The 139,512-nt window shown below is 47.4% G+C and overlaps 6 protein-coding genes across 18 annotated transcripts; 3 read left to right on the top strand and 3 right to left on the bottom strand.

Annotated features, from left to right (window-relative positions):
* Positions 1-849: 849 nt before the first annotated feature.
* LOC113933195 (alpha-1,6-mannosyl-glycoprotein 4-beta-N-acetylglucosaminyltransferase-like) lies at positions 850-5,117 on the bottom strand. Of its 5 annotated transcripts, XM_027613067.1 has the most exons (6): positions 4,985-5,117; positions 4,737-4,819; positions 4,340-4,401; positions 3,974-4,103; positions 2,849-3,005; positions 850-2,062 (listed from the first exon to the last, which is right to left on the bottom strand). In XM_027613067.1, exons 4-6 carry the CDS (start codon positions 4,079-4,081, stop codon positions 921-923), a joined length of 1,407 nt encoding a protein of 468 aa, XP_027468868.1. In that variant the 5' UTR covers positions 4,082-4,103; positions 4,340-4,401; positions 4,737-4,819; positions 4,985-5,117; the 3' UTR covers positions 850-920. The 5 variants fall into 5 exon arrangements, with proteins under 5 accessions (XP_027468868.1, XP_027468867.1, XP_027468869.1 ...); XM_027613066.1 differs by lacking the exon at positions 4,340-4,401; XM_027613068.1 differs by lacking the exons at positions 4,340-4,401; positions 4,985-5,117 and having other exon boundaries at positions 2,849-3,002; positions 4,737-4,872.
* Positions 5,118-6,870: 1,753 nt separating this feature from the next.
* Positions 6,871-7,493, top strand: LOC113933400 (U1 small nuclear ribonucleoprotein C-like). Its single transcript, XM_035722567.1, has one exon. The coding sequence runs from the start codon at positions 6,887-6,889 to the stop codon at positions 7,364-7,366; it is 480 nt and encodes a 159-aa protein (XP_035578460.1). The 5' UTR covers positions 6,871-6,886; the 3' UTR covers positions 7,367-7,493.
* An 11,960-nt stretch (positions 7,494-19,453) lies between these two features.
* Positions 19,454-39,122, bottom strand: LOC118356006 (alpha-1,3-mannosyl-glycoprotein 4-beta-N-acetylglucosaminyltransferase C-like). Its single transcript, XM_035722188.1, has 3 exons — positions 39,069-39,122; positions 23,641-23,797; positions 19,454-20,586 (listed from the first exon to the last, which is right to left on the bottom strand). Exons 1-3 carry the CDS (start codon positions 39,120-39,122, stop codon positions 19,454-19,456), a joined length of 1,344 nt encoding a protein of 447 aa, XP_035578081.1.
* Positions 39,123-53,504: 14,382 nt separating this feature from the next.
* Positions 53,505-67,562, top strand: TMEM183A (transmembrane protein 183A). Of its 4 annotated transcripts, none has more exons than XM_027613297.1 (9): positions 53,505-53,695; positions 53,890-53,979; positions 54,564-54,608; positions 54,815-54,982; positions 59,725-59,881; positions 60,953-61,133; positions 63,544-63,624; positions 65,140-65,295; positions 66,861-67,562. In XM_027613297.1, the coding sequence occupies exons 1-9, from the start codon at positions 53,587-53,589 to the stop codon at positions 67,044-67,046; spliced, it is 1,173 nt and encodes a 390-aa protein (XP_027469098.1). In that variant the 5' UTR covers positions 53,505-53,586; the 3' UTR covers positions 67,047-67,562. The 4 variants fall into 4 exon arrangements, with proteins under 4 accessions (XP_027469098.1, XP_027469097.1, XP_027469100.1 ...); XM_027613296.1 differs by having other exon boundaries at positions 59,722-59,881; XM_027613299.1 differs by lacking the exon at positions 54,564-54,608.
* A 2,693-nt stretch (positions 67,563-70,255) lies between these two features.
* On the top strand, positions 70,256-119,757 carry PPFIA4 (PTPRF interacting protein alpha 4). 6 transcript variants are annotated; one of them, XR_003523220.2, is made up of 31 exons: positions 70,256-70,372; positions 82,207-82,839; positions 86,087-86,188; positions 86,564-86,728; positions 87,029-87,103; positions 87,324-87,413; positions 87,993-88,184; positions 88,488-88,634; positions 88,876-89,010; positions 90,707-90,790; positions 91,052-91,183; positions 91,474-91,536; positions 92,206-92,297; positions 94,382-94,490; positions 96,050-96,258; positions 97,691-97,931; positions 98,383-98,418; positions 98,639-98,772; positions 99,101-99,267; positions 101,362-101,455; positions 101,960-102,041; positions 102,621-102,821; positions 103,528-103,590; positions 104,210-104,236; positions 105,985-106,160; positions 110,084-110,181; positions 110,877-111,052; positions 113,133-113,201; positions 116,735-116,909; positions 117,064-117,172; positions 117,421-119,757. XR_003523220.2 is itself a non-coding variant. In XM_027612697.2 (30 exons), exons 2-30 carry the CDS (start codon positions 82,606-82,608, stop codon positions 117,468-117,470), a joined length of 3,618 nt encoding a protein of 1,205 aa, XP_027468498.1. In that variant the 5' UTR covers positions 70,256-70,372; positions 82,207-82,605; the 3' UTR covers positions 117,471-119,757. The 6 variants fall into 6 exon arrangements, 3 of the variants coding, with proteins under 3 accessions (XP_027468498.1, XP_027468499.1, XP_027468500.1); XR_003523221.2 differs by lacking the exon at positions 70,256-70,372 and adding an exon at positions 82,002-82,065; XR_003523222.2 differs by lacking the exon at positions 104,210-104,236.
* A 5,459-nt stretch (positions 119,758-125,216) lies between these two features.
* On the bottom strand, positions 125,217-127,253 carry MYOG (myogenin). Its single transcript, XM_027612701.1, has 3 exons — positions 126,783-127,253; positions 125,932-126,013; positions 125,217-125,338 (listed from the first exon to the last, which is right to left on the bottom strand). Exons 1-3 carry the CDS (start codon positions 127,251-127,253, stop codon positions 125,217-125,219), a joined length of 675 nt encoding a protein of 224 aa, XP_027468502.1.
* Between the last annotated feature and the right edge of the window lie 12,259 nt (positions 127,254-139,512).

Genomic DNA, 139,512 nt, shown 5'->3' with positions numbered 1-139,512 from the left:
TCAGTGCCCTTATAAAAGAAGACTGAGAGCTCCCTTATTCACCTCTGCCATATAAAAATACAGCAAAGATGCAGCCAGTCATCTGTGAACCAGGAAGCAGGCACTAACCAGACAATAAATCTTCGAGCACTGGGGCGCCTGGGTGGCTCAGTCGTTAAGCGTCTGCCTTTGGCTCGGGTCATGATCCAGGGTCCTGGGATCGAGCCCCGCATTGGGCTCCCTGCTCCGCGGGAAGCCTGCTTCTCCCTCTCCCACTCCCCCTGCTTGTGTTCCCTCTCTCACTGTGTCTCTCTCTGTCAAATAAATAAAATCTTAAAAAAAAAAAAAATCTGTGAGCACCTTGGACTTCCCAGCCTCCAAAACTGTGAGAAATAAATTCTTGTTTATAAGCCACCCAATCTATGGAATTCTGTTACAGCAGCCCAGACAGATCAGGACAAGTGTATAGATCTGATCTAAAGTCAGTTCCACCATGATCATAGTTCCACCACTATAAAGACTGCTGTAACTCTATATAGGGCAATAACTCCTTCATGGAAAGATCTTGGGATGTTATACTTGTTTGTTGATAAGAACCCAGGCAATTCATGGTGACTCCTTCCCTCTTTCTGGCCCTTGGAATCCAGAGGACATTGTCTTGTCTCTCCTCATCAGACTGTATTATCTATCCTGAGTAACCTAGAAAAATCAGAATTAGGATGAGCACACATCTCAGCTTCTCTGGGACAGTCTTGCTTTCCACCTGTTCTAGTGTCATTTTTAATAGTGCTTCCTTTCATTCTCAAAGTGTCCCAGTTTGGATAATAAATTACACAGTCACCCTACTCAGAATGAGCAGGCTTTGATCGATTTTAGCTTTATTTCTGGTCAGCCACGTGGATTCCATTCTCAAGCTCCACCCTTCCAGTATTCCCATTGTGCTAACTCTCCTCTTCCTCATTCTGAGTCCAGACTCTGATCTGCCTGATCAGGAGCCAAGACTTTTGAGATGCTAGCACAATCAATCGTATACAACTCAACTCCTCCACAGAATCTTCTTCATAAAATACCCTCTGGTCCAAATGTCCTTCCACCAGTGGACCTAGTAGGGTGTAGCGGGCACAGCCTCTGGAATCCTCTAAGGGATCATAGCCAAGTTCTACTTGTCCCTGCTGTAGCCAGTACAGCCCTTGTTTGTCAGAACCTGTCAACACCTCTATCCGGATGACTTTCTGTGGCTTCTCCAAAATCACTGTCAGGTAGTTGCCTTCTATAGGATCGAGGACAGAGTAGCACTCCTTGTTCAGAATATAAGCATACTGTGGAATAATATTCAGTTCTGCCATCATGTCAGTGAGGACATCGGCCACAGGGTTGTCTGGTTCATCAAAGACCTCTTCCTTCTCCACAGGAAAGCAAGTGTCCTCAAACACAGAATAATTGCCCATGTGGTAGAAGACCGAGGGACTGAAACGAATTGGAACATTTTGGGCCAAGAGTAGACGGAATTCAGAGAGAAACAAATGAATGGGAATGTTCTCATGGAAAAGGAGAAAGAAAGAGGTCAGGCGGGAGAGGTCACTGTTGTGGAAAACTTTCCCAGAGAGGCTTAGGCTGGAGAACTCTAGGATCACCCAAGGTAGTTCTTTCCAGGCTGATAATACCCAATAGATGGTAGAAATAAATTTGGGGGTGCAGTGCACATAATCTTCTATCATCAGAAAGTATTCAGAAAGGTTGAGAGCAAAGTTCATGAGGAGGACATAATTGACTTTCTGCCTGGAATAATGTGCTTCACAGGGTGAGGCGTGACTAACGTTATTCAGATCTCCTGGGAGAGGGGAGTCACTGAGACCACCATGGATCACGAGCAGCTTCTGGGCCTCGATGTGTGGTTTGAAGAGGCTTGAAATATTGGCAACCGTTTGGCTGAGCCATTCGGGATCAGGATCGGACAGGTGGACCAACACTACGATACAATTCAGCTCAGGTTCTGAAGAAGCTTGGAAAAGGGACTGCAAGGTGTCCAAGAGGTAGCTCCCATGAAGGTGCTGCTCTGAGGAAATCCCCACTGTCAGCAGCTCTAGGGGTGGAGGGAGATAAGGGAGCCTTTACCACTTGCAGATGGGGAAGAATTCCTAGGTCTCTCCTCTCAGGTCTTCCCCTTAATGCCATACCTGTGATAAATTCACATTTCCTTTCCTTGGAAGAGTGTGGTCCAGAAATGAGGTTAATCTCCGGTTAGAAGTTGTGAAGTGGTTTTATTTTATCACACCCTTAAACGGCTATTGGCAGAAACTTTATGAGGAACAAGTCTCCCTCTGATGGGGGAGGCTGCCATGTACTAAAGGTAAATTGCTTGGCTTGGCCAGTTAACCAGGCCTTGACCTCAGGGTTATCTCAGCTACTGTGGATCAATCAGACCTGGATTAGAGGATCTCCAGGGACCTACACAAAGCCAAGGCTTCTGGTAGTCTAGTGTACAGCTAGTCAACATCCAGCCACCCTTTTCTTCCTTTACCCAGTGCTTTTTACCACAGCTCTCCTCTCCTCTCCTCCTCTCCCATTCTGTCTTTCCCCCCCACCCCCCGGGGTGCTGGACATGAATGAGCTTCACTATGGGATGGCTCCTTAACAGGTCACTATGGACTTCTCAACTTGTTAGTCATTCACGGGGGTGGCCAGTGGGAAGAAACTACTCTCAGGATTAAAACGTGCACCAAATTTCATAGCATGGCCCTCCCTCAGAGCATCCTGCTTTCCTCCCCAGATGACAGCTCATGTTCCCTTTTTACCCATCCTCCTTTTTCTTGTTGGAATACCTTGTCTGACCTCCTCCCAGTCTGACCACTCCCTCCCCTATACTCACTCTTTTCCTGGGGAGGGGATCCAGCCAGGAATTTGTAGCTGGCCCGTTGGAGTAAAGGGGAGGGTTTCTGCATGTCCTTGAAGGTCGCCAGATGGTTCTGTTCAGAGCTGATTTGCTTCTCACTGAGCTGCCACAGTGTTTTCTTCTTTTCCTCCTGCTGAGGATATGATGAACATCAGCCTGGAGAAAGTAAGGGGCAGATCCCCCCTTTAAGACGGGCGGGGCATGCCCCAGATCTAGTCACCAGAGAGCCCAAGTGTCAGGACTTAGTTGACTGCTGTCCCCACCTCATCATGAGAACACACAGGACTTTCCAGAAGGGGTGGTGGGCCCTGGAATCAGGTAGAAAGTAGGAATACCTGTAGGAAGTTCCTAGGCTTCTGTAGAGTAGAACTTGCTGGCCCCACCATGTCTCACATCTAATTTCTCTTACCATTATCAGGCTGGCCAAGGTCATCTAACTCAGCTTCGACTGTGCTGGATTCTGTGGCAGGTACTGAAGACCAGTGCCTGGTCCTGTCCTTATGGAAGACACCTACAGTGCCTCAATTCTAAAGACCTTTCTTTTACTCCACTCGGACTATATGCATGTTTCTCGACCACTTCCCCACGTCCACCTATGCTTTGCTGTAGCTGGTCTGAGGCATTAAGGAAAAATATAGACTCCTAAAACCCGAGCATGCCCTGCATTGGATTTGGTTTTCTTTACTTGCAGATGTTGTGCACGTGGGAGAAGTTATTTTAGGGCTCTGTGTCTCAATCCCTTTGTATGAGAAATGGGATGACTAACCTCTCTCATGCCAGGCTCTGTTGAGGGAAGTGGCCAGCACTTAGGCAGTCCTCATCACATGCAGATCCTGCCAGTCAGCATGGTTTTCTAGAAGTGTCTGTGCATTACTCTCTCCACACTTAAACTGCCCTCTCTTCCTCCTTGCCTTTATTCAAATATTATACATCTTTCAAGGCTGGTTCAATATTAACCTTTTCTCTGACACTCTCCTGATTCTTCAAGTGCCCTCTTCTTAGAACTTCTGCGGTGATAACTAGAGTGTTCGCATGACTGGAAAAAAATCCCCCCCTACCGAAGTATTGGCAAACAGTCCAATCTCTGTCTCTGGTACTTACCAATGATAAGTTATATGTAAGATGCTCCTCATTATTCTTTTGGAGGAAGAAGTTCAGGAAGATTAAGGACACAGCAACTATGATATATCTCCATAGGCAATGATGCATGGTGCTGGAGCCTGGAGCAGCTCTGCGAAGAAATGTGAGTGGGATACAGATCCTGAGTGCCTCCAGCTCAGAAAAGCATAGCGATGGCCTCCTCTTGCCTGGAAGTCTCCCATTACCTTTCCCCTCTTCCCTCCTCCTGGACACCATTGCCAAATCATGTCAGTCGCCTTTTCCCCACCCACTTCAACCCTCCTTCCTACTTGTAGCTATCTAAGGAGAGACAAAGGCCAAAGAGTTTGATCCTTTTCCCACTTCTACCTTCTTCACCTCCTGTCTGGGTTTCCAGGTGAAATTGGAGTAGCTTCTTTTGTTTATCCACTCTTGGAGTAGAGACCCAACCAGAGAGGATGTGTTGCCAAGAAGAGGAAATCAAGTGTTAGACATTAATCATATTCTTCCCTAAACTCCAAATTCAAGTCAAAGTCCTTCCTTGGATGTTATTGACCCATAAATTGGGTCTTGTCTGTTAGTTCCCCATTTACTTTTGTGTCTGATCCTTCTTCCTAGGATTATGTTAGGCAGATTATGATGTTTTGAATCAAGTCAGAGGGACCAAGGGAAGCTCTTGCTAGTATATCTCTCCCCATCCTGAACTGGTAAGTAGGATGGAAACCTAAGAGTGACAAGAGATTTCTAATCACGTGAAAGTCGTTACCATGTTTGGAGTGCTACATCCATGGAGTCTTTTTGTCTAACAGAAGATGTGGCTTGAGAGTTTATCGGAGAGCTGGAATTTCTCTGAAATCAAGGAGAAAATAATATTTGTATGCTTGCAAGATGGGGTCCCAGAGTGGCTCCTCTGAGGTAGCAGAAACTAGTCACCCCTCCCAGGAGACCCTGCTTGACAACCATTGTCCAGCCTGAATGGGGGGCTGGTTACCACTCCAGCCTCACATCAAGCACCTGTCTCTGGATAAGGTGGAGCTAAAGTTTTAAAGCCGGCTTTCCAGTCTTTTATCTCAAACCCAGAGGTGTGGAAATTAACTGTTGGTTTGAATCTAACTAACGAAAATGGATATTGAATGTTCCCTTCCCCTATTAGAGGGTTGCCACAGATGGTTCCTGGAGGACTTATCTCTCCCCTTCTGCCCCCTCCCCACCCAGGTTCTGTGATGCTGTGCTGCTTGGGGGATATGGCAGTCACCGCAAATTGGCCCTCACATCTACAGTTCTTCCGTGGGCCTCCCACTTCCCAGAACTGCCCAACGGGCTTCTGAAGTTTCCTTTTCTTCTCTTTATCTGCTCTGTCTCATTACCAAGATCACATTTCCAGTTTTTCCTTGCTCCTCCCACCCCTCCCCTCCATGCTTGACTTGGCATTGGGCAAAACGCAGATTTGGCCTTTTACTAAGTAAAGAATAGAACCAAATGACATCGTCTCTTATCAGTTCAGCTTTTTAGATATGAAAAACTGAACCTGGGGCACCGGGGTGGCTCAGTCGGTGAAGCATCTGACTTCAGCTCAGGTCATGATCCTGGGGTCTTGTGATCGAGTCCCGCATCGGGCTCCACGCTCGGTGCAGTCTGCTTGTCCCTCTCCCTCTCCCTCTGCCCCTGTCCTGGCTTGTGCTCTGTTTCTCTCTCAAATAAATAAATAAAATCTTAAAAAAAAAAAGAAAAGAAAACAGAAACTGCATTTAGAATAAGATTTTACTTACAATAATGTTTTATTTCCTTTCAGTTTTATTGAGATATAGTTAACATACAGAACTATTTACATAGGTTTAATGTGCACAGCACAGTGCCTTTACTTACTTATATTGCAAAATGATTATGGCCATAAGGTTTAGTTAACATCCATCATCCCATATAGACACATAAACACACATACACACATCTTTGTAATGAGTACTTTTAGTATTTACTCTCTTAGCAACTTTCAAATATACCATACCACAGAGTTAGCCATAGTCATCATGGTGTACGTTATATCCTCTGTCCCTATTTATTTGATAACTGGAAGTTTGGACGTTTTGACCACCTTCCTCCACTTCCTTCTCCCCTTAACCCCCCACTTCTGGTAGCCACAAATCTGATCTCTTTTTCTGTGAATTTGTTTTTTTTAGGTTCCACATATAAAAGAGATCATATAGAATTTGCCTTTCTCTGTTTGACTTCTGTCATTTAGAATAATGCCCTCTGTGTCCATCCATGGTGTCACGGGTGCAGGATTTCCCTCTTTTTGATGGCTAAAGAGTATTACATACAATTTTCTTTACCCCTAATAGTGCTGTTTTGGGAAGTCCATGTATTTTTAAAAAACGCAGTCTTCTACCACGGCATAACTACCTTGAACTAAAACCCTGTTTCCTCCTCCTCTCCTCCGCTCTTTGAATCCTCTTCTTCCAATTTTTCCTCCCCTCTCCTTTCTCCTCTAGGAACCAAAAAACAAACAAGCAAACAAACAAAAATTATTATTTTTTAATTTTTTAAAAAGATTTTACTTATCTATTTGACAGCGAGAGAGGGAACGGAAGTAGGGGGAGTGGGAGCGGGAGAAGCAGGCTTCCCGCCGAGCAGGGAGCCCGAAGTGGGGCTCGATCCCAGGCCCCTGGGATCATGATCATGACCTGAGCCGAAGGCAGACGCTTGCTTAACCACTGAGCCACCCAGGCGCCCCAAACAAAAAATTATTATATTGAAGTTGAGACGATTAGAGAAAATCTAGGACAATTTTTGCATTAAAATTATGTATAATTTTGGTGTTCAATTTATTATTTTTTCTTTTATGGTCAGTGATTTTTTTTTTTGGTCTCTTTAAGAAATAGCACACTTGACGGAGTGACCAACGGCCTGCAGAGCAACATGCCTAAGTTTTATTGTGACTACTGCGACACGTACCTCACCCATGACTCTCCATCTGTGAGAAAGACACACTGCAGTGGTAGGAAACACGAAGAGAATGTGAAAGACTACTATCAGAAATGGATGGAAGAGCAGGCTCAGAGCCTGATCGACAAAACAACCACTGCATTTCAACAAGGAAAGATACCTCCTACTCCATTCTCTGCTCCTCCTCCTGCAGGGGCAATGATCTCACCTCCCCCCAGTCTCCCGGGTCCTCCTCGCCCTGGTATGATGCCAGCGCCCCATATGGGGGGCCCTCCCATGATGCCAATGATGGGCCCTCCTCCTCCTGGGATGATGCCAGTGGGACCTGCTCCTGGAATGAGGCCACCTATGGGAGGCCACATGCCAATGATGCCTGGGCCCCCAGTGATGAGACCTCCTGCCCGTCCCATGATGGTGTCCACTCGGCCAGGAATGACTCGACCAGACAGATAAGAAGAGATAGGAACCTCTTTATGTTCATTTTATATTACTTGTGTACTTCACCAGGAGATCATGGTGTTGTGACTCTGGGTGTTTTCTCACAGCAGGACAAGGAAGACTTGCTCCCCCTTCCTATCAAAGAGAGAATAGTTTTTGCCGGGGAGTAGTGGGACCAAAAAAAAAAAAAAAAAAAAAAGCAATTTTCATTTGTATTGTGAAATGTGAAAATAAAATTGTCAACTGTTTTAGTTAAAAAAAAAAGAAATAGCACACTCTACAAGGTTGCAGAGATAGTCTCTTACGTTTCCTTCTAGAAGCTTTGTAGTATTAATTTTCCCCCCAGCTTTATTGAGGTATATGGTAATTGACAAAAATTATATGCATTTGAGGTGTATGACTTGATGTTTTGATATATGTTTACATTGTGAAATAATCACCACAAGCAAGCTCAATAACATATGTCACCTCACATAGTTACTATTTTCTTTCTTTTCCTTTCCTTCTTTCCTTCCTTCCCCCTCCTTTCTTTTGATGAAAGCCCTTAATATCTACCCTCTTAGCAAATTTCATGTATACGATACAGTGTTGTTAACTATCCTCACATTGCTGTACATGAGATCCCCAGAGCGTATTAATCTTGCATAACTGGAACTTTGTACTCTTTGACTGAGATATCCCCATTTCCCCCTTTCCCAGCCCTGCCAGCCACCATTCTACTGTCTGCTTCCAGTAGGTATATACTGGTATCATACACTAGGTATATCATACACTATATACACTAGGTATTGTGTTTGTTTTTCTTTTGTAAACTAAGATTTAATTTTTACATGGTAAAATCACCTTTTTTTAGCACAGAGTTCTGTAAGTTTTGACATGCATATACTGTCATGTAGTTGCCACCATATTCAAGATCGAGAACACTATCATCACCTCCTGAAATGTCCTCATACTCTCTTGTAGTCAATCCTTTCCCTCACTCACAGCCTCTGGTAGCTATTCACCTGTTTTCCGTCTCCACGGTTTTGCTTTTTCCAGAATTTCATGCCAATGGAATTATGTAGTATGTAGCCTTCTGAGTCTGGCTCTTCTCAGCATGCTGCATTTGAGACTCACCCATATTTTTGTGTATATTAGTAGCTCATTCCTTTATTCTGCTGAGTGGTAGTCTACTTTATGGATGGCCCACAGCTTCTTTATTCATTCATAATTTGACGGATATTTGGGTTGTGTCCAGGTTTTGGCAATGACAAATAAAACCTAAAACCAAAAAATGTTCCCTATCAGGTTTTTGTGTAACATAAATTTTCATTTCTTTCAGATAAATACCCAGGAGAGCAATTGCTGAGTCATACAATCAGTGCATGTTTACTTTATAAGAAATTGTTAAACTATTTTCTAAAGTAGTCGGTCATTTTGAACCCTGCTCCCCCCCAGCAATATATGAGGAGAGTTCCAGTTGCTCCCAATCAATACTTGGATTGTCAGGTTATTTTTAAAACATTTTATCCCTTTGAATAGGCATATGGTAGTATCTCATTGTGTTTTCAATTTACATTTTCCTAATGGTTAATAATGTTGATCATTTTCCCCCTTAAAATAAGATTTTAAAGCTATATACTTTATTCTAAGGGCTGCTTTAATTGCATCCCATAAATTTAGAGGTTGTGTATTCATTATTATTCAGTTCAAAATAGTTTCTAATTTCATTTGCAATTTCTTTTTTGACCCATGAACTATTTAGAAATGTTGCTTAATATTCCAAATCTTTGGAGATTTTCTAGATATGTAATTGTTCTTGGTTTCTACTTTTATTCCTTTTTGGTTCAAGAGCATATTTTGTATGATTATAATCCTTGAAACCAGGGTAGTCCTCTAATACACAGCCATTGTTATGCTGTGGCAAAATATTTGGCAAAATCTTCTTGCTTGGCCTTGCTTTTGGTTTCCCACCTTACCCCTATCCTGACTTTCTGGCTTCACCTTTCAGTCTTTGATCAGATAACTCTTTGAACCTGAAGCAGATCTGGCTTCTCTGACTTGCCTTGTCAGTCCTTTCTTTGGCACCATTTTGTCATCTCCTGGCTTCCTCCATTTCTGGCTGGGCCCATTACCATCTTGCCTAGATAAGCCCTGGTCTGGGGCCTGGTCCCAATTTGCCTTCTTGGCCCAGGCACCCTGGACAGGAAATAGCCAATTTTTCTCCTAAACCTACAATGCTCAAGGGATTGTGATGGGATTAAGGAAGCGCTGGTGGCTAAATTTTGTTTCACCTAGTCAATCTGGGTGAAGATGCTCAGAGCAGAAAGGGTAGTGGCCCTCGGAGGCCAATTGCCAACGATGAGATTAGAGTAGTATATTTCCCTGCACTCACAGACGTAGCCAGCCTCGCTCTCTTTCTACTGATGTTTTTCGTACAATTCCATGAGTCTGTAGCCAACCTCTCACTCCCATGATGCAGCCCTGACCAGACTTCAAGACCTACACCTGTGCGTTTTGTGGGTATGCTGAAAAGGTGGAATTTTCCCTGATCCCCTTAACAGGGATTTGAAAAGATGGATTATCCCAGATAATCAGCCACCCAGTGAGTAGCCTAGGAAGAACGTGGCAGCATTCCTGGCTGCCCTTCATGAAACTCCACCCGAAGATAACTGAATTGCTTCACTGCTACTAGCCTTCATCATAAAAGAAGTGGTGCTCATTTTTTAAAAACGTAATTTCAAGAAAAGATTTCAGGGACAATGTTATAGGGGCTGGGCTGCTTTACTGAACCGGAGAGCCCAGCAGAACTGCCATATGCTTTGTCAGGTTTTGAACACTGCTGGCCATATGTTCTCACTGGCTTTGCCCAGCCCAGGGCAGGCATCTGGGTAGAATGGAGAACAGCAAGCAGGGTCATGCCTGGATCGCCTTGGGATGAATAACACAGCTCAGGGGTTGACCAGTTCAGGACCTGACTGGCAGCCAATGAGCTTCAGAAGGTGCTCAAAGAGGAGGCTCAGGGCCAGCTTGTAGGTCCATTATGGGCACTAGAACTCCAGCTGCTTTTATTTCTGAAGGTGGGCCTCACCAACCTACCTCCTTCTTTGCGCCTTTCTGATGCAGGCAAGGCCCAGAAATAGAATAAAGGTGCAGTAACAGATGTCCTCTTTTCCTTAGGAGTCATTTTGTCTCTGAGGAACAATTGGGTCATATCTGGTTCACTAGGCCTGTACTATACTCAGGGATGGTCCTATTTGGGGACTTTCTAGACTGACAACCTCAAATGTTCTTCAGAGGGAAAGGGAAGAATATCCAGGGGATGCTCTTAATCATGGTTTAGACATAGACTTCTTTGGACTTTCTCAGAAAAATGCATAAAACATAACCAGGCCCTCACACACTCCTCAATACCTACTTATACAAAGACCACAACTCCTCCAACCACCCATACATATACCAGGTCACACCCCCGCATCCCCACACGTATATCCACTCCCACATGGCCACACATCAACCTTCCACAGACCAACCCCACACACCTACATAATATATCCTCTTATACACACAATACACTCTTCTCACTAACACACTTACCCACTACCTACCCACCCGCCTGTATATTCCATACATACCCATAGCACCCATACAGATTCCTCCTTGCAAAAACCATGTACACATCTCACACACTCAGGTTAGCTCCAGGTTAAGAACTCATCACTGTAGGGTGTCTTTTCACAAAAGTCCCCTACTCATAGACTTCTGTATCTGACAGCCTAGACTTGGGGATCCTGAGGAATCTCTTGGAATAAATCATCCGTGCTTTGGAGCAGTGTGGGTGGGGGCCCCTCCTCTCTGCTGTCCTTACTCTCTGTGCTTATCTCTAACTAGCATTTCCCATTATATGAGGATGTGATATTCTGGTATGTACTAATCTCGCCGCTAGTCTGTAAACATCTTGAGGCCAGGGACTGTATCATCAATCTTTGAATTCCCAGTGCTTAGCATAATGCTTAGCTCATAGAGGGCACTCAATTAATTTTGAGAGAAGGGGTGACTCACTTTCAGACTGCCTGAATGAAAATAATTCACCTACTCAACAAATATATGTGGAGTTTCTATTGGTTGCCAGGTGCTGCACTAGTCTTGTAGGAGGTGAAAGGAACAGCAAGACTTTGCCCAGTGACTTTTGGAGATATAGTCGAATGTGGGAGACAGGCAGACAGAAAGTTATAATACCTGAGGGTATTTATTTGTTCAATTCTTTTTTTTAAAGATTTTATTTATTTATTTGAGAGAGAGAGAATGAGAGATAGAGAGCACGAGAGGGAAGAGGGTCAGAGGGAGAAGCAGACTCCCTGCTGAGCAGGGAGCCCGACACGGGACTCGATCCCGGGACTCCAGGACCATGACCTGAGCCGAAGGCAGTCGCTTAACCAACTGAGCCACCCAGGAGCCCTATTTGTTCAATTCTTATGACATGGAAGGGACTCAATATAATTTCTTGATTGAACCAAGTGCTATAGTAGAGTTCAGCATAATATAATGTGAAAAATAGCAGAAAGGTGTTAACTCTGTCTCTGGGTGATCAGGAAAGCCTTCCCGGAGGAGATTACATTTGAGCTAGAATTTGAGAGCTGATTGGGAATTTTCCAGGTGCATCTAAGGGAAAGGGCATGTTAGACGATCTGAATTCTGGCTGCAGGAGGTAGAAGGATATGAGTCTGAGAATTTGATCCGGATTGTGAGACTCTTATGAGTAACATAGGGCTGATGTTCAACCCAGTACTACTAACCAATTAGTAAACACCTGCCCTTGGGTGTGGTCCAGTGTCCCAGGAGGCATCTCTTTCCCTTCCCTGCTTCTCCCCAGATCTTCCATGACCTAGCAACAAGAGTTAAGAATTAGCACTTCAGGGGACTTCTAGGACCCTGTCCTAGTGCTGGGGCCAGTGCCTGTTGCTTTTTTTTTTTCCTTAAAGATTTTATTCATTTATTTGTCAGAGAGAGAGAGAGAGAGAGAGAGCACAAGCAGGGGGAGCGGCAGGCAGAGGGAGAAGCAGACTCCCCACTGAGCGGGGAGCCTGATGTGGGACTCGATCCCTGGGATCATGACCTGAGCTGAAGGCAGACACTTAACCGACTGAGCCGCCCAGGCGTCCCGACCAGTGCCTGTTTTAACTGAAGTGTTCTTGTTCCATCTAATTTTTAAAATTTTCAGTACCACCTCTGATACAATGCAAAGAAAAAGACCCAAGAGAGAGTTAGTATTTACTGAGCAACTTTTGTGGCAGACATTGGTAGTGATGGAACGGGAAGTCACTTGCTAATGTGTTCTTATTGAGTCCTCATAAATGCCATTGAATGTACATATTAGTATCCTTATATATGAGGAAGTGAGGCTAAGTCAAGAGAAGAAATATTTATTAAGAGTCTGCTATTGATAGATGCTGCCTTGCTCCTGCCTTTGGCCATGGATCTTGATATTTGCATTTCTGGACTCTAACTCTTGGGAGACTTTGCTCAGCTCTCTTAGGATATCCCAACTTAATTTTGATCACAAGTAACCAACTGTGTTTTCCGATCAGCACACAACAAAATTCTTTTAAAATGGACAGAAGGTCAATAAAAGACAGCTTGATGTAGAGATTCATACAAGATGGGTGGGGACAATACTGTAAGAGAAAAACAAAAAGAAGTAGTTACTGAAAAAAGGATGAGAGAGAGAGAGAGAGAGAGAGCAGGGATAAGGGCAGAGGAAGAGGGAGAGAGAGAATCTTAAGCAAGCTCCACACCCTGGACAGAGTCTGTTGCAGGGCTTGATCTCATGACCCTGAGATCATGACCCAAGCTGAAGTCAAGAGTCCAACACTTAACTGACTGAGCCAGCCAGGTGCCCCTGGGATGATCCCCTTTTGTATCAGAAATGCGCCCCATCTATGAGCTGAATGTCTAAAGCCCAGTGCTTCCACATCTGTGTGGTTGTACAGATTGTGTTTTGCACGAAAGGAGTGGTAGGGAACTAAAACCCACCACTATAAACCCTGGTTTGGATATTCCAACTGGGAGCCAGCCACCTTAGGAGGAGTGCCTTTTTCTAATTTATGCAAAAAAGCAGTATAGACTGGGTTGAATCCACTCAGTGCCAAGGTGGGATTACATGTGTGTGATTTACTGTGATTTATAGCCTTCAAGAATGCAATGGAAGTTTGACATCGGGGGAGGAAGGGAAGATCGGGTAGAAAGCATCCTGTACATCAGTGCAGTTTCAGGAAACCTCACACAGGCTGATGGGGAATCCCCAAGCTAAAGTTGCCCCATGGAAGAGTCCTGATCTTGTTGGAATTGGTCTGTTTTAGTAACCCTGATGTGCTCAGTCACCAGTGAGGAACAATCTGTGGGAAGTATGTTTAGTCTTTCAGTGAATTATGCTCCTCACAGCAGGAGAGTGGAGCACCACATTTTCATGGCAGCTGTAGTCAACCCCTTGCACCATACAGATCTACTTCTCCATTCAGGTTGGGGAGCAGCTCCTCCCTAGTTCCCATTGGTCTCTCTTCCCAAGGGGAAACCTCAAGAGAGAGGTATAGCACTCATTGCTGTAGTTGCAGCAGGGCCATGACTTACACTCCTCTTCATTTTCCTTTCCCACCTATTCTGAATTCCTCTCACCCTCAGCTATTATTTTGGCGGGTCTTGGTGGCTTCCCTTCCCAGGTGGTATGACGCAAACCTACATTTCTAGGAGGTCCGAGTTCCTGTCAATCACAAACCTTCTTGTACTAGGGTTGCTACAAATGTCCATTCACAGTTACAGTGGGGCGGGGGAGTACCCGCAGGTGCCCAGGTGGGTCACCTAGATTCCATAGGTATTGTTTTCTGTTCTGCGTAAAAGTAACCCTACCTCCTCTTGCTGATCAGGGACAGTTACTCTTCACACAATGGTGACTACTTGTCTTCTGGTCTCTGGACACAAAGAGTCCAAAGTGCTCTGATGGCAGCTATAACTTGTAGTTCAATAGGCCCTTGCTGTGTCCTTTGGCAAGGGTGCAACCTCTTTGGGAATCAGCACTTTCAACCCTGGAGAGTCCAGAGTTGCAGATATGGGAGGCACAAAATCCCTTGGTGGGTCATGGGGAGTGATGGTAAGTGGGGCCCACTCCTGCTTTCACCTTTAGGTTCCCAGACCCATATATTCTTTCTTCTGGGGAATCATTTAGATCCTCTGATTTCATGTATATACTGTATCCTGAAGGATGCCATCCCATACTTTCAGAATATTTCTGAGCTAGTACTTCTGCTGTACCTTTAGAAAAGCATTCCAGTGCTCTATGAGGTCAGCTTCTTCTGGATGGTGTGCCATATGATATGACCAGTGGATCCCAAGGTCAGGAGCCCGCTTCCGTACTTCCTTTGTTGTGAAATGGGTCCCCTGATTAGATGCTATGTTGTGTGCAATTCCATGGCTGATGATCAGGCATTTCATAAGCTCCTAGACAGTGGTCCTGTCTGAGACTCTGTGGGCAGGAAACGACAATCCATGCCCAAAGTAGATCCCTATTCCTATAATGATAAACTGCTGGCTCTTCCAAGATGGAGCTTGCCACCAAATATCTGGCTGGTCTTCTCAAGGAATAGGACCATAATGGGGACTTACATTGGTCTCTCTTGTTGACAGGTTAGGTATTCAATGGTAGCAATAGCTAGGTCAGTCTTGGTAACTGGGAGTGTATGCTCTTGAGCCCATATGTAGTCTTCATATCTGCCACCATGGCCACTCTATTCATGTGGCCATTGTGCCACTTCCATGTTGCCTAATGTTACCTGGCTGAATCATTTGTCTACTTGGTTGTTCAGAGTCTCTTCCATGGGGATGCTTTCTGGTGGTTATTAACATGTGATACAAACATTTTCACACTTTGTGCCCATGCCCATATGTGCTTCCACGTTCCTCTATCCCAGTCCTTCGTAACTCCAGGCTCCTAGTCCTTTCCCTTCGAGGCCCCTTATAAGACAGTCAGACCTTTGGTCACTGTCCAGAAATCATGAATGACCTGACACCTGTTCAGAGCTCTGCTCATTGGGAAGATTTTCCTGTCCTGTCTTTCAAAGTCACCCCTAAATGTGTCCATAATGCAACCACCATCTGTTTTCAGCTTATACCCACATGTAGAGCACACCTATATGTAAATCAACCTTGGGCCTTTTCCCTGTCCTTCAGCTAGTGATATAGAACCCTCCGTATGGCTATAGGTATGAGCTGGGGGAGGGTATGGTGTAATTATTTTGGGTGGTATGAATTATCTACCAATGCAGCTTATTTCTGCCTTCTGGCCCCGCTTGATCCCAGATAAACCATTTTCCATCTTTTGATGGACAGCTGCTAGGCCTGTCTGACTTTATGACTTGGTGGGTATAACTGAATTCAGCTCATAACGGGAAGTTGTGGACACATGGTCACCAGGTGCTCCATGCTCAAGCATTTTGTATCTATCAGGATTCAATTACATGCCAAGAGCTGTTCTTCAAAAGGTGTATAATTTTCTGTTGCCAATGGCTTGACCTTGCTGCAGAATCCTAGGGGACTGCATTGTGATTCTCCCATGAGGGCTTTTCATAAACTTTACACTGCATCTTTTCCCATCAGCATAAGTTCTGATACCATCAGGTCTGCTGGATTGTATGATTTCAGTGGCAAAACTTCTTGTCTTGCAGCCTGGACCTGCTGCAAAGCTCTTTCTTGCTCCAAGACACATTCAAAGCTGGCAGCTTTCAGTATCACCCAGTAAATGAGCTAGAGTAGCATTCCTAGATTTGGAAACTGTTACTTGCAGAACCCAAAGAGGCCTACCAGGCCTTTAGTTTGGAGGGAATATTCTGGTACTCCCTTGACCACTGGACTCCAAAATACTTCACTCAAGTGGCAAATTCCTGAATTTTACCCTCCTACCGAGACCTCCAGCATGTAGCCACTTACTTGTCTTGTCTAATGAATATGATGTTCTGTGGGATATCTAGGCAGTCCAAATCTCTTTGGACTATATTATTACAGAGGACACGAGAGTTTACATTGTTGTTTTTTTTTTTAAGATTTTATTTATTTGACACACACACACAGAGAAAAAGCAGGGGGAGTGGCAGGCAGCGGGAGAGGGAGAAGCAGACTCTTCGCTGAGCAGAGGGCCCAATGTGGGGCTTGATCTCAGGACACTGGGATCATGACCTGAACCGAAGGCAGATGCTTAACCAACTGAGCCACCCAGGCACTCCTGAGTTTACATAGTTGTGGGGCAAAAATGTGAATGAATATTGTCAACTCACGTGAATGTGAAGTCTTTCTCATTTTCTTCTCTAATCAGAATAGAAAAGAATGCATTTTCTAAGTCAATGGCTGCATAGTATGTGCTTAAAGGCATATTAATCTGCATTGACAATGACAGTATATCTGACACAGCAGCTGCAATCAGGGCTACTAAATGGATGAGCTTGTGGTAGTCTACGGTCATTTTTTAGGAGCCAGCTGGTTTCTGCAGGGGCTAGACTAGTGAATTAAATAGATATTATAGGGACCTCCACAATTTACACTTTAGGTCTCTGCTAGTGACATTAATCTCTGCCATCCTTCCCTTCCCCACTTGGCATAGAGTAATTTTCAATTTGCTATCTTGGCCAGGGGTAGGGGCAGTTTCAGAGGTTTCCACTTGGCCTTCTCCTCTATGATAGCTCTTACCCCATAGACCAAGGAGCCAATGTGGAGTTACTCCAACTGCCAAATACATCAGTTCCAATTATACATTTAGGGACCGGAAGGGTGACCAATGAGCGGGTCTGTAGGCATTGTGGTTCCACTATAAGCATGACTTTGGCAAGGACACCATTTATAATGTGGCCCCCTTAAGTTCCCACTCTAACAGGAGGCCGTGATTATGCTTTGATTCTGGATATCAATATCAACCCAGAACTTGTGTGCAATAGTTGTGAAAATGTCTGGATATTTCCCTTCCCCAGTTGTGCAATTATCCAAGCAAATGGCTATAGGTCCCTTCGGTAAAAGAAACTGGGGAATTGTTACAGGATATATTGTTACAGGGTCTTCCTTCTAGCGATTTGGCCACTTCTTCTGTCAATGTACATAGGTCTGAAAATTGGCGTGAGTCCAGGAACTAAACAAGAGACTGCCTTCAACCTCCTGTTCCTCCATTTTTGCCTTTTCTTGCTTGTAGATCTTAAGAAGCAGTCTTTTCATCTGCTTATTTTGTCCATAGCAATGACATGTTCTGTTTACCTATTTTAAACTCTATTTCCACAACTTGCTGAGGGTCACGAGTAACCAGTCCCAAACCCTCACCTTACTATCCACTTCTTTAGAGTACTCTTAGTACCCCTTGTTTTAGTTCACACCTGCCAAGAAGCTGACGTGGAAATGGGATTAGACATCCAAGAGATTTATTAGTGGAGGGAGATGGAGAAGGCTTCAGAGTGTAGTGAAGGTCTGACAACTGTGGAAGGTGACAGAGAAGGAAGAAATTGCTAAGAAGAGTCTAGGACTGCAGCATGGTTCCAAGAGAGCTTCCAAGCCGTGATGGAGAGTCCTTGAGCCAATGTCACCTGTTGGAGGAGTCCCTCTTCTTACCAGAATGGGCCTTACTAGTACCCCTGCTATAGTCACTTACTGGTTGGGAGCATTCTGTGGGAAGTATGGCCTTGACACCAACACTGTGGTGGATCCAGAGAACAGCAGTGGAGCAGTCAGTTAGTCATGCTGCTTGTAGCCGATTTCAACAATCCATTTTTATGCCTACCATATACACTTGCCCCATTTCCTTGCATTTGATGTTCCCGAAGCTTCTACCTCACATCCTTGTTTGGCTTCCCCCGCATCCCTCTCCTTGTTTCCATCCCATTATTCTGTTTCCAAATCCCCCAACTCTTTCTATCCATTTTTATTACAACTCATTTGGACATATTGCTTGGTTTTTTATTTCATTTCTTCCCAAACATCCCTCGTAAAGTGGTCTTTTCCTTTTCCTTTATCCCCACCTTCATGGATTATAGTTCTCAAGCTAGTGAAAACCAGACACTGCACATTATTTGAGTTCAGAGCTCAGAGCTCAGAGTTTCCTGGAACAGAGATCTCGTAGCAAAACTGAACTGAAAAAATGTTAGAAAAATATCCAGTTTTTCCTATCAGAAACATCCCAGTTACCTTATAGTCCCAGAGATAAGACTATGCTGGAGACAGGAGCAACCAAAAATCAGAAAATTACTTTTTAATAATTTTGATGCTATTTAATAAGGAATATCCTGACATATTAGGTGATCAGGTAGGAGAAAACTCTGCCTAATATAAAGGTTACCCAATAAATATTTATCAAATGAATGACTGCCTCATAATGAGATAATGAGATCACAGAGAAAATAGTCATGTTCCTCTCCTGACCAACCAATTTCTTTTGGTCACGTAGGAAGTTCAGCTTTTAATGACTCTATTTTTTGGCTGTTGGAAAGATCCTCTGTCTTCTCTCATGCACTGCTAGAGTCTCCGGATATGAGCATCAGTCAGTCCTATCCGCATGTTCCTGTTGTTTCTAGAAGTCTAGTGTTCTTGCCCCAAGGGAAGAATTTTGGATGGTAGATCCTTTTGCATAGAAAACCAGGGAAGGGTTAAAAATCCTGCTTCTTTCACTAGCGGCTCTCTGGGACCAAGAGGATGTAACCTTCACTCTGCCCTTCAGCATGCTGTGTCTTTTGTATTAAGAATCCTGAAAGGACCCAAGAGCGAGATGTCCTTAACCAATTTCAAGACTTTAATTTTTTTGACCTCTATAAGAGTCTAACCTCTAACCTGATCCCTCCCAGAACTCCCAATGGCTTCTTCAATGTTATTATTATTATTTTTTTAATTTTTTAAAAAGATTTTTATTTACTTATTTGAGAGAGAGATAGTGACAGAGATAGCGAGAGAGAGAGTACGAGCAGGGAAGAGAGGGAGAAGCAGGCTCCCCACTCAGGGAGCCTGAGGCAGGACTCGATCCCAGGACCCTGGGATCATGACCTGAGCCAAAGACAGACGCTTAACTGACTGAGCCACCCAGGTGCCCGGCTTCTTAAATACTATTTAACTTCATTTAATCCACAGGTTGATGTGCCTGACTATTATTCCAGAGGGTGGAGTGGCTGTCACAAGCAATCTCACACATTTTACCTTCTTCCCGGACTCATTAGATAATACCTGCTTATTCAGGGTGCCATTTTCCAGTAGCCCCAGCAGAATATAGTCATCACAGTCATTGACCCTATTAGTAGCATCATAGCCCAGTTCTACTTGTCCCTCTTCCAGCTGATTCTTGTTTTTTAGGTGAGAGCCAGTCAGCACTTGAACTTGGAACACTTTGGCAGGTACATCCAAAACCACAGTCAGATGACTGCCAGCCTCAGCTGATTTGGTATAAAAGAAATTCTTATCCAAGCTGTAGGCATTCATGAGAACAGAGCCATTGGCAACCTTCAGGCTAGTGTAGATGGAAGCAGCAGGGTTGCTGGGAGAACCAGGGTCATTTTCCTCAATCTCTTTATCTTTGAATTTGAATTTGCTGTCAAAGAAGGAGTAATTACCCCTGTGCTGGAAAAGGGAAGGGAAGAATTGGATTGGTGTTGGTTGCATGAGAAGTTCATGAAAATGAGTGAGGAGGTAGTCATAGGGCATTTCTTGGTAGAAGAGGAGAAGGAAGTGAACTAAGCAGGGAATGTCTCTAGTACGAAAGAGTTTTCCAGTGAAGCCCAGCTGAGAGAAATTCAGAGTCATCCAACGTTTGTTTGCCCAGGCAGACACTATAGTAGCTATCTGGGTGACAAATCCTGGAGCACATTTCACATCATCTTCGATCATCAGAAAATAGTCAGAGTGGTTGGTAGCAAAGTTCATGAGGAAGGCATAATCCATGTTCTGCTTGGAGTGGAAGGCTTCGTAGGCTGGGGTGGTGTGAAAGTTTTTCTTAAGGTCCTTTAAAAGAAGATAGTTTTTAAGAGGTGTATTGATCACTACTAGCTGTCTGGTCTGGATATACGGTTTAAACAGGGTTGAGATGCTGGAGATCATTTGACCAAGCCACTTGGGGTCAGGATCTGCCAAGTGTACCAAGACAATGAAGTGTTTCTGCTCAGATGTGGAGGAAGCAAAGAAGAGAGACTGCAGGGTGTCCAAGAGGTAGCTCCCACTGGGATGTTGAACTGAGGAAATCCCTATGGTTAGCAGTTCTAGGGTTGGGAGAAAAGAGGACCTTTAACAACTTAGAGAAGTGAGGAAGAAAATACTTGCTATGGGTGAGGTTATAATACTTCCTTAGGTCTTTCCATATGCTAAATTCATTTGTCCTGTGGTTATTTTACATTTTCTCTCCCCCAGGCCTGGGTATGGACCATATTAGGAGTTAAAAATATCCGGTCATAAGTTGTGAGTTAAAAAAAAAAACAAAACATTATCTTTGAAAAACTATTGTGGGAGAAATACAGGAGATAAACTAAAAACATTGCATCTATGTCTCCTCCCACCCAAAGTCTCACTGAGAAACCAGGAAGGTTGCCATGAAAATCATACTATTTGAAGAATTCCTGGAAGATAGAAAATGGAACAGGATTGGTGGAGAAATCTAAGTAGAATTTATAGCCCAAAAGACACACAGAGAAAACAACTGCACAGATGCATCTATACCAAAAGCCTCAGAAAAGTTCTAAGTTTGAGCCACCAAATATAGAGGTCTGGGCTCTTGGATGGTCACCTGGATAATTACAGAACTGTTTCCAGAACCACTGAACCAGTGATCACCAAGGAGCTGGTAGTAGCAACACCCACCCCCAGGCTAAAGTCCTAAGGACTTCTGTCTAAATAAAGTGGAAGGTCTGCCAGGCAAAGGCCCAGGGTGTGAATCCTGGGGCTGCAGAGAACATCAGAACTACAGCCAAGAACTCTAGGCAACAGAAGAAGGGGGGAAAGGAGATAACACAGCTGACTATGGCATTTACCTTTAGATTCCCTCAAGTAGACATTCAGAAATGTAATGGCTGCCAGAGTGTCTAAGCAGATAAATGGGTGAAATTCCCTGGATGACTTAGGGTTCTACTAGGAGAGATAGTGGGACACTTCACCCAGAAGATCTGCTACTCACATTTCTTACTTCCTCTATGTGTCACTGCTCCCCCATAATCTAATGAGGCAGGCTTCTGTAATCACAACACACTTCTACAGACAGGCAAAGAAGGAGTTGTTATCTGTAGAGAATTACGCTGTTCATTCTAGATCTTTGAGTATAAATCTGAAACAAGAATCATCAAACATTTGAATCGTCAAACATTGAATATAAATATGAAACAAGAATCACCAACACACAAACAAGACTAAACCAGAAAGAGAACTCCAAAAATATAATAGAGGAAACACTGAAATGAAGAACATCTTGAATCTACTATATCAATCCTCAGAGAGATTGAGGAAGAAATCATACTTTTTGGTAAAAGAACAGGCTCATATGAAAAGAAGTTTGTAGAAAATATGGATATGGGGACCTGACCAAGTTCAGCTTAGATTTATCTGGTATGTTCTTCCATCAGAAGGCACACAATGGCAAATTGTTTCTGTTTTTAGGATGTTAGCAGCCTTTGATGTTCAGTGTCTAGATCCATTAATACTCTAAGGGTTGTAATATGGTGATATTCTAAGGCAAACATTCCTTCTCCATTCATTATCTGGAATGTTTCTATAAAGTGAAAATTCCCCTAATCTCCTCTTTGGTTACTCAGTGGTATAGTTCATATAGGAAAGTGAGATAAGTATTTGATTCTTTCCCTTTATTTACCAGCTTTCAAAATAATGGATTGGTTTCCTAGCATTTTCCAATGGTGGCAAAATTGGTTAGTTGGTTTTTTGTTTGTTTCTTTGTTTTGGTATCCATATGAACTCATGAATTTTATGTTTCAAACCACTGAAATTTTATTGGTGCTTAAATTGTCCTATCTTAGGCAAGTAGCCTCTTGAAGTTGGATCCTGAGCCCATTTAATACAACTTTAGTAATTTTTCTTTTTTAAAAAAGATAGATTTATTTATTTATTTATTTATTTATTTATTTATTTATTTATTTATTTATTTTAGAAGGGAGGAGAGGGAGAGAATCTCAAGCAGACTCCTGGCTGAGCCAGGCTGGACCCGGGGCTCCTTGTGGGGCTCGACATCATGAACCATGAGATCATGACCTGAACTGAAAGCAAGAGTTGGATGCTTAACTGACTGTGCTACCCAGGTGCCCCTCAATTTTAGTTATTTTTGGAAGATTCTTTGCTATCTGGTATGATATTTCCTGCCTTGGACCTGGAATCAGCCACTTTTTTTCGAGGAGGACTGGTTATTTTAGTATAAAATGGTATTTACTCATTGCTAGTAGGTCATTTCTAGGCCCTAGTGAACAGAACTAAAAAAATTTTTTTTAAAAGATAAAATACATCATGGGTTCAGACTGATATTTCAAAATGCATTCAATTCAAAAATACATTTTAAACTTAAAGAAAAAAAGTAGTTTTTCCTTGCTGAGAGTTCATTGTATTTTTAAGACAGACAAGCTTAAACCCTCTTGAACTTACCTTGTTTTATTGACAATAAATAACTTTGCACTGTCCTTTGAATTCTTAAAGTGTTTGAGTCAGTTAATGCTTATTCTGTCCCAAGGTTTATTTTTTCTTATCAAATACCATCACAACTTATGGGGATTAGATGAGTACCATAGTTGGACCTCAGAAGGGCACACAATGCCAAAATGAAGCTTGTTCAGCAAAGAGAATCACCAAGTGCTGATTGAGCTGACAGATAAAAGCCACATATTCTCTAGCCATAGACTTCATAACAGATGCTAGCACAGTTACCAGCAATAGGGGAAAGAGGGGTACCATTACTGCAGAAGTCAGTGAGGACCACAGTCGGAGCTAGGCTGGAGCTATACTTTTGAGAGTAATTAGCACATAGATGGTAGTTAAGGCTGTGAGACTAGACGAGGTCACCAAGACAGTGAGTCTAGACAAGAACTAGGATACATCAACATTTAGACATTGGAGAGAGAAGTAAAACAGCAAAAGAGACTGAGGATCTACTAGTGAAGCGGGGAAAACCAGAAGATTTTGGAATTCTGTAAGCAATTGAAGAATGTTAGAACAGAGTGATCTACTGTATCAAATGCTGTCATAGGTCCATCTCCTTTCTAGTGCCTTCTGTCTCTACTCTTGTCTGACCTGTCCCAGCATGTTCCATACCCCTTGTGCATACTCACTTTTTTTCATAGGAGGAGCTCCAATCAAGATACGGGAGTTTACATTTTTGAGGAGTTCTAAGTTTTTCTGCATATTTTTGAAGGTTTCCAAGTGGTTTGTTCTACCAGGGCTGATCTGCATCCGGGCTCTCTGCCAAGCTACCATCTCCTTTTCCTCCTGAGAAAAAAGTAAGTTTCAGCTGTATGATTCAAGCCCTTTGGGAATAATAGTTGAGTGGATTCTCTTTGTATAACACAATGAAATATCTCCAGGATACAGGGCAGGTTGCTCAGGGCTGACTTCATTTTCTTCTTTATTTTCTAAAAAAGTTCAGCACGAGGAATTCTTGTATAGACTGTGGGTCCTGGGGTGAAGGGAATTGGAATTTCTCTAGCTCTCCTGGGTTATATGTAGGAAATGAGACAATGTCAGTCGATGTCATTCTTCACTCACAATCATCCCCTATGACTACAGCCTGATTTGGGTTCCGTGAAGGGTAAGTCATATATCAAGTGTGAGAGATACAGGAGAGAAGGTAATTCCACCCCAATGTCCCAATCTAAACTATTTCCTGTTGGTGGCACTTCACTCTTCCGAATTCGTTTACTACTCTCCCTTTTCTTCTTTGTTCTTTCTGGTTTTTAGTGCAATTTTCTCAATTCCTTAGACTTTTTCTTGGCTTAGATAAATGACTTAACTTTTCTGAAATTCAGCAACCTATTGTATAAAATGGGCGGGAGGGGATATGAACTTTGAAACTGAAGGAAATTTTCTAAAATGGGAAACTTACTAAACAAAGAGAATATTTTATGTCTCATCAATTGCTATTAAAAAAGGACCAGGTTTGCTGAAGTATTAAATAAGTGTTATTTTTTCTCAGCCCTAAATTCTCTCTTCTGGAGTGCCACATCCCTTATTGTCTATATCAAAGACAAATGATTTGTTGAGTCCTCAAACTTCATTATCTTTTCTCTTCTTTGAGTATCTACAGTGTTAGTGACAATTTCACACAAATAGCCACTTAGATAATCTGTTTTTTTTGTTTTTTTTTTTTTTTAAGTCAAGGGATTTCAACTTTGCCCCATCCATAGTTTCTGGTACTCACCAAAGATAGGAAACTTGTAGTATCAAAGGGATTTTCTCTAATGAAAAAGAAGACTGGGAACACCATTGCTGTTGCAATAACGATGAATATCCATAGGAAATCTTTCATGGTGTTGGGGTTGGGAGCTTTTAGAGTTGTTTCTCAATCTGTGATCCTTGGATGTATATTCAGATGTCTGCAATTTATACAGTATTGAGAAAAGTTTTCATTTGACAGTAATATTTTTTTTCATGAATCAAGGAAGTTTTTAGTATACAGTTTACTTGTATAAGTAGCATTCTTTTTTTAAAAAGAATTTTTAAAAGAGCAGTTTTAGGTTCACAGCTAAATTGAGAGGACAGTACAGAGATTTTCTATATACCTCCCACTCCTACACATGCAGAGCCTTCCCTATGATCAACACCACTCACCAGAGTGGTGTATTTGTACAACTGATGAACCTACATTAACACAGCTTTATCACCCAAAGCCCATAGTTTACATTATGGTTCAGTCTTTGTGGTGTATTCTATGGGTTTGGACAAATGTATAAATGACATGTATCCATTATTATGATATAGCATATTTTCACTGCCCTAAAAATCCTCAGTGCTCTGCCTATTCATCCCTCCCTCTCTCCTAATCCCTGGAAACCACTGATCTTTTTACGTTCTCCACAGTTTTGTCTTTCCCAGAGTGTCATATAGTTGGAATCACATAGTGAGTAGCCTTCTCATATTGGCTTCTTTCATTTAGTAAGATGCATGTAAGGTATTTCAGAGTCTTTTCATGACTTTATAGCTTATCCCCTTTTAGCACTGAATAATATTCTATTGTCTGGATGTACCACAGTTTATTTATCTATCCATTCACCTACCAAAGGGCATCTTGGTTGCTTCCAAGTTTGGGCAATTATGAATAAAGTTGCTAGAAATATCCATGTGCAGGTTTTTGTGCAGACATGTTTTCACCCCTGGGTAAATACTAAGGAACTCAATTTCTGAATTGTATGTTAAGAGTAGTTTAGTTTTGGGATGCCTGGGTAGCTCAGATGGTTAAGTGTCTGCCTTTGGCTCAGGTCATGATCCCAGGGTCCTGGGATGGAGTCCCACATCGGGCTTCTTGCTCAGTGGGGAGCCTGCTTCTCTCTCTGCCTGCAGCTCCCCCTGCTTGTGCTCGCTTTCTCTCTCTCTCTCACACAAATAAATGAATAAATAAAATCTTTAAAAAAAGAGAGTCTTCCATAAGTTGCTGTACCATTTTGCATCCCCATGACAATGTATCAAAGTTCCTGTTGATCCACATCCTCACCAGTATTTAGTGTTGTCGGTGTTCTGGATTTTGACCATTCTAATAGGTTTGTGGCGATATTTCTCGTTGTTTTAATTTTCATTTCCATGATGGCATATGATGTGGAACATCTTTTCATATACTTTTCTCCATTTGTATCTTCTTTGGTTAAGTGTCTATTAAGGTCTTTGGTTCTTTTTTTTTTTTAAGATTTTATTTATTTATTTGACAGAGAGTGAGCAAGATCCTGGGATCATGACTTGAGCTGAAAGCAGACACTTAACTGACTGAGCCACCCAGGTATCCCTTTTGGTTCATTTTTCAATTGGGCTGCTTGTTTTCCTATTGGATTTTTAAAAATTTTATTTATTATTTTTTAAAAGATTTTATGTATTTATTTAAGAGAGAGAGAGAGAGCACGTGAGTAGGATGGGAGGAGCAGAGGGAGACGGACAAGCAGACTCCCTTCTGAGTGCAGAGCCCTACTTAGGGCTCTATCCTATGACCCCGAGATCATGATCTGAACCCAAATCAAGAGTCAGATGCTCAACCGACTGAGCCACCCAGGTGCCCCTATTTTCCTACTGAGTTTTAAGAGTTCTTTGTATATTTTGGATAACAGTCCTTTATCAGATGTGTCTTTTGCAAATATTTTCTTGCAGTCTGTGGCTTGTCTTCTAATTCTCTTGACACTGTTTTGTGTACGGCAGAGGTTTTAAATTTTAATGAAGTCCAGGTTATCAATTATTTCATATGTCATGTGTTTGGTATTATACCTAAAAAGTCAACGTCATACCCAAGGTCATCTAAGTATTCTCACATGTTATCTTCAGTCCTTCAACTTTGTTCTTCTTAAGTATTGCATTGGCTATTCTGGGTCTCTTGCCTCTTCCTATAAGCTTTTAAATCAGTTTCAATATCCATAAAATAACTTGCTGAGATTTTGACTGGGATTGTATTGAATCTATATATCAAATTGGGAAGAATGGTTACCTTGACAACATTGAGTCTTCCTATCCATGAACATGAACTCTTCATTTATTTAGTTCTTCTTTGATTTTTTTCAAAGTTTTGTAGTTTTCCTTATATAGATCTTGCACATATTTTGTTAGATTTATATCTAAGTATTTCATTTTGGGGAGGAGCTAATGTAAATGATATAGTGTTTTTAATTTCAAATTCCACTTGTTCATTACTGGTATATAGAAAAGTGACTGACTTATATATTAACCTTGTGTCCTGCAACCTTGTTAAAATTGCTTATTAGTTACAGGAGGCTTTTTTATTAATTCTTTTGGATTTGTTAAATAAATGATCATGTCATTTGCAAACAAAGACAGTTGTGTTTCTTCCCTCCCAATTTGTATACTTTCCTTTCCATTTATTTATTTATTTGCCTTATTGCTTTAGTAAGGACTTCCAGTACAATGTTGAAGAGGAGTGGTAAAAAGGGACATCCTTGGCTTGTATCTGATCTTAGTGGGAAAGCTTTGAGTTTCTTACCATTTAATATGATGTTAACTGTAGGTTTTTGGTAAATAGTTTTTATTAAGTTGAGAAAGTTCCCCTCTATTCTTAGTTTATTGAGAGATTTTAATCATGAATGGTGTTGGATTTTGTCAAAAGCTTTTTTTGCTTCTGATAACCTTTTTAAATCTGTTGATGTGACGGATTACATTAGTTGATTTTATATGTTAAACCAGCTTTGTATGCCTGGGATAAATCCTACTTGGTCATGGTGTATAATTCTTTTTTACATTGTTGGATTCAACTTGCTATTTTTGTTGAGGATTTTTGCATCGAAGTTCATGAGAGATATTTTGTTTTCATGTATTTTCTTTGATTTTGGTATCAGCATAGTATCAACCTCATAATATGAGTTGAGAAATGTTCCCTCTTGTATTTTCTGGAAGAAATTGTGTAAAATTTGTTTTAATTACTTAAATGTTAGGTAGAATTCTCCAGCAAACCCACTTGGTGGGTTTTTGTTTTGGAAGGTTATTAGTTATTAATTCAATTTAATAGATATAGGCTTTTCAGATAATCTATTCCTTCTTGTGTGAGGTTTGTCAGATTGTGTCTTTCAAGGAATTAGTTTATTTCATCTAGGTTATCAAATTTGTGGACATAGAGATAGTGTTAATATCCTTTTATTATCCTTTTGCTTTCCATGGGATCTGTGGTGATAGCCTTTCATTTCTGTTATTAGTAATTTGTGTCATTTCTCTTTTTTTTCTTAGTTACCCTGTCTAGGGGCTTATTGATTTTATTGATCTTTTCAAAGAACCAGCTTTTGGTTTCATGCTATTGATTTCCTGTTTTCCATTTCATTGATTTCTGCTCTAATTCTTATTATTTCTTCTGCTTACTTTGGATTTAATTTGCTCTTCTTTTTCTAATTTCCCAAGGTGGAAACTTAGATTATTGATTCTAGGTCTTTCTTCTTTTCTAATATATGCATTCAATGCTATAAATTTTCCTTTAAGCACTGTTTTCACTGCATCCCACAAAATTTGACAAGTTGTGTTTTCATTTTCATTTAGTTCAAACTATTTTAAGATTTCTTCTTGTTCTTCTTTTTGGTGGGCAGCAAAGCAGGGTTTATTGAGCGATAGCAAAGTGATAGTACAAAACTCCCAAAGAGGGAGGGGACCTGAGGGGGTTGCCCTTAAGATTTCTGCTTTGACCCATGTGTTATTCAGAAGTGTTTCCTTGGTTGAAGCTCCATGTATTTTGGATTTTCCAGTTATCTTTCTGTTTTGATTTCTAGTTTAATTCCACTGTGGCCTGAGAGAAGACGTTGTGTGATTTTGATTTTTTTAAATCTTTCCCCTCCTCGCTTCTCCTGCCCTGAATTTTGCTATTTCAGTGCAGCATTCATAAAGTTTTCAGTTTTTAGTGAAGGCAAGTCAGCTGGTAGAACATAGAACATGTTTCTTTTTATTTGAAACAGTTTTTTTCTTTTATGGTTTATGAATATGAGTACTTAGAACCAATTGTTCTTTCATTCTCTCATTGCTTTATATTTGTCAATCTTGTCTTCTCTATTAGCAGTAAGTTCTCTGAAGGTAGAAGGTATTTTTCCTTTGTGCTCTCTATGGCATTTAAACATAGTGCTGAGGATACAATAGGTGCTTAATAAATTCTTGCAACTTTTGATTCCATCCTTTTAAAAAAATGAGATGCTTTTAAAATACATTCAAAACCTTAAGACTCATGCTCAGTATGGTCAGGGCTAAGTAATATAAGTTCTGGGAAATGACTGAGCTCTTGATCTCTCCAGAATCTTTTTTTTTTTTAAGATTTTTAAAATTTATTTATTTGACAGAGAGACACACAGCGAGAGAGAGAACAAAGCAGGGGCAATGGGAGAGGGAGAAGCAGGCTCTCCGCGGAGCAGGGAGCCCGATGCGGGGCTCGATCTCAGGACCCTGGGATCATGACCTGAGCCGAAGGCAGACGCTTAACGACTGAGCCACCCAGGCGCCCCTCTCCAGAATCTTTTGGTACATATAAAATTGTTAGTGATAATTGATGGAAATGGCTACTATTAAAAATAGGGCTTCTAAACAATTTTTAATCTATATATGCCTGTCCACGTATTGGTGTAAAATGGAATGTCAAAGAAGCACTGGGAATAGAATACTAATATATGTGTTGACAAGTGGAAAATAAAAACAGAGAAACCAAAGGCAATAAAAACGTAAGGTAATTATGATTTCGGTCTACTGGGTTCTTTTTCGATTCCTTTACATTTGTTAAGATATGTCTTATAGCCCAGAATATGGTCAGTCTTGGTGAACATTCCATGTAGACTTAAGAATGTGTATTCTGCTGTTGTTAGATGAACCAGTCTGTGGATATCAAGTATGTCTAGTTGACTGATAGTGTTGTTGAGATTAATTATATCCTTACTGATTTTCTGCCTGCTGGATCTGTCCATTTCTGCTAGAGTGGTACTGAGGTTTCCAACTCTGATAGTGGATTCATCTCATTCTCCTTGCAGTTCTATCAGTTTTTGCTTCATTTAATTTGATGCTCTGTTTTTAGGTGCATACACATTAGGAACTCTTATGTCTTCATGGAGAATTGCCCCTTTTATCATTATGTATATCCTTAAAAAAATTCTGATAATTTTCCTTGTTTTAAGTCCTCTTTGTCTGAAATTAATATGGCTACTCCCTCTTCCTTCCCTCCCTTCCTTCCTTTCCTTTCTTTCCTTCCAAAACCATGTTGAATAGAAGTGATGAGAACAGGTTTCAGTCTTTCACCATCGAGTGTGAGTGTTTTTATCATAAAAATGTGTTTTGTCAAATGCTTTTTCTGCATTAATTGAAATGATCACGTGGGGCTTTTTCTTCATTCTGTTGATGTGGCATATTAGATTGATCAAATTTTGTATGTTGAATCATTCTTGTATTCCGGGAGTATATCCTACTTCGTCACGGTGCATATACCTTTTTATACTGAATTTGAGGGGTGCCTGGGTGGCTTAGTTGGTTAGGTGTCTGCCTTCCACTCAGGTCATGATCTCAGGGTCCTGAGATCAAGCCCCACATTGGGCTCCCTGCTCAGATGTGAGTCTGCTTCTCCCTCTTCCTATCCCTCTGTGATCTCTCTTGCTCTCTGTCAAATAAATAAAATCTTTTTAAAAATACTGAATTTGGTTTGCTAGTATTTTGCTGAGGATTATTGCATCAATATTCATAAAGGATATTGGGCTGTGATATTCTTTGCTTGTGGTGTCTTTGTCTGGCTTTGGTATCAGGGTAATGTTGGTCTTATAGAATGATTTATGAAGTATTTCTTTCTCTTCAGTATTTGGGGAAAGTTTGAGAAGGATTGGTACTAGTTCTTTAAATGTTTGGTAGAATTCATCAGTGAAGCCATCAGATCCAGTGTTTTTTGGTTGTTTTGGGGAGATTTTTGATTTCTGATTCAATCTCTTTACTAGTTAAAGATCTTTTCAAATTTTCTATTTCTTCATGGTTTAGTGTTAGTAGGTTTTGTGTTTCTAGGAATTGGACATTTCATCTAGATTACCCAATTAATTAGCAGACAATTTTTCATAGTACTCTTATTTATTTTTAATTTTTAAAACATTTATTTATTTGAAAGAGAGCAATAGATTGAGAGAACAAGTTGCAGGAGGGCGGAGGGAGAAGCAGACTCCCACAGGGAGCCTGATGTGGACTCGATCCTAGCACCCTGGGATCATGACCTGAGCCAAAGGCAGACACTTAAAACCAACTGAGCCACCCAGGTGCCCATCAGAGTACTCTCTTATAATTCTTTTTATTTTTGCGGAATTGTTAGTAATATCCCCACTTTCATTGCTGATTTTAGTAATTTTAATGTTGTCTTTTTTTCTTAGTCCATCAAGCTAACGGGTTTTCAATTTTGTTGCTCTTTTAGAAGAGCCGGCTTTTGGTTTCATTGATCTTTGCTTTAATCTTTATTACTTACTTCCTTCTATTATCTTTGGGTTAGTTTGTTCTGCTATTTCTAGCTCCTTGAATTGTAAAGTTAGGTTATTGGTTTGAGATTTTTCTTATTTTTTGGTGTAAGCATTTATAGCTATAAACTTTCCCCTTAGAACCGCTTTCACCATGTCCCATAAATTTTGGCATGTTGTATTTTTACTTTCATTCATTTAAATATTTTCAAATTTCTTTTGTGATTTCTTCTTTGATTCATTGGTTGTTTAAAAGTGTGCTACTTAATTTCCACAATTTTGTGAAATTTCCAGTTTTCCTTTTGTTATTGATTGCTAACTTTATCCCATTGTGGCAAGAGAAGATACTTTGTATGATGTCTATCTTTTTAAATGTATTGAGACTTAATCTGTGGTCTGACATATGGTCTATCCTGGAAAATGTTCCATGTGCACTTGAGAAGAATGTGTATTCTGTCGTTGGTGGGTAAAGTGCTCTGAAATGCCTGTTAAATCTAGTTGGTTTATTGTGCAGTTTAAGTCCTCTATTTCCTTATTTATTTTGTGTCATTGTTCTGTTCATTACTGTCAGTGAGGTATTGAATTCTTCAACTATTACTGTATAACTGTCTATTTCTCCCTTCAATTCCATCAGTTTTTGCTGATTATATTTTGATGACCTGTTATTAGGTATGTAAATGTTCATAATTGTATCTTCTCCCTGTGTTGAACACTTTAATGAACTCTTATAATGTCCTTCTTTGTCTCTTGTAAACTTTTTTGATATAATGTCTATTTAATTTCTATTTTGTCCAGTATAGTTCAGCCATCCCTTCTCTTTTGCTTAGTATATGCATGGAATATTTTTTTCCCATCTTTTCACTTGCAACCTGTTGGTGTCTTTGGATCTCAAGTGATTGTTTCTCAGGATGCCTGGCTGGCTCAGTCAATGGAGCATGTGAGTCTTGATCTTGGGGTTGTGAGTGGGTACAGAGATTTCTTAAAAATAAAATTTAAAAAAAATTAAAAAAATAAAACTGAGTGTCTCATAGATAGCACGTAGTTGGATCAGATTATTTTAAAAGATTTTATTTATGTATGTATGTATGTATGTATGTATGTATTTATTTTAACACAGAGAAAGAAAGACAGAGAAAGAGAGAGAAAGGCAGCGAAAGGGGATGGAGCAGAGAGAGAGGGACAAGCAGACTCCGCACTGAGTCTGGAGTCTGACCATGGCCCAATACCAGGACCCTGAGATCATGACCTAAGCTGAAATCAAGAGTCAGATGCTCAACCAACTGAACCACCCAGATGCCCAGATCAGCTTTTTAAGTCAATTCTGCCAATATCTGATTGGAAAATTTAAGTCAATGTACATTTAAAGTAATTACTCCTCAGACTTCTGTCATTTCATTATGTTTTTTCTAAATGCCTTAGAGTATTTTTGTCCCTTATTTCCTGCATTACCATTTACTTTTGTGTTTAGTTGATTTTTTTTTTTTGGTAGCGAAATGTTTTAATTATCTTCTCATTTCCTTTTGTGTATATTTTATAGCTATTTTTTATGGTTGCCATGGGAATTACATTTAGCATCCTAAACTTATAACTCTTTAATCTGAATTTATACTGGCTTAACTTCAATAACATAGAAACTGCTCCTTTACAGGTTATTAAATATATATATTTATTTATATTTATATATATTTATTTATATTTCTATATTCATATATATAAAAGTTTCAACCACAACACATGAAAGTCCTCACCTTTACTGGAGCTGTACTTCTGAGACTTCTTTTGGGGGGTGCAAAGGAACTCAGCTTCACAACTCTTCAGAGTTTAAGACTTTCTCCAAAGTCAAGAAGAAGAAAATATAATGTTTGGGGGAGCTGGGATGGGGCCAGAATTTGCATCCTCTGAGGCAAGACAAAGTTGGTCACCGCTTTCAGGTGACACTCTGCCTGACAACCATTGTTCCCCCTCAATGGGACCTGTTTACCCTCCAACTTCACACCAAACACCAGCTCCTTGGTGACAGTCCCAGGGAAGTGGTGAGGAAGTTCTGACACCAGCTTCCTGGAATTCTGACCTAGATCCAGGACTGTGGACTGGGCCACATTTTTCTCCAGATAAAAGTAGTTTTATTGGTATTTCCCCCAATTTTAGATACAATGCATGTTCAATGTAAAACATTGGATTAATTACAAAAAAAAAAGAGAGAGAGAGGATAAAAATTATTCAAAATCCCAGTGGTAGGAGATAACCTTTAGTTAGCATCTGGTGAACATCTAGAATCAAAATGAGAAGGGTAGATTGAAATCTACCTTTATGGCAATAGAAGTCAAGTCACTCAGAAGCTCCCCCAAGAAAGTCATTTGGACAACAGAATTTACCAAGTGTGGCAATCTCTCAGAGAGCTTAGGGAAGTAGTAAGTCTATCTCCACAAATTTACGAATTTCAGTTTCCTTGGGCAACTTTCAATTCCCACTTATTCCAGACATGCTGTCCTTTCCCCTAAAAATTACTTTCCTCTTTATCTTGTCATCTTCTTTGTCATCCTTAATAATTAATGTCTTAAGTCTGTCTTTCCAACCTCCAGCTCCGTACCACCATATTTGGACTGCTCCGAATAAAACATACACTTAGTCACTATCTAAGAAAAAATAATGGCAATAGAATACTATCACTTTTGTAAGTCCAGGATTGCAGTGTCCTCTTTTAGGAATAACTCTCCGAAAGAAATAGATCTGATAAGAACCAGCTTTTATTTGGTGATGATGTTGCTTTGATAAAACCATTTGTTTAAAAATGGGATTTCCGGGGCGCCTGGGTGGCTCAGTCGTTAAGTGTCTGCCTTCGGCTCAGGTCATGATCCCAGGGTCCTGGGATCGAGCCCCTCATTGGCGCGATAAGCCTGCTTCTCCCTCTCCCACTCCCCCTGCTTGTGTTCCCTCTCTCGCTGTGTCTCTCTCTGTCAAATAAATAAATAAATAAAATCTTTAAATAAAAATAAAAACGGGATTCCCTATTTCCTTCCCTTTTTCCTCTTTATTTATTTGGCATCCCCTTCCTCTTTTCTTCTTAATCCATGTTATCCCTTTATATTCTTTTGTTTCTTCTCCCTGTAGCCAAAGACCACTTTAAGAGGATTATGTTGAGGGGCACCTGGCTGACTCAGGCGGTAGAGCATTCCACTCTTGATCTCAGCATTGTGAGTTTGAGCTCCATTTTGGGTGTAGAGATTACTTAAAACAAAACAAAACAAAACAAAACAAAAAAACAGAAGTAGAAGAATTATGTTAAAAATAATGGACATGAGGAGCCACAGGCAGAGGTTGTAACCTTGTAACTATTGTAATCTTAGCAGGAGGAGGCTGTGGTCAGGGTCTGGTATGCAGGTGCAGACTGGGCAGGGCATGACTGCAGCTTGGGCCCACAATGAAGGCTCATGGTTGGCACTCCTGGAGGCCTCTTCAACATGCCCTCAATGCTGGTGGGGCTTGATGGGGTCTAGCAAGGGCTTGGGCCAAGGGCAGCGTAGGAGGCTGGTAGGTACAACTGTGTTCCTTAGAGGAAGCAAAACACTTTCCATCTGCTCTGGTGCAGAACAGGTGCTGTGGTTGGATATTTAGAGGACATTCTCATGAAGAGTTCTAGGTGTTATAGGGAAATTCCATGGACAAATACTATCAGGAATTTGAAGACAGGAAAGAATAAAATCACTTATACTGCTTTTTTTTTTTAAAGATTTATTTATTTATTTTATTTGAGAGAGCGAGAGAGAGGGAGAAGGGCAGAGGGAGAAGGAGAGAAGCAGACTCCCTGCTGAGCATGGAGCCCAATGTAGGGCTTCATCTCAAGACCCTGACATCATGATCTGAACTGAAATCAAGAGTCGGATGCTTAACCCACTGAGCCACCCAGGCGACCCATATTGCTTATTTTTGACAAATATATTTACTAGGTAGAAAAACATATGAAAGAACAGCTGCTGGAGGCTTCCTGGATTTAACTTGGTGACTTTCACATTACAGCTCCATAAAGATGAAATGGTTGGTGACATATTTGACAGGCTGCTCCCATTTATGGATCTTCTGTCTTTTTTTTTTTTAAGATTTTATTTATTTATTTGACAGAGAGAGACACAGTGTGAGAGAGGGAACACAAGCAGGGGGAATGGGAGAAGGAGAAGCAGGCCTCCTGTGGAGCGGGGAGCCTGATGCGGGGCTCGATCCCAGGACCCTGAGATCATGACCTGAGCTGAAGGCAGACGCTTAACGACTGAGCCACCCAGGCGCCCCTATGGATCTTCTGTCTTTCAAAGAAATGTTTCTGGACTACAGAGCAGAAAAGGGAGGTCAGGTACAGGAAATAACCAATGGTTTAGTGGCTACTTGTGCAAATCATCTTTCTGTCATTCAGAGCACTGCAACACTGGCTTTCACCTCCAGCCAATGGGATTGCTTTGGACATCTACAGCTCAGTAGGTTGGGAGAGGATTAGGCTAACGATGACAGAAAAATAGGTCTCGGAAAATCTGCATTTGTACCTGTTCATTAATGTTAAGTATTGATGACTCAAAAAGAAAACAGAAGATTTAATGTTACTAACATAACAATATTCCCCAAACTGATATATAAAGAACTGTTGCAATAAAAGGACAACCCATTTATGAATGGGCAGAGTATATGAATAGACATTTCACCAAGGAAGATGTACAAACGGCTAACAAGCACATGAAAATATGCTCAATATCGTTAGTCAATAGGGAAATGCAAATCAAAACCACAATGACATACTATGTCATACTCACGAGAATGGCCATAATAAAAAAGATAGACAATAACAAGTGTTGGTGAGGATGTGGAGAAGTTGGAACCCTCACACATTGCTGGTGGGAATGTGAACTGGTACAGCTGCTTAGGAAAATAGTTTGACAGTTCATCAAAAAGTTAAACATAAAATTACCAAATGAGGGATGCCTGGGTGTCTCAGTCGATTAAACATCTTCCTCCGGCTCAGGTCATGATCCCAGAGTCCTGGGATCGAGTCCCACATCGGGCTCCCTGCTTAGCGGGGAGTCTGCTTCTCCCTCTGCCTGCCGCTCCCCCTGCTTGTGCCCCACCCTGACTAGTAAATAAATAAAATCTTAAAAAAAAATTACCAAATGACACAGTGATTCCACTTCTAGGTATATACCAAAGAGAAATGGAAATACATGTCCACACAAAAATTTGTACATGAATGTTCAAAGCAGCATTATTCAAAATAGCCTAAAAGTGGAAGTAATCCAAATGTCCATCAATTGATAAACAGACAAAATAAGATATTCCATGCAATGGAATATTATTCAGCCATAAAAAGGAATGGAGTGCTTGCTTATACATGCTACAACATGCATGAACCTTGAAAACACCATGCTAGGTGAAAGAAGACAGACACAAAAGGCCACATATTGTATGATTCTTTTGTATGAAATGTCCAGAATAGCAGATCTATAGAGACAGAAAGTAGGTTAATAGTTGCTAGGGATTTGGGAGAGGGAGAATAGGGAAAATTGATAATGAAAAGTTTCCTTTGGGGGTGATTAAAATGTTCTGAATTAGATATTGGTGATGGTTGCACAACTTTGTGAATATGCTAAAAAAAACTACTGAATTGTACTTTTTTTTTTAAAGATTTTATTATTTGACAGAGAGAGACAGCAAGAGAGGGAACACAAGCAGGGGGAGAGGGAGAAGCAGACCTCCCCCTGAGCAGGGAGCCCGATGTGGGGCTCGATCCCAGAACCCTGGGATCAAGACTTGAGCCAAAGGCAGACGCTTAACAACTGAGCCACCCAGGCGCCCCTGAATTGTACACTTTAAAAGGATGATTTCTATGGTGTGTGAATTATATCTCAATTAAATTAAAAACCTTTAAGGGCCTGAAAAAAATAAAATTATCTGACTTCAGGGATTTCTGTTTCCTCTAAAATATCTTCTTGTATTCAGTAATTCTAGTACTCCTCCCAGAGTAGATACCTGTCCCAGGTGCTTCTGAATCAGGCTACTCCAGAATAAGTTGATATTGAACATTCCACCCATGAGCCCCTTCCCCCAGCACACATGCTGAAACCCCACTTCCAAATACCAGAGACATGATTTGCATGAATCTTTTGTGTGTTCACAGCTCTTTTACTTAGGCAAGCATTTCAGTTTTTCAGCCCCAGAGGCTCAGCTGTGCAGTGGTTTTGAGTGTTTGGGAATGTTATTTATTTATTTATTTGTTTGTTTGTTTGAAAGAGAGAGGGAGAGAGAAAGCACAAACAGAGGGAGTGGCAGGCAGAGGGAGAATCAGGCTTCCCGCTGAGCAAGGAGCCTGATGCGGCACTCGATCCCAGGACCCTGGGATCATGAACTGAGCCAAAGGCAGACACTTTAACCAACTGAGCCACCCAGGCGTCCCTGAGAATGTTTATCTAAGGTGTTAACTCAAACTAGCTGTCCCTTCTTAAGTTTTCTGAAGATCCTATTTTCTGCCCACCATTCTAGGAAAATCACAGCTAGTTTTGGCAGTGGGCATCAATTGAAAGAGATGTTTTTTACCTAAAGGATAGATGTAAAAATCAACCCCTAGGCTTATGTTCGCAGTCCTCTTTGCTAAAAGGACTGTATCTTCTGCTGATCTTGATGTAGTTCCACTGTTTCTAGGAGAAACCTCTTTCTTAAAAAAAACATTATTTTTGAAAACTATTTTTAACAGATTAATATTCAGGCTAACCTAGTGGATTTAATCTTGGAATTTCAAATGATCACCTACTTAAGGATAAAATATTACATACTGTGTGCTTTCTAGTTGCTAGTGCCAAGAAGGCAAAAATACTTTATGTTTTGGAGTCCCTAGTATGAATGTATGCTGTGTGCTGAGAGCAAACTAAGCAAGGTGTCCTTTTTTTTAATGGCATGTTAAGTGTCTTTGGGCAGGTTTGCTTAAAATCCTTTCTGTATAAATCAGTTCATTAGGTTTTCTGTTGGTGTGGGAGCAAGTGTGGCAAAAAGGCTACTGACTGTAAGCTAGGAAATTAGGAAATTCCAACTAAGTCCTCCTGTCAAAATCTCTTCTGCCATCATGCTATTCTATAGTCTAGCTCAGCCTGAGTAAGAGGAGGTAGCAAACAGCTTTACTAGTTACCTATTTGGCTTTGGTTTAGTAAAATGTTTGGTATAATGTTACTTACCAGAAAATATATATGTCAAACCTTTGAGGTTAGGCCAGGTAATCCCAATGAGCTCAGGTCATGGGAGGTGGATGAACCCGGGGTGGAGAGCCTCTGGCCTCTCTGCTATGGGCAGGGTAGGAACTAATGATAAGAGTTCCCCCTCCAGGTGAAGGTGACTTTCTGGGAGGCAGAGTTGAGCTACAAAGTTTAGTTGTCCCTCTCCCCATGGAGATTTTCTCTCCTGTGCCAGTCCTAGAGGAGACAGAGTTTGGGGCTTCCACTGGGTGTTCTCCCCAAATCCAGACAAATGAAACCAAGGATGGAACTGAATAAAGTCCAGTGGGGCTTGAAAGTCAAAGTTGGTTGCCCCTGCCAGGGAACACCCTCTGACAATCATTGCTCTGATTGGGGGTGGGGGATGGGCAGAACCTTTACCTTTATTCCAAAGGTGGGCGTTACCTGAAGGAGGGAAGCTCTGATGCCCGGCATGTACACCCTTTGGTGAATATTGTGGATTTGCTTGCTCAGCAGCCAGTTCAATGTTTTTCTAAATGTGCTTCCCTGTTCTGTAGAGGCTGGCAAGCTAAAGTCTGTATTTCTCAGATTCCTTAATAGCTAATGTTCCAATATGATTTAGATTTAGATTTCTATATTTAGATGGACATTTATGAGATCTCACTGAGGTAAAAAAAAAAAGTTAGATTTGTAAAACGAGGATGATAATAATACCTACTTCGTTGGGTCTGATGTCCTATAGTACATATAACCACTATATACATATATAGTATAAACTTGTAGTATTACTATATAGCAGATTATACATATATAAAGAGAAGATAGTATATATATTTATGTACACTACATATATATAATCACTAATACATAGCCATTGTACATGCTGCATACCATATACCTTATTGTGTATCATAGTATAATGGAGTGTCTGGCTCATAGTAAGCAGTATATGTATGTTAGCTATGAATATATCAATATTTTAAAAGATCTCCAAGTGATTCTAAAATGTAGCCAAGGTTAGGAACCACTGATTTAAGACCTTATATCCATGGTAAGAAATTTGGGCTTAAATTTAATGCAATTGGAAAACACGGAAGGGCCTTAGGAAAGGGAATCAACTGGTTTTATTTATATTTTTAAAAGATTGCTCAGGCTTCAATGTAGAGAGAGAATTTGAGGACAGGCCAACAGTAGAAGGAAGAAAAGAATTACATATTACAGATGTTCAGATGAGAGAAGATGGTAGTTTTATGATAGAAATAGAAAAATAGTTGGGTTTGTGATGTTTTGGGAATGGATTTGACCAGCAGTACTGATGGATTGAATGTAGGTATGTGAGGGTTATGTAGCATGCCCAAGTTGATTCCAAAGGAAATGACTCAGAACTCTGGGCCATCCCTGACAGCATCTCTGTTTGCCAGACATACGAGCAATACCGTTGGGTCTGCTGGATGGTAAGGCCCAAGTGACAGGGCAGTTTGCTCTACAAGCTTACCTTCTATGAAACTGTTTACTGCTCCAGGTCCTACTCAAAGCTCACAGTAGTACCATTGTTTTCCCCATTGACCAGATGAAGAGATAATCAGATGAGGTTAAATAATCTGCCCCCAGTCACACAGCTGGGATAGTAGGAGAGCAGAGATGTGAACCCAGGGGCACCAGAGCCTGTCCTTTTAACCACTGTGCTGTACTACTTATTATAAACAAATTTCCTGTTTAGTTTGGGGCTAGTTTGAGTTGACAAGTTTTGATTAGCGTGCATTCTCTGATTCTTTGCAATGTTGACTGCCCCTTCTTTCCTAGAATGCTCAGATTCCTTTTGCTTTGGTGAGACTGCACTCTTCTGGTTCTCATATTTTCTGTCTTTACTTTTTGGTCCCCTCTCCTTCCCTCCACCCACCCTTTACAGAAGGTTTCCCCAGGGTCCGTCATTGTTAGCTCTCTGCATTTCTCATTGCATACGTTCCCCAGGCCTCGTCTCCTACCATTCTACAACTCGGACTTTGTTCCCATACCGCTTACACACACATCCACACGCAGAATGTCTTTACACGTGTGGTAATGAAGATAAGATCTGAAATGAATGAAATGGGGGTAAAAGGTACAATAGAGAAAGTTAAAAAAGCCAAAAGTTGGTACTTTTTCAAAAGGAGTAAAACTAATAAACCTTTAGGCAAGACCGATCAAGAAAAAAGCCTAAACAAATCCCCATAGATACTGAGCTACAAGCAAGATAATAAACCATACATTTGACAGTATTTTAGATGAAATGGACAAAATCCTCAAAAAATAACTTATAAAAATTAACATAGGAAGAACTAGAAATCTGATTTGTTCTATATCTATTAAAGAAATTGAATTCATGATTAACTAATTTCCCCCACGCAAAAAAGTACAGGCCCAGATACCTTCATGGGTGAGTTCTCTAAACATTTAAGGAAGAAATAATGCTCATTTTAAATAAATTCTCTCAAAAAGTAGAGGAGGTACTTCTTTCCAACTGGTTTTTACGAGGCCAACATACTCAAATACCAAAATATAACAAAGACATCATAAGAGAGAAAAATTACAACCCAATCTCTCATGAGAACATAGATGCAAAAATCCTGAGGAAATATTAGCAAACAGAATCCAGCAATGTATAAAAAGCATAATACATCATGACTAAAGGATAAAATATCCAGGAGTTACCGTCTTGACAAATGAAGAAAAAACAGTGGGTAAAATGCAACATTCACTCATGATAAAAACCCTTGGCAAGCAGGAATAGTGGGGAGATTACCTCAATCTAATTAGACTATTTACTCCTCTTCCCCCAAATTCTTAATGGTGAATTATTATTTACTTATATTTATTTATTTTTAAAAATGTACATTATGATTTGATATACATTGTGCAAGGATCCCCACCAATAAGTTAATTAACATAGTCATCACCTTACGTATTTAACCTTGTGTGTGTGTGTGTTGTGTGAAAACACTTAAATTCTACTCTCTTAGCAAACTTGTTATACAATACAGTATTATCAACTATGATGTTATATATCTTCAGACCTTATTCTTCTTATAACTGAGTTTGTACTCTTTACCAGCCTCACCCTATTTTCCCCACCCCTTAAGACCCTGACAACTACCAATTCTGTTTCTATGAGTTTGAAATTTTTTTTTAAAGATTTCACATATAAGTAACACCATGAAGTATATGTCTTTCTCAGTCTGGCTTATTTCAATTAGCATAATGTCCTCCAGGTTCATCCATGTTGTTGCAAATGGCAGGATTTCCTTCGTTTTTAAAGCTGAGTAATATCCTTGTGTGTGTGTGTGTGTGTCTGTGTGTGTAATGGTAAATTATTAAAAGCTTTCCCACCCCTGAGAATGGGAATAAACAAAGATGTTCTCTGTCACAACTTCTACTCAATAAGGGGAAAAAGTAAGAAAAGGCCTTTGGTTTGGAAAGAAAAAGATAAAATTGTAATGTGATTGTATACAAAGAAAATCACCAAGAATCTACAAACTATTAAATTAATATGTGAATTTAGCAAGGTCATGGAGTACAAGGTCAATATATAAATGCCAATTGTATTTTCTATTTATTAAACATAAATAATTAGAAAATAAAGATTCCAAATGATACTATTTATAATAGCATCAGAAAATATCAATCCTAGGAATAAATCTAACAAAACCCCTTTATTTATTTATTTTAAAAGTTTGTGTTTTTTAGTAATCTCTACACCCAGCGTGGGGCTTGAACCCATGACCCCAAGATCAAGAGTTGCATGCTCATGGGGCGCCTGGGTCGCTCAGTCGGTTAAGTGGCTGCCTTCGGCTCAGGTCATGATCCCAGGGTCCTGGGATCGAGCCCCGCATCAGGCTCCCTGCTCGGCGGAGAGCCTGCTTCTCCCTCTCCCTCTGTCTGCCGCTCTGCCTACTTGTGCTCTCGCTCTCTCTCTGTGTGTTAAATAAATAAATAAAAATCTTTAATAAAAAGAGTTGCATGCTCTTCCAACTGAGCCAGACAGGTGCCCCTAAAAAGGGCTTTATTTTATTTATTTATTTTTTAAAGGAGGCTCTATGCCTAACGTGGCACTTGAACTCAAGACCCTGAGATCAAGAGTCACATGCTCTGCTGACTGAACCAGCCAGGCAGCCAGATGCTCTGTAACAAAAGCCCTTTAAATTGAAGACTGCAGGGGCTCTTGATCTTGGGGTCGTGAGTTCAAGCCCTATGTTGGGTATAGAAATTACTTAAATAAAACTTAAAAAATAAATTGAAGATCTAAACCTTAGTAAAAGAAATTAAAAGAGATAAAAAATAGAGGAACATACTATATTCATGGATTGGAAGACTAAATACTGTAAATATTTAAATTCTAATAGATCTATAGATTCTTGCAATACCAATAAAAATTCCAGGCAAATTTTTGGGGTGGAAATTGACAATCTGACTCTAAAAGTGATCAGAATATGCAAAGTGCCAAGAATAGCCAATCTTGAAGATTAAAGTTGAAGAACTCACACTACTAGTTATGAACATTTATTATAAGCCTCTAGTAATTAAGTCAGTGTGGTACTGGCATAAAGATAAGTAGACCAATGGAACACAGTAGAAGGTCCAGAAATGGATACATGCATATATAGTCCCCTGGCTTATGACAAAGGTGGTATTATAGTACAGTGGGGAAAATATGAACTTTTTGAGTAATTCTGGGTCAACTGGATATCCATTTGGAAAAAAAATCATGATCTCTAATTAATACTACACACAAAATATCAATTCCATATGTCTGGAATTCTGTTACTATGAGTATAGGAGAATGGCTATTAGGTAGGTAAGTATTTGATACTCTTAGTGATGTATTTATATCTGGTAAAATAAGTCTCTCCTAATTATTCTCTTTTAGAATTCTGAAATGGGGGGGAAGTTTCTAGGAACACAAAACTTGCCAAGACTGAATCATGAAGAAATAGAAAATCTGAATAGAGCTATAACTAGTAAGGAGATTGAATCTGTAATCAAAAATCTCCTGACAAAGGAAAGCCCTGGATCTGATGGCTTCACCGGTGAATTCTAACAAATATTTAAAGAAGGTCTAACACCAATCCTTCTCAAACTCTTTGAAAAGATTGAAGGGAAGGGAACACTTCCTGACTCATTCTATTAGGCCAGCATTACCCAGTCAACTTCACTGGGCTAAGGGATGCCCAGATAGCTGGTAAAAAATATATAGGTGTATCTGTGAGGATGCTTCTGGAGAGATTTGCATTTGATTCAGTAGAGTGAGTGAGGAGGTCCATCGTCCCCAGTGTGAGACTTTTTTTGTTGTGCAGTTTTATAAATGTTAACACATGCATAGACTCATGTAACAACCACTGTAATCACCATATAGAACAGTCCCGTCAGTCCCATCACCCTACTAAAATTCTTTTGTGGTATCTCTTTATCATCACACCCCCTCCCTAGTCCTAACCCCTGGCAACCTCTTCCTATTGTTCTCCATCTGTATTTTTTTTTGAATTCCATAGAAAAGGAATCATATAATATCTTAACTTTTTGAGACTACTTTTTTCGTTCAGCATAATGCCTTATAGATTCATCCATTTTTTGCATGTAGAACAAGTTTACTTCTTTTTATCACTGAGTAATATTCTATTTTATGGATTATCACATTTTGTTTATCCCCTCAGCTATTTAAAGTCATCTAGATTGTTTCCAGTTTTTGGTAATTATGAATAAGGCTGCTAGAAGCATTTGTGTACAGGCTTTTGTGTGAACATAGATTTTAATTTCTCCTGGGTATGGAGTATGATTTCTGAATAATATGGTAAGTGTATATTTAAGTTTATAAGAAACTGGTAGATTGCTTAAGTTTATAAGAAACTGCTAAATTGAGGCTAAATTGTACCATTTTGCATCTCTACTAGCAATGTATGAAAGTTCCAGCTGTTCTGCATCCTTGTCAGCACTTGGTGTTGTCAGTATTCTAAGTTGTATCTCATTATGATTTAAATGTAAATTTAATTTAAATTTCTCTAACAGCATCTTTTGAACATCTTTTCATGTACTTACCTGCCATTTGTATATCCTTTTTGTTGAAGTGTCTAATCCATTTTAAAAATTGGGTTGTTTGTATTAGTCCTGTTAAGTCTTCAGAGTTCTTTAAAGGACTTTAAGTCCTTTGTCAGATATTGATTTGCAAATATTTTCTCCCAGTCTATAGCTGTCTTTTCATTGTTTTAACAGTGTCTTTTGCAGAGCAAAAGTTCTCATTTCGAAAACCAAATTGAAGGTCAATTAATCAATTTTTGTTTTGTGGATTGTGGTTTTGGTGTCATATTTAAGAACTCTTGGCCTACTCCCAGGTCTCAAAGGCTTTCTCCCATGTTTTCCTCCAAGTATTTTATAGCTTTACATTTTATACTTATATATGATACTTCTTGAGTTAATTCTTATATAAAGTGTGAGGTTTAGATTAAGGCTTATTTTTTGCATAATGATGTTCATCGTTTTAACACCTTTGTTAACGAGACTACCCTTTCCTCATTGAAATTGCTTTTATACCTCTGTCAAAAATCAGTTGGCCACATTTGTGTGAGACTATTTCTGGACATTCTCTTCTGTTTCATTGATTGTTGTGTCTCTACCTTTGCCAATGTCACACTATCTTGATTACTGTAACTCTATACTAAGTCTTATCTTTGGGGGTAATGGTTAATTTTATGTATCAACTTGGCCAGGCTGTGGTACCCAGGCATTTAATAAAACACTAATGTTTAAAGAAAGGGAAACTACCTCAGATGAGTTTGCAGACGCAAAGTGCAAAGCATATGATCAAAGATATCCAACAAACCCAATGAACAGAAGAATTCACTCCTGGGTAAAGGTAAATGATTGAGCAATGGATCAAAAAGAGGGCTTTAAATGAGTATGATTAAGATCCTTAAAGAGATAAATAGAAGAATACCATCCTTAAAGCTAGAACAAAAGGTTACAAAACAAAAGAGGCAGATATTAATTAGGGTTGAGTAGCCACGAAAAAGAACTGATTATAAATTAAAACTAAAAAATATTTTCACCGTAATATACAAAAATAAGAAGCAATAGACAGGGTTATTTCTTAGTGGGGTTACTTCTGATGACTTCTCGTGTTCCAGCTTCTGAGATAAGGCCTGTGTTGTTGTTTTTTTTTTAAGATTTTATTTATTTGAAAGAGAAAGAGACCACAAACAGACGGAGTGGGAGGGGGAGAAGCAGGCTCCCCACTGTGCACAGAGCCCAATGTGGGGCTCAATCCCAGGATCCTAGGATCATGACCTGAGCCAAAGGCAGACACTTAACTGAGCCACCCAGGCACCCCAAGGACTGTGGTTCTGACCTTGGGCATAAAGATATTGAAGTAGACCCAGAGATCATTTTATGACTCTACCTTGTGTTGGAAGTATCTTATGGGGCTGGGCTTGGTCAGGATTGGAGGAAAGGAGTGAGACAGTCCCTGTTACATTCAGATACCAGGTAAACCCCTTCTTTCTTGTTCATTGGTCTTTGGGTTCCTTGAGCAAAGAATAGGTGCTGAACAGCTATTCTTAAGTATTCTCCGGAAATTATTGGATAGCCTTGATTATCCAGATGCTTGCTACTCCGGGACCACTGATAACTTGTCCAGCTTCATATAAACATCTTGGGAGGACAGAATGTTTTCAAGAGTTCTCCCTTTGGACCTTCAAATATAAATTTTTCAAGGTTATGTCAGAGGTGCTGTGGCCCAGAGCAGGGACTCATGAGAGGTTAAATGGGCATATAAATCAAGATGTCATCTAAACAGATGACAACTATTCTATGAGGCTATGAGAAATCCATTCATTAGACCTATGAAGAATACAAGGTCATTTGTCAGAAGAGCCCAACATATTCTTTTGGCTAATGCCGAAAGATGGAAATTCATTAAAATCGAAGGTCTGTGGAGATGGTCCAGAATGTTGGTGATCTGTTTAAATTGTCTGCTGTCCTGCTGAGTGATCCTGTTGAAGCTGTAGCAATCTTAAAAACTGGATGTTTGTTTTTCTTATTCACAAAATGTGCTGCCCTCCCTTCCCCAGGGGGAGCCAGGGGCTTGCTGAAGCTGCACTGCCAGTTGGTATAGGTAGGTTTCAGGCTTAGAGTGCAAAGCAATCAGGATTCTTTAGTTACTAACAGGAAAAACCAACTCAAAGTAGCTTAAGATCTCAGGGGTGTCTCATGAAAACGGGGGAAGGAATGCACCTGGATATCAAGAGGAATTGTAATAAGAATACAGTAAACCCAGTTTGAGTCAGAAATCTAAGAAATACCATCTTCATCCCAGGTGCTGTGTTTCCTGGAGAGTTTGCTTCATTCTTTCTGGCCAGATAAGCTTTCTTAGATACAAACCTTCTCCACTTGACAGGGAAAGCAGTCCCTTAGAACCAGGTGTATCCAGTCATACTTAAGATATCAGGATCAGTTTCTTTTAGTTCAAGTTAATAAACATCTCCTGGTATGTGATTTATTTATCTAGGCTTCTGATAACAAGGCAGGATAGGGAGGTTGTTTTCGATTTGCAGAGTATGTAAGCTGATGTGTGAGGTAAAGTAGAAGGTTTAGGTATTTTAGGTAATAATGTGGTTGTCGGTTTGAGCCAAAGTTGGAGGGTCCAGGGGAAATGTGGCCAGCATTTCAACATTCTCCCACATGCACAGATGGAGATGTCAACTCTTCCCATGTGGCTAAGACTTGGTCCTCAAAGCCCTTTCTGGTAGCTCTGTTTATTCTTAGCATTCACTGAGTGGTAGAGCTTGCTATTTTTATTTTATTTATTTATTTATTTAAGATTTTATTTATTTATTTGACAGAGAGAGACACAGCGAGAGAAGGAACACAAGCAGGGGGAGTGGGAGAGGGAGAAGCAGGCCTCCCGCTGGGCAGGGAGCCGGATGCGGGCTCGATCCCAGAACCCTGGGATCATGACCTGAGCTGAAGGCAGACGCTTAATGACTGAGCCATCCAGGTGCCCCGAGCTTGCTATTTTTAGCTCTGTGTGGTTATAACCTCTATTTCCCAACTGCCTATGTTGAGCCCCAATCTAAACCTGTGATTCTCAATAGCTTTGGCTTAGTTCTAGTACAAGCTTTCCTGAAAAGGGGCCTATTCTACTTTATCATTTGAAGGAAGAAAGTTAGTTGGCTTAATAAATAACCCACCATCCCTTTGTCCCCAATCTATGGATGACACTGTTAGCCATTTTTTATGCAGGAGGCCACTGAATACAAAGACCAGTCTGGTTATTTGGCTCCACTTATCCTGCCAAATACAAAACAAAACAAAACAAAACAACAATATGACATATTCATACTTTTGTATATGGGGAACACTGTTCCATCTATAGTAGTATGTGGAAAGAATTACTGAGTGGGAGTCTAGTAGTAATATTTTCTGGTAGTTAGGCAGCAGCTATAGGAGGAGATGGCTTTAGGAATTTTTAAGTGTAGTTCTCAGAGCTCTGAGCTAATAAGTTGCAAGTACAGTGTTTACAGGTAGCAATGCAGTTCCTTCCTTTTTTTTTTTTTGCATCCCACAGGGCTCCTATGTTACCCAGAAGAAAGGAGCAGAGCAGATGTCCCCTAATGGAGTAAACACTATAAAGATTTCTAAGTTTAGACTTGAGTCTAGCCCTCAAAGTTGACCGAGTCAGGAAGTTTGGGCTGATGAGGTTAAGGAAGGTTGTGTCCAACCCCTAACTTACTGTGGTCTGCCCTTTGGACATGATGCTTGATCAAACCTCTTCAGTTAGTAACAATTCCTTCTTATCTGGTCCCATTTTGTACTAAAGCATGGTTTAGTAAGTTAGCACCGTGGTTCCCAAACTTTGTAGGGCCCATAACAATTTACAAAAGCAGAGTAGTACACTTACTTGGACTGATACCCATCCTAAACAAAGCATATTAAGAGAATACAGGTTAAAGGAGAAGAACAAAGAGCTGCTTTTTTTTTTTTTTTTTTAAGATTTTATTTATTTGACAGAGAGAGAGAGACATAGCGAGAGAGGGAACACAAGCAGGGGGAGTGGGGAGAGGGAGAAGCAGGCTTCCCGCCAAACAGGGAGCTCGATGCGGGGCTTGATCCCAGGACCCCAGGATCATGACCTGAGCTGAAGGCAGACACTTAATGACTGAGCCACCCAGGCGCCCCGAACAAAGAGCTTCTTAACTGTGAGAGTGGCCAGATAATAAGAGAACTGAGAATGTGAAAGGCCATGGAGTAGAGGGTTTCAAGGAGGATGGGATCTCCATAGAAATACAAGAAAGAGAACTCAGAAAATACAATTAGGAGGTCATTGGTGACCCTGGAGTAACCGTCAATGAACAAATGAGCTTTGAAGCCAGAGTTCAGACACCAGAAATGATTAGGCGCTAAAGAAAGACCACAGGTAAAAGCTGTATTTACTAGGCATGAATGGTAGACAGAGGAGGGATCAGTGTTTGGCATAGGTGTTTTTTTTTTTTTTATGATTTTATTTTTAAGTAATCTCCACACCCAACACAGGGCTCAAACTCACAACCCAGAAATTAAGAATCATACGCTCTACTGACCGAGCCAGCCAGGCACCCCTGGCATAGATGTTTTCAATACAGAATAGACTTGTGCATGATTGGAAACTAGAGAAAAGAGCTTATAGATAGGAAAAATATATTCATTTTTATAATTCCTGATGTGTTTAGTTTAGCAATTTTCAAGTTTTATTAGGCCCCAAAAATCTTGATCCTGTAATGAGGCTATATTGCCCCCATGTGGTATAGGCCGCCCAGCAACTTCATTCTCAACCAGGAATTGACAAACTTGCTGTAAACAGTAAATATTTTAGATTTGAGTAAAAGTAGCCACAGATACACATAAACAAGTAGGTGTGACCATGTTCCACTAAAACTTTATTTTCAAAAGTAAGCAGGGGATAGATTTGTCCTGTAGCCACTAGTTTGTTCACTCTTGATCTAAACCTCAATATTTGGGCTGAACATTAAAGTTATCTGGGGGTCTTTTTAAAAAAATGTGAGTGCCCAGGCCCTACCTCAGACTTATTGAATAAGAACCTTTGGTTGTGGGGCTAGGTAACTGGTACTTTGTGAAATCCCATCAGGGATCCATTGCGTAACCAAGGTTGAGAATTACTGATTCAAACCAGTAAGTTTCTAGTTTTAAGTATAAATGATAATTAATTTCATCAAGTGGTTATTATATTCCAGGTGCTGAGCTAAGAGCATTCCATATATTATCTTATTTAATCCTCACAACAACTCTATTAATTGGGTACAGTTATTATGCCCATTTTATAGATAAGAAAACTAAATTTTAGTGAGATTAAGTAATTTGTTCAAGGTTGAGGGTACAGAATATGCCACCCCCAAATATGCCACTTTGGCATAAAGATTATTTTAAGCTAAGGGTATCTGAGATTCAACAGCTGCAGAAAAAAAAGGCTTTTTAGAGCTTTCCTTATCTGACTAAAAGCAACAACTTCTGGGAAATAAGACTACCATAAATTCTTCTTGAGGACAGATCTACTCCCAGAAGGAAGGATGAGAATGAAATAGAATGAAAATAAGAATGAAAAAGAATGAGAATAAAACCTACCTTAAATCCTTTATTTAGGGAAGTTTTATGGTCCGAAAGGAGAGAAAAAGACCACTTGAACCAAGATAGAAAACCACTGTCACAAATTTTCTTATTTCCTGTTTGTTCTCCTGAAAATCCATTTGTCTTTCCAAAAAGTCATTAGTTTTCCTCTAAGTGCCTTTCTCCTCCTCCCTTTCACCTATTAAGATGGTATATAAACCCCAAACCTAATAATCTCTTTGAGTTATTCATCACTGATGTCTCCCATGTGTGTGCATGTTGCACATGTCAATAAACCGATATTTACCTCATGTTAATCTGTCTTTTGTCAGTTTAATTTGCAAGACTCCAGGAACAGAACCTAAGAGGGTAGAAGAAAAGTTTTTTTTTTCCCTCACTTACAAGGTCATGTAGCTATTAAAAGGAGGAACAGGGATTTAAACCCAGACATCTGCTTCTAGAAACTGAGCTCCCCATTACTAGACTACTCTATTTATTATTTTTAACTGAAAAAAAACCTTCATCTTAAGTTATTTTACCACACACTGTATTTTAAATAAAGTATATAAAAAGTCACAAGCACTTTTCTCCAGATTTAATGTACTTTTTCTAGCGCCACTGAATCTTATTTTGAATCAGATTCTTCACATATCTTGTCTACAGCTTTGGCACATTACAGAAATTTATCAAGTACCCTTTCAGTTTGTCTTCTGTCCTATACATTTTCCCCCTCTTGGCCACTGTTTGACTCCACATCTGTTTAGGCTATTAATATTATTCAAAGGCAAAGCTTTCATATGATTTCCTTTATTTTAGAGGTAATATGGTACAGTGATTTTACATATGAGCTTTGAAGCCAGACAATCCTGAAGCCAGAGAATCCAGTTTGAATTCTGCACTGTCACTGCATGGTAAGTACTCAGTAAATATCAGCTAGTATTCTACCACTTTAATCAACTAGAATGTGTGTCTTGCTTCAATTTCTCTCTTCATGCAGAAGCAAAGAGGACCTTAGTCATCTAAGGTGCCTTTAAATAACAGTAACACTATGATTTTAACTATCACCACAACAAGAGCTGACATTTATTGAGTGACTACTACGTATTATTTTAAATACTTTCCAATAGATTAATTTAATTATTTCAATAACCCTATAAAGCAGGAGTTATCACTATCTTTAGTTTATAGAATGGAAACTGAGGCCCAGGGAGATTAAGTAACTTTTCCAATGTCACATGGATAAGAAGTGGCGGAGATATTTTCTGAACCCAGGTAAGTCTGGCTTCAGAATCCACACTCTTTATTACTTTTCTATACTCCTTTATACTGCTTCCTATAGGAAATGCTACTGTTAGGTATTTCTTCAAATCAGAAGAAATAATCTTCCAGTCTCCAAAACAATGGTTCCTAGGCTTAGGACTCCACAGGCTAAAATTTAAAAGAAGATTCTGATAAACAGCATAGATTTGCCACTTTTAAGTTTTGACAAGAAAGGACCTCAAACTACCAACCACTACTACTATCATTTACTATTAGTCCAAAATAAAGGGGGACTTAATACCCCAAAAGTAGGATGGATATAACTTAGAAAGAGAGCATCCTAATGCTATATGTATTCATTCCTATTGTCCTTATTAAACTTTCCACTTTGTCGAGGACAAAGACTTTAGAACAATCTCCTTCCTTCTTCCTAATACTAGGTTAATAGCTAGATGCTACTTGCATTTAGATGTAACAGCTCTTTTAGTAACGTTTACAACTTGTCTTTCTAGAAAGAACCTGTATTTTGGATCTGGAAACTAACAGTGGTATTAATGAAAAGTTGTTGCTTTTTAATAGAAAGTGGAATAAAAGATCTATAGGCATTTTGTTCCACTAAAGTGGCCAAAGGACTTAACAGTCTGAGTGGCCTTATTTCTCATTCTTGAAATTTTGAAAGGTGAAATAAACAGTTTTGGGATTAGCACTTCTTTCATTCCAATGCATTAAACTTGCAGTGCATACCACTGAAAATGAGAACATTTCACTTAAAACCTTTAAGTTTGCAACAGTGACAGCATTTTAATAGGCTTTTTATCTTTTGCACCTTTGATTCTCTCTGGAGACCTGATCCCTGAGTGCTTTCAGCAAATTGCCACATCAGCAGAAATCTACATGAATACTGGCCTTATTAATTTTATATTGATAACATTGTGAAATGAGAAGGCTCAGTGCTTACCAGTTGCATTTTGAACTTGACAACAAACGTGAATTACGTATACATGGAAAAATTATTTGAAACAATTTTCTTTTAGTTAACAGTCTATTGGACCTTGTTTTATGTTACGCCTTTAGATAAATTAAATTTGAATGGTTCACAATTATAACCGATTATATTCAGCTTCAATTATAATTCCTAATTGATTCAAGCCTATTAGCACAATGTTAGTAAAAGGCAGTGGTTTGCTCCTAATGAACTTTTATGTATTAGGTAATCACTAAAATCACTAGTCATTAAAAACAGGAGTCTCCTAAATTTCTTAGGGTGGATCCAGCAGGTTGGATGTCTGGGTTCTCAAGACCTGGATTAGCATCTTTTGAGAACTGCAAGGAAGTTAGCACAAAGAACATAACTCAGAACACTAGATAGCTTCTTATTCGTACTGGCGCTACCAATCCAGGGTCCTGCTCCCTCACAGTTCTGAAATCTACGCTCAGTGACTTTTTTCTTTCTCAATACAAAGGAATGACCATTTTCTTTCCTCATCGATCCTTCTAGTGTTTTGTTTGGAGGATGGTGGTACATCGAAAAACTTCTGAGAACCCCTCCCTCCATTTTGAGAATTCAGAACTTTATAGCTTCTGTATAAGATAAGAAATTAGAGTGAAGACTCTTACTCATGTTGGAATAGCAAGCACGAAGGCGGCAACGTACGGACATTTGGGTGCTGAAGTGAACCTGGAGTGTGGACAGAGGCGGTAGCTGAAAAATCGTGGAGACCAGGGTGCAAACTCAGTTCTAGTCAACGCGAGCGTGGGTTCCAGGTCTGAGACACCAATCACCTCACAAGAGGTGCGGCGAAATTCCACACTACCCAGAACAACAGCAATCCAGACACACGTTGACCCCTACGGAACTCCGCTGCCGGTGATCTGTAGGCGCTGGATGATGACGTACTCCGCAGACCAGGCGGTGATTGGTTTCCGAATGGGGCGTCGACTGCCAACGCGACGCGGGGCAGTCCTCGCGAGAGCTGCGGACTCGGTGCGGGATGGCCGCTGAGCCGGGCGGAGCTGGCGCGCGGCTCCCGGAGCCGGCTCTCCGGACCAAGACATGGCCCGGGGGCCCGGCCTGCTAGGCCGGCCTCGCCCCGACGCGGTCGCCATGCCCAAAAGAGGGAAGCGTCTCAAGTTCCGGGCCCACGACGCCTGTTCTGGACGAGGTGGGCGGGGGGCGGGGGCGTTGAAAGACGGTGCTGGCGGCAGGGAGGGGGCTGGACAGCGCCGAGGCGAGCGCTCGCTTGCCTGTAATGGGAGGGCGCTGGGGCTGGGGACCTGCAGTGAGCAGGAGGTCTTGGCGGAGAGGACGCTGACGGAGAGAAGGCTTCCTCTTTTGAGGGTTGTTGCTGTATTTCAGTGACCGTGGCGGATTATGCCAACTCGGATCCGGCGGTCGTGAGGTCTGGACGGGTCAAGAAAGCCGTCGCCAATGCTGTGCAGCAGGAAGGTAGGCTGCCGAAAGACTCAGGCCGGGAAGGCAGAACTAGGTGTTTTATTTTCCTGGAGCTGCGCCTCAATGTTTTTCTTGCAAAAGCCTTTGGGCATCTTCCCATAAACGTGTTTGCTGTCTTCAGTGGCCCCTCATGTATTCGGAGGAGGGGGAAGGGAGGATTAGCCAAGAGCAGTAGCGCTTTCTGTAGCAGAAATATTTTCTTTCTTTGCATCAAAAAAAAAAAAATCTTTGCGTACTCTTCTGTAGTTTCCACTGCTTTCTAATTGGTTGTTCATCTTTTTCCTGTGGTTCACATATATTCTCCACTTATTCTGCAGTTTGTTTCTTTGTGTAATAATCCTGAGGTATGCTTTTCCTTTTCTCATGTTTCTCCTCCTTTCCAGCTTTTTACTCACAGGTACCTGACACTTGGGCTTTTATGACACCTACTGTCTCCGACTTAGGAACAGGGTCAAATTGGCTTCATTTTCTCTCAAACATTGCTCCTCAGAATTTATACAAATGAGAATAGCATTTACTTTTTGTTTTTATCCTGCAGGGTTTATAGTGGGAGAATAATGCACTCCCTTTTTCTTCAGGTCTGAAGTTGACACTTTTAAGGAGTCAATCTCTGCAACTTTGGGGTCAGTTTGCCTATTGCTTTCCAGTTTTTAGTATTTAAAATGCTAAAATTTCTTTCTTTTTAGTTCTCACCTTTCTTTAGCAGACTGTCTCACACAATTCTTCCCCCCCCCCCCTTTTTCCTTATCCTCATGGATGCTGATATCCTAAGTCATTTGTATTTCTGGATGGGACTCTGCCATCTCATTCTCCCCTTATTTTCTTCTAGTAAAATCTCTTTGTGGCTTGGAAGCCTCCCAGGTTCCTGCAGTGGAAGCTCTTTCTGGGGTTGGTGAGCCCTGTGACATCATTGACAGCAGTGATGAGATGGATGCCCAGGAGGAGAGCATCCGTGAGAGAACCGTCTCCAGAAAAAAGAAAAGCAAGAGGCACAAAGGTATAGGGCTTGTTTGCTTTTGGATTAGTCCTGTCTGTGGTGATAACTTGAAGCTGTTCACTTTCTCAGTAGCATAAGAGGTGATACCAGTGGAGAACCAGGGTTTGGATCTTAGTAGTGGGACAGGTTTAATATACCAGGGTTTTCTGTTTTGTCTAAAAATGAGAAGAAAGGAGATAGGTAAGAGTCAGATAGGGAAGATAGTCCAGTAGATTTCTGGAGCTGTAAGCTCAGCTATAGTAGCCATTCCTTGAGAACATATCATTATTAGGTAAAAACCCATATGGTAACATGAAAACAAAAAGCCTTTGCATTTCCGGATTTCTGAACAGGTAAGGAATCAAAGATGTGACCAAATAAATGTTTTCCCAAGTATGTGGATTGTATGTAACCGATTTCATTTTAGCTGAAGCTAGATATTACTATGGACTTTAAGGTGCTCTGCAATTATTAATGTCTGCTTTATGTCTAACAGATACTGTGGGAAATAGAAAAGTATGTAATTTTATACCTAATGGCAATAAAACTCACGCAAATGAAACAAAGAAAAATGAGCTAATAGAATATATAATATGCCAAACCTTCATGCAGTGGTTTGCTCTAAACTTAATGAATCAGACTTTCTTGGGGTAGTACCCAGAATAGCTTTTAAAGCTAAAGTGGTTCCAGTGGTCAGTTAGAGTTAGGGGAAGCTAATGTAATAAGTGATATATGTATTTTTGGTCTCAGATCTACCAGAACTTTTACCTGTACTTGAGAGTCAGGTAACAAATATTTGTATTTACTGAAATACATTGAAATAATTGATAATTAATGAACTGCCATCGCTTTGCTATTATGCCAATTATTGTCAGTGAGACCACTGTTTTCCGGAAGGCCAAAATTAATACTGACATTCCTCATACTTCTTTGTTTTTTAATTTCTTTCTTGAAATCCCTACTCATCATCACCATGCTGTTAGAGATTTATCTTGCTCTGTTTTGTTTTTGGGCACACTCCATAGAACAGCTTACAGACTTTTAAAACATCCTTGTTGACATAAAATTCACTTTTTTAAAGTGTTCAATTCAGTGGTTTTAGTACGTTCACATGGTTGTGCAGCTATCAACGTGATTTAAGTTTAGAACATTTCTATTACTCCAGACCTATTAGCATTATTCCTCATTCTCTCCCAACCCTCCCACTCCCCCGGCCCACCCCCCTGACCACTAATTTACTTTCTGTCTGTATAGATTTGCCTGCTCTGGACATTTCATATAAGTGGAATCACAAATATGTGACCTTTTGTGTCTGGCTTTTTTCACTTAGCATGTTTTCAAGTTCATTCATTTTGTAGGATATATCAGTCCTTCAGTGTTTTTTCAGTTGGCTATTTTGAATAATGCTGCTATGAACACCCTTGGACAAGTTTTTTTTTTTTTTAAGATTTTATTTATTTATTTGAGAGAGAGAGAATGAGAGAGAGCACGAGAGGGAAGAGGGTCAGGGAGAAGCAGACTCCCCGCTGAGCAGGGAGCCCGATGCGGGACTCGATCCCGGGACCCCAGGATCATGACCTGAGCCGAAGGCAGTCGCTTAACCAACTGAGCCACCCAGGCGCCCTGGACAAGTTTTTGTATGGACATACATTTTCATTTTTGTTGGGTAGGAGTGAAATTGCTGAATCACATGATAACTCTAGTTTAACTTCTTGATTAATTGTCAGAGAGAGAGAGTGTGTATGTGTGTGTGTGTTGTATTTGAAAGATTTTATTTATTTGAGAGAGAGAGCATGAGAGAGCACAAGGCAGCAGGAGGGGCAGAGGGAGATTGAGAGGGAGAAGCAGACTTCCTGCTGACCAGGGAGTCCAACACGGGTCTCAGTCCCAGCACGCTGGGATCATGACCTGAGCTGAAGGCAGACACTTAATGAACTGACCGAGTCACCCAGGTGCCCTGCCGGTGTGTTTTTTGAGGTTTCCATTTTGCATTCCACCAGCAGTGTGCGAAGAGTTCCAGTTTCTCTACATTCTCACCAACACTTGTATTGTCTGACTTTTTAAATCATAACCATCTTACTGGCTGTCAAGTGGTATCTCATAGTTTTGATTTGCATTTCTTTGATGGCTAATGATGTTGAGCATCTTTTCGTATGTGATTATTGCCCATTTTTATGTTCTTCAGAGAAGAAGAAATGTCTATTCAAATCCTTTGCCCATTTTTTTTTAAGATTTTATTTATTTGAGAGAGCAAGTGGGTGCAACAGAGAGAGCACAAGCTGGGGGTGGGGCAGAAGGAGAGGGGGAAGGAGAAGCAGACTCCTCGCTGAGCAGAGAGCCCAACATAGGACTTGATCCCAGGACTCCGAGATCATGACCTCAGCTGAAGGCAGATGTTTAACCGACTGAGCCACCTAGGCGCCCTCGTTTGCCCATTTTAAATTTGGGTTATCTTTTTATTACTGAATTGTGGGAATTCTTTGTATATTCAGGATACTAGTCACTTACTAGATACATGATTTGTGGCTTATAGACTTGTAAGTATAATTCATCTTTTAGTTGTTTGCTCTGCTTTACTCCCATTAGGTTTCTTTGTTCTAGTCAGACTGGTCTTTTTTTCCCCCTTCTTTCTTTTAGCTCCTTTTTAATGAAACAAATATAGAAGAAGAGAGAACAGTATAAGGAATCCCATCTAGCTCTTAACCCAGCATTAACACCTACTGACTCATGGCCATTTTTGTTTCAGCCACTATTCCCCCACCCCAACACACACACTGTGCATTATTCTGAAGTAATTTCCAAATATCCTATTATTATCTCTAAATGTTTTGGTAGTTCCCTCCAAAAGACAAATACTCTTTAATAAAAAAAAATTAATCATGTTTAAAAAAGTTTACAGTAATTTCTTGATAGCATCAAAATCCTGTTAAACTTTTCTCTTTATTGCCATCACATGTATTTTGTTTTTCTAAGTATCTGGACTTCCTGTTAGCTGTTTATTTCAATTGGAATACTTTTGCTCTTAATCTGTATCTATCAAAGTTCTTTCTGTCCTTCGTGGCTTATCTCTGTGGAGCTTTCTTTTACTGATTCCATTTCCTATGTTTTGAAATTTCTTAATGATGTTGTTTAAAACACTGACAATTATTCCTCATCAGTAATTACTGAGTTTTGTCCCTGAAGATAACATTTTTTAATAGCACTGTGCTTTGTAAAAGTCCTGATGGGTCTCAGTGGGAGAAATTCTGATAGTCATTTACCTTCTCCTTCAGAGAGAGACTTAATGTAGGAAAAGATGGGGCTCAAACATGTTAGGACTAAGCCTTCAGTGGTCACAGGAGATTACAGGGAAGATTAGGAACCAGAAAAGAGGATGTCGTTTTAGAGGTACTGGTCTCTGTCATGAAGAACCTAATGCAATGACCTGTCTGAGTCATACTGCTGCAGTTAGCTCGAAAAGTAGAGGCAGCTTTGGGGAGGTAGTGTAGGATCTTTGTGCCCAGGAAACAGAAAGAAGAAAGCTGGTTTTTGGATAGTTCTGTGACTAGGTCTGAATTACAGGTTAGAAGTAGGGTTTGCCCAGATGCAAGTGTCTTTATGGAGTGTGAGTTTTTACTTGAATCTGAGACACCGAGTGGACCTCAGGGTCAAGAGAATGAATCCTAACAAAGTCTGAAGGAGAAGGAGGTGGGGATACATTGTCACAGGGCTTCTTTGAGTACTGAACGCCCATGGCTGGGATCGTATGTCAAACTGGCAATGAAATGAGGAACTAGAAGGAAAGAAACTTCTACAGGCATTTACTGAGTAATGAAAATATACCATAACTTACTGGGTGTTTTATTGAGCTTGCACTTTGAGGTTTCCTCCTACCATCTTAAAATCAGTTGTTGTTTTTTGGGCGCCTGGGTGGGTCAGTTGGTTAAGCAACTGCCTTCGGCTCAGGTCATGATCCTGGAGTCCCGGGATCGAGTCCCACATCGGGCTCCCTGCTCAGCGGGGAGTCTGCTTCTCCCTCTGACCCTCTTCCCTCTCGTGATCAGTTGTTTTAAATGACTGAACTGAAGACAATGTTTGGTGGAAGGGGACCATGAGGGAAATCAGGGGCAGAGTTTATAGTGCAAAGCTGGAATTTAGAGTAGAAACCTGGGTCTGTTTACCTTCTTTTTTTTTTTTAAAGATTTATTTATTTGAGAGAGCGAGAAAGAGAGAGAGAGAGAGAGAACATGAGGGGGGGAGGGTTAGAGGGAGAAGCAGACTCCTCGCTGAGCAGGGAGCCCGATGCGGGATTCGATCCCGTGACTCCAGGATCATGAGCTGAGCTGAAGGCAGTCGCTTAACCAACTGAGCCACCCAGGCGCCTTGGGTCTGTTTACCTTAACTAGTGGCAAGGTTATGTCTTCTTACTAGTAAAATGGGCACAGTAATATTTTCCTATTTGTGTTGAAGAATTATTAGAATGGAATGATAGTAAAGTGTGCAAAACTTTGATAAACTTTGAAAACTTCAAAATAGTATGTGAATAGTTGTTAAAGAAAGGCCTTAAGAATGAGACCTGGTCACTTGGGCAACAGAGAGCAAAAGTTTCCAGCAGCTAGAAGAAGCAGGAAATGATGAGTCTGAGAGGCTTCGTTGGACCTATTTAAAACCATTTTCTTAACTGTGCAAGCCCTGGGAGAATTGAAATGATTGGGGATCTTTAGATATGTACATAATCGAAGGTCAAAGCTTATAGTTCTTTTTTTTTTTTTCTGTTTCAGAAGATCTGGACGGGGCTGGAGGAGAAGAGTATCCCATGGATATTTGGCTATTGCTGGCCTCCTATATCCGTCCTGAGGACATTGTGAATTTTTCTCTGATTTGTAAGAATGCCTGGACTGTCACTTGCACTGCTGCCTTTTGGACCAGGTTGTACCGAAGGTGCGACCACAGAGACTCACTCTGTTATCTGTGTAGCTGATTTCATTGCTGTTTGTGATTTGGAGCTACTCCCTGGATGGTGACCTCTTTTCATTTTCTCTACTCCATGCCTGGGCATGAGCCTAGCTTTGGACTCCTTGAGCCCCTCTCTAATTTAAGTTTGGTATTATTAATTTGTCCAGGTAATTGTCTTCCCTTTGGTTGCCCCCTCCCCCCATCCAGTATCCACTTTCAGCAAAAAATCTTGCTTCAGGTCTTAAGAAGAACTGTGCTTGACTTGTCTTCAGAAGTTTATCTTAGCTAGAATTTTCGAAAGCTGTAGATGCCTATCTATTTATCTTTCTAACTGGATTAGTTATTTCTTAGTTGGGTAGTTACCATGAAGTATCATAGTTTTTGTACTCATGCTGCCCTGTGTTTAGTTGTAGTGGTGAGGAGAGAGTGAATGATAGGATTAATAAGACAGCTAGCTTTTGATACCGGGCACAGAAGTGTAATGAAGATTATAAACTGTCAATTAGGATGGTGTGGGAAGGGATGTTGAAGTGGAAGGGTGTAGAGAACTTGCTGAGACCCGTGGTGGGAGAACCTGGTGGTTCTTCAGTACACATTCCTTTTGAGCAACTGAAGTATATTGTACTGGTGTCACATCTGAGACTTGCCATTTTTTAGAGTAAAATAGGATTTAAAATTTTAACATGGATGGAGGGCAGGATTATAAGGTATATGTGAAGTGGGTTTTGCATAGCAAAGAAGCAAAAGTAGCTGAGAAATGAAGGAGGTGTGGTGTGTGTGTGTGTGTGTGTGTGTGTGTGTGTGTGTGTGTGTGTGTGTGTGTGTGTGTGTGTGTGTGTGTGTGTGTGTGTGTGTGTGTGTGTGTGTGTGTGTGTGTGTGTGTGTGTGTGTGTGTGTGTGTGTGTGTGTGTGTGTGTGAGAACATTGGGGACAAGCTAACTACTGGCCAGTAGAATAGTATAATTAAATTGACACAGAGACCAGGAATCCTAGGAGACTGAGCTGGAGCAGGAGAGACAGGTCACATATTGGTAGGAGTAATGTGTCATATTTCAGGCACTACACGCTGGGTGCCTCTCTGCCTTTGCGCCTGCGACCAGAGTCAATGGAGAAGCTGCGCTGTCTCCGGGCGTGTGTGATCCGATCTCTATACCATATGTATGAGCCGTTTGCTGCTCGAATCTCCAAGAATCCAGCCATTCCAGAAAGCACTCCCAGCACATTAAAGAATTCCAAAGTAAGTGAGAATTATTGTTGGGGCCTAACTAATGGTATGGTGGGCCTGTTAGTACGGCTTGTCTCCAGCTTCCTTGATGGGGAGGGCTAGGGCTGTTGGTCCCAGGCTGCCAGGGGGCTAATGTAAACTCGCACTTCTCTAAGACATTCCTGCTCTGTTGGGCTGGCTTCTCTTCTCTTCACCTTAAAGCTTTCTTGTGCTTTTAGCATATTCTTTATTCTCTTTAATTTATTCTCATGCATTGTACATTGGACCACTTTAGATGATTTTGATGGTTTGGGTTAGGAAGAGCACAACTCAAATGGTAGATGTAAACTGCAAATCTTACAGGGTGCTGTAAATCATGATGCAAAGATATAACATGAACACCTTAGTAATTTTCTTTTCCTAACGTGACCTTGATATCTGGGATTCTTCTTTCTTGTTGACCTCTTTAAAAGATTTTGGCGTAGACTTTAACATACGCTAAGTGCCCACTATTGCCAAGCTCTGGGCTAGGTTGTTTCAGAGACTATAACTCACAGACTTTAGCTCTCTAAAATTCTTCCTGTATCCTAGGCTATTTCTTATATCTTGGGATTTCCCCCGTAGCTTATATTCATACATTGTATTCAAGTGTTTGGCATTCTTCTGATTTGTAAATAGGTCTGTTAGCCTTTGATCCTTTCTCTCCTTTTCTCCATAATGAAGTGTCCAGTGAACCCACCTTTGCCAAACTATACCAGTACAACAGATATGATTACTTAGGCAAGTTGATGTCTCAGCCTATTTCTCCTTCAACCAATACCATTGTCTGAATTTTGTATCTTTTGTGTTAGTGGGTAATTTTTATTACTCTGTTCCTACCCCAAATCTGATGTTCTATAGCACTTTCTATTCTCTTCTGTTTTGTTTTTTGGATGTTCTGTAATGACTCTTCTACCCTAGTTTAGCTCCTGTGTGATAATATTCCACCTGATACGTACTGATCGAAAGGGTACTGTTGGTTTCAAAACTATCAGGGTTCCTTCGAGGGTTGCAAACTGAGATGGTCAGGGCCATGGGCTGAGCTCAATTTAATACCACACTAGCTGGTGGCTTTAGGGCAGGAGTAGAATGCGTGGCGACTAGCATTTCACCTAGCAGCTGCTTTTGCTAGTAATATGAGTGGACAGTGTATCATCTCACATTTGCAGTTTCCCTCCCCAGAAACATTTGATAGTATCAGACCAGCTATGATGAGGTGGGGATCATCCCAGAGCTAACCATGCCAGGTATGAATCAGTTGCTGGGAGTAGAGCAGCATTGGGCAGACTCCTCGTGCTCGACACATCCTAGCGGCTCCAGTGCACAATGCAAGTGCTACTGCCTAAATCGAAAATGCCCGTGTCTTCGTGTTCTTGTCACTGTATATTAACTTTTTAAAAGTAGATTATAAAAACCAAGGTGGTGATGACTAAGTTCTTAATCCAGACAGTAAGTCCAGGCCACCTGGCTGCTGCTTTTGTGCCTTGCTAGAGATCTCTGGAGAGGATATGGGACCTGCAGTAACAGATGTCCCATGCACGGCCTTGCCACTTGTATAACCACAATCGCATGGCATTTAGGGAGTTGGCAGCATGCCTGAGGAAGTTGTCCCAGGTTCCTGGACTCCAGCTTTTCGTATTTGATTCTCCCTCTCTCTCTTTTCAATAGCATAGCTTGTATGGGACACTGGAGCCGCTGTGATGGCAGCAGAAGTATTTGCCCCTTAAAGCCAAGCCCATTATTTTTGATGGAACAGCGGGACGTACAGGGCATGTCTGAAGGGCAGGACAGCTGGCACGGCGGACGACCCACCCCTTATCCCCTGGGAGGTACTTAACTTCTTGTGTTAACCCTAGCTGTAGCCTGACTTTTATGGAGGGGCTTACTCTAGACAATTCAGCCCAGCTCTGTCATTTTCACACCGGCTCTCTGCTCCCAGAAGGTCCTGAGTGGCTTGCCCCCGTTCCAGGGACGGCCATCTCTGCCTGCCTTATGGCTTTGTTATCATCTTGCCTGGTGGCTGCTGGCTGCCCTTATATTTTCATATTTTCGTATAGAGGAGTGGCTCGCTGACTGAGAGAATGTCCCAGTCTCTAGAGACCATGTTTCTGTCTTTAAAGATGAGAACAGTGGGGGTTGCCCTCAACAGCATCTGAGGTTGACTTATATCGGTCCCTCTTCTCTTTACTGAATAGCCCTGGGATTGTCTCTTTCCATGTTGCACCATTGTCAAATTGGGGGGGGTCTCTATCTGTGCCAAAGTAAAATCTCAGCATTGGGACCGTGGCTGGCCTTGGAGCTGTCAGACAGGTTTTTGCTGATTATTTTTTGTTACCTTACTTTGATTTTTTCCTTTTCTATCATTTATTTATTTTCGGTTTATTTTATTTTTATTTTCTTACAGTGCTTACTTTTCTGGTGCAGAAAGATTGTTGGGAACAGACAGGAACCAATGTGGGAATTCAACTTTAAGTTCAAAAAACAGGTATGCAGTCATATCTTCTCTTTGTTTTTCAGGTAGTATGTTGTTCTAATAAATTTCACTAGGCATAAAATTGTCTTATTGAAATGAAATAGTACACATCAAAATTTATGATAACGCCATGAAAAGAAAAGGTAGAAGGAACTATTCTGTAAGAAAGAGACAGCAGTATAATAGCTGAATGAGTGGGTACTGTATCAGGGAACAAAGGGCTATAAAAGACACTTGGGACAATTCAGGAGATTTGAGTATGCTGTAAATGTTAGATGACATGAAATTGTTGTTAATTTCTCAGGTGTGATAATGATACTGTGGTTATATGTGTCTTTATTCATGCTGAATAGGGGTGGAGCGTCAGTGCTCCTTTCAGATGGCTTTGTCCCCTTTACCATCTTATACATACATAAAATGAGAGGTGGGAGGAGGGAAAGCAAATGTGAAATGTCTAACGGTAGAGGGTATACAGGAGTTTTTTGCACTATTTTATTAACTTTCTGTATAGTTGAAGACTTTCTAAAGATGGGAAAAAGGGGAAAACTTGTTTTAACAATGTACTGAGGTTATTTGCCTATAATTTTTTTGTTTTTCAAAGCAAAGCTATTTGCAGACAACAATAATTTGTATGGTTTTATACCTGAGGCCTTTCGGGGAAGTCCTGAGGAAAGGGACTGCTGCCAGGAGGCTATTTATAAGAAGAATAGATAGTATTCTACTCCGTTTCTGCCTTTTGCTTAGACTGTACCTGAGATCTTGGCCACAGTGAGGATCTACTTTGCTTGCCTTTACTTCTTATCCTCAGCAGCTCATTTCTTCCTTCTGTCTCCCCTACTTAGTATCTCACTGAGGAGACACATTACGAATAAGATTAGTTATCCCTCACTTGATGAGTTACAGATAAGTTTGTAATTAAAGTGAATCATATTTTTCCATTGATTTTTCATAAACATGGCTTTAGGGAAGAATTTTGGTTTCTAGTCATTTGATTTTAATAAGATGTCTTCAACTGTGATATACATTAGATGGTGGTGGTAAGTCCACCACAGGACCTTTCTGGGAAGGGGCTGCAGGGTAGTCTCAGCAGTGTTCAAGCTGAGAGCAGAATTAACTGCAGGAAGGTGAATGCTCAGATTCTTTAGTTCTGAGACTTGTGGTTCTTTTATTTATGGTGCCTAGAATTAGATGGCCACTTCTGCTTCTATCCCTTTTGTGCAGCAGATGTCTTTTGGAGTCCGACGAGTCACGAGGAATTTGCGATCTTTCAAACATTGGGGGGCCTCTGATAGAACTATATGTTTCCATTTTTTGCCAGATGCCAGGAAATACCGTCTAAATGAAGCATATGCCGACTACCACATTGCTTATCCAGATGTGTTTCCTCTTCTTTCAAAGGGCAGGTTTTCCTTGATCTGTATAGAAACCAGTATGTATATAAAGAGAACCATAGGATTTTCACTGGTGGAGTCTTAGAGCCATCAACATTTCCTCTAAGCCATTCGAGTAATTTTCAGTTCTCTTTAGTCTCCTAGATTAAAGAGCAAGTGTGTGGGAGGGTTGCAGCCTCCCATTCAGTATGAAGATGTTCATACCAACCCAGACCAGGACTGCTGCCTACTGCAGGTCACCACCCTCAATTTCATCTTTATTCCAATTGTCATGGGAATGATATTTACCCTGGTAAGTGGAAACAGAATGCCACCCTTCTTTTGTAGACTCTCACTATACCTAGGTTTTGAAAGAAATTTGTAAATTTAACCATTGAGGAAGAAATCTTTGAAGTATAATTTTTTAAAAAAGTTTGAAAGCAGACTTGTATATGAGAAATGGAGTTAATTATGTCTGAATATTTTATCTCTGTTTCCTTCTTATAGTAAAGGGAATGTTTTTGCATCTTTTTTGTAGTGATCATTAATATTTGAGAAACAGTATCCTTTCAGGGATAATAATGAGGCTTATATGTGAGCACTGTATTTCAGGACCTCAGGCTTGCTTGTTGTGGTGTCGTAAATGGAATACTAAAATGTAAGGTGACCAGCTCTGTCCCTTATGTGATGATGACTATTCAAGCCTTAGCTAAGAATTAGATTAGTAAATAACAAATATGTCTCTGGAATACTAAAATGTAAGGTGACCAGCTCTGTCCCTTATGTGATGATGACTATTCAAGCTTTAGCTAAGAATTAGATTAGTAAATAACAAATATGTCTCTGGCATATTTTCCAGGTTTTTAAAATTTTCAACTGGATTGACAACTTGAGAGTATCTGCAGTTTATCTTCTCTGTCCTTTAGGCTTATGTTCAGAGATACGTGGGGTTCCCCCCTCTGCACTGAAAATAGATTTGTTCTTATTTATATATCTTTTCATTCATTCATTCATTTGAGAGAGAGCGAGCGAGAGAGAGAATAAGAGGTGGGGTGGGAGGTGCAGAGGGAGAGGGAGAAGCAGATTCCCCACTGAGCAGGGAGCCCCATGCAGGGATCAGTCCTGGGGCTCCAGGATCATGACCTGAGCCCTGAAGGCAGATCCTTAACTGACTGAACCACCCAGGCGCCCAGCTTTATTCTTTTTTTAATGGTAAAATAAATAATGCATACTTCATGGAAAGAATTTAAATAATACATAAATACGTGGAAAAAGTAAAGGTGACCTACACTTTTACTGGCCTCTAACTATGACCCTTTTGGGAACTGTTCTTTAATGTATCTGTTGTTATGTACTTGTATATACCCACTCTCTTAAATAATTTTGTTTAATTGAGATTATACTATTTATGCTGTTTGGGTTGTTAGGCACCTTTCCCCTCCCTCTAGGTTAAGTCACATTAGTGACCTAGTAATATACTTATATTCCATAGACTTCATATTCACATAATTCTGTTCAGACCAGCATATACATAAACAGATTTAGAGAATTTGTGGTTTATTTTACCAAAAATGTGATCAGACGTATGTTTCATGCATCTTGTTTGACTAGCTTAACAATATCTCATCAGAACCCCTTCAAGTCATTTTGTATAGTTCTAACCCAGTTTTTAAAAAATTGGCTTCAGTGCTAGTCTGTGTGCATGCATCCTAATTTATTCAGCCATTTGAGAGGCTTTCTTTAGCATAGTTTAAATATGAAGAATTTCATTTTGTGGTCTAGCCGGTGTAAATTTTGTCTAGACTGTCTTATTTCAGAGTGAGCCGTGGGAAAACAAGGTTGTTTAATTTGGGTACTGAATTTGCTTTTCCCTCCTAGTTTACTATCAATGTGAGCACGGACATGCGGCATCATCGTGTGAGACTGGTGTTCCAAGATTCTCCTGTCCATGGTGGTCGGAAACTGCGCAGTGAACAGGGTGTGCAAGTCATCCTGGACCCAGTGCACAGCGTTCGACTCTTTGACTGGTGGCATCCTCAGTATCCATTCTCCCTGAGAGCCTAGTTACTGCTTCCTGTCCCTGAGGGCAGCCCTGAACTAGGCCAGTCCATTAGTAATCAGATTCCAGTTTGGAAGGGGTGTCTGGATTGTATATCTGGTTAGTAATGCACATGCTCTTCCGGTTCCCGGGGCTCCTCTTAGGGGAAGGAGAAGGATTGAATCAAGAGGAAAAACAACTATGATTTATAAACGTATTTTAAAATGTAAAAATTTGCATTTGAAAGGAGAAACCTGGCCCTATTTTCTGTGTTAAACCCCATTTGGTGCTATTGAGTTTGTTCTTTATTCTTTTATCCCAGCAAAAATGGATGATCTTGCTCTAGGGAAAAATTAAACTCATCCATCTCCAAACAAGGACGTTTCAGCATTCCCTTGCGATCAGAGAGGAGCCTCCGAGGCCTGAAATTGTTGCTACGGTTGCTTCCCATTAAGCTGCCCCTCAAATTCAAGTGAATATTTTCTCTTCTCCCTTTACCCTTCTCCAGAAATAAAGCAGGTGACAGGGTTTTCAGAATCTTACAAGATTGACTTGTGTATCTTTCTTTAAAAATACTTTTTGGATATTTATTGCGTAAATATTCTTTGGCCGATTTTGGATTTTAGGTATTTTTTTTTGCATGAGGTTTGATGGTGGTGGTGGTGATGACTTTGTGCCCTTGGTACTGTACTAGGAACTTTACGTAATATCTCTCGTTCTCATGACCCTGCAAGTGGGTGATACTGTTCCCATTCTGTAGTTGAGAAAACTGCATCAGTGACTTACCCAAGGCCATATGGCCAGGGCTCTTTGCTATATCACAGTTAAAAAAGTTCAGTTTCATTCGCTGTGGTAGATGGGGGCAAAAGGGAGTAGGCAGAGTGTACATAGATAAGAAAGTAAAAGGGTGAGTAAAAATTTGATCGTGATATACCTTATCCCTAATCAGCCTAAAAGGTATATCAGATTGATGAAAGAGCCTTTGAAATATGTTTCTAAGTAAATTGTAAAGCTAACCAAGAAAGGCAGGAAGGATAAGAAGGATAATGATATTTTCATTGAGTTGTTAGAAAGGCATTTATTATGCTGAAGGTCATTTAAAAAAAAAATGCATCCCATATTGAAAGTAGGCTCCTGAACTATAAACACTTAGTGACCTTCTTCTGCTCTGCCTGGCCCTGTGCTGCCTGTCATCCTGTGTGCCTACAGGAGCCTGGCCTTTCATCCCTGCAGAAATGCTAATGTCCTGTTAGAGGACTTGCTGTAGCTGGTGGACTCTGAGAAGAGGATCACGGGTGGGATTTCGGTTTTATTTTGTGTCTGCTAACAAGATAACCTTGCTACTTGTCCTCCCTTCTCAGCCCTCCCAAGTTAGCCAGTGAGCTGGGTATTAGCCGGATGTTGCCATGAGATGGGCATTAATATATTCTTAAAACATGAAAATCTTGTGGGGGCAGTTATTATCACAAACCAAACTGTTAAATTAGTGTGTGGCTTTTTTTTTTTTTTTCCTTAATCATCCTCCCTAACCCCTGCTATTTAAAGAATATTCTTAGGAAGCAGCTGCTTTATACTGCTGCTAACAGTTAAATGTTACCCCGCACTGAGGGTGGTACTCAAAGCTGTTCACACGAAAGTGAGCCTTGGTCAGTGAAAATCAGAATTTGGGCATGTAAATGATAAACAAAAGAACCCAAAGACAATAAGCATCCTGGACAGTAAGTACCTTTCACAAGCAAAAGTTGCTTCTTTGAGGCAGAAGGAGAGAAGCACAGAGTTCTGGTTCCCTGGACTGAAGATGCCATGAAGTAGAAGGGAATTATTCTGGTGGATCGATGTCCTCCCCCGATTTGGGAGGTACCTTTAAAAGGGGAGTGAAATTAATTGGTTTAATAATTGTGTTCTGACTCAACTTCTAAGTTTTCATATTAAACCTTATGATGATGATAGATACAATATTAGGTATTGTCTCAGCTGTTCTCTTAGCTTGATATTGATAGACACTTGGTAAAGTGTGTTATCATGGCTTCAGCCTTCCCTCTGCATTGACCGAGTTGCCTTTTCCAGGATGATTCATTTTAGTGAAAGGATGTGCGAAGTGTCTCAGATTTCCTCTTGAAGAACCCCAAACCACCTGGAGAAGAGTTGGAACTTTCTGGACTACTTTTGTAAAAACTGCTTTGTAATTTTCACTTTTAAAAATACATCTCTTGATTTTGCTCTCAGGGTCAGACAAACAAAATAACACAAATTTAGCTTCATTTCTCACCCTCATAATAAATCAGAATTACTCAGATTTTTCTGCCTTTTGCTGAAGATACAAGGAAACAAAGCCAATTGGTGAATATACTGGGAGGAAGAAAAAAAATGAAAGGTGGTATGTGCCACTGATTTCAACTATATACAGTGTTTGTTGCAGAAGATACAGAACATGTTGTATGTATATTTATAAATATGTACATATTGCGTGTATATAAAAATTCTTTGCACTTGTAACAGCGCTTACTGGGTATTGTAAGGGATTGAGTAGGCACTGTGATGACACTTCACAAACCAGATGGGAAAGATGCAATTAATAGCCACACGGGACAGGGTAAGGAGCAGTTCAGGAAAACGGAGAGATTTAACTAAAATTTGTCAGTCAGGAATTTGGCATTGAGACTGTCTTCGTACTATGTATATGTACCAGACAAACATTTCATATTCTAGTAACAGTGTTAGCACAGCCAAGGTCCTGAATTCAGGCGAGCAATTCACTCAAGTGCGCACTACGGAAATGTATCTGGATTTCAAGACTCTCCACTTAATAAATAGATGCGACCAAAGGAAAAGTAATAAATGGGCACAAGAGAGCAGGTGTGAAAGGTGACAGGCCATTGGCAACGATTACAAGGCCAGGACTGAGGCCAATTTAGGGACAGGTGGTTAGATGAGGAACAAGGGTGGAGGTCAAATGGAGGGACAGGACATGTGCTGCGCCTCACTGGGAAGGAGAGAGGGCGCCGCTGAGCCCCGACACTTTAGTCGTCTTGGGTAAAAGTGTTCTCCGCCACCTCAGAGGGACTCTCCGAGCCAAGCCAAGATGGCGCGCAGTAGCAAAGTGGCTCTTGTCACGTGCCGGGGCGGGGGCGTGGCCTGGGGGAGCTGGCCAGGCCCCGCCCTTGGGGGTGGGGCCAGAGGCCTTCCGGGGAGGCAGGGGCGGGGCTTTGAGGCGGGGCGCTTCGGCGCTGGCGGAGGCTGCGGCTACCTCGGCGCCCGCTCCGCTCGGTAGGACGTGTCGGGCTACCCGGGTCGGGGGCGGCTCCCTTGCGCTCCGGAGCTGAGCTGCCTGGCTTTCGACGACTGCAGGCAGGTGAGCGTCCAGAACCTGGAGTGGGAAAAGGATGCCTCTTTTCCCACCTCCAGCTCCCCTCCAGTTTGGGGAGGGGTCTCTGTCTAGCGCGCCTTGGAAAACAGCCCCGTTTTACTCCGGATGTGTCGTCTCCGGCTGGCATAGATACTGCTCCTTCCGCCGCCCCTCGCCGGCCTTTGCAGTGCCCTGTGCCCTTGGGGGTGAGAATGGGGGGCGATGCCCGGTTTGCGGGAGGGCGTGGAGTTCGCCCTCAGCTCCATCAGCCTCGGAGGAGGGGGACTGAGGTGGCAAGTCTCCCGGTGCGAGCTGGATGAACTGCGCCCCATTTCCCATCCTGGAGAGTCAGAGAAAAGAGCACCTCTTAGCTCCTGGGCCAGCTCCGCTCCTTTGGGCGTAAGAGGTGCTGAGGTCTTCGCGCTTATCGGGGGTCTTAATCCTTCCCGCGTTGCTACTAACACCCCTTCTTAATATCGCTAGCTCTCTGTTCCTTGAACTGCCAGTCTCAGGCTGTGCCAGAAATGCCCCCGTCTCCGCAGTGCCAGGGCGATGGGATGGAAGGAGCGGCCAACCCGAGGTCTGGTGGGGGTGGGGGTGAGAGTGGGCGCAACCGGAAAAGAGAGCTGGAATAGATTCCTGAACTGAGAGGGTGGAAGTGGGGAGTTGACTTTGGACCAAGCAGTTAGGGGTGTTTTCCGGTATAGATCCTGCAGGGTTCGATGGTGGGTTGGAAGAGAGAGGTCCGGTTGGAGGACTTGGAAATGTGGTGTGGGTGGTTTTCTTTGAGAAGGAGGAGGGATCCAGGACAAGGTGCCCCACTAGGTGCTGATGTCACCTTTGAGGAGAGGTATGCTGGTAGTACCCATTAGAGGGATATGGGAGTTGGGGCTGCTGTTCTGCTGTTCTGTGTGGTGAGCAAGTGGTTAAGGAGGAGGCTCTGCTTAGCATGGAGATCCCCTCCTGGTGGGAGCTTAAGGGGCCCCTCCAGTAGCTAGGTTTCAGGGACTTCCCTCCGTCTTTCCAGAGGTGTTGGAACTCATACCTAGTACTTTGTTCAATACCCAGCAAACATTTATTGGGCACTTACTATATGCCAAGCACTATGCTGTGTGCTGGGTCTTCTGAAGGCAATTTAGGACCATGGAGCCGCTGAAAAGTACACACAGTAGGCACTCTCTTAACGGCCCCTGCCCCCTATTTTGTCACATCGCTATCAAATCGTAAAAAAGCAGAGCCCTGTCCACGTGCTTTCAAACAGCTGTCTAAACTGGATCCCAACCCATCCACCCCCTACCACTGTTAACTGGCCAGGTAGCCCCAAGAGAAGCTGCCTTAGCAAAAGGAACAGTATGAATGATTTCCCTGGGCTATTTTCTAGGACTTTGTCCTGATGCCTGAGAAGGCTACCTGAGATAAATAGCATCTCAAAATAATGAGATGATGAATAGCACAATGATTATTGGGGGCCAAGAATGCCCTGGATACCCGGCACAGTGGGAGATTCCATCTCTGGAAGATAGGAGAGTGGGGGGGAAGGGGGTGTGAAGTGAAACCTTGTCCAGGGATAGCTGGGTGTGTGCCGATGAGCATGTCATGATGTCAGAACTGTGGAGTATATGAGGTCTGGCCTTTGGGTGGTAAGGAGGGATTGGAGGGGCAGGGCAGGGCAGGGCAGGCGACCAGACTCCTGGGTCTCTTTTCTGAGTTGATTGCTAGAATCTTAAGAGTTGGCGAGAGTCATCAGGGACTTCAGTGGGTCCTTTCAGAGCCTCTGAGGTTAGCAGGGTGAGAGCTGGGGGGAGGAGGAGTCAGGGTTGAAGGGTCAGGGAGCTGGAGGAGGGTCAGGAGCCTTTAGGATATGGAGGCACTAGCAGAGGCCTTTTTCTGTCAGGGACACTCTCCCCTGGGGCTCTGGGCCCTTGGATGGGTTGCTGTAGAAGCAAGGTGTGGCTTCTGATTGGCACGGAGTTGCATGTGGCATATGTGTCCTGGAGAGGAGCTGGTAAGGAGCAGGGAGGACCACAGGAGTGAAAGCTGCCTCAGAGTCTAGGTCCCAGGTATGGGATCAGGAGAAATGGAGGGGAGGTCAGGGGGAGGGGTGGTGTGTATTACAGCCACATGAAGTCACCATCTGTCCCCCCTCTGGCCTGCTAGCTCACTGACCTATAATTAGCTCTGGAGGGCATACGGTGCTGGCTCACAAGAGCGTGGTACTTTGGATGGCCAGTGGAGTAAAAAGTACTGGGATGGGCTGTGGTGAGAGGGGCAGCTTCTAGGGGACCCTCAGTCTTTGTTGTGCTGGGAGGGTCCTGTGGGAACTGAGAATGCCATGGGGGCAGGACCGGTGGGGGGGGGGGCGGGTGCGGGAGAATAGTGGGAGAAGGAGCTCTGAGCTAGCATGCTGTGAAACTCCAGGGCCGGGCGGAGCTTGAGGATTGCCCTCTCCTCCTTGGCAATGGCCCTCCAACCACACAGGAAACATGACTGCTGCCCAGCTCTTTGCTTCGCTCTCAGAGAGCCTTGGTTGGGTGCTGCAGACCACCCCCCCCCCCCCACCAAGTGTCTTCTATTCCCTTGAGTGAAGTCGGCTCTAACAGAATAGCTTCCTGCCTGTGGGGCTGAGAGGCCTTGGCTGGGGCTGCTTCATTCCGAGAGAGCTGGAGGAGAAACTGCCACCGGTTAATTCAATTGGTCAGACTCCAAGTAGTGCTCGGTGCTGACCCCCAGGCCGTGCCAGACACTGGATATTTGGTCACATGCCACTCCCTGTAGCTTTCGAACCATTGCGTGGGTATAGTAGTCCCCTTTTTCGCAGGGGATACATCCCAAGACCCTCAGTGGATGCCCGAAACCACGGATAGTTTGGAACCCCTATATATACTCTATTTTTTCCCTCAGGCTACACACCTATGATAATTTAATCTATAAGTTAGTCCCAGTAAGAGATTAGCAACAATAATGATAATTATTGGACTATAAATAGTCCAATTGGACTATAAATAGAGAAGAGGACTCTCCTCTCTCTAATAAAAAAGAACAATTATAACAATTTACCGTAATAAAAATTATGGGAATGTGGTTTCTCTAAATATCTTACTGTACTCCCTTTCTTCTTGTGATGATGCAAGATGATTAAATGGCTATGTGATGAGATGAAGTGAGGGGAATGACGTAGGCGCCGTGATGTAGTGTTAGGCTACTGTTGACCTTCTGATGTGGCAGAATCATATGCTTCCATCAGTGGTTGACCGCTGGGAACTGAGATCACAGAAAATGAGGCTATGGATGCGGGGGGGACCACTCTGTGTTCTTTCAAGTAGCCTGTAAACCGTTTGAGGGTTGATGGCATATCTTACCTACCTTTTGTATCCATAACAACTCTTAGCTCAGCATTGGATTCGTGGAAATCTACTCAGTAGGTTAATTGTTGGATTGGATCGAAGAGGTCTGTCTTCTGATTCCCTGAATTCAATGAAGCAGGGCCTCCTTGCAACTAGAGATATTTAACCTGGAGCTGAGAAGCGTCTGGGGACCCAGTACGGTGGTGTTACATCTCAGTGGGAGAATTAGATTCTATAGGAAGTAGGTAAAGTGAAAAGCCCTAAATCTCCCATAAAGCGTTGGTATATGGTTTTAGGTTTCTAATGCTGAACAATAATGTTAATGTACAGATATGGTATATATTATACACATTATGTATTAATTATATAATGTGTACAGTGATTTTTAAAAAGAGTACTTACATACAATATAATTTTGTAGTTAAGTGTCAGATGAAATAGCTGGTTTGCATTAGAGGCTTTTATTGCTTATTTTGCTCACCGAAGATAGTTGAATTCTCGTAGATAAAATATGCTGCCCGTGTGACTTCATGGCCACTGTCTTCAGATAGATAACTGTCACTTCAGAGGGGAGATAGGTTTCCATTCAGTTGAAGAAGAAGTTTCCTTAGGACAATGAGGGCTTCCTCATTTAGTAGTGATCTCCTGTTCCTGAAGGATAATCAAATAAAGACTGAGCTGGTGGGGAGGTGTGGAAGGTTGGCCTACGTGACCTCGGAGAAGGTCCTTCCAAGTAGGAATGTGCAGTTCTAGGTAAGGGATGAGATGGGGTAGGCAGTAGATGGTGGGGCTCTTTGGCAGCCGCTCCAGAAGAGGACTCTCCTTTGTGTGGCTTGGAGGATGCTAAAACTGGAGGGCTCGGGGAGGGGTCCGGACCAGGACCTTGGCCTGGGCTGTTTTATGAGGAGTGACGTGCTGGGAGATCCATGGGGTGGCTGCCACCATCTCGAATGCACAGGGAGCCCTGGGCTCGGGAGACCCTGCAGTGCAGCCCTGAGGGGTAGCAGTAAGGAGAAGGGTGAGCTGGGTGCAGTTTCTTGACCTCAGCTAGTACCAGGCCAACTGCGGAGTACCCAAAATGTTGGGGTCTTGTTCGGGGCAGAGCACCCAGAACAAATGGGGTTTTCATTCTTTCTTTATCATCTCCATCCCTCCTTCTTCTCCCTCTCGCGCATTCTCACACAGGTTCAAGCCCGCGCATGCACGTACACTCTTTCATGACCAGCTGTATCTGCTTTCATGATCACACACGCGCATAAGCCCCCATGGCGCCCACGTGCTCTTATGAGTACACATGATTTCATGACTCCCAGGTGCATGTGCTTTCATAACCACACATGTTCACTCTCACGACTGTACACGCACCACATATTGGCATGACCGTAGACATACGTCATGAGTCCTTGACATATGACCACACACAATCTGTCTCGCCATTATGTGTACCTACCCACCATTATACATACCCACTCACTGCCCATGCACACGCTCTCAGGACCCCGTTCTCATGACCATACTCTTACCCACATGCACTCTCACGGCCATCCATACACACCACACATTCTCATGACTCTACTCATATGCTGTTGCATGGATGCACATGTCCCCCCACACATTCTCTCTTTCTTTCATAACCACCCCCCACACCCTCTGTGACCATGTACACACACACTTTATGACGCAGTTCTGAGTACTCTGAGCTTTTCATGCCCTGGCAACTGACAGCACTTCCCTCTTGTGTTCCTGACACCCCTCCGGGAGGCTCTGGTTTCTGCTACGTGGCAGCTCCCTAATCTATGGGCTAATCTACTAATGCAGAGACTGCTGAGCTTTTTTTTTTTTTCAATGCCAGAAGAACCATATTTGGCCTGCAGTTTTGGACCCCTAGTTTTGAAAGATTTTTATTCTCCAAATATGCCACACTGATTATTTTGTTTCTTCTTTTGCAAACAATTTTTAAGGACATATATGAGTGTTAACCAATGGCTCTGATGAGCAGAAGTTGGCTAGGGTTACTGAACTTAATGAGGTAAGTTCAGCAAAAGCCATGTGCTGTGTTCAGGGGTGCAGACTTCATCTTGATTGATGCAAGTATATGATCTCTGGGAGACCTTTAGAATATGGGAAAGAGTCGGTGGCCCCCCAGTGTCACCTGTGCAGCCTTCTCAGGCTGATTGCCCTGCGGCACTGATGTGCTGACTCTCCGAGGGAACAGGTGTGTTTGTTTAACAAGGGCCTTCTGGAGACGGTACTTAAACTTACAATGCTTTTTAGAGTTGGAACCCTTTTATACAAAGGAAACCTTAATCAGATGTTCAGAAACATTGACAGATTTGGAAATTAAGAAAAGGGAGTTCAGAGTCCTTTGCTTTTGCCTTCCCTCTGTGCCATGGTATTGTCCCTGAGCAGCCCCCAAAGGTACTCTCTCAGTCTGTAAATCCTGTCTTCTTTTATTTCTTTAAAGATTTTATTTATTTATTTGACAGAGAGAGAGAGAGAGAGAGCATGCAGGGGAGGGTCAGAGGGAGGAGCAGGCTCTCCTCAGAGCAGGGCGCCAGTTGCTGGACTCGATCCCAGGACCCTGGGATCATGACCTGAGCCGAACGCAGACACTTAACCGAAGGTGGACGTGCTTAACCGACTGAGCCACCCAGGCACCCCTCCCATCTTCATTTAAAGAGGTAGTTGTGGGGCGCCTGGGTGGCTCAGTCGTTAAGCATCTGCCTTCGGCTCAGGTCATGATCCCAGGGTCCTGGGATCGAGCCCCGCATCAGGCTCCCTGCTCAGAAGGAAGCCTGCTTCTCCCTCTCCCACTCCGCTTGCTTGTGTTCCCTCTCTCGCTGTGTCTCTCTCTGTCAAATAAATAAATCTTAAAAATAAATAAATAAATAAAGAGGTAGTTGTGATGACTCTACTTTTGGGTATTTTAGAAGAGGAAGTACTAGAAGAAGAGACTCCCACTCCTCCTTTCCCCACTAGCCTTTGACGTTAGTCCCCCTGGGGTGGTGATAGTGAGGGTGACCATACAGCCAGGTGTGTCTCAGCTTACACCTGTGTCCTGGTGTGATTGTTCACAGTGCCTCCATTCATTCTCAAGAAGGGCCTGGTTTGGACAGTAAGTCGTATGCTCACCCAAGTGGGAGGCCATGTCTCGGGAAGAAGTGGCCCAAGCCTAACTTCTGGGGAGCAGCTGGGGAGATGGGCTTCACAGAAACAGGCCCAGGGGAGCCTGTTAGATAGAGACCTCGCTCCCTGTGCCTACTTGAATGTGAGCGGCATGAGGACATGGAGGGCCTGGGTGGCCGTCGGTGCCCACGGGTCCTTTGGTAGCATTTCATACTCCTCAGATCAGTTTCTGTCTTATCTCCTTGGACCCACATGATGACCTCGAAGATCACTAGAGCGTGTTATGTGTTAAGACCTTCATCTTCCAGTTTGGGAACCCAAAGCCCAGAGAGATAAAGTCTCACTGCTGGTCTTTTCGGGGGCCTAGAGAACTGGGTGCTTTTGAAGGGATTTGTGCAGCCATGAGAAAGTGTCAGGAGAGCTTTTCCAAGAGTTTTCCTCTGGCAATGGCTTCCTCTAGCTGTATGGATTTTTAGTTTTCTTACTGTGTTCAGAGTGGGCCCGGCCTTGAGGTGCCTTAGGAGTCTAAGGTGCTAAGAGTTGCCCCTGAATGCTGGGCCGTGATCCCAGCCCTCTCTGTATGTTAACTCCGGTGATCCTCAAATCAGCTGTCTGAGGTGGGCATTGCTATCATCCCCTCTGGGCTCATTTCACAGATGAGGAACTGAGGCTCAGAGAGATTAAGTATCTTTCCCGAGTCACATGAGTGGTCAGTGGAGGAGTCAGCATTCAGACCCATCAGTCTGCTCCAGAGTCTTCCTTGCAAAGCAGGAGTGGCCCCTGTCTTGCTCTCAAGAAGCTTTACTTTTCAGAGGGCAAGATAAATGAACCTATTCCCAGGCCTTGAGCCAGTTTTTACCATTTTGGAGTTCCTCTTCTTTGAACTTGGGCAGGGATGGCCTGCCCAGGGACGACCCTGTCACGTGTGCCTGTTCAGTTCCATGTGTGTTGTGACCCTGCGTTGGAGTGTCCAAAGATAAGTAGGACATGGTTCTCACGCCCGAGTCTTCAGATGAGATGTTGTGGCACAGAGAGAGGTCGGAATGAAGGGCCGTGCTGGGTCCATGGAAGGGTCGATCTTACCTAGGGAGGAATCAGAAAAGGCTCCATGGATGAAGTAGTGTTTGAGGTGGCCTTAGAAGGGTGATCAGAAGTTCCTTAGGCTGACATGGAAGGGGAGACTGAGGCAGGCTGGGTGAGATGCTAGGAGGTTGTGAGCCATAGTCAGTCCAGGGAGCATGACAGTGAGCAGGGTAGGGAGTAACAGAGGAGGAGGTTCACTGGGCTCTCAGAGGAGAGGAAGAGTGAGGGCAAGGCTTTTTGGGGTGGTGGGCTGAACAGGGAGAGGGACGGGGGAGGAGAAGCTTCTGGGTTAGAGGGAAGGAGAGGTGGCTGCTAAACGTCATTGCCCTGGGACCATAGTATCTGAAAACCGCGCAGGGTGAGGGGAGGCCAGGGCTGTTTCTGAAGTTCCTGCAGGAATGTGGTGTGGTGTGTGGGGCTCAGGGGACTGCTCACAACTCAGTTTGGAGCCCCTACGGGGGACGGGGTTGGGGGAGAGATTCGGGAGGATGGCGGCTGAGACCTTGGGCATGGGTCGCTTCCAGTGGGGAAGTGGCCGCTCGGGAGCATGGTGGCAGCTGTGCAGAGGCCTTCCTTCCCCAGGCGGACGGGTGGAGGAGGGCCGAGACGAGCGGTCCCTACGCTGCCATGGCCTTGGACGAGGGCAAGGAATTGTGACGGAGTCATGGCCGCTCTTCCCCTTTCTCAACCTCCATCCCCTCCTTGGAGTCAGACAGACTGGGATGGAGTCCTTGTTCTCCCTCTTCACAGCTCTGTAGACTTGTGCACATGACTCTGAGACCCAGTCCTCACATCTGCGGAGTGGGAAGAATTGAGTCTTCCTTGTGGGCAATTGTGAGGATTAAAGTAAGTGAACGTATGACGACCGATAGCACAGTGCCTGGCATGCGGTAAATAGTAAGTCAGAGGGGCACTCATAATTGGTATTATTTTCCTGGAGGAGAACACCTCCCTTCCTCCGGTCAAGTGGGGGCACGGCCCCCCTCTCTTACCTCATCGCCGACACCCCCTCTTTGCCTAGCTCATGGCCCACTCACACGAGCACAGCGCCAGCCAGCTTTGCCCTGGCCCTTTGGCCTCCACGAGCTTCCTCACCAAGGTGGGGCCGGCCTGCCATCTGGTAGGGCAGTGGGGAGCCAGCCCGCGCGCGCGCTTGTGGCTGGCCAGAGCATCAGACCCAAGTGCACAGCCCTCCTGTTTGCGGCGAAGAGATGGGGGTGAATTTTGAGAAACCAGAGAGGCCTCCGATTTGCCAGACACCTGGTGCGGGTCTGACACCCACCCCCAACATGCGCACGCACGTGCTCACTCACCCCCACGCCTGCTCTCTCTGGAGCCCCCTCCCTCTGTTTCACAGCCTGCCCACACTCCTCACTGGCAAAGCCCCTCAAATGCTCACTTTGGGGGCTGGTAGCTGTCGCCTCGGAATCAGGACCTGGGAGTGTTACTTAGAAATGGTGCAGGAGTCGAGGAGACTTCTGTTAGGCTGAGATGATAATTGCGCTATTTAAAGCTGGCCCCGGAGCCAGGAGCCAGGTGTCCCTGCGTGGCTGCCCTAGAGCTCCCTTCTGCTCTCCATGCTGCACCAGCAGGGCCAGGGCGGGAGGGCCCGGCCAGCCATCTCGGGGCATCTGCCTGGCAGCACCCTCTGGGCTCGTCCTCAGCCTGCTCTCACGATGCCATTTCACTAGGGGAAGCGGAGTAGCTCCCTGGCACCTGGCTGGGAGGGAGGCTGGGAAAGGGCCGGTGGCAGCCAGCTTCTCTGTTGCCAGAATGACCAGGAGGATTTGGGGAGGCCAAGTTGGACCCAATAGCTAGCACATTACCGCGGGCGGCCTGAGGTCTGTTCTCCCTTCCTGAGAACTTCCCAACCCCTTCCCTGTAAGGAGCTAGCACCACCCCTCCCACAGGCCTGCCTTTGCCCACCACTCATGGTCATTCACACGCCCCTGTGATCCTGCACTGCTTTCTGCTTTCCCAGCCTCTGTTTATCTGTGATCTCCTCCCTCGAGGGTGGGCAGAACAAGGGTCGTGGGTTCCATCTGACAGCAGAGCTCCCAGCAGATGGTGACAAGCCCAAGGTCATCCAGCTGATCTCTAGTAGAACTGCAGCCTAGGTGCTCAGAGTCCCAGCTCTGGGCTCTCTCCTCTCTACTACACTGTGGGATGCCTGGGGATCTGTTGGGCTGAGGCTGCTCCCAGGCCCCTGAGCTCCTGAGCATGCTATCCTCTTCTCCAAAGGACAGATTCTGCCACAAGGGGCCCCTTCTCCAGCCTGGCCTTCACTCCTGCTCTTTCATTTTTTCCTGGGGTGGGGTGGAGGAGTGGGAGGAATGAGAGCCGGGCTGCTGAGGAGCTTGGAGAGGTCTGGGGGGGGGGGGCATCGTGGCGTTCAGCCTCACAGATCCGAGCTTTCAGGGTGAAGGGTCCTGGACACAGTGGGTGGGAGAACCGGAGGAATTGCTGATATCAGCACCAGTGAGTTACCAGTCCTGGCAAGACTGGGCTGGCAGCCCCTCCTGTCCACTCCCTGCTGCTCTGTGGGGCAGGGATGTTGAGGCAGGGAGGGTGCAGACCGGGGTGCTACTTTTCACCTCTGTCTTTTGCTGGGACCCTGCCCTCCGCAGTGGCTGTCCAGCTTGGGGAAAGGATCCTCTGGGTTAGTGTCTGTGTCTCGTCTGTCTGGGAGCATATGTGTGGCCGCACACGTATGTCCCAGGTCCCCAGCGTTCTGTGTCTGCCTGTATGCGTGTGTGGCCATACCCCCGTGCCAGCCTGAACTCCTGAGCCCTCTAGGGAGGGCTGTGGGGGTGAGCTCAGGAGTTCTCAAGCTGGTGCTCTAGCTTGTGTCCGATCCAGGCCCACATTCCTCCCCAGCCTCCCTCCTGCTGCTCCTATTTCTGCCTGGATCCTCAGTGCTTGGGAGTCGGGGGTGGGGGCGGCTGGGGGGGGATGACAGTCAGGTTCAGGTGGAGGAGGCTTGGCCCTTCTCTGGTTTCCCTGCTGGGCTCAGCCCTGCCACAGGCTGGGGCTGCCCAAGGTCTGACTCCTCACGTTGGGTCCCAATACCTCCTGTCCCCTCCCTGACCGTCCCAGCCTGCCTGTTGCCCGGTCGGCCACCTGCGGGGTGTCCCTGTGTCTCCCAAATGGGGAGAGGAGGGAAGGGAGGAAAGCACCATTTATGGAGCATCTCCTGTGTGCCCATGGCTGTGCTGGCGGCCTCATGTCCTGTTCCTCATGCGGCAGGAGCTCTGAAGACAACTTCCTCCGAAAACTGATCAAACGGTGGCCTTCCAGCAGTGGGCAGGGGGGTTGGAGGCCGATGGCGGGCAGAGAAATCCCCAGCTGCAGCCGCCTTCCCGAGCACACCTTCCTTTGCTCTGACCACTGGGCTCAAGGCGTCACATGAGCCAGGCTGTGCACACGCTAACCGCCCTAGCTGGTGATGGCTGGCAGTGCCAGCAATGGACAGTTACACAGAAGATGCCCAGCCACGAGCAAGGGCCCGTGCACATCAGGGGAGTGACACCCCGTACCCCCACATGACCCTGGGGTCCTTTGCATCGTTCAGCTCCTGCTCCAACACAGAGGTGGTGGGCCACGAATTCAGCATGGAAGCCTGCTCTTAACCCGGTTTCAGGAGTGGGGATGATTTGAGCCAGCCTCTTTTCCAAATGATGGGCATGGAGCAGGTCAGGGCTGTCTGCCACCCCAGTGTCCAGCCCATGCCTTTCCAAGGAACCAGACTGTGTCAGTGGTCAGGGTAGGAGCCACCCTGCTCCTGTTTCCTATGACCCTACTAGCCCACCCGGTGTGGACTCCCACCCACGAAGAGCCCTTTAACCCTTTCTGTGCTTACCTGGGCCTAAGTGCGGGGGAGAAGGCCATGGTGGGGGCAGAGACCCTATTCCCCGGCCCCCCACTTTCCCACCCCTGGGTCTCAGGAGGACTCTGGGCAGCCTGCTGCCTGCTCCCTTGCCACTGACTGAATCATTTCTATATTTGGCCAGTGAGGCACGTGGGTGGGGAACCACTCCACTGCGGCTGCACTTCTGACAGCTGGGGGTGGGGAGAGCGGGAGGCGGAGGCTACGGCAGGCAGCAAGCTTGTGCATTCCTTGGGAGAAGTAAGGAAGGCTCCATCTGAGTGAGTAAGCCTGGAGCAGGGCCATGTGCCACCACCTCCCTCTCCTCCCCCACCCGATGGTCCAGGTCCTGTCTCCTGCCCCCACCCCCGCCCCTGGATGCCCTTCTCAGCTGGTCCTCATGGCAGGCTCTTCTTCCACAGACCGCTGCCCTCCAGCAACGATGGGTGTCGCTAGACCCAGCTGGGACTCGGCCAGGCCCCAGCACTCAGCCTAAGCAAAGGGCCCTCTTCCAGCCTCGCTCTCTCTGCCTGTCATGGCCACACTCGGCTGCTGCCCGCTTGTCTGGGGACATAGGGCACCCAGCCCCAGCCCTGAGAGCTTAAGCCAGGCGCTCTGGCTCCATTCCACAGGGGCGCCCCGGGCACCAGGCCCCTTTCAGAGCAAGGGCAACTGATGCCATGGGAGAAGCCCCCGCCCACCTGTCCACTCGCCTGGCGCTGCCCGCTCTGAGACCCATGCACTGGGTCCCCCTGGAGGCGCCAATCCTGTGAACTCCTCCCCTGTCCCCCGACGCTGAGAAGGCCCTGCCCACCCCCACCATGTGTGAGGTGATGCCCACAATCAATGAGGGGGACCCCCTGGGGCCCCCCCACGGCGCCGACGCTGACGCCAACTTCGAGCAGCTGATGGTGAACATGCTGGATGAGCGGGAGAAGTTGCTGGAGTCCCTTCGGGAGAGTCAGGAGACCTTGGTGGCCACGCAAAGCCGGCTCCAGGACGCCCTGCATGAGCGGGACCAGCTCCAGCGCCACCTTAACTCCGCCCTCCCCCAGGTAAGGCCACATTGTCTGCACCTCCCTCAGCCCCTGCACTTTCCCCTACCCCGGCCCAGCCCAGATAAGCTGGGCCCTCAGCTTATCTGCATCTATTTGCATATCAACAAACGGGATTCACAGAGCATTTAACTTTCCTTTATCTCCCTACATAAATCCTTTCCCTGTCACTCCCAAGCTCCTCAGCCTGGAATTGGCTTCACCTGGAGAAAGGGATGGAATTTGGTGCTGGAAGAAAACCCAGCCATAGCTGCCCACTGCAGTGAACCCATGCGGCCAGCAGGTGGCACCCTAGACTGGAAAGACACCTCTGCCTTTCCGGCACCTCATCAGTGCCCTATTCTTGGAGGTGGTGGGTGGGGAATCAGAGGGTGGAAATGGAGAAGCCTTAGGAGATCATCTAGTCCACCAATTATTGCACAGATAGAAAAAACAAGAGGCATTGCATGGAAAATGCTAGGCAGAGCTGAATCTAGAAGTCAGGTATCTTGACACCTGTCTTACCCTCCTTAACAACACTACTGCTAGCAATGATAGTCACCGTTTCTGTGTGTTTTCTATGTATTAAGCACTTTGTGCGCAGTTTACCTTGCTAAATGCTCACAGCAATGAAGTTGGTACCACCATCATCTCGATTTTACAAATGATGGAAAGTGATGCTTGAGATTAGCCAGTTGCCCCGTGTGTGTGTGTGTGGGGGGGGGGGGGGGAAGGGGTTGCTGCCGGGACCGGGGAGGCAGCCGTGAGGAGCCACACACATGCCTTTTCCCCACATGTGGGGAGAAGAATTAGGGTGAACCCAGGTGGGCTGCAGAAAGCTCCTGCCCAAGGCTCAGAAGTTGTGGGGGCAGAGTCTTGTGATGCTTCATCAACAGGGATATGGAGCCCTGCTGGTGAATGGGGTTCACGAGGCCCCGAACCGTAGATTGAAGGAGCCAGGCCCTGCCCTTGGGGCTCACAGACTAGAAAGGAGATAGATAAAAAGCCAAGTGATTGGAAGACCAGGCAGGGGAAGAGAAGAGTGGCCTCAAAGGCTGTTAAAACAGCATGGATGGTAGAAGTCACTTGTGCTAAGTGCTTTCAATACATTGGCTCATTTAGTCATTATAGCAACACGGGAGGGAGGCCTCTACTTCTATCTTACAGATAAAGGCGGGGCTTCAAAGAGGCTAGGTAACTTGTCCAAGGTCCCACAGCTAACGGGACAGGGCTGGGATTTGATTCCAGCCCCACACTGGGAGCTGCAGGAAGGCAGGGATTATGTCTTTCTTGTCACTGTGTCCCCAGGGAAGAGCACAGGACGTGGTACACGGTCAGTGCTCACAGTATTTGTGGTTGAATGATGGGCTCCTAAGCTGGTGCTCTTGAGCTCTGTTCCAGACAGTACTTAGAGGAGGGACACAGCCTTCCACGGGGGAGTCTGGAAGGGTCCCAAGGAGGTGTATCCTTTCAGATGGGCTTTGAAAGATAGACGTGATTTCATCAGGTGGTGACAGAGGGTTGGGCTTTCCAGGGGGAGGTAGCCCACTGAGCAAAGGTGTGGAATCAGGACGGCTTGCTGGTGACTGGACATAGCAGGTGACCCAGGTTGACCAGGTCTTAGGGTGTATGAAAATGAACCATGAGAGAGAAACTTGAAAACCAGGATAAGAAGCTTCTATTCAACATTGTGGACAACGCATGCTTTGGGAGATTGTCCTGGCAGCAGTGTGTCAGATGGGCTAGAGTTGGGGAGGAGGCTGATGTCCTGGGGTGGGGAGCCCAGGGCGGGGCCGGGGGGAAGAGAGCACAGGTCCTTTGGTGGGGGCGTCATGGTGTGGGGCTAGGGGCGTGCCGAGTCCTGTCTCTGGGTATAAGTATGTGTGTATGTGTGTGTGAGAGTGAGTGAGTGTGTGTGTGAGAGAGAGTGTGAGTGTGAGCGAGCGTACGTGGTGCGTGTGTGAGTGGGTGTGCGTGGGAATGAGTGTGTGTACGTGTGAGAGTGAATGTGTGTGTTTGTGGTGCGTGTGTGTGTGTGTGTGTGTAACCTGAGGAGTGGAGCAGCACTGGGGCTAGGCCTGGCTTTCTGGGTGTGAGATGTTTGGCCGCCTTTGGCCATGGCCTTGACAAAAAGGCAATAATCAAGGAACGGGGTTAGAGGTATGAGGCTTCTCAGGCTCTGGCATCCCTGGGTCCCTTGGCCCTTTCCCACAGCCTTTCTTGTCCCCTGTTGCCCGATCTGGAGCGATAAGAGGGGGTTGCTTCGGAATTCTTCCTTCAATCATGAGTCCGTGGTGGATGAAGGAGGCTTCAGTTAGTAGAGAACTGCAGCCACCGTTCAGTCACTCCCAGGCTCTGGGCATCCACAGAGTTTGGGTCATGTCTCTGAAACCTTTTCCAGAATGAGGTGATGTCTGCTTGAATAAACAGGATATGACGGACCTGGAACTGTGGGCCGGCCTCTCACCCTTGGGCCCTGGCCCTGACTGAGATGGGTGGGCTGGAACCGTGTCTCCGCGTGTCTGGGTCTGACAGTGTGGGAGCAGGGCTCCTCGAGGGGACACTTTGAGCATGGGTACTTGGGAAGGCCAGAGCGAGCGCCCTGGCATCAGGCACCAGGATGCAGCCCTGGACTAAGGAAGCGCGATCCCTGGGATGTTGTCTAGAGCCACATGGCTGACCGGGCAGGTCTGCGGCTCCCTTGCTTTCACCCACATGGGTCCTTATTTCTGTCCCCTTATTTCACCAGCCACCTGTAGCTTGCAAAGCCCCGGGGAGGGTGTGGGAGGGAGCTCCCTGGGGCACTCGCTTCAAAGCCCCCTCTCTTCCTTGTCTAATATCCGCCAGTCTCTGTTGGGGCCTCACTGTGCCAAACCAGAGGTGAGACTCCCCTCCATCTGTTTCTAAAGGATAATGTCATTAAACAGAAATACAAACTAGGGGAAAAGATAGAATTGGGTTATATTGTTGGCTTGAGGAGGAAGGGGCTGCAGAGCAGATTCGGTGACTCTCTCGCTCTTGTTTCCACCTCTGTACCCCCCTTGTACCATAACACATACTTGGAGTGCATGGAGGACCCAGAGACGGGGACCCCTCTGGGGGCACACATGCTAGCTGCAGCTTATAGCCCTGCAATGTGGATGGGTGGGGGCTGTTCTGGCAGCAGGTGCCAGAAGTAAGGGTGAGGAGATCCCACCACTGGTGTGGGCATGCAGGACACTGGTCGGGGGCAAATCCCCGAGCACTCAGGGGCCTTGGGGGTTTTCAGGAATTTGCCACCTTAACCCGGGAGCTGAGCATGTGTCGGGAACAGCTTCTAGAAAGGGAGGAAGAGATATCAGAGCTGAAAGCAGAGCGGAATAACACAAGGGTAAGTGGGGTGACCTGGTGTGTGTGTGTTGGGGGGCGAACCCCCTGACCAAGGGTGTGGCCAGGGCCGGGCCCATCCCCGGCCCCGGGCTGACCTCTTCCTGTCTTATGTTCTGGGGTCGGTGCTGGGTTTTTCCACCCGTAGATGGGGGTGGCCCTGGGAAGGGTGGGGTCCTAGGACGGAGGCCAGGGCTGCTGGCTTGGGGAAGATATTCAGTTGGGGCAGCGGCTGTTTACTGGCATGAAGCATTTCAACATTTTAACAACGGTGCACACGGCCCCACTCATGGCTCCTCGGCGGTCACGTGACCCTGCTTCTAGCCCCTGGGGCACATGCTCACAGCCCTCCCTCTTGCCCTGCCCTGCGCCCTGCCAGTTGCTTCTGGAACATCTGGAGTGCCTGGTGTCCCGCCATGAGCGGTCGCTGCGGATGACTGTGGTGAAGCGCCAGGCCCAGTCGCCTTCAGGGGTCTCCAGTGAGGTGGAGGTGCTGAAGGCCCTCAAGTCGCTGTTCGAACACCACAAGGCCCTGGATGAGAAGGTAGCCGGCGGGGCCCACCGCCTGGCCCACCCCACCATCCAGCCTTGCCTCCGTGTGTCCCTCCTTGGCGATTTCTGCATCCCGTGTTGAGGGAAAACTGCCCTCTAGCTTCGCAACTGGCCCCTCCTCCCACCAACCTAATTTCCAGGTCCTCCTGTCAGGTTCCCGCTCAGAGATGTGCCTCTTGGCAGGCCCCTCTCTTCGCCTTATGCCCCAGTGCTGGTAGATCAAGCCAGGCTCCTGCAGCCTGAGGCCCGTGGGGTCCCTGTGTCTTCGTCCATCCCCCCTTCCCTCTGGCAGGTGCGGGAGCGGCTCCGGGCGGCCCTGGAGCGAGTCACCACCTTGGAAGAGCAGCTCGCCGGGGCCCACCAGCAGGTAAGCTGCCTGCCCTCCCTCCACCTGCAGACTGCAGCTCCCGGTAGCCAAGGCGGGTTCACTGCTTTGCCCCCCCTCTGTTGTGCATTGGATTTCTTCCCCAGTCATGGCTGGAGACCGCTAGCCAACTCGAGGCTGGGAGGAGGCAGGGGACTCAGAAGGGTCTGGAATATACAGGAACTTCTCTTTGACTCACTGCCCTGGGTGCTGTGCCCTACAGGTGTCTGCCCTGCAGCAGGGGGCCGGGGTTCTGGAGGGAGTGGCAGAAGAGGAGGGGACTGTGGAGCTGGGAACAAAGCGCCTGTGGAAGGTGGGTCATGGGGACTTGCATGGCAGGGGCAGGGTGGCCCCCAGACGGGACGCGAGGGCCCCACCCTGAATTTGTTCAGGAGAGCAAATGCTTGAATGAAATTTGGGGCTTTCTCCCATATTCCAATGTCTCTTTCCTTCTTTCCCCCACCCCATCTGCAAAGAAATCGGTAGATATTTTGTGTGTCTACCCAACATGCTGCTAGGCACATAATATGTTGTCCACTTGAAGGGTTAGGCGCCATCTACCTTGTGTGTCAGTGTCAGGCCAGATCCCTTTTCTCTCCCGGAGCCTTTGTTCCCTTAGTCAAGCTCCTTCTTGGGTTACAAGATTCTGAGACAGCAGGTAAACAAGAAACTACTGTTTTTCAAAAGAAACGCAGGAGAGCAAGGGTGTTTTGTTTGGTCCCTGTCTGGAGCGAGCTCCTGGGGCCCAGAGGAAGGACGGTGGAGCTGGAGGTGTGTGCGGACTTTGGAGGCAGGGCTGTGATCTGCTCTGGGTGTGCCGTCCCTGGGGTGGGCCAGGGGCGCGGGCTGCCCTGGGCCCCGATGACCGACTGATGGCTCACTGTCCCTGGAGGATGACACGGGCCGGGTAGAGGAGCTGCAGGAGCTCCTGGAGAAGCAGAACTTTGAGTTGAGCCAGGCTCGGGAGCGACTGGTCACCCTGACGGCAACAGTGGCCGAGCTTGAGGAGGACCTGGGCACAGCCCGCCGGGACCTCATCAAGTCGGAGGAACTGGGCAGCAAGCATCAGCGGGACCTCCGGGAGGTGAGCTAGGGCCCCGGCCTGCCCCCATCTGGTTGTGTGCGGGCACTCAGCACTCCGGAGGGCAGCTGCCAGGATGCCCTAGGTGTGGAGGGAGGGCCAGGCCGGGGCTGGGGAGCTTAAGACTGAACACTGGGTGGGGTCCACTGTGTGGAGGAGCGGCGGGAGGGCTGGGTCAAGGTCAGAAACTGGCAGGGAGGCATGGGGAGGATACAGGCAGCCAGACGTTGGTGGGGAGATGCAGACAGGATGGGGGCAGGGAGAAGCTGATGCGCTTCCCTCCCGTCCCCTCCTCTCCCGCCCTAGGCTCTGGCTCAGAAGGAAGACATGGAGGAGAGAATCACAACACTAGAGAAGCGCTACCTGGCTGCGCAGCGCGAGGCCACGTCCATCCATGACCTCAATGACAAACTGGAGAATGAGCTGGCCAATAAGGAGTCCCTGCACCGCCAGGTAACTCCTCCCGCTGGTGTGGGGGCAGGCACTGTACTTGACCCTGGCAGTCCTGAGGATCGTGCTGGAACCTTCCCCTCGTGGCCCAGGAGCCCCGGCATCATGGGCAGCCTAGAACCAGGTTGTCCTTGGCTTTTCTGGCCTGTCACCTGCTCTCTCCTGAGGCGGGGCCATGAGGTGGGGGAGGCTTCGGGGCTCCCTCTTGACTCTTGGTGCCCCCGCCCCCCCTCCACGGTGCCAGTGTGAGGAGAAGGCCCGGAACCTGCAGGAGCTGCTGGAGGTGGCAGAGCAGAAGCTGCAGCAGACGATGCGCAAGGCCGAGACGCTGCCAGAGGTGGAGGCTGAGCTGGCTCAGAGGATTGCAGCCCTCACCAAGGCAAGCGGGTCCAGAGCCCCGGGATCTGCCTCTGTCTCCGCTTCCCGAGCTCTTACAGAGCCAGGCAGTGCGTGGAGAGAGCGGGAGGCAGGCAGGGCTGGGAGCCAGGAAACTGCCTCTCACTGCACGACTCCGGGAAGCACCCTGTCTGTGTCTGTCTGTTGGAAAAGTAATCCCTGCCCTCGTCACCCCTCAGCGAAGTGACGGTCCCCTGAGGAGGGCTGCAGAAGTCCACGGAGAAGTAGATAAGACTGTGCCGAAGCAAAATGTTTTGATGATCATTTACACTATTGTATTAATAGTAGCTTTTGTTGGGGGCTGGAGTGGAAAAATTAGGACTTTCATCTCTGGAAAGATGAAATCCAGGAGGAGATAGGATCAGAGTGGGTGGGGGGGCGGCAGTGGGAGCGCAGGCTGAGCATGCCTTTCTTCATCAAACTGAAGCGTTCTGGATCTAGGGACCAAGTCTGGCTGCTTGAAGACTGCAGCTTTAGGATTAGTAAAAGGGAATAGATTTGTACCTGATGGATAGTTAACTTTATGGAGGAATAATTTCTAAGAGGTAGGCAGGCTGAGATCATCGTTGAAGCTGGAAGAACTGGGTAAATGCACGCACCTAGACATGCGGTGGGCTAATCAAGAGAATTTCAGAGTGTTTGCAGCGGGTTGGATGCTTTCAGGGGGACCTCATGTGGGGTCACCAGAGCTACCCTCCCCCAACCCGTGGAGAGAAGGAAATCAGCAGTGGGTAAGCAGCAGGCCCCAGAGCCTCTGGAGGATAGAGGCTGGCTGCTTTGAGCATGTCATCATCTCTATGATAGTGTTAGACTTGGCGGTGTCAAAGGTCTTGCTCGCTCCTTGGGATGCAGTGCTGGGTTTAAGTGCAGTAGAGGATGCCACGTGTGGGATGCTGAGCTGTCAGCTTTCTTATCTGCCCAAACTGACAGGAGGGGATGGGCTGAAGTGATTCAGATGTTCAAATGAGTCATAGTAGGGGGCTTAAAGGAGGGATTTCCTGACTGTAGGATGTGTGCTGGTCTGGAATATCTTGTCAGCGGAGACATGGGGTCTCCATCTCTGGAGACACATGAGTGGAAGGGAGTCCACTCTGCCTGGGTGGGTAATAACCATGGCTAGCACTTGCTGAGTGTTTATTGCATCCTAAGTGTTTGCCATGGATTATCTCATGTCGTCCTCACAATGGTCCAGTGGGCACAGGGGCTGTTACTATCCATATTTTACAGTTGAGGCAACTCAGGCACATAGAGATCCAATAACCTGCCCGATGTCACACACTGGGGAAGAGAGGGGGTCGGGATTTGAACCCAGGCAGTCTGGCTTGCATTCATATTAAGTGCAGGTCCATCTACCTGGAAGCATAGAGGAGATTTATGGTAGCTCATGCTTTCAAGTGGAGATTTTTTCTGGACGTGGGGAGTCCATTGGGCTGCCAGCTCCAGGATGTTTTAAGGCAGGCCCTGAGTAGGAAGAACACTTGGCAGGGAGGAGAGAGTGCTTGGGAAGAAGGGCAGTGGTGGTGGTAGTTCTGGTCCAGGGTGAGAGGCTGAGGGCTGGGCTTCGTTTGTACCGAGGCCCTGATCCCCGAAGAGCCCCCTGGCACAGGGTGTGTGGGATGCGGGGCCTGAGCAGGAGGGCAGGGGATCTACAGGCCACACTGACCCGTGTCCACCTCCAGGCTGAAGAAAGGCACGGCAGTATTGAGGAGCACCTGCGGCAGCTGGAGGGGCAGCTGGAGGAGAAGAACCAGGAGCTGGCGAGGGTGAGAGCACCGCGCTGGGCTCTCAGGCCCTCTCCTTGTCCCCAGAGCAGCCTCCCAGGATGGCGTGTGGACAGGCCTGAGAAGAGTGGGAGCTGGGAGGGGCCTGGCCAGGGACAGAGCCATAGAGGGGCCGCAGGAGGTGGTCGGGGGAGCTGGAGAGCGGGCTCCGGGAGGACGAGTAGGGGACGGGTGAGTGGGGTGGAACCAGGCGGGAATGGGCGGCCCTGGGGTGACCTGGGACCAGGTGTGCTGGCTCTGCAGGTGCGCCAGCGGGAGAAGATGAACGAGGACCACAACAAGCGGCTGTCAGACACCGTGGACCGGCTGCTCAGCGAGTCCAACGAGCGCCTGCAGCTGCACCTCAAGGAGCGAATGGCCGCCCTGGAGGAGAAGGTGCGGTGGGTCGCGGGCCTGGGTGGGCGGGGCTGCCAGGGTGGGGCGGGGCGAGGGTGTGGGTGGAGCCGAGGGGAGGAGTTGGGATGCGAGAGGTTCGTCAGGGGCGGGGTGTGTCTGGGACGCAGACCTGGGTGGACGGACCTGGGGAGGCTGGAGAAAGGAGGAGCAGGAGGGGTGAGGAGGGGCGGGCTGGCCTGGAGAGTGGGGGCAGGGAGGGGAAGGCGCCGGCCGGCGCAGGAGTAGAGGAACCGGGGCGGGGTCCCTAGCTCCCAGCTGTTCTCCCCCAGAACACGTTGATCCAGGAGCTGGAGAGCTCCCAGCGGCAGATCGAGGAGCAGCACCATCACAAGGTACCAGCTGCTGGCCAGCCCGCCAGCCTGGCAGGGCCGGGCTTGCGGTGAGGAAGGAACATGACTGTGTTTCATGCAGCTGCTCTGACACCCAGCACCACGCTAGTCTGTGTACAGACGTGATTTCGCTGATCCTCGCTAGCGTCCAGCACGGTGGATGCATCGCCACCCACATGTAAAGAAGAGACGGAGGCCATAAGCACAGGGCATAGGGTGGGCCCCAGAGGCAGGGCCCAGGGTACGATTTGGTGGGGCCTCAGGCCAGGTGAGGCAGGAGACCTCCGGTGATTCTGAGAGGACTTGTCACTGGCCCTGCCTCAGCCCCGTCTGTGAGGTCTGGGTGGGCACCCTGCTCCCCTCAGCTGCCCAGCCGGTGTCGCCATGCGTCTGTGTGGTGGTGAGGGCTCCGCAGGCCTATTCCAGTAGCATCCTTACCAAGACAGACGCTCTCCTGGCCCTGCCCTCCGCCTGCCCGCTGCCCGCCCTTCTGCTCACTTTCCAGTTGCACCTCTTCTCTTGGTGTTGTCTGTAGGCCTGGCCGGGGGCCCCTGGCTTTGGACTTTGCAGGACACTCTTCTGCTTCTCCCCAACTCTGCTGTCCTCTTTGTGCCTCTCTCCCCTTTCTGCCCCTCCCTGGCCCCACCCTCACCCCGGGTCTGCCTGGCACAGGGCCGCCTGTCTGAAGAGATTGAGAAGCTGCGCCAAGAGGTGGACCAGCTGAAGGGTCGAGGGGGGCCGTTTGTGGATGGCGTCCACTCCAGGTACTGGAGCGCGGGAGGCTGGGCGTGCTGGGATGGGGTCCTGGATGGACCCTGAGGAAGGAGACTTCCTCCCACCAAAAGACCGCCCAGGACCTCAGGGTCCTCCTCCTATCCAGGGTGGGACCCTGAGGCTCCCAGAACGTGGCCAAAGTCACCTAGCTCACTTGGGCAGCGTAGAGGGAGCACCTGTCCTCTGAGGGATGCTGAGAGGCAAGTAAAGAGAGGATGCTCCTTCCCCAGAGCCATGGGACACGGGCCGCACTTCCTGATTCCTTGACAGAGGACATGCCATTGAGAGGGGTCTGCTGAGTTACATGCTCACCTATGTCCCACAGGACTTGCTCATGGAGAGTGTCTGGTTCATTCTAGTTCCTCGGAGACACCATCTTTAGGGCTCTGGAGGATTGTTGCTTGAGAGTTAAGGACCACACAGGTTCAGGCAGCAGGCAGTGGGCAGAAAGGCAGCACGAGAGACTGACATGAGGCATCCAGAACTTCCTCACAGTTGGAAGTTGAGAGGCCACGTCATGGTTGTGACCTCCCTTTTTCTGAAAACGTTGTAAGAGGTGGAGAGTGGTGCTTTTCACCTACTGCTGGAATTAGGTCCATGTTTTAGGGAACTTCTGGATTTTTCTCCACATTCTGTGAACTAATTGACGTTGAACTCAGACCTCAGTCTTGCTGCCACTTCTCTGCCCAGAGAGGCAGGGTGAAGATTGAGGGTACTAGTGGGCGATGCCCCTCAAGGTTCATGGCTCCTGGCTGTTTTCTTTCCAAACCAGTCTCACAGGAGGGAGTCTTTGAGGTTCCCTTCAGTCATGCTTTTGCTATGTCAGGGCAATAGGGATCCATTTCCCTGAAGAGTGGTCACAGGAAATGTGTACATACACATTTGTATGGAGGGGTAGGGCTTGCATTAGGGGAAGGGACATTGAACCTGAAGAAGAGAAGCCTGGGGGTGTCTGGGGTGGTAGAGACTTAAGTACCATCTTCAAGTTCATCAGGAATTATTGTTTAGGACAGCGTGGAGAGAAGCAGGGAACAGAGACAGGGAATAGTAGCTGGGATCCCTCTGACTTCTTCCTTTCCATAGGTTTCTCCAAAGAGAACCCCCCCCACCCCCAATGAATACGACTCATGACTCAGAGAACACCAAGTTATTTCCCGCTGCTTGCTTTCCTTAATGGCTGAGCATTCTTGGCTTTGACCATAGAGAGACTGGACCCATCATGGGATTGGGACTGAGTTGGAGGAGAGAAGGGGGGGATAAGCAGGAACTCCCTTTTCCCTGCTCCATTTCCCTTATCCATTGTAGGCTTGCCCTGTCCCTCTGCCCTGGGCCCCCTCATGGGTTCCAAACTGGGAAGGCATCATAGGGAAGAAGTGTCACTAGGGAAGGCGTCCAGACATTCCAGAGCATCATTACTGGGATTCTAAAGCCTCAGGGTTGGAATAAACCCAGGGGGCATCTAAGTGGGTTTTCTAGCCCATGTATCTGATAGAGTGTCCTGGCCTCCTGAAGCTTCCTGGGGGAAAGGGAGTCGGCCTGGGTTGAATTTTGGCCAGGAACTCAGTACAGATTATGGGGAAATCCAAGGAAAGTTGCTGAGGAGAAGACAAAGAAACAAAGACCTTAGGGATTAAAAGGACCTTCAGAGACCCGCCCTTGCAAAGTCCCTCAGTGCCCGGAGCTCTCCAGCCCCGTTCTTGTCAGATGGCCCGAGAGCCAGGGTTGAATACCTCTGATGGAGAGCTCAGCTCTTTAAAAGCCACCAGTTGCATCATAAACCAAATCTTACCATCCGAAGGTGCTTCTTATGTTAAATGGAAAGCTGCTTCCCTAGAACGTTCTCCCCTGGATCATTCTGATCCCTGGGGCACCAGAGAATAAATCGAATCTCTTGTTTACACGGCAGCCCTTAAACCATTTCCAGTAGCTTTCTGCCAGCTAAGACTTCTCTTCGCCAAGCCAAAGATCCCTTAACTCTTTGGACCTAGTGGGTGTGAGCTGGGGCTCTCAGTCCTCAGGGCTGGTCTTTTCTTCCCCCCCCCCCCGCCGCGGCACCCCTCCCCAACCACTCAAGGTCGCACATGGGCAGCGCAGCGGATGTGCGGTTCTCCCTGAGTGCAGCCACCCACGCGCCCTCAAGCCTGCACCGCCGCTACTCAGCGCTGCGGGAGGAGTCTGCCAAGGTGAGGGGTGGAGGGGTGAGTGTGGAGGGGTCTCCCCGGGGAGTTTGGGGTCAGTTCGGCCGTGTGCCTGGCTCCAGTTTCACAGACGGCTGGCGTGCGGTGCAAATCCTCCCCCCCCCCCCCCCCCCCCCCGTGTGGACAACAGCTGCAGCCCTGGGGTTGGGGCCATTGTTAGCTGCAACAGCTGTGCCCCCTCGCCTTGGCCTCCTGGTGGGCAAGTGGTGGGGCTGGCGGGCGGCCAGCCAGTCCCTGAGGCCCTACTGAAGCGTGTGCACGTGTGCCTGGGGGTGCAGGCGTGTGTTTCTGGCAGTCAGGGTGGGAGATGCAGGGGTGAGATGGAATTGGCCAGCTTTCTGGAACACAAGCTGTGGTTTATGGGGGAGATGAGGAAGGGATGGCAGGTTTAAGTGGCCCTGGGGAGATGGCACCTGAAGTTTTCTGAGAAGCAGCTTTGCGTTCCTGCTGAGACTGCCTGGGGGGCGGGGAGGGGGAGCAGGAAAGAACGGGGCAGAAGAGGACCAGGACCCACCTCATCTTCTATCTGGCGAAACGTGATTCCATCCTAGCGCCATAACTGTTAAGCATGCTGTGCCCTGAACCCAGGTCCTCCGTATGCTCTGAGGCACTGCAAGATATAGGTTAGAGAAGGAGGGAACTCCTAGCCTGCTGGGGGAGGATTCATCTCTGCCCTTAGGAAAGCCCTAGTCTGATGGGGTCACAGTCTGAAGGGATCTCTTTCTGCCCTCTCCCTTTCCTCATTCTGTTGATAAGAACACAGCAGGTGCCCAGGAGCTAGAAAAGAGCCCTAATGGGAAGTTGGGGGTCTGGGTCCTAGAGGATGGGGTTGGAGCACCTCTCTGTCCCTGGCCCCCCTGCTCTTCTGGCTCGCTCAGCCCACTTCTGTGCTCTTTCCTCTTCTGGGCCTTTATCCACTGAAGAGGTTTGTAGGGTGACTTCTGAGACCACCACTTCTCAGGGCTGGGTACGGGATCCTGCGATGTGCTGAAACCCTGGGAGACGCAGGACAGACAGGACTACTTGGCTTCTCTTGTACCCTGGATCTAGTTACTCTTTGAGAGTTTGTATTCATGGAAAGGGGTAGCCTTTATATAGTGCCAGACACCGTGCTAAGTGTTTTCCATGCATGTCCTCACTCTGTTCTCACGATTACCTACAACGTAGGTAGGTACTATTACCATCCCCGTTTTACAGATGAAGAAACTAAGGCCCAGAGAGGTTAAACAATTTTACCTCCGTTGCACAGCTAATAATCAGATTTCAAAGCAAGGCAGTTTCTTTCTGGAATCTGTTCCTAACCACTCTGCTACCTGGCTCCTTGAATTGGGGTAGTATTTCTTAGACTCTAATGGGCAAATAAATCACCTGGGAAATTGGTTAAAATGCAGATTCTGAATCAGTAGGTCTGGGGTGGGGCCTGACATTTTGCGCTTTTAACGAGTCCCCAGGAGGTGCCAGTGCTGCTGGGATAGGTGGGGAGGGGCCTGCTCCTCAGCAGTCTGGTGTGTCTTATTCCTACTCTTCTCCCCTCCTTTACTAAGGACTGGGAGCCCTCTCCACTGCCTGGGGTGCTGGCCCCCACAGCCGCCCCTGCCTTTGACAGTGACCCCGAGATCTCCGACGTGGATGAGGATGAGCCAGGGGGTCTGGTGGGCTCCGTGGATGTTGTCTCCCCCAGTGGCCACTCGGATGCCCAGACCCTGGCCATGATGCTGCAGGAGCAGCTGGATGCCATCAATGAGGAGATCAGGTTCGGGCTGGGGCGGAGGGTCTGGGAGGTGCCTTGTAGGACAGGGGCCACTTTAGGTTCGGGCACTGCAGGACAAATTCTACGTGTATCTGCTTGTCTCTTCTAGCTGCCCCTCTGAGTGCTCAGTCTAGGGACTCCGAGCAGGGGGCATCAGGCTCCATACCGGATGGAGAGGGGTGAGACCTCAGCCTGACTTCTCGGGCTTCATTTCCCCTCCCGGGGCTAGGGAGGCTGTGTTCCTGCAGCTCCTGCGGCTGAGACTGGAGACCCCCGACCGAGACCACCTCAGGGGGAGAACTTTGTAGATGCTCCGGTCAGTCTGCCCCTGCATCTCTGGGGGAGGCAGCATTATTTCCGTTGTTCAGCCAAGGGAACCGAGACCAGAGAGGTTAAGGGATTTGCCCGAAGCCCCACAGTAAGTGGCGGGGCCAGGATTCGCACTCAGGTCTACACTCTGTGTATTGTAGCATTCCTCCCATCCCTAATGAGGCGTCGAACAGAAACCCGTGGCAGGGAAAGCGATCAAGACCTGCACTTTACCCTGCCTTCGTAGGAGGTTTGTGAATGTTTATGACCAGCGGCAAGGACAAATCTGAGCCAGAGGGCTCAGAGCTCATAGGGCTATAGGGGACATCTGGTTCCATGGTTCCCACACTTTTGGATTTCACAGACCAGTTAGAAAACACACACACACACACACACACACACACGACAGAAGGGTAGTAACCTAGGGCTGCCAACTTTTATTCTGCAAAGGAACCCATGAAAAGTAACTGCTGTCCCCTATCACAACCATTCTACAAAAGAAAGGGCATATTAACACCCCTCACGCTGGAAAGACAGACTCAGAATAAAGACAAGTCCAGCTCCTAACGGACAGTTGGCATTGTCACATCCACACATGCGTGTGTGTACATGTGTGTGAGGCTGTGTACACACGCTCCCCCCCTCCCCAGGATTATCATGGGTTTTCTCATTTTTCATGGAACACGGAAAACTCCATCAGGGGTCAGCGTCAGTTAAAGGACCTGGGTTGGGGGACGGCTGGCTTGGACATTGCATGGGTCTCGTGGGAAACTGAGGCCAAAGAGTCTAACCCTAGGTGGTCCACGTAGTCAGTGGTAGGTCAAGAATTCTGCCTTCCAGGCTGGTTTGTATCCCACTGACTAAATTCCTCCTTTGTTGAGCTGGGGAGTTTTGTTACGTGAAGTCAGCTAACAAGACAGACAGAGGAATGTTTCTGAGCTGCAGTGGGAAGATCGGGCTGTGTCCACGAGGCCTGGCGTGTCCCGGCGATGCCTGAAACAGTGCCGCGTTCCCCTGGGCATTGCCTGCTGCCTGGGGTCCCAGAGCGGGGAGTGCGGTGCCGGCACCTGCCTCCTGCTGGGCCTCGCTGGGGCCAGTGTAACGTCTGGTTTTGCTTGCCTCCCAGGATGATCCAGGAAGAGAAGGAGTCCACGGAGCTGCGTGCCGAGGAGATTGAGACTCGAGTGACCAGCGGCAGCATGGAGGCCCTCAACCTGACCCAGCTGCGGAAACGCGGCTCCATTCCCACCTCTCTGACTGCCTTGTCCCTGGCTAGTGCGTCCCCCCCGCTCAGCGGCCGCTCCACGCCTAAGCTTACCTCCCGCAGTGCTGCCCAGGACCTGGACCGCATGGGGGTCATGACCCTGGTGAGAGCCTTAGGACAGTTGATGAACAGCCCTAGTCAACTCTGGGCTCTGCTTTGGGGGCTGGCCGAGGGTCGCTGCGAAGGCTTGGTAGGGCTCACTCCTTCTCAGCTGGGCCTGGCATCCTCTTCCCACGACGTGTGTAGACCCCAGCGTGTCAGGCGGCCAACATGTCCCTCTGGCCTGCGCCCCTCATGTCTTCCGCAACCCTTTCTCTTGGATAAGTGCAGAATGCTTAAGAAACTCACCCCCTGCCCATACCTCTCCCTCTCTTCCAGAGGTGGCCTTGACTTATTTTTCCAGGCTAGCTTTTTTTCTGCTGGGGTATTCTCTCTCGGCCTGTGTAAGGCACTGAATCCTATCGTCTCCTCCTAAGACCACTGGGCTCCCCTTGGGGTGGACTTTTGGGCATCCGGAGGGTGATGCTGAGCTCACCCTTCACTCTCTCTTCCAGCCCAGTGACTTAAGAAAGCATAGGAGGAAACTGCTGGTGAGTGCTGCCCGATGACCCAGGTACTAACGGGTGAATTCTCCCAGGCCCTTCCCTTTTGGCTTCTCTCCCCTGGCTGGGCCCTTGAGTCTGAGTCTGGGCTCAGAGAGGGCCCCGTTCTTCCCACTGCATTTCTCCAAGCTCCTCTGCCTCGTCTGGGCTGGGTAGGCAGGCCCCAGATCTCTCCCTCTATCCCCTGACGGCTTCACTGTCTGTTCAGTCGCCAGTGTCTCGGGAAGAGAACCGAGAGGATAAAGCCACCATAAAATGTGAGACTTCTCCTCCTTCCTCACCCAGGACGCTGCGGCTAGAGAAGCTTGGCCATCCAGCCCTGAGCCAGGAAGAAGGCAAAAGGTAAGTGGCACGGGCCCCACCTTGAGTCCCTCTACGGCCAAGGTCATCTCATCCCCCCCTCCTGCCTCTGGAGGGACGGAGTCTCACCTGTCCAGGTGTCTGAACATCTCACTTCTCTCTGAAACACTGTCAGGGAAGGACATTCCCATGTTTCCTTCGTCACCTGCTCTGATCATAACCTGCACCGCCCCCCTCCCCCCCCCCCCCCCCCCCGCCCCCGCAACCTCGGCTGCTTACCCTAAGTCCTTCCAGAGGTCTTACTCCCAGGTCTCCTGTTATAATGAAAGCATGTTTCTTTTCATTCCGCCCCCTCGTGGCCGTCCTGTAGTGCTCTGGAGGATCCGGGCAGCAACCCAAGCAGCAGCGACGGCAGCCAGGACTCCTTGCACAAGGGCGCCAAGCGCAAGGGCATCAAGTCGTCCATTGGCCGCCTGTTCGGGAAGAAGGAGAAGGGCCGGCTAATCCAGCTGAGCCGGGATGGAGCCACGGGCCATGGTGTCTGTCCACGTCCTAGGGAGTGGGTGCAAGCAGAGGGGCCAGAGCAGGAGGGAGTCCTGGGATCCTGCCTTCTCCGCCTGCCTCCCAGGGGGCCCGTGGGTGGAAGCCACAGGTCAGGCCGATTTCAGCTCCGGAGAGGAGAGGCGAGGCAGGTGGTTTGGGTTAGAGCTGTTTCACAGGGCCAAGGGCTGCCGCAGGAGCCGCTGGCTCCCACCACTGGAAGCGTCCGGCTGCAGGTGGGTGGCTCTACTTGGAATGCTGTGGAAGGGATTCCTGTATGGGCGAGAGGTTGGACCTCTGAGGTTTCTTGCAGTTTGAAGGTTTTCTGATGTACCGTGCTCAGGACTTTCGGGAGGAATCTCTGGGTTCTTTCTTGAGGAGAATCGGTTCTTGATTAGAACTTATTTCTAGTACATCTGGCCTCCAGGATGCAACATGTCATAATGCCTATTGATGGCTTCATAGATATTCGGAAATGCTTGGGCGGGAGTAGCATTACCACTTCTGTGCGAATATAAAGTTCTTGTGTGTGCTTGGCACCTGGCGGGTACACAACAAATGTCGGCCGTCTTTCTCCGCCCTCCCCTATTCCTGCTTTCCTTTCCTTCCTCCCCTCCCTTCCTCCTCTTTCCCTCATTTACCAGTCATTTGTTCAACAGACATTTATTGAATAACTACCGTATACAAGGCTCAGCATTAGGTGTTGTTGGAACAATAGGCCTTTCCCTCAAGGAGCTCAGTGTCTCCTGGAAAGGAAAAAAGATAATATGTATATAAAGAGATGATTCCAGAACGGCGTAATGATAGCAGTATGCTTCAGGTGCTTCTGGAACGCCGAACTCGGCCGTGGAGTGGTAGGGACACCAGCAGTGGCTTCCTCTGCTAGGCAACCGCTGGGCTGAAGCGGGAAGGCTGCGTAGGAAGTGGCCAAGCCAAGAAGAGTTGTGTGTGAGGGGACCGGGGGTCTGGGAGAGGTAGGTTCTGGGTGCAGGAGCTCTGTACACAATCGAGTCTATTCAGAGCGGGGGAGAGAGAGGCTGGGAGGAGTGGAGGCGTGGCTGTGGACCCTAGGCTGGGCCCAGCTCAGAAGGGCCTTGAGAAGTTCTCCCAAGGCAGTGGGAGCATTGACAATTGCGTGCAGGATGAGGGCCTGATTGATGAGAAGAAAGGAACCTCTGAACCCAAAGGCATAATTAGACCTCCCTGCACCTCAGAGAAGGTGGGGATCAGAAGCTAGTTAACTGAGTGAGGAGGAAGAGGAGGAGGAAAGGCACCTCTCGCCTGGGTGGGGAATGAGGTGCAGCACCCTGCCCCCAGCCCTCAGGAGCTGACACAGATGGGGCTGGGAGGGGGCCGAGAAGGTCTGATCTGTGGAAGAGGTGTTCTGTGGGAAGTCTTAGGATTTTCTACGCTCCCTGCACCCCGGCGGCACCTAACCCTAAGACGGCATCTCACCTCGGCTTCTGGATCGCCCACACCTACTGCCGGCCGCACTGTGTGGTGTGCCCAGAACTTGATGAATTCTAAGATGTGGCGCCTGCCATGAACTCTGTAGGGGTCTGGTGTCCTTTTCAGGAGATCCTTAATAGAAGAAGACCGAGCTAGGAATGTTCCCCCGTGGGGTTCGTGCAAGTGTGCTTCCTGAAAAAGAGGCCAAGGGGCACGTCTCTCAGTGTGTCCGTCTTCCCACCCCCAGCCGGGTCAGGATAATCCTCTCTGAGCCCGGAGCCCACTCACGTCTGGCTCTCCGGATTTCCTTTGCACCTTGGTTTGGAGGAGAGCAATGTTCGGTCTAGGTTTCTGCTGCTGAAAGGGTAGGACAGCCTCAGTCCATCTGGCTGGAAAATGCCTGCAGGGTTGAGGCTCTCTGGGGGAGACTCTCTGGGCTGGGGGACCCGTTTGATGCCACTGTGGGGCCACCCTGGATGTAGGGACATCGAGCCGAGGCTCTAGGAATAATGAATGGTCCCATCAGGCCTCCTGGGTTGTTAAACATCGAGGAGCCTCCTGGGGGTCTGCTCCCCAATCCTGGCCCAGGCCAAGGGAGGAGAAGGAGAGGGCCTGGCTCACATGTCTTCTCTTCCCTTCTAGTTCTGCTGACAGACTCCGAGCTTGGTCTGCAGGAGCCCATGGTGCCTGCCAAGCTGGGGACCCAGGCAGAGAAGGACCGGCGTCTGAAGAAGAAGTAAGAGCCACAGGCCAGGGTGGCGCCCGGCACCTCACCCGCTGTCCTTCCCTTGGTTTGCCATGGGACTGAGCATTTCTAGGTGCCACGGGACTGAGCTCAGGCAGCCAGAACCGGATCAAGGCCCTTTCTGAACTGAGTTGGCCTGGTCCCCCTGGGCACAGCAGGGACTAGGAGGTGGTTTTTACTATGACCCAAGGGAGAAGGAGGCTGGGGGGCTGTGGGAAGGTGACCTACGACCTGTGGGTCTCTGGCGGAGCAGACTGAAATGTCTGTGGGTCAGGCCATGTGCAAACAAAGTCAGAGCCCCTTGCCCTCTGGGGATGGAGAGGAGTGCTGCCCCATGGCTTGGCATCATACTGCTTCAGGCACAGAGCAGGGGTCGCAGCCCAGTGGTGGGGAGTTGGGTTGTGGGAGTCCCACTTAGCATAGTCCATGGCCCCTGGAGTAGGCATGGTTGGGAGAAAAGGAGACTAGTGAGTCTGTTCTTCCTCTTCCTGCAAGACACCAGCTGCTTGAAGACGCCCGCAGAAAAGGAATGCCTTTTGCCCAGTGGGATGGCCCTACTGTGGTCTCCTGGCTGGAGGTAAGCCTAGGCAAAGGGAGGCTACTCAGGGGGCTGGTGGGAAGGATGTGCGGTGTGGGTCGAGGACTCCTCGGGTAGGTAGAGGGGTGGTGTCCGTAGAACTTTCCCAGCTTGTTTCTCCCCTTCCAAGTACACATGTGGCATGCCTAGCACTTAGCCCCGCTCCCTTCCCCAGCAAAGGCCCGTACCAGTTACTGTGCAGGGCAGAACTGATGCCACTTACTGCTGATGCCTCACAGGTAGCTTGGTTTGGGTTAGGGGAGCTAAGTATCACTGAGCCACAGGCTTTCACAGGCAATTTGACTCCCTCTATAGGCTGTCCCCTGGACCTGATCACTCATGTGATGTTGGGAAAATCCCCACACATTCTCAGGCCTCAGATTTTCCATCTGTAAAATGGGCAAGAGAGGCATTTGGTGATTGTCATCTCTACATTTCTGAATTCTTCTGCTCTGTGTTTGCTCTTTTGAGACCATGGATGAGGCCTGGCCCTTGCTCCTTGATATTGTCAAGCTCCTGGCAGTGGGGCCCAGATCTCGGGGAAGGGGCTGAACTTACCCCCTGTGCCCGTATCTGCAGCTCTGGGTGGGGATGCCTGCTTGGTATGTGGCAGCCTGCCGGGCCAACGTCAAGAGTGGTGCCATCATGTCGGCCCTGTCGGACACGGAGATCCAGCGTGAGATTGGCATCAGCAACGCCCTGCACCGGCTCAAGCTCCGGCTAGCCATCCAGGAGATGGTGTCGCTGACCAGCCCCTCTGCCCCACCCACCTCCAGGACTGTGAGTGGCGTCTCCCTCACCCAGGACGTTTTTCGGAAGTCCTGGGATAGTATTTGCAAATTTTCCCATTGGTCTTTGGGAAGATGGTAACATTGATTCCTGCCCCTTCTGGTCCCTCAAAGGGCTCAGCCTGGTCTCCGGGGTGGCGGGGGCGGGGGGGTGACACTGATTCCAGGAGGCTCCCAGCAGCCTCGTTCCCTGCCTTCACGTACCACTAGTGGGCCCCATCTCCCTATACCCACTGTGCCAACAATTGCAGATCTCTGGGCAGAGTTTCCAAGGGCAGGGCTTCCAGGGGTTCTGTGTTGTTGCTGGACTCAGGGAGGCGGAGGGACAGGGCATTTGTCCTGGTCCTCCAACCTCTCCAGCTGAGTGCAGACTAGTCCATGGACCCTCAGGGTAACATCATTCACTGCTGTCCGTTTCTTTGATGGGGATCCGCCCCTTTTCCACGATCGGTGCCATTCATTCATATTCATTCAGGAAACGTTTGTTGAGCATTTCTAGGTGCCAGGCACTGTGCCGAGCAGTGCAGCTACAGTGATCCGGGGAGGTGCTCCGAGCCAGACAGTGTGCGGGGCTCGGGGCCGGGCCTGTGGGAGGACTCAGGGGAAGGAATGTTTGTACTTGTCCCTGGGGTTCCCAGCTTCAGGGGAATCTTGGGGACCCACAGACAGGACCTGCTAGGTTCCCTTTCTGCCTACAGTCTTCCGGGAATGTCTGGGTCACCCATGAAGAGATGGAAACTCTGGCAACACCCACTAAAACAGTGAGTCTGGCCCTGGGCCTTGGGCCTGGGTTGGGGCTGATGACCCCCATGAGGACGAGGGGAAGGTGGTGGGAAGTGAGAGGGGGTTGCAGTCGGTCTAATATGAGACTGGTATCCCTGGTGTGTGTTGGGTTCTGTTCTCAGGTGGTGGGCTGGTGGGAAAGGAGTGGGATTGGGAACAGTTTGTGTGTGCTGGGGGATCCGTCTCCAGGGGTCCCAAGCTCTCCCTAGGCCACTGGCGCACTGTAGTGGAGAAGAGCTGGCCTTGGGGATGGGGAGTGCTTTGCTCTGCTCTGGGCAACAGAGTCCTTGCCCTTGTGCTTGATGCTTGCTGGGGGGCCAGGGAATGGGAGAGCCTGGCCCTTGTGGGGCTCCCAGCCAAGCCTGCGAGGTGTGGGAGTGTGTTTTTGCCACACACACATTTGCTCCCCCCTCAGTGCAAACACAGACACATGCACCAGCCCTGTGTTCTCTCTTGACCATCCCAACAAGCTCTCCTTAGTCACCCTTCCAGCCACTGGGGTGTCTGCTCCCTCTGTTTGATGGGGCCTAGGGTGGACGCTTCCAGGTTCCTTGACTCTGTCTATTTCCCCTGACACGCTGCACTCGTTCCCGCTAGGACAGTGAGGAGGGCAGCTGGGCTCAGGTAAGACTCCCTTCTCTGTCCAGAACCACCTCTCAGGAGTTCAGGACAGTATTTTCCCAACGGGCTCCCTGCCCAACAGGACTCCCTGAGTCCCAGTCTGTTTACGTCCCCTCTTCGCACGGAAAGCCGTGGACAGGTTTTCTCCTCCCGCTGAGGCCCCCTCCCTCCTCATTCCCCTCTAGCTACTTGTTCTGGTTTCTCAGGATGGCCAATGGGGAGCCTTAGAGGGCTGTGTCCCCAGCACACCTGCCTCTTCCCCTCTCTTCCCGGGAATAATGAGCCTGAGATGGGTACAAATCCTATTCCTCACTGCATCCCTCAGGGGCACCCCTGGTGAGCTGGGCAAAGACCTTTTACTCATTTAGTTAGTAGCCAAATATTTATTGAGCAGCTACGAGGTGTCAGGCCTTTCTAGGCTCTCTGGATACAGAAGTGGACTCTCTTATATTCTAGGGGAGAGACAGGCAAGAAACACATAACACACCCATGATCACTATGTCATGGGGCGGGGCTCTAAGTACCGTCGAGGAGCACTGTGGATACTTCAGGGGACACCCAACCGGGTCCTGGACAGATCGGTCATAGTATATTTACACAGTGAAACCTCCAGCAGAGGAAATAGATGAAATTTAGAAATATTACGTCAAGTACAAAATCTAAACCAAAAGATTCATGGAATTTTATACTAAAACTCAAAAATAAGCAAACTTAATAAAATTTTTTTTAAGACAAATACACATCGGAGATCGTAAAAACTGTAAAAACATTTTTTCCAGCAAGGGCATGATAGAATACTCAGCATAGTGGTTACCTCTAGCCGGGCAGCAGGGGATGGGGCGGGGAAGGCGGGCATGGGGGTGGACACAGCCGTGGGATAGCGTGGCTGGTGTCCATCGATGTTGACTTCTTCTTTATGCTTAATAATGAACCTGTGCTACATTTATTTTTATATGTCTAACGATTTCATTTTAAAAGATAAAATCAGTGTTTCAAGCTAAAAAAAAAGGAAGTAGGGTAAGGAACCAGAGTGACGGAGGAGTGCTGTTCCTACAGTCTTTCTAAGGACAGGTAGACAGGAGGCCCTGTGTCGGCAGGAGGTGACAAGAGAGTGGGTGGAGGGGGGCGGCCAGGGGGCGGCTGGGGGTGCGCAGAGGCGGACGGCGTGGGGGGGTGGCCGGGGGGGGCGCGGGTGGTGCGCGAAGAGCGGGGCAGCCGGGGGTGTGTGTAGGGTGCTGGAGAAAGCAACAGAAGGCCTGGGGAATTCCTGGACTGTACACCAGAGCTCAGAGTGCTGAGTGTTTCAGGTGCAGGCCTTCACCTGTGGCTTTTGAGTTCTTTAGTCCATACGTAGCTCTAGGATAGATGTGGGAGGCCACTCTGTGGTCCTTTGAAACTGGGCCTGTCCCCTGGGCTCAGTGGGCTAGAGGCCGGCGGAGAACCAGGAAGGCAGGTCAGCCACACAACACCACAAATGCATTCCTGAGTCGACAGGAAGGACTTCATATTATCTGCTGCCTGGATAGCTGCTTCTGTTCATTAGTGTAGATAATTGATCCGTGAGTAGAACCATATCATTCTGAGATCTTAAAAGGTACCATTTAAAACCCCCACCTCCTACCACTCCCAGCTTCTTAGTGAAAATAAGCTGCCACGGTGGATGGAGGGATTTTTCTCTCCACCGGGTATGCCGGCTATGGCCGGCTGGCACTGCCTTCCTCCCCGATAGCCGCTCTGCCTTGTTCCCCCAGACCCTGGCCTATGGGGACATGAACCACGAGTGGATTGGGAACGAATGGCTCCCCAGCCTGGGGCTCCCCCAGTACCGCAGCTACTTCATGGAGTGCCTGGTGGACGCGCGCATGCTGGACCACCTCACCAAGAAGGACCTGCGAGTCCACCTGAAGATGGTGGACAGCTTCCACCGGTGAGCAAGGCCAGAGCGTGCTGCAGGTCTCCCCCAGCCCTGGGGGGGTCTGTCTGCAGGGATCCAGGGGCCTCCAGCTCCTTGTGTGGCCCGTCTGGGCGCTAATGGGTCTCCCGCTTGTGAAAGCCGGATCCTCGTCTCATCCTGCAATGTGAGGGAGGATTCGGTTCTCTCACCTCCAGCCCTTAAGACACAGAAAGTCATTCTTCCCTAACTTCACATTCTTGGAGATTTCCCTCCTAGGTCTGCATTTCATTTCTTTGTCTTTGGGCTTGCTGAAGTTTCTCTGTTCACCCTGGGGAGCCTCAAACTGAAACCAGTGTCTCGTTTCAGGGTCTAATTCCTTCCAAGTTGAGAGGAAAGGTCTTTCTGGGCCCTAGTCCTGCCTGCATCCCAGATCTGAGCCTCTCAGCTTTGAACCCACGCCCTTTGGTATACGGGATGCCATCCAAGTCTCTCCTCCCCTTTGCTGAAAAGGTCTTCTGTTCACAAGTGTCTGCAGCGGAGGTCTCCACGGCTGGCAGCCCGTGGGCAGAATTTGGCCCCACAATTGTGTTTTGTTTGGCTGACACGGTATTTTAAAGATTATGAATTTAGTTGCCAGCATTTAAACACTAGAAAATTTTACACAAAGTTCTGGATGTCTGGCTTCTCTTAAAAAACTGGAAGCTCTGTTGACACATTCTAGCATGGAGACAGCCAGCTGGTGCTGGTGGTGGCCGCCCTCCTGCCACAGGTAGGCGCAGTCCCCAGATCCTGCTTCACTCACTGTGCTACCTGCTTGAGCGCAGGGGGCACTTGCACGGGGGAGCAAGGTGGGTGGTTATATTCCAGGGGTTGACAGTTGTTAGGAAGGCTTTTTAACATCTAGCTTCAAATCACACAGAAACCTTGCTCTTTGAGCCAGGTTCTTTGTCTTTTACCTCTAATGCCCACGGCCACCCTGCAGGAGAGGTATGACCCACCTCGCATATTCTGAGTGCCACTCCGCTGGCAAGTGGCACAGCTGGTGTTCAGACCGAGGAGAATGAGAGGATAATGCGACGAATGTTGGGGCTGGGAGCGTGTGGCTTTTCAAGGTTCTCTTGGGGCTCGTGGTCTCTCTGACTCATCAACCACAGAAAGTTCAATTTGGAAGGGATCTAGCTAGCTTCCCCGTTTTATGGGGGAGGAAACTGAGGCACGGGAAGGAGCATCAGGGATGGTAGCCAAGTCTAGCCCTCTTGCCACCACACCGCAGAGCCTGTGATGGTAGAACTCCCTACTGTGACCTCCCTCGGCACTCCCCCACCCCTTCCCAGGGCCGAAAGGGAATCTTTTGTCTCTGTCCCAGAGGCTGCCAGGCCTGGCTGCACCTGTCCCTTCCTCAGTGATTGATAGGGCTGGGGAGAGAAGGGCTGCTCCCCTGCCAAGCTGGGATGCGCCTGCTCGGCTAGCGGACCAGTCAGCCCGGCCCCACCCAGCATTCTGGAGGTCCTCCTGGTGACCCTCTGCCCAGGCCCCAGGAGAGTCTCAGGCTGCACACGTGGTTTCCGGATTCAGCTCTAAGTCTGGAGTACTTCAGGGTTTCTAAAGCGTTTCCCTGTTCCTTACCTCAACGACCTATATACCTGTTTTTATTCCCCTTAACATTTCATAAGCATGCTCTTATGTCTTTAAAAATTCTTTTAAATCATAATTTTTATGGCAAAACACATTTAAAAAACCCTCCTTTGTGTGAGGAAAACAAGCCCGACAGAGACCAGGAGTGTCACCAGGTGACATGGACTGGGGCCAACATCCTTCTTTCTTTCTTTCTTTTTAAAGATTTTATTTATTTGACAGAGAGAGACACAGTGAGAGAGGGAACACAAGCAGGGGGAGTGGGAGAGAGAGAAGCAGGGGAGAAGCAGGCTTCCCGCTGAGCAGGGAGCCCCACACGGGGCTCGATCCCAGGACCCTGGGACCGGACCTGAGCCGAAGGCAGATGCCTAACGACTGAGCCACCCAGGCGCCCCAACATCCTTCTTTCTTGACGTCGATTTCTGAGCTCTTTCCCTTGGAGCATCGTGTTCTCTTGAGCAGCTTTCCTAGAGAACTGGCTGTTTTGATAGGAGAGCTGGCACACACAATCATCGGCAGCGTTCTCCTGATAGTGGTACCATTGCTGAGCGCCTGGATGCTCCAGGGGCGGGGCCGAGCCCTTCCATGCACCACCACCTGTGATGCCCATGGCAGCGCTGCAGGAGAGGGGTGGCCTCATTTCCACGTGCTGAGGGCCACCGGGCTGGGAAGTGGCACCGCTGCATTCAGACCTAGGTTGATCTGACTTTAAATTTTCGCCATGCAATGCAACAGCTTTGAAAGTCCTAGGACTTGGACAGAAAATGATAGCAAGTGAGACCAAAAGTAGACAGAAGGCATTTCCGGTCAGGAGGTGTGTGTGCTTCTGCCGCCTCCAGCGGACCAAGGCTTAAACCAGTGGCTTGAGCAACAATTGGTTGCCTTGGGCCAGAAAAGGGTTCCTAGAAGTAGTGTCTGTGAGCTGTGAGGGATTGTTCTAGGAAGCAGGCCTGCCTGGGTGGAGCTGAGGGGAGAGAAGGAGGGAGTAGGCAGCATGATTTAATTTCACAAGGAGATGGCCTCAATAATAGAGCTGGGAACGTCTATTCCTCCATTTGATAGATGACAAAACCCAGAGAGGCTGAATGAAAAGCAGTGTTCGAGTGAAGGAAGAACATTCTAATGAAAGGTGGGATGAGCTGCCTCAAGAGGTCGTGAGTTCCCTGTCTCAGAGGTGCTCGGTACAGGTGCTCACACTGCTCAGAAGGATGCTACACTGGTGACACCTGCGTGAAATGGGGGCTTGGACTGGTGGCCTGTGGGGTCCCTTCTAACCTGCAGGTTCTGTGGTTCTTGGCCTGGCTTATGATTATTTATTGAATGCTTACTCTGCATCTGGTACTGTTTAAGTACTTTTAGTACTTTCTGTGAACCATTTCATTTCATTCATTAAGCATTTATGGTGTTGACTATGTGCCAGGCACTATTCCAGGGGTTTGAGATAGATCAGTGAACAAAACAGAGTTGCCCTCATGCAGTTTACATTCTAACTGGGAGAGACAGACAAGGAACTATCTATCTATCTGTAGATAGTATCTATCTATCATCTATCTTATTTATCTGTCCATCCATCCATCCATCTATCCATCCATTAACCTATCTATAGTGAATATATATACTATGTTAACAGACAAAAAGTACTAGGAAAAAAATTAGACCAGGGTAAGGAGGATTGGGAGTATGGGCTGCAGTGGTGATGGTGGTGTTGCAGTTTTAAATCAGGTGGACAAGGTGACCATTGAATCGAGAAGATGACATTGAGCAAAGACTTAAAGGAGACAGGGGGTGAGCGATGCAACAGATTGGGGAAGGAGTGTTCCAGGCAGAGGGAGCAGCTAGTACAAAGGCCCCGAGGCACATAGGCAGGCGTAATGTGCTGCCTGTGTTTGAGGAAGAACAGAGGTGTCAGTGTACAACGGCAAATCATGTAGCATGCGTAGGTCATTGTAAGGACTCTGAGTGAAATGGGGAATCAAAGAAATATCTGTAGGGATCTTTCTGTATGGGTCAGATATCTGTAGGGTCATTCCAGAGCCTAGAGAGTGGGGGGCTGTTGCTTCATTCAGAGAACTTTCCTTCCATCAATCAGACCCATACCCTGGCTGAGAGGGAGGACATGGGTTGGGCCTAGGAGGGGAAATAGCCTTGGGCTGGGTCACATGTAAGCCCTGGGAGAAGGAGGAACATGCCTAGGCTGGGAGGCTCTTTGAGCTGGAAGACGTGGGCCTGGACATGCTATGGCTGCTGGTGGATGTGGAGCAGAGGTGGCAGGAATGTGGCCCCACTGAGACTCTGGCTCAGGGAGGGCTATGTGCCTGCAGAACCAGTCTTCAGTATGGCATCATGTGTCTGAAGAGACTGAATTATGACCGCAAGGAGCTGGAGAAAAGACGGGAGGAAAGCCAGCACGAGATCAAGGGTAAGCTGGTAAAGCTCAGCGGGCCTCCTCTGAAAGGCATGGAGCAGCCTTGGGGGAGCAGGCTCCTACCTTGCTGTTCCCTGCCCTGGGTGAGTGGTGGGGAGAGGAGGCATTCTGTGCCTCAGGGAAGCTCCAAACCCAAGAGGGAAGACTCAGCCCCAGTCTGTGTGATGAGGGAGACATAGTCCATGACCAAAGGACGTTGCCATCTGGTGGAGAAGAAACAGTCCCTGCCCAGTCAGCTGTAACCCCCTCACCCCCAACGATGGCCACCAACTGGACAAATGCAGCGAGTCCCCTAGGATTCCTAGCACTAGAGACTGGTATGGGAAAGTGCTCATGGAACTTGGTGATCTGGGTGGCATTGGGCAGGAAAGAGAGACAAGTCTTAGAAGACCCTTCAAAGGTGGAAAAATAAGAGGACCATTCCAGCCTGGGGGCAGGAGAGGGCCCAGGCAAGGGCTCTGGGGAGAAAGCCGGGAGCCTGACGGCCTGGCCTTGCGTCCTATCGGCTGGCAGGGATGGAGGGAAGTGAGGCTTGTTCTCTAGGAGCCCAGGTGCCAGAGAAGACAGACCGAAGATAGAAAGCAGGGTAGACTGGTGCTCTGGGTCCAGGGAGCCCCATTTCTGTCCCCGGAGGGAGCGTGGCCAAACCTCTTACCTCTTCCTGCCCCTTTCCTTGTTCTGCCCCCCAGATGTGCTCGTCTGGACCAACGACCAGGTGGTTCACTGGGTCCAGTCCATTGGGCTGCGGGATTACGCAGGAAACCTGCAGGAGAGCGGCGTGCACGGGGCCCTGCTGGCCCTGGATGAGAACTTTGACCACAACACGCTGGCCCTGGTCCTCCAGATCCCCACGCAGAATACCCAGGTGGGCATCCTTATCATCAATCAGTCTCAATCTCGGGCTCCCCCTCTGCCCCACTCTCCCGCTCTCTCCTGCTCACACACACGGGTTTATGGATTTGTTGGGGGACCATTCTAGGGCCTGTCTCAGAGGGGAATCACAATGGCCTCAAACCTCCAAGTGGTCCCGGTGCATAACCAAGCTGCCCAGGGAACCAGTGTCCTTGACATACAGAGCCCGCCCAGCCCTGGCCCACAACACTGTGTTCATCCCCTCCCTGCCGTGGGCACCCTTTCCCTCCCCCGACTCCATCTTTGCCTTTGACACTCTGCACCTTTTCCTCACCCTGCTTTTCTGACCCGACCTTTCTTAGAGGAGAACCAGCCCCGGGGTCTGAGGTGATCAGAGAGCCCACTGTCTCCTTTGTCTCCCACCCTAAGGATCTGCCCCAGGGCTCCCAGGCTTGAGAAAGCTAAATATACCAAATAACACAGCCCAGAGCCTCTCCGTGCCAGGGCTTTGTCTCCCCATCACCAGCTCAAAAGATGAGACATCTCCTTAAATTACATTTCATAATTATTATGGGGCTGTCATCCAAGACCATAGCTAAACTCTCTTGAACCTATTTATATGTTTGGCCTTTCTAACTTCCTGTGGGCAGTGGACTCTCGAAGTACTACCTGTTGTGCAAAGTACTTTCTGATTTTATTTGTCCTGAACGTGTCCCCGTCAGGCTCCCGCTGGGGAAGGAAGGGCACCACCTCCTCCTCACTGACTGGGTTTGACCTGGCCTCACCTTTGGTCATTTCATCAACACTGATTGTGTTGCCTCGGGGCCCAAGCCTTTGTCCCTCCAGACAGAATGGTCTTAATTCTTTTAGGCTTTCCTCATATAGACTCGCCTCCATGCCCTGATCATTTTAGCCACCCTTGTCTGGACTGTTTGCAGCTGTCAGGGCTCTTGAAATTCAGCCGCTAGAGCCACAAAAGCTATTCCGGGAGCAGATGCGTGTTGGCTTGTGTGAGGGTTGGATGTGTCGTCTTGTAATTCCGGGGGGCGTGTTGGCCTTTTGGGGGTGTCGGGCAGCACGCAGGGCCAGTGTGTCCCATAGGCCCTCTGCGGTGACCCCTCCAAACCAGTTAGAATGGAGAGCACAGATCCCCTGTTCTCTAAGAGCTGACCCCTGCCCCCCATGCGGTTTTCTGTACGCGCCCATCTCCGACCTCCTCTGCTTTCTCGCCCGCTCCCACAGCCTGGGGAGACGTTGCTGAAGTTTGTGGCAGCTTCACCTCTCACTGCCCGGAGGGGCAGTGTCATCTGGATACTTGGAAATTGACCATGCTTTTCTCCTTTCCCATCGCTTAGGAGAATATCACGTTCTAAGTACTGACAGAGGCAGGCCTTCTGAAGCTCTGGGGTTACCATTTTCCACCCAGAAATGGGCTTGTTCTTCTCTGTCGTTGGTCTCCTGTCTCTAAATGTGTCTGGGTTTTGTGGCTAGCCGTGCATCTGCAAAGAGCTGCCAGAGACCTCTCTGGTGCCTGCTAACCTTTCTTGTTTTCCTGACTGGTCCATTTAGCTCAGCTCTTAGAGGAAGTGGGAGCTGACCCAACATGGAATTCTTCATTAACAATGGTTAAAAATATCTGGTGGCAGTTTCGAAAGTGTTGTTGTTCCTGGCATTTCCCAAATCTCCTGCTGAGTAAGGCTCCTGGGAGGCTGAGTCAAGGCCTGTAGGCACTAGTCAGCCCAAGGGCCACCAACATCTATGACTGAGCAGTCCTCATGGTTTAGATTTTTGATGTGGAGCCTTATGAAATATGTTTCTTTAATCTAAATAAATTAAATCCTTATTTTCCATGGTCTACATGCTTATTTACCCCTCCAGAAAGATAGGAATGCATCATTGTCCCATATAGACAGCTTATGGGGCTTTCCCCCAGTAAGTGAAGCCTGCACATCCATGCATTCTGTGGTCCTACTTTGTTCAAAGTTAGTTTTCTAATGTGCTCCATATGAAAGAATCCTAACAGGAGCAAGATGGCATAGAGGTCATTAACTATACCCCCCCTATCTCTCCGTGTCTCACCCTGTGGACTCCAGGCACGCCAGGTGATGGAAAGAGAGTTCAACAACCTGTTGGCCTTGGGCACAGACCGGAAGCTGGATGATGTGAGTACTTGGCTGTGAATTAGGGGCCTTTGGGATTTGGGCATTGTTGGTTCTCTGGGTTGAAATCCATGAGTTGTGCTTTCCTTGGGCTGATGATTGGTGGGGTGGCCTAAGGGAGGAGAGCTGGAGGGGTTGGGGATGAAGTCAGGGAGTTCAGGGTGGGGAGGGGCAGGGCCAGACCTAACAATAGGCCTAGGGAGGTCTCCATGAAACTCCTTGTACAAAAACTAAAGGCTCTTATGTGTTATACTTCTAGCATCTTCCAACTCTGTGCCCCACTGCCCTCCTAACCACACAGGATTGAAGGTTCCCCCCAAAGGCCATCTCTTTGGGAGCACACCTTTTTCTTCATTTCTCAGACCCCATCTCTCAGTGCTCTCGGCACAGCATGACTCCAGCCTGCTTCTCAGGATTCCTATCTCTCAAAGAGTGTGGTTGTTCGGAGGTCGGCATTATGCTGAGGTCCTTAAAAGAAGGGTCTGCTTGCTGGTTCAGCCGTGCAGTTTGACACACTGGTCCAGACGTTTATCAGTGCAGCTTCCTCTCCAGTTCTACTCTTGAGATACCTTCAAGCCAAGTTAAGGTTCTCCTCTCCTGGCCCCCCTGGCCAGTGAAAAACCAGCCTTTCCCCCTGGGTTTCGTCAGGCCTTTCCCTGAGTTTAGGCTGTCCTAAATGTCCGGATGTCCTGAGCTGTAATGCTCCCATTGGAGATGCCTGCCCAAAGGTACCTGTCCCCTGAGGAGGCAGCCCCCTCCTCAGCCCTCCTCCTCTTCCCCTCCCCTCCTCCCTCCCCCCCACTCACTTTCCCATCACCAGCCTTGCGTGCCTTTGCCTATCTGGTCAGGCTTGGTTGCCTTGGCTCCAAACAAGTTAAAAAAAGAGCCCAGATTATTTATTTTTAATGTTTCCATCTTCAATCAGATCTGTTTCTTCTGCTCTCCAAGGTCTGTGTAGCTTCCCTTTCTACACACCCCTGCGCCGACCAATGCCTCTGTTTAGACTTTTGGGCCTCTTTTTTGGGACACCATTAGTGTTACCTACGTATCAATCTTTCTCCGTTGGGTTTAACAGGGCTAAAGTCCACCTTTGTGGAATGACCGTTATGCTTCAGTAGATAGGACACACTCAGGAATACACAGAATTTGTGGAGGGGTGTTTTCTTCACAGAGGCACCTTGAAATTTGGAGTGTGTTATTTACACACACACATAATTTACGTGTGTGTGTGTGTGTGTGTGTGTATTCCTGTCAAGGAGATAAATTGCCAGACCCCACCAGCTGTCCCCACTCCCAGAGATCTTAATTTTCCCAATGCCCCTGCTACGTGGACCCCCCCCTTACTCCCCCCACACCTAGGATCTTAGGTTTCTTTGATGCTGCTTAGAAAAATGATGCCTGTATATCTTAGTATGGCACTTTCTAATTAGAAAGCTATTTATTCCTTCCATCCTTACAAAAATATTCTTTGAAGGCCTACTCTGGGCCAGGCATTGGCCTAGGCAGAGGAGTGTAGTGGTGACAGACATCTCATTTTATGCTCACACTCATCATGTGGGACAGGTTATTATCCCATTGGACTGACTGATGAGGAGCTAAGCTCAAAGAGGTAGCCTCCCTGCTGTCACACGCTGTTGCATGGCAGAGCAGGGATGGAGTGAAAGTGGATCCGATTCCTCTTCTCTCCCCCACATCCTGCTGCCTCCTGGAAGCATGTAGGGCTAGCCAGCCTCTCTGGCTTCAGACATTGGGGTGGGGTTATTGAGTAGATGATGTCATCTTGGCAGCACAGAGGAATTCCTAGGAATTCCTGGGATGCAGCTAGGCGTGGGGCTGCAGAGGACCGGTTCTTGTAGGAAGCTCAAAGGCGAAGGCCAGGTTCTGGGAATAAGGTGGGATTTGGTGGTGGTGGGTGCAGGGGAGGTCGGAGATCCAGGGAGACTGCTTCCTGTCCAGCCATCTAACCGCATCAGCAACCTTGAGCTGTCTCTTGAACTGTTTCCTCTGTCAATTCTGGTTCTCAATTTCCCCTCTCTAGCTTCAAGGCCCTGGAGGGTTGCATCCAATTCTCCCCCTACATGGAGAGCAGGACTCCAGGGAAAAGAAGAGAGGAGCAGGAAGAATATCTTTTAGGGGACAAATGATAAAGACACAAGTCTTAGGGTTGGCAGAAGGTGGAAATGGAGAGAGAGAGGGAAGGAAGCAGGGAGGGAGGGAGAGAGAGAGAGAGAAAGGGAAAGCACTCTGGGCTAGGTTAAGGGCAGGATCATGGAGCGGACAGAAGTGATGAGGAAAGTTCCTGATGAACTCACAGATGGGATGCCTGCATAGGAAGCCAGCTGCCATCCATTCATTTAACAAATATTTACTGAGTGCCTACAGTGTTCCCAAGCACTACCTTTGGGGCTGGGGATACACTGGTTGGAACAAAAAAGATCATGGTCTCTGTCCTGTGGAGCACAGAATTTGAAAGTGAGAGGGAAGGAGTTGAGGGAGTGGAGGGAGAAGGAGAGGGAGAGCTTAATGAAATAATCTCATAAGTACATGAAAAAATGATACTAGGGTGGGTGCTGGGACAGAGGCACATGGTGCCAAGAAATGATAGAAGCATTTGGCCTCCTCAGGGCACAAGCAGCAAACCCCAAGGGCTTGGGGCCGGGAGGGGTTGTTGAGGCAAGAACTGGTGGGTTAGTGTCCCTTGTTCCTCTGGCAGCTCTCTACCTGTACCAGTTCTGAGAACACAGGGGTTGGCTTCGGGGTGGGGGAGATTAGACATGGCTGCCAAGCAGGGTGGAAGCGGGCTCTTCAGTGTGGGCTGGGGAAGCCTGTGCAGAGGGGTATCCTGTAGGGTTATGGCTCTGGGTGCCCTTTGGCAGAGAGAGTTTGGAGACTCAGCTGGTAGATGGCAGAGGCCTTTGGAGGAGCCTGCCTCTGATCGGCCATCCACCTGACCCATCACTGTCACTAGGTGCTCTCACTCGATCCCATTAGGGATAGGCAGCCTGAGAAAGAGGTAAGACAGATAATGTCCTTCCTATTTTACAGAAACGGAAGCTCAGAGAGGTCCCTTAACTTGCCCAGGGACACGGAGCTAGTAAAATGGCAGCCGGGTCTCCCGACTCCTGGCCGGGTGCACTTCCAGCGCACCGGGCCGAAGCCAGAGTGAAGGCAGGAGGCGTTGCGGGGGTGGTGGCCGCTGCCCACTTCCCATGGCATGAGGCTGAGGGGGGTAAAATACTCGAAAGGTCAGTGAGCCTCCGCAGCCCGGGTTGAGATGACGGGGCTGGGCAGGGCAACAGTTCCAGGATGCTGCAGGATGGTGACAGGTCGGACCAGCGGGGACACCACCCCACCTGGAGGCGGGGAGTCTCAGAGCCTGCAGGAGCCCCTGGGAGTCGTCTCCTTCAGCCCGAAAGGGGAGGTGACCCTCCCCCCCGCCCCCCGCCTTCGGGCGGGCCCGGAGGGGCACCCCTAGAAGCGGCCGCGAGGGCCCTTCGCGCAGGCAGCGAGTGAGGGCCTCCGCGTGTCGCGTGCAGGGCGAGGACAAGGTGTTCCGGCGCGCGCCGTCCTGGAGGAAGCGCTTCCGGCCGCGGGACCCGCACGGCGGCCTGCTCGGCGCCTCGGCGGAGACGCTCCCGGCCGCCTTCCGCGTGGCCAGCCTGGGGCCGCTGCAGCCCCCGCCCGCGCCGCCCAAGAAGATCACGCCGGAGGGTGAGTGACGGGCTGTCGGAGGGGCCTGCGGGCGCCGCTACACTAACGCTGCCGCTGCCGTCGGGCCGGCGGGGCGGGCCGGCGGGGCGGGCCCCCCGGAGCGCGCGCACTAACCGCCGCCCTGTGTTCTCCCGCGGCCGCCGACTCCTCCCAGCCGGGACGGCGGGGGCGCCGAGACTGGAGCCCTCCACGGTTCGGACCTACTCCTGCTGAACCCCTCCCCTCCCGCCCCGGCCCTCGCGGTGGTGTGCCCGTGGCGCGGGGTAAGTGGGCCGGGCCCGGGCCGCACGTCGCCCCCCCCCACCCCGCCCCCGGCCGCTGGTCGCGCGCGCTGCCCCGTGCCCGGCGTGCCCCTTTCTGCTTCTGCCGCCGCCGCCGCCGCCGCCGCCGCCGCCGCCGCCGCGCCTGGCGCTTGCAAGCTTGCGCTCACGCCTGCACCCCCTGGCCCCCCGGGACGACTCCCCGCTCACGGCGCAATGCCTCTCTTTCTCCCTCTCTCTTTCTCTCTCAGCTCGCTCCCACTATCTCTACGGACACATGCTCTCCGCCTTTCGGGACTAGCCACGGCTCCCAGGGCCAGCGTCCTCCAGCTGGGCTTCACAGGCTCAGCTGGCCCCGGCCCCTCCTGCTCGTCCCCCGTCCTCTCACGGCTCCTAGTCTCGTCGGTGACTTTCCAGTTGCCCTGGATCTCAGAATATACTCGTGCACCCCCTCGGCACCCCACTACCCTGAGTCCCACCGTGTGCCCTTTGTGAGTCTCTTGTGGCTGTGGCTGGGTGTCCACGTTGTCCGTGCTTGGGATTCTGGAGAAGGGACAGGACAGCAGCAGCCCAGGGCCGGGTGTGACTGCACCCTCCTTCTTCTGGACCTAGCCTGGTCTGGACTGTGACCTCCACCAGAGTCCGGCACATGGTGCCAAGGGCTGGGGCTGGGACCTTCCAAGAAAATGGCACTTCAGACTCTGCCTTGCGCAGGCTCTTGGGCCTTCCGGTCCCTGTGCACATCCCAGGTGTCTGACATCTGGTTCCGGCACTCCCAGCATCACCCCTTTCCCACCTCATCTCCACAAGGGCAGCTCCTGTCTCCAGGACCTCCTTGGGGGCAGGGAGGGGGCTGCAGAAGGCCCCGTTCTCTCTCAGGATGGTGAGGCTGGGGGAGGAGGAAGGCTAAGGTGGTGATTCCAGGCCCTTGCTCAAGATGAATCCCAAACGTGAGTTGGGGAAAAATCTGAGAACAATGGGCCCCAGAGCTTTGAGCCAAGGTTAAGGATGGGGAAACTCTCAACCCTCCCGCCCAGTGAGAGGTGCAGGCCGGCCAGCTAGAGGGAGAGCCAATGGCCTGTGTTAGTCTTAAGCTCCAAAGGCAGGGGGAATGCGTCCTGTCCTGCCCCAGCCATAAGGTGTAAGGTAGAGCTGCTGTTGGGGCAGGGCTGGGGGGTCGCGTGGGGTCTTGGCTCCGGGGCAGAGGAGAGCTATCCATGCACTGCGCACTCTGCTCCCAGTATTCCTTCCCTGCTGTCCTCCTCTGCCCCACCTCTTTAGTAATCCAGCCCCTAAGAATATACATAATGGGTGGATTGAAGAGACATTGACCTCCAAATCAGATTTGGGAAATGGTAGTGTGAGGCTCTCTTCCCCTGATCTCTTGGGAAGAAAATAAAGCTTCCCCTTCCGTGAGTCTTATCCCAGGTCCCGAAATCCAATGTTGGTGAAGGCCCTCACTCTCCTGCTTGCCCTTGAATCACCCACCCCTTGTTCAGGGCTCTTTTGGTGTGCAGGGACTGCCGCCTCCAGAAATTCCGGAGGACCCCCCCCACCCCTGCCGCCCCAGCCTCCATCATTTTAATTGCTTTCCTCAGCTGCTTGGTGGCAACCGGGGCTTAGGGTTAGAGGTCCCGGTTTTGTCGGAATGTCATTCCCAAGAAACCCCTCCTCCTTAGCCACTTCCTCATCCTGCCAAAATGCCTGGAAGTGTTTGGGACCCAAGTTCAGGGTGAGGTGATGGACTCCAGTGAGAGGAAAGGAAGAGTATCTGGAGCAGGTTTCCTGGAGAAGCGCCAGTGCTGAGCCATCCTACAGGTGGCTGAGCAGCTGGTTGGCAACCTGATCGACTTGGGTTCTGTGCAGGGGCTCGGCTAGCAGGTGGGATAGTGGGTCAGAGCACCCTGGCCAGAAGGAGCGATGGAGCGATGCCAGGGCTTGGAGCCTTCTGCTGTTTTTCAGTAGAGAAGAGGTCCACCCGTGGTGGGGCTGAGTGGGCTCCCCAGGTGTGGGCATGGCAGTCAGCTGCTCTGATTCTCTCTCAGTGTTCCTTGCCCTCCCTGCCCGGCAGGCTGCTGCGAACGGAGCTGGAGGCGTTCTTGAGCAGCAGATGAGTTGGATGGAGAGAAAAGGCCCCTATCCCTGGGTAATGGATGTTAGGATTATGGAGAAACCCCTAAGATTGGTGGAGTTGGGGACCACCAGGCCCTCTGTCTGCATCAGGGGACTTTTGATGGACTAGCCAAGTGGAAGATTCAGCCCCAGCTTCTCCTCCACAACTTCACCCTGTCATGGTTGGCCATGTACCTGGGTCTGTTCAGGGCATCCTGGGGAGTATTGCGGGGAGGTGACGGGCAAGAGAACTCGTGCATACAGTGGTGGAAGGCTTTTATCCTGGTGTCTCCCTTGCCTCACAGTCAGTGTAGTTTTGGAGAATCGCCAGTGCCCCGAACCCCCCTCACCAGCGTCCTGTATCTTGTCGGTTCCCTTCTCAGTACTGTACTGGCTCAGTGCATCAGGAATGGGTGTGTGGTTGTGGATGAGTGTGAGTGTGGGTGTGTATGTATCAATAAACAACCTGGTTTTAAGACAACCTACACATGGCTCTGGTCTTTTATTTTTATTTTATTTTATTTTATTTTATTTTATTTTATTTTATTTTATTTTATTTTATTTTATTTTATTTTATTTTATTTTATTTTATTTTATTTTATTTTTAAACTTAGAGCTCAGCTGACCTGTCCAGCTTCCTCCACAGTCCTCTGGGAAGTAACAATCTGAGTTTTAAAGACATAAAGTCAGGAACCTTCTGTTTACTTACCTAACTATGGGATTGCTAGAAAGGCTAATGTTCAGGTTGCCTGCGCCAAGGGAATTAGGAAAAGGAGTGAGGACCCTGATGCGGGGCTTGACTTCTTCCTCTTCTTCCTCTCTACTCAGCTGGTCCAGCGCCGCCCTCCTCCTGGCCTTTCACAAGGCTCCCAGGGCCACTGCCCCTCCACGGCCCCTGCTCAGATCACCCTTTGGCTCATGCTGCAGCAGCTCCCTCTACCTGTCGATCAGAGGCCCACCCCCTCCATGTAGTGTGACAGGCTGCCTGTGACTTGGCCCCAGTGCCCCCTCACTCACAAGTCTGAGTCCCCCGAACTCAGGAACGTCTGTCCCTCGGCCCCATCACCAGAAGGCAACATGAGTGCCTCTTGCCTTCCCTTTGCAGCAACAAACCTTCCAGACCCACGTGGAGCATCACCTGGGAGGCATGACCAGCCCCTCCCCAGCAGAATTAGATAAGCAATGACCCTTTGCGCCCTGGCACTCTGCACCCCACCATGCTAGGCAGTCTTTCTCCTCGTCCGTTCCCACAGGGGGCTGTGAGGAAGGCCCTTGGGTCTGTCTTATTGATCTCCGGGTCCCTAGATGGACACACTCGAGTGAATAAATGAATCAACCTTATCTCAGAGGGTTTTTAGGATTATTATTAAATAAAGTAAAATTTACTGGGAACTATTGTGTGCCAGATACCGTTTAAGCATGCTCAGTGTATTAGCTCATGTAATCCTCACAGCCCTGTGATGTGTTATCTTGGCTGTTTGCAGAACAGGAAATTGTAAGGCTGAGACCACACAGCTGGTGAGAGACAGATGTAGGTTCCCAGGCTAAGTCTTCTGACTGCAGTGCCTTGTCCTTACTACAATATGTATGTTAAAACTCCTGACCCAATGCCAGGACTGCCTACCAAATGTTACTTTCTTCTCTCTCTCTCTGTCTCTCTCTCTCTCTCTCTTATTTGCTTCTGTTTTAAGTGAGCTCAAGCCTCTGCCCCTTGGCTCCCTCTGCCCCAGCTCTGTTTCCCAAACCCACACTCATGTGGTACTTGGCTTCTGTGGACTACGTTTCTTCTGCTCACCTAAATTGTGGACTCCTTGAGAGCAGCATAATAGACCAAATCCTTTCCAAGGCTACCACAGTCCCAAACACTGATGGCACAGGGTGGCAGAGTCCATGGGCACAGGTGACAGGATGGGAGCAAGACAAGGCAACCTGTGACGCAGGAAGGGCACACAGAGGAGGGAAGGTGCTGGCCTTGTGCCTGCAAGCCTCTGGGGGTCCCTTCCCACCCACTCCATGGAGGTAGAATTGACCAGCCATGGTGGCCAGCTGGCTACAGGATGAGATCTGAAAGAATCCAGAAGAACTTTTTCTTTTTGGATTGAAAACTGTTTCCCAGTGTTGCCATCCACTGGGATGGGGAATGTGGAAGGAGTGAGCGTACGTGGAAATGTGAGTTTAGTTATAGACATGCTGAACTTGAGATGAGACCCCAACATCATGTTTCTGTCAGCGTTTGTAGAAAAGAAAGATTCTAGATTTCTTTTCTAGAACACTCTCCTTTGCCTCCCTTAGGAATGTTCCAGGAAGAGTGAGAGGCAGAGTCTGTGCCTGGTGGTTGCCTGTGGCTGGGAGGAGAGGCACCGCCAGAATTGCCATGGTGTGGAGGTTTGGGGTTCCCACCCAGGCCTGGGCTCTGGGTCCTTAGCCAAGACCCCAGCCGAACCCGGAACCTTCAGTCCTTCTTGAGCTTTGGTGCACCACCAGGCACCTCAGCTCCAGCCTGGAGCCCAGAAGCCAGGAAGTCAGACAAGTCCAAGGGATGTGACATGTTGGTGATAGGGTTCTGTCCATGCAACAGACACCTGATTTGAGGGGGCTCCTCTCCTCTCACCTTCCATTGTCCCCCTCCACCTCCTTCTCCAGGTGGTCCTACCAGCTACTATACTGGCAGCACTGAAATCGTTTTCCAGTTGGCCAGATAGATGACCTTGAGAAGTTGGATACCTAAGTAACCAATGGTACTTGAAGCAACAAATAGTACTGGAAGCATTCTGCAGTTCACGCTAATTAGCTAGACACTCTAAGAAGTTCCTATTTACACACTGACAACCCGTATGCCAATTCCCAGTAATTCTTATCTTTACGTTCTAGAGGGTTCCCTGAAGGCCATTATTAGCTAACATTTGATTAACCCGGTTTGATTTATTGCAGGTACTTCCACTGGAGACTGGATTTAAGTTAATTTCCCTAAAGAACTACCACTCATTATTCATTAATTGGGGTCTTATCTGTAATTTAATTGTGAAGGCTAAGCATTTATTTTAGGAAAGGCTCAGTGCTTTGATGACAATTGTTTATTCTGTGCAAATAATGGGTGAGGTTGGGCTTCCATTTGGCAAAGTTTGCTGTTCACACCTTTGAGATCTCAGCAGCTTGTCGCTCTGGTGGGAAGCTTAAGGACTTAAAGACCAAAGACGAAATAGGTACACAATGGCCACCCCTGACAATGATCAGGAACAGTTGACCCTGATGGCCATTACTGAGGACTGTTCATCCTTACCAGGTTAGGAATATGAACCTCAGTTTCCAATTGACATGATGAGTGAAGAAGAATAAACTTAGAAAATATGTCAGCCACTCCAGAGCCTATCAGCTGTGTAGTAGAGACGAGTACCCTTGTCCTTCACTGCCCCTAGCTCCCCAGTGAGAAGCAGGGCAACTGAAGGTGGGATTGTATCCACCCAGGAGCTTGGGAGACACCAGGGACAGAGGAAATGAACTTGAGGGGAGCAGACTCCCCCTTTGAATGTGTAGTTTAGCGTTTTTAGTGGATAGTAAGGGAGTGAATGTAGGCTTGAGAGCCAAGGTGTTGCACCCAGGCTTGTGGATCTCCTCATCTCCAAGTGCAGCGAGTCAGGGGGAGCTAAAAGTCATGCAAATGACGTAGGTATTCCTCTCCGGCCGTTCCAAGAAGGTGAGACTGTAAACACAGGGACACGGACTCAAGAAGAAAACCCCACAGATAGGGCAGATGAAGCCAGTCTGTGACTCCCAATAGGCCTAACCCTGACTGGTTGTTGGAGACAAATAGGCCCCGGGGTGGGGGGCTGCTCCCTTCTGCACCCTCACCTTGGTCTGTGAGCCTACTCTGGGGTTTCCTTCTTCTCTTCCGTGGGCACAGTTTCTGGGAGTGGGGAGTTGGCAGCCCTCTTCAGGAGCAAGTCTGGAGGGCAGATATGGGAGAGATGGTCCCACTGAGCCCAGAGCAAGTGCAGAATGGGTCCCAGAGCCTGGGAGGTTAAACTGGGCGAAGTCCCAAACAGGGGCCCTGAAGAATTGGGTGGGGGCTAGAATGTGTCACGCTCCGAATCCCCAGACTTCTGTAATGATTCTGAAACTTATAATTTGCAATAAATCAGACATTCAGCCTAAAGCAGTTGGAGTTAATAAAATTTTTAGTAGATGTTCATGGTCCATTCAAATTCTAGCTCCTGCTATCTCCCCAGCTAGTCCTTATGTAATTTATGTCCAGAATCTTCTCAATTTTCCACCCACCTTCTCCCTTCAGCCAGTAGTTGGAAGATACAGCATCCCATGAAGAGAACCCCAGCTTCTCTTCCTTTGATTGTTCTTTGTGAGGCCCTCCCCCTGCCCCCAGCAGAACTGCCTTCATCCGCTGAACTGTGGGCAGGGAGCCAGGATCCCCTTCAGCCTGGAGAGACAGAAGGGTGTGGCGAGGGGGACATGCTGGTTGGCCTGCAGGGAATGGACAGTGTCTGACCCCAATCACGCTGACCCCCTGCCCCCAGCAGAACTGCCTTCATCCGCTGAACTGTGGGCAGGGAGCCAGGATCCCCTTCAGCCTGGAGAGACGGAAGGGTGTGGCGAGGGGGACATGCTGGTTGGCCTGCAGGGAATGGACAGTGTCTGACCCCAATCACGCTGATTTATTCACCTCCCACTTTCCTGCAGGGGCCCTGGTAATGTCACACCAGAGGAGAGGCAGGGATTAGGGAGGGGAAACCCACAACTTCCCACTCTACAACCCCACCTGCTGGCAGGGGGATGAGTGCTGGGCAGAGAGAATGTTCATTAGTTGGAAGGGACTGGACCCCTTGGGATTTAAGACGGAGCACATATACTGTTGCAGTGTCCATGTGTAAGGAAGCGTGCCACAGAACGCTGGCCAGGCTTTCCTCCGGATCTCGAGGTGTTTGTGGATCTGGTCTTCACCCAGCCAGTGGACCACATCCAGCTTCCTTCGTGGTGGTAAAAAGAGCAGGGCTCGCAGCACCTGGTGACCACCAGCAAGATAGCTGCTCAGCTATCTTTTGGAGCTGCTTTTGGAACCTTACCAGGTCCAGTCCTCAGGAGGCACCTGAGGGGCTTGTCTGCACCACTGAGGGGGAGGGGCAGGAGCGGCAGGCACCCCCTCCCTCCACATCATCACAGACGCTCTTCTAGCACCCAGTCTTTATTCATTTTTTAAAAAAGAAATCCAAATAAGTTAGCAAAAAAAAAAAAATTACAAAACAATGTCAAAACCACACGATGCTTAGTTAAGAAAAGAGATCACCCCAAGAGCCCCTGCCCCCCTCCCTGCCTGTCCTGGCAACTTGTGCACAGGAGACCTTGGTCAGATGGCGGCTTTACAAACAACACAAAACATAAAACCACTGGAAGGTTCCCAGGATTCACTGCAAAAGCTTGGCCCCCCAGGGACTTGGGAACAGAGGATTGTTCCTCTTCCTTTCTTCTCCCTCGATTCAGGGCAGGCCCAGCCCAGCCACTGGCATCGGGAAGAGACAAGAACAGGAGATGTACACAGCCCGTCCTGCTCAGGACACTGTCTTCAGCTCTCAGACTGTTCCTCTTGAGGGGGTGGAATTGGCTGCATTATGAACAAAGGGAAGCTCCTGAGTTTGCCCCCCTGAGACGGGGCCCACACGAGGGGCACTCTGGTCCCCTACTTTATCTCCCTGGAAACAGGATGCTCCTTGCTCTAAGGAGTCGGCTAAATGAGAGCATCCATTCCCTCTCTGGGTGGCGAGTTAACCTTATATGGATGAGGAAGGGGCTAGTCTGGCATTTGGCAGCCCCAGGGCCGGCTTTCCGGCATCGGGACAGCCTGGCTTGGGAAGCCCGTGCTGCAGAGGTGGTGGCATCTGTGGCCAGTGTGGGGGGCTCCCACGGACGCCTGGCCTGGCAGACGGTCTCAGTTAGGTATGGTTTCATCTGGAAAGGCCACAGAGACATCTTCCACTGTGATGCTGTCCACAATGGAGGTGAGAGAGTGCAGGTTGTGGGCATCCGTAGGGTCAGCTGTGAGCAGGTGATCTGTAAGGAGAAGGGGGGAGGACATTACCTGGGTGGTGAAGGGGGTTTCAAGACCCAGGACAGGGAATGAGCTCTTTGGGGCTGGCACAGGTTTGCCCGGACGGATAGGTGAACAAAACTCAAGAATCCTACTCCCAGCCCATGCCTTTCCTAGTGCCGGGCCTGCGTACACTGAACGCATGTGCCTCCTCTCTGAACTCCCCTACTTGGCTTAGAATGTGAAAGCAGCTACTCCGAGGTGGAGCCAGGACGGCGCATCCTGGAGACTGGAACTGCCCTTGGCTGGCCCAGTCGTGCTGACTGACTCAGCAATTCCCAGGGACCCCTGGGGGCCATTCTCCTCTCCATGGAGAAGGTCAGGCCCCAGGCATGGGCTGGGGAGCCGTAGGAGGCCTAGACTGATCCTTAGCTGGTCAAGGTCTTGAGGAGGCGTAGGGCCTTGTGGCTCACCATTTGGGGCCCCAGGTTCTGCAGTTCCCTGGAGAGACCAAGGGAAGAGGGCAGGAGCAGAAGTAAGGTAAAAGGAGACGACTGGGCCCAGAGACAGGCTGATGGGGTTGAGCCAAAGTTCTGAGGGTGCGGGTCTCACTTACCCCCTGTGTTGGGGCCAAACTCCAGTGTGCTGCCCCACTCTGGACTGCAGGAGGCGCTGTGGGAGCTGCATTCACTGGGCACCTGCAAGATAAGGGTGAAGACCCAAGGTCAGAGCGCAGGCCATTTTTGTTGGTGTCTCTCTGTCCAGTTCCAATGAGCAAAAGCTCCCATTGTGGGGTTGGAGGGTGGGCCATAGGCTGCAGCCCTCCAGCCCAGGGCACCCCCAGCCTCAGGATCTTCACAATCAGCAACTTTCATGCCCCCGCCGGGCCACAGGAGCCCCTGCTTCCAGGCCTTTCCTGTCCTCCATCCTGGGTGGTGATTCTGTCCTGGCAGGACACCCAGCATAAAGGGGTCCCTGGTTTTCCTGACTCTGGGATAAGGGTGGAGGATAAGGGTGAAGGAAGCAGGTGCAGGCCGGCTGGGGCTCTGGGGGAGACACTGGGTAGGTGTTCTCTCTGCTCAGCCACACACACGGGATGGCGTGGGGTGGGGGGTACAAAGTGGCACTTGGCCACTTTCAGGCCCCATCCCCAGGCACTGGGATTAATTATCACTCCCACCCAGGCTGACTCTGGACTTGCTCTTGGATCCCTCCTTCGGTCCTCTGCCACCCCCCTCCACGTCTGCTTCTCCCCACTGCCTTTAGCTTGGCCTGAAAGGACAAAGGGACACCGGAGGTCAACTGGACAGCCCAGCTCTGATGAAGGAGGGGGTCCTGTGGCCCCTGTAAGATCCCACCTGCCACCTACTCCAACTCTCTGACCGAGCCCCACACTGGGGTCCCCAGGCTGTCCAGGTGCCTCCTGTGCCCCTGCCCCTGGGGCACCTGGGTGGGACAGCCACTTACCCCTGGCTGGGGCCCGCCCCCGCCTCGGTAGCGGAGGTCCCGCTCTTCCTGGTTGAGGGAGCTGAGCAGGGCCTGCAGGCGCTCGATGTACTGGATGGCGCTGCGCAGGATCTCCACCTTGGGCAGCCGCTGGTTGGGGTTGAGCAGGGTGCTCCTCTTCAGAGCCTCGAAGGCCTCATTCACCTTCTTGAGCCTGCGCTTCTCCCTCAGTGTGGCCGCACGCCGCCGGTCCACCGACACCGACTTCCTCTTGCACACCTTGCACGCCCACGGCAGGCACTGGCCCAGGCAGTGCTCGGGGGTCCCCAGCCCCTTGTCCTCAAGGGGCCCTCGGGCCTCGGGGCTCAGGCTGAGCTCAGTCCGCTCATAGCCTGGTGGCTCAAAGGCCTGGAGGTGGACGGGCAGGTAGTTCTCCCCGTCATAGAAGTGGGGTTCCTGGTAGAAGTAGGGGGATGTCTCATAGAGCTCCATGGGGTCGGAAAAGCCTTGTTCCTGCCACCGGCCCCCAAGCTCCTGCAGCCCCTCACACCAACTGCTGGGTGCCATTTAAACCCTCCCTGCTGGCATGGAACCAGAGATAAATATAGCCAATGCCGCAGAAACCTGAGCCCCCCCTAAGCTGTTGCTGCACATCAAGACGTTTACAGTGGATTAGATGTGATTCCCTTCCCTCTCCCCCCAGCCCCCACCCCCCCCAAAGCCTGCCTGCCCCAGCCTGGGCTGGCTCCTGTGCACGGGGAGGGAGGCCGTCGGTGTAATTTGATTAGTTTTCATTTCTCAGCAGCCCCCGTGGGGCAGGGGAGGTGGGGGAGGACACACATTCTCCTCTCATCTGCTCCTTTCAATTACTCCTAGCCAGGCGGCCTGCCTGCTTTCCCCTTGCTAGTCCCAAAGAAGTGGGGTGTGGGGGGGAGCCGAGGGGAGGGAACAAGGAAGGGCAGGGTTCAAGGCTGGAAGGGGCCTGAAGAAGTCAATGTGTCCATCCCCCTGCCTCCTGACAGCACTTAACCAGCCTCCATCCATCAGAAGCATGAGACCACTTCAAATTCGGGGCATGTTTGGGGGCTCAATGTCCAGGGTAAGAAGGAACCTGGACTTTTGGGTTTCCAAAGCAGCCTGGACATCTTAGGTCTCAGGTCTCCTGTAACGGGGGAAATTGAGGTAAGAAGAATTTTTTGGTCCCTTTGGCAGGGGTCAGTAGAAGTTTTCCCTTTGACCCAGCTGGTCAGGGGCAGAGCAAGAATGAGGACTTACAGGCTACTCCTTGCCACCTTCCCCGCAGTAGCAAGGTCAGGATCTATTAAATCCTCTGTCTCCTCCTTCTCTCCCTCTGGATCATTTATCTGTCCTTCTGTGTTGCTTCTTCAACTCCGTTTACTGCCCCATCCGGGCACCCAGGTTTTCCTGGCTGCTTACTGTGGGTGGGGTGGGAGGGAGAGAAAGCAGAACCCTCCAGACTCACTTTGAATCTCGCCTCTCCTTGGCCACCTGGTGTGGTGGTTCTGCATCTTCTCGTCTAAGCCATCAGTTTTACACGTAGTGTGTAGGTCTCAAATGTCAGTGGGAGGAAGGACTACTATATCTTCAGGCTTCTCAGTCCATGGTCACCTCTCAGCAGAGGGTTTGGGGTCTGAGAGGACCAACGTTCCCAAGACTGTGGGCTGGCCTGAGAGACCAGCAGTGAACAAGCTCAGCCCTAGGGCTGAAGAGTTACAGGGATGCCCCAGGCAGGGTCTCTGCCCTCAAGGACCTGACCATTAGTAGACCCCAATGGTCACCTAGTTCCCCCCAACCCATGATTCCTGAGTCCCCTTCACGGGTGGCCATTGTCCAGCTGCTGCTGACCTCACAGGGCAGCCTATTCTACTGACGTGCAGCTCTGGCCACAGGGTGGCCTTCTGGATTTTGGACTGTGATGTGCTTCCCAAAAATCCTTTGGTCCCGTTTTTTCTCTAGGATCCTGTGGATTAAGTCTGATCCCTCCTCCACTTGACATTTGAGATTGTTATAAGTTCCAACCGGTGGCAATAAGAGGAGGAGGAATGGTGCCAGGGACTCAGAAAGGACTTCTCAGGGGTGGTGAGACCCATATGGAGCTTGAAGGAGCCGGCTTTCTTGCCGCTCATGGTTTATGGTGAGGAGCCAGGAAAATGCTGGTGTCTGTTTGGGGTAGGGACTAGAGATGAGGAGGGGTCGCAGCTGGGCAATAAAAAAAACCCAAGCATGTTGAGGGAAGCAGTGAGGTCTTCACTGGGTTCTTGGCTTCCCCAGTGTGGCAGCAGGGGGGAAGCAGGTCAACCCTGCTTTGACCCTGCTTTGACCAGCTGGGCTGAAGAAGAAGTGCTATTTCTAACACACATCCTGCCAAGCAAAGAGAAAAGAAAAAACTTGCCTCAGTTTACACCCTAGTCCTATGAGCCCTGAGGAAAGAAGTGATGTGGAAGTTACTATGGAAACCGAAAAATTGCATCGTTTGGTCCTTTTGGGATGCAATCTGCCTTGCCCCTAAACAGGTGTTCACATCCTCTAAAAATGGAAGCAGGAAAGCTGGGCTTGTTCTGATTTCCAGGATCTTACTATCTAGTTGGCGAGCATGGACGCCGAAATGTGAATGTTAAACTGTAATGTAAGAGAGAGCTATTTTAATTCAGCAGGAAACATGGGGGCTGTGATCGATTGCAAATGAGTGGGCTCATCAACCCAGCATTTCGGGAGTTTATAGAAAGTCAAAATCACCCAAGTCTGGTCTCCGTGGAAGGCTTGAGGAGGAGGAGAGTGCTGGGCTGGCTCTCGGAGAACAGGTGGGATTTAGATGAGAAGAGAGGAGGGGAAGGTAGCTCTGGGCAGAGGGTTTGCACAGCTCTCAGGCTTCCGGTAAGTAGGCGATTTGACAAGTCTGTAAAGATGGGAGGAGGCCCAGCTGGACATGGGTGGACTCGAAAGCTGAGGCCATAGAAAACCATAGCAGTGATCTAGGAGTGAGGTGCTGAAGGTTCGAGCCACCCACTCAAGAGGCGGGAGGATGGATTCCACTAGGAGAGGGTGTGTGTTTCAGGGGGCAGAGGGCATGCGTGCGCGTGCGTGCGTGCGTGCACGCGTGTGCGAGAGGACTGTGGTCGTTGTAGTAATGAAAGAGCACCTGGCACATGGAAACACCCAATAAATATCGGTCCCTTTCCTTGCTTTGTCCTCCCCATTCCTGGCCTGTATCCCAGGCTATTGCCCTGGCTGTCACTGCCTCCAGGGGACCAGAACAGCAGGAGCGGGGGAGGGAAAACCTGGCCCCACCCCAGGTGTGTATCTATCTATTCACTCACTCTTTCAATCAAGAAACATGTACTGCACACCTTGTGCTGGGTGTTGGGGTCACCGATGTGAATAAGAGGCGGTCTTTGTGCCTGCAGCATAGTCACAGTTGAGTAAGGAAGAGGAGTACACAAAGTTATCTAACGAAGGTAGGCAGTGTTAGCTGGTAAAAAGTGCCATGCTATAATCCAGAGAAAGAATTTACTAACTACTCCCCTTCCTTGGCTAAACCCATTTTCCTAGGGGCCCACTCTGCGTCAGTCCCTGGGGCTGGGGCCGGACCTGGGTGAGAGCGGGGAAATAGGCTCAGTGCCTACTCTCTGGTGGAGGTGTGAGTTTGGCCTTGTGTGTGTGTTGTTTGTCTCTAACCAAGGGTGAGGGCAGAGCTGGAAGGTTAGGGTGATCTTCTGTGTCTGGGTTTCAATGAAGCCCTGTCTGTAGATGTGTTTGTGTATGTCTGTCCGTGTAAGTGGCCTGAGGACCATGTGAGGGCCTAGCTGTGGGGCACAGACCCTCCTAGGACTGAGAAGATAGAGTGGCCCAGGCATCTCTGACCTCAAAGCCCTGATGGGGGGATTGGTCCTCTACCCACCTTGTTCCTCTTTCATAGCTGAGCTGTGGAGCAGCCGCATCTAGGGGCTTGGCCTTCCTCCCCTGCACACTCGTCCACCCCATGCAGGCTGCCCTCTGATGGATGGGAACACATTGGTGCCAAGCACAGAACAGCCTTTGTGCTCGGCCACCAGCGGTGATCCATCAGCTCTAACCTGACAGCAGGGCGTCGGGCCTTAATCCCCACCCCTGCTGGCTTGGGCACACAGGGCCCCCTGCCCCAACTGTAGCCTCCTCCAGCCGTCCTGCTCCTTCCAGAGGAAGCCCTTTTCCCTGGCTGGGGCTCCAGGGCCAAGCTGTTTGTGGCCCCACCCTGTCTCAACTCAATTCTGTCTATTTGCATGCTGTGCTGATCTCATTTGCATGGTAGTGGTTGGGTTTCAAAATGCCAAGAAATCCCCTTCACCTGCCTCTCGGGTCCTTCCTTCCCCCTCTGCTACCCACCCAGTCCTACTCTCTGACTTTCAGCCCCTGCTGACCTCACAGGTGGGCTGACCTGGGCTGCCATGTTGCTGGGCCAACATCAAAGCAAGTTTCCCATTCTGGAGTCTCAAGTGCCTGGCAATAGAGAAACAAAAAGGGGAAGAGTCTGGAAAGGGTGTGGGCTGGCTTCTCCAAACAGGCCCCACTTTTTGTTTTCTTAGCCTGGGTCTCTGGGTGTTATGGATGAGAATTAGGTGGGGGTTGGGTGGCAGGAATGTGTGTATATTTCTAGGGCCTAGATGCATGAATGTGGCATACAAATCAGCTTGATTATTTGGGGAGCGGTAACCTCACAGCAGGGTGAGAACCCATCACAGAATCATAGAGTGTCAGAGCTAGGAGGTAGCCTAAGGATTAGCTAGTCCACCTTCTTTCTTCTACACATTGGGAAACTGAGGCCCAGAGGCGGGATGTGACTTGCCCAAGGGTGCACAGAGCACCAGTATCAGAAGTATGAAGGGTATTGGCCCTTGGACTGCCTGATTTTAGGCCTTGGGGCTGAATCCAGGTGTCTCCTCTCCCTCCCTGAGGCTGACAGGTGAGGAACATGCTTCACATGAGTACGTGCCTTCCAGGTGGGAGACAGTGAGGGAACTGGAGGTGCTCTAGGAATGAAGAGTCCAGGAGACGTGGAGAGATGAAGACAGGAGAATGGGGTGAGAGACACTGGGCTGGGGAGACCAAGGGAAGCCTGGGGGTTTGAGACAGGAGGAGAGGTCTAGAGGCAGATGGGAGCCCCAACTGAGAGGTGAGGAGCAGGGGGGCCCTAGGCCTCCGGAGGCCACACATTGTTTCCATTGAGGACTGAGCATCAGATAACCACTGGGAAATCCGTCCCTGCCTGGAATCTGGAGCTCAGAGCCAGGCTCATTCATCAAGAATCTCTGGCCTTGGGGTGGGGGAAGGTGTGGGCCTGGAGGCGGAAGGGAATGGGTCCCCCAGGGAGTGGGGGTCATGGGGGTGGTGATTGTTGGACACAAAGCACAGAGCTAGGTTTAAAAATAACCAGACCAGGTTTCAGCAGAGTGTGTGACCATGTGAACCTGAAGGCATTTGGAAAAATGGGTGAGGATTTCTTATGAGTATTCCATGTTCCTATGTGAGCTGGGCCTTCAGCTCTGGATTAAGACAAAGACTGTGAGGAAGTTAAGGGCAAGTGGAAGAAGAAACCCTGGATAAGGGTCGGGGCGCGATGCTGTCATTTCTCCTCTCTGGTTCTCTGTTTCCCCATTTGTAAATCAAGATGCTGATCTGAATGATCCAAATGGCCCTTTGAGAGGGAACATTCTTTTTCTGACTTAGCCTGTGGGTCTGGAGGAAGTGCTCATAGGGTCAGAGTAGGACTGTTTGGAGAGTTGTTTGAACGGGGCCTGGCCCTAGAGAATGGACTTGTAGGATCAGAGAGGGTAGGCTTCCTTGGATTTTTTGTCCTTTCCCCATTTCCACTTCCACTCCCATACTCAGTCTCACTGAAAGGCAACCAGATGGTTCTCTGGACTCATTTCAGTCTCCCTAGAGCTGGCTGGCATATATTTGTCATACTTGCCCTCAGACTTAGCCCCCTACCTAGCCCCCTTCCTTTCTAGTACCCCCCCCCATTCTGCCCTCTCTGTGGATTCGGAAGCCTTCTGCCCTCCCTGTGGGTTCAGAAGCTGCCCCACCCCCTTCCACTCCATGGACAGCTTCTATTTCTGCCTCTTTGACAAGTTGTGACATATTTGGGAGCAGCTGCTGCCTGGGTGGAGATGCCTTTGCTTTTCTCCTGGCTCTGTCCTCTCCTCCCCAGTACCTCTCCCAACAGCCACCCCTTCCCAGAATGTGCTGGCAGACCCTCCCTGCATTCCCCTCTGTGGAACTCAGACATCCAGCTTTTTCTCCATTTCTACAGGAGTGGCCCAGGCTCTAGACTAATACAAAGGGAGCCTTCTGGGATAGAAAGTCAGGTGGCTGGGTGTGGGGGATAAGATCTCTTCTGCCAAGCCCCAAGCTGTGTGGTTTGAAGCAAGTCTCTTCCTTGCTCTGGGCTTTATTTTTCTATCTTTAAGATGTGGGTGATGAATAATGTCTTCCCTGCCAACAGCAAGTAGTTTTGCCACCTGTTAACTGTAGGAACTTGGGAACTCTCCCTGTGCTATTAATCCCATTACTCTTGTCTTCTCTAAAGATTTTATTTCAATGTGACCCACAGAGAAAAATCAGTCAATTGAAATGGATTCAGAAATGATAGGGAAGATAGAGGGGCACCTGGGTGGCTCAGTCAGTGGAGTGTCTCTTTATTTTGGCTCAGGTCATGATCTTAGGGTTGTGGGATGGAGCCCCCCCCCCCCCCCCCCGTGTTGGGCTCCTTGCTCAGCGGGGAGCCTGCTTGAAGATTCTCTCGCTCTGCCCCTCCCCCGTGTGCATGTGTGTGCTCTCTCTCTCTCTCTCAAATAAGTAAATCGATCTTTTTTCTTTTTTTAAAGAAATGATAGGGAGGATAGAATTAGCAGGCAGGGCCATTAAAAAAGCTATTATAAATATGCTCAGTATGTTTAAGGATTTAAAGAAAAACATGAACATAATGAAGAGAGAATTAGAAGATACAAAAAGGAATTACAGTTTCACCAGATAGGATTTATAGATTAGTCTGCTTTTGTTGCCTAACAAAATACCATAGACCAGAATGGAAAGCAGAAATTTATTTTCTCACAGTTCGAGAGGATGGAAGTCTGAGATCAGGGTGCCAACATGGTTGGGTTCTGGAGAGAGCTCTCTTCCTGGTTTACAAAAGGCTGCCTTCTTGCTGTGTACTCACTTGGCCTTTCTTCAGTGCATGTGTGTATATATAGAGAGAGACCAAGCTCTCTGGTGTTTCTTCTTGGAAGGGTTGCTAATCCCATCAGACGAGGCTCTCACCTTGATGACCTAATTACCTTTACAAAGCCCTGTCTCCAAATACCATCACACTGGGGGCAAGGGCTTCAACATATGAATATTGGGGATAACACAAACATTTAGTACATTATATATTAATAGCAGATTAGATGTTGCAGAAAAAAGTTCACTGAATCTGAATACAAAGCAATAGAAATATCCAAAATGAAACACAGAGAAAAATAATATATAAAAAAAATTTCACTGACCCATGGGACAATATCAAGGAGACTAACATACAGGTAATTGAAGTACCAGAAAGGGGCAGAAAAATGTTGGAAGAAATAATGGCTATAAATTTTCCAAATTTGATGAAAACTATAAACTCATAAATCTAAATCATTTATCCCCAAAAGGATAAACACAAAGAAAACCACACCATGGTATACATCATAATCAAATTTCCAAAAACTAGTGGTAAAGAGAAAATTTTAAAAAGCAGTCAGGAAAAAGAGGCACACTATATATAGGAGAATCAATATTGATTTATCATCAGATACTGTGAAGGCCAGAAGACAATAGAACAGCATCTTTAAAGTGCTAAATGAAAAGAAAAACTATAAACCAAGTCTTCTATATCCAATAAAAATATCTTTCAAGAATGAAAGTGAAATAAAGACTTTTTCAGACAGAGAATAGCTGGCAGAATTTATCACCAGGAGATAGTTACTATAATAAATGTTAAAGGGAGTTCTTTAGGCAGAAGGAAAATGATACAAGAAGGAAACTTGAATCTGCAGAAAGGAGTGAAGAGCATCAGAAGTGCTAAGCATGTGGGTCATATGAAAAGAATTAAACTCCACCCCCAAGAAACTTAAAAATTTCTTTAAAAGATAGTTGCCTATTTAAGGCAAAAATAGTAACCATGTGCTGTAAGGGTATATAATATAAGAATAGAATGTATGAGATCAATAGCACAGAGAATGGGAGGTGGGAAATAGAATTATACTGTTACAAGGTTTCTACATTATATGTGAAGAAGTATAGTATTATTTGAGGGTAGAGTGTGAGAAGTTAAAGATGCATATTGTTAACACTAGAGGAACTTCTAAAAAATAAAATGTAAACCTACAACTAATAAGCCAATACTAGAGTTAAATGGGAATATTAAAAAAATATTCTGTTAATCTAGAAGAAGACAAGAAAAGAGACAAAGAGGAACAGAGAGCAGATGGGACAATTGAAAACAATTTGCAAGATGGTAGATTTATCCCCAACTATATCTATAACTGCATTAAATGTAAATAGTACAACTGGATAAAAAGCAATATCCAACTACAGGCTGTCTACAAGAAATTAACTTAACATGTAAAGACAGGTAGGTTGAGAGTAAAACGATGGAAAAACACATACCATGCAAACACTAATCAAGAAGTGTTGGGCTACCTGGTTGTCTCAATCGGTGGATCGTGTGACTCTTGATCTCGGGGTTGTGAGTTTGAGCCCCATGTTAAGGTGTAAAGATTACTTAAAATAAAAAATCTTAAAAAAAAGAAGAAGAAGTGTGGAGTGGCTGTATTAGTGTCCAGAAAAAGTAGATTTCAGAACAAGAAATATTACCAGGGATAAAGAGAAATATTACATGATAAAGGGGTAAATTCATCAATAAGACATACTAATTTTTGAATGTCTGTGCACCTAATAATAGACCTTCAAAACAGATGAAGCAAAAAATGATAACACTGCAAAGGAAAACTAGATAAATCCAAAATTTTAGTTAGAAATTTCATTTTTGAAAAATTTTTATTCTTTAAGTAGGCCTCATGCCCAGCGTGGAGCCCAACATGGGGCTCAAACTTACAGCCCTGAGATCAAGACCTGAGCCGAAATCAGTAGTTAGTGGTTAACTGACTGAGCCACCCAAGCATCGTCGGTAGAGATTTCAAAGATCCTTTTTCAGTAATTCCCAGAACAAGTAGGTAAAATTAATATGGAAATAGAAGACTTCACTCATTCCATCGATTTGCTAACTGATGTTTGTAACGATAAGTGGCACATGGAACACTGACCAAGGTAGATCATATGCTGGGCCACTGAAAGTCTCAGTAGATTTAAAAATACCATAATAAAGAGCATGTGCTCTGAATGCAATTGAGTTAAATTGGAAGCCAGTAACAGAAATTTCTAGAAAATCCCCCAACATATTTGGAAATTAAACTTTTAAATAACCCATGGATCATTACTTACTGATCCCTTTCTGTCATGCCCTGTGCTGAGTGCTAGGTAAACTGTGTCTCACTTAATCCTCACAATAATCCCCACAAAATAATTACTATTATCACCATTTTGCAGATGAGGATCTGGAGCCCAGAGACGGTGGGCAGCTGGTAAATTATAAAGCCAGGACCAGAAACTCAGATCCATCTCATGCCAAAGCCCAGCTCACAATCAGTTATGTTGTTCAACAGTCAATTCGTTAGAGCATTTGAGATGGACGCCCCAAATAGCACTGTGCTGGGAGAGCCCTGTTGGGCCTGGGGTGGGGGTGCGTGGCTGCGCTGTTGACAGGTTGCTTGCCTCCTCTCAGCTCCCCATCCCCGGTCTCACCCCCAGGCTTGTTGCTCAAGAGCCTTCCGTGTGGAAAGTTTCGCACTGCATGTTCCCTTGTGCTCTTGCCCAGCCAAATTCGGCTCCCCTGCCCCCAGCCAGCTCTCTCCATGGCAACCTCACTGGCCTTTTGCAGGTGCTCCATCCAAACTCTTTCCAAGTGCCCCTGGTCTTCCTCTTCCAGGGGTCCTACTTCTACTGCAACCCCTCCTCGTGCCCCCATCCTGGCTCCCCCATCCTGGCGCCCCCATCCTGGTGCCCCCATCCTGATCTCAGTGGGCCTACTCTCTGCTTCAGGCCTTTCTGGAACTTCATCCCCGGGCACTCAGTTCCAAGCAAGACCTGAGACACTATGCTCCTCGGACAGCCTTCTCAGACCAGACCCACTGTCGCCAGTCGCCTGGAATCCACGGTGATCAGAATATCCCCAGGCTGTCCAGCACTGCTCAGTGGCTTGCTTTTTCTTGGTCTTTTACTTAGGAGACCCTTGAGCCAGACTGCCTGGCTTGTAATCCTGGCATTGTCACTTTTGAGCTTTGTGACCTTATATAAGTGACTTGACCTCTCTGTGCCTCTACTTTTGAATTCTTTTAATAAGGATAAAAATAGGACCTGTCTCATGGAATTGTTGTATAGATTGAATGGGTTCATATTTATAAAGTGCTTGGCACTTAGTGACTACTCAGTTAACTTAGGTCTGTTATTATTACTGAGCCTGCCTTCGGTCCTTGTCTCCTCCATCAGACTGGGAGCTCCCTGAGAGCAGCAGTAGTGTTTTATTCTATCACTCTATCATCCTGGAAGCTCTCTGGGGAGAGGGGCTGCATCTTCCCTAATGAGCCGGGGGCCCCCCCGAGGGCGCAAAATGTGTCTCTACCATTAGACAGGGACTGTGTCTGTGTCCTCAGGCTCTGAATTTCCTTCTTTGCTTGCCCCTCTGTTCTCAGGACAGGGATGTGAATGTGGCAGGCCCAGGGGAGCCCCCAGGAGGTGAGGATATTGCAGGGAGCAATGCTGTTGCTCCTGTTGCTGTTGAGGGAGCCATGTAGACAGATTCCTACCCAGGGCAGGGTGGCCCCCAGAGAGAGTTGGGCGGCTCTTGGAATGACGTCACAAGGCAGCCTCCAAGGGCTACTTCTGTCCTCAGGAAGGGGCCAGCCAGGAATTGTCCCAAAACCTTCTGTCCATGTCCACCACTGAGGTCATCAGCCCTCAGCACAACCTTACTCCTTTCTCTCCATCGGAAGACCGGAGATGCGGCTGACACGGGGTAAAGAACAGTCCGAGATGCCATTGAATCCTGCTCTGCCACTTGCTAGTTGTGTGACCTTTTATTCATTTACTATCTTGGAGACTTATTTTCACAGACAAAAGGCAATTAGAAAACCCGTTTCTCCGGGCATATCATATACTCAATAAATGTTTGTTGAATGAATGAATGAATGAGTATTTGTTTCCTTTCTTTTGGGGGCAAGGGTTAGGGAGTGGTACAACCAGCCATGCTTCTGGTAAGTTGAATTCTAGCATCTGCAGGCTGAACAGGTCATTGAGATGACATTTAGTTCATTCCCAGCCTTTAATCCATCCCAGGCACACACTTAAATAAGCTCCCAAAATGGAACCCTTGGTAATGCATTCCCATGCTTGGGCCGTGAGAAAATCCCTTCTAACATCCCTTTACCCCCTCCCTACCCAACCCTTAAGGGCACATCATAGGCATGTCTTGTCATGGACTCTTTTCTGTAGCTGGGATGAGGAACGTGGTGTACCTCCCTGAGTTGAGAGTCAGGACATCTGTATTCTACTCCTAGCTCTGCCGCTAACTCCTATGTGGCCTTGAGAAATGGAAGCTAGGATTTGCTGAGTCTCTACTGTGTGCTGGCCACAGTGCTAAGTGGTCTATGTACGTTACCTCCCTCATTTCTCACAAGTGTGTGGAGTGAAGACAGAGTCCCCGTTTTACTAAGGGGAAACCTGAGGCTCAGAGAAGTTAGGGAATCTGCATCAAATCCCACAGCTTGTAAATGAGGAGTTCCTGTCTCTGACTCCATAGTTTCTTTCCATCGTGCTAGGCTGACTTCTCTAGGGGCCTCCGTGTCCTGATTTGTAAAACAAGGGGATTGGATTCAGTGTTCCGGAAGGTCCCTTCCAGCTTTGGCATTTTGTCACCCCCTGCTCAAGACCTCTGGAAGGATCTTAGGTAATTGGTGCTTAGCTTCCTGGCTTGGCTTCCCTGTCCTTCCCCGGCCTTCTCTTTTGTTTGTCTGTCCCCAGGCCCTCCTCAGAATCCTCTTCAGTAAGTTGGTGTGAGACAAGAAACCAAATGTTTCCCTGTAGTTGGGGCAGATCCATCTGTTGCGTTCCCCGAATAGCGGGCTGTGGGAACACTGCGTTCTGCCCTCCAGCCCTAGTGCCTGGAGTGTTTTCCCTGAGCAATACTGCCTATTTGCATTCCCCTCTCTGTGGGGACTTGGGCCAGCCCAAGGCAGGACCCATTTGCTTTTCTGCATCTGAAAGCAGACGGCCTCCTGGTGGTAGGGGTGGGGTTGGGTGGACTTGCTTCCCAGGCCCAGGGATTTTTCCTCTGTAGGCTGTTTTCATTCCTAAAGTGCCAAGCCTTGCACCCTCAGACCACTGATGGAGTTCACTAACTCGCATGCTCCATGCCTTCACTCCATCTTGGCTCCCCCACAGTGGACACAGAGCCCTGATTTCAGATTTCTAGTCATGGCTTCTCTCAGCCTATGGTTTGCTTTTCTGCATTTATAGATGGGGAAGTTGAGGCCTTGGGAGGTGGGTCAGGAGCTCGGACTGGGACAGGAACTCATGTACCCACCCTTCCCCAACTGGGCTGGACTCCCCACCCCTG

The sequence above is a fragment of the Zalophus californianus genome, chromosome 10, assembly GCF_009762305.2.
Source record: "Zalophus californianus isolate mZalCal1 chromosome 10, mZalCal1.pri.v2, whole genome shotgun sequence".
Lineage (NCBI taxonomy): Eukaryota > Metazoa > Chordata > Mammalia > Carnivora > Otariidae > Zalophus > Zalophus californianus.
This window is presented reverse-complemented; position numbering and strand designations above follow the sequence as displayed.

Excerpts from the sequence above, each read along its gene's own strand:
- TMEM183A (XM_027613296.1), top strand. The coding sequence starts at position 53,587 with ATGGCCCGGGGGCCCGGCCTGCTAGGCCGGCCTCGCCCCGACGCGGTC. Across the intron at positions 53,980-54,563 it reads CAATGCTGTGCAGCAGGAAG|GTCTGAAGTTGACACTTTTA; the intron begins GTAGGCTGCCGA and ends CTTTTTCTTCAG. Across the intron at positions 59,882-60,952 it reads TGGACCAGGTTGTACCGAAG|GCACTACACGCTGGGTGCCT; the intron begins GTGCGACCACAG and ends GTCATATTTCAG.
- LOC113933400 (XM_035722567.1), top strand. The coding sequence starts at position 6,887 with ATGCCTAAGTTTTATTGTGACTACTGCGACACGTACCTCACCCATGAC.
- LOC118356006 (XM_035722188.1), bottom strand. The coding sequence starts at position 39,122 with ATGCCGGGCATCAGAGCTTCCCTCCTTCAGGTAACGCCCACCTTTGGA. Across the intron at positions 23,798-39,068 it reads CGCCCACCTTTGGAATAAAG|GAGGAAAAGGAGATGGTAGC; the intron begins GTAAAGGTTCTG and ends CTTTTTTCTCAG. Across the intron at positions 20,587-23,640 it reads AGCTCCTCCTATGAAAAAAA|AACTGCTAACCATAGGGATT; the intron begins GTGAGTATGCAC and ends TCCCAACCCTAG.
- MYOG (XM_027612701.1), bottom strand. The coding sequence starts at position 127,253 with ATGGAGCTCTATGAGACATCCCCCTACTTCTACCAGGAACCCCACTTC. Across the intron at positions 126,014-126,782 it reads GGGGCGGGCCCCAGCCAGGG|GTGCCCAGTGAATGCAGCTC; the intron begins GTAAGTGGCTGT and ends CTTATCTTGCAG. Across the intron at positions 125,339-125,931 it reads GTTTGGCCCCAACACAGGGG|ATCACCTGCTCACAGCTGAC; the intron begins GTAAGTGAGACC and ends TTCTCCTTACAG.
- PPFIA4 (XM_027612697.2), top strand. The coding sequence starts at position 82,606 with ATGTGTGAGGTGATGCCCACAATCAATGAGGGGGACCCCCTGGGGCCC. Across the intron at positions 92,298-94,381 it reads GTGGATGGCGTCCACTCCAG|GTCGCACATGGGCAGCGCAG; the intron begins GTACTGGAGCGC and ends CAACCACTCAAG. Across the intron at positions 106,161-110,083 it reads ATGGTGGACAGCTTCCACCG|AACCAGTCTTCAGTATGGCA; the intron begins GTGAGCAAGGCC and ends ATGTGCCTGCAG.
- LOC113933195 (XM_027613067.1), bottom strand. The coding sequence starts at position 4,081 with ATGCATCATTGCCTATGGAGATATATCATAGTTGCTGTGTCCTTAATC. Across the intron at positions 3,006-3,973 it reads TTACATATAACTTATCATTG|CAGGAGGAAAAGAAGAAAAC; the intron begins GTAAGTACCAGA and ends TCATATCCTCAG. Across the intron at positions 2,063-2,848 it reads ATCCCCTCCCCAGGAAAAGA|AGCTGCTGACAGTGGGGATT; the intron begins GTGAGTATAGGG and ends CTCCACCCCTAG.